General features: G+C 38.8%; 2 protein-coding genes across 2 annotated transcripts; one reads left to right on the forward strand and one right to left on the reverse strand.

The window, feature by feature from the left end:
* The first annotated feature begins 7395 nt into the window (after positions 1-7395).
* On the forward strand, positions 7396-112705 carry CD96 (CD96 molecule). Its single transcript, XM_063806963.1, has 16 exons — positions 7396-7546; positions 8206-8739; positions 11508-11864; positions 27941-28065; positions 37904-37951; positions 39428-39635; positions 45729-45784; positions 58518-58608; positions 61114-61302; positions 67124-67216; positions 84130-84198; positions 84709-84780; positions 97595-97660; positions 98500-98589; positions 108012-108135; positions 110166-112705. The coding sequence occupies exons 2-16, from the start codon at positions 8679-8681 to the stop codon at positions 110272-110274; spliced, it is 1758 nt and encodes a 585-aa protein (XP_063663033.1). The 5' UTR covers positions 7396-7546; positions 8206-8678; the 3' UTR covers positions 110275-112705.
* Positions 53289-55902, reverse strand: ZBED2 (zinc finger BED-type containing 2). The gene is made up of 2 exons (XM_001152879.5): positions 55692-55902; positions 53289-55458 (listed from the first exon to the last, which is right to left on the reverse strand). The coding sequence occupies exon 2, from the start codon at positions 54591-54593 to the stop codon at positions 53937-53939; it is 657 nt and encodes a 218-aa protein (XP_001152879.2). The 5' UTR covers positions 54594-55458; positions 55692-55902; the 3' UTR covers positions 53289-53936.
* Positions 112706-134521: the final 21816 nt, after the last annotated feature.

The raw sequence follows: 134521 nt of genomic DNA on the forward strand, positions 1-134521 counted from the left end.
CTGAGACAAGGGCCTGCCTACAGTTACTTTGGGATGTAATCACATGGAACAGGAGTGGGGGTGAAAAAGAGTGAAACAGGGAAGGAGGGAAAGTCAATGCAAGGGTGCAATATCAAGCAGCTTACACTATGGTCCACTGTTGTCTGGGTCCCTCTGGGCACTTTCTTAGGATCTGTGTAGAACGCATCTTAGAATCTTTCATCTGAGCAACACAAGCTCCTGTTCCCCATTGATCAAAGGTTGCCCGATGAGGTGTTGACTCCCTGCACTTCCAAGGTCACGCATGTGTATGCATGGATGAGTGGAATGAGGCCTCCACCCCCACCTATCCCCCTTCCCTTGCTGAGGAGGCAGAGATGCCCAGGTCAGAAAGTAAGAGATATTTAGGGCAGCTGAGGAGAGGTGCTTTCAGGCTTACATTTGAGCAGCCTGTTGGACCCATGACAGCTGGAATGAAAAAGGTGGGTGTGATATTGTGATGTAATAAGAATTATGTATTTGGTCTCTGTCCCCGGTTCCTGGCACACAACCCCTGAAACTCTTGGAACCTCTTAAGTGATAGATGTCTTTGTGTATGCTAGCAAGATGACTGATGATTGGGGCCTCTGGGATAGCCTCAGGATGGGAGGCTGGTTACCAGGGGAACCAACCATGTGATTAGAAGGTTGAAACTTTCAGCCCCACACCCTGACCTCTGAGGAGGGGAGGGGGCCTGAAGGTTGAGCTGATCACCAATGGCCAATAATTTAATCAATTATGCCTATGTAATAAAGCCTCCATGAACACAAAAGGACTGGGCTTGGGGAGCTTCCATATTGCTGAACAGGTGGAGGTGCTGGGAGAGAAGAGCACCTGGAGACGGCGCAGAAGCCCTGCACCCTTCCACATACCTTGCCTTATGCATCTTTTCCATCTGCTGGTCATCTTCATCTTTTATAACATTATTTACATGGGTAAACATAAGTGAACTGTTTCCCTGAGTTCTGTGAGCCACCCTAGCAAATTAGTTGAACCTGAGAAGGGGGTCATGGGAACCCTGAATTATAGCCAGTCAATCAGGAGCACAGGTCACAAGCTGGGACTTGTAACTGACATCTGAAGTGAGAGACAGTCTTTTGGGACTAAGCCCTCAATCTGTGAGATCTGACACTATATCTGGGTAGATATGTGTCAGAATAAAATTATAGGACATCCAGTTGGTGTCGACTAGAAAATTGAAAAACTGCTTGGTGTGTGAGGGAAAACCGCCAGACAGCTGGTGTCAGAAGTGAAGTGCTGAGTGACTGCAAGGGAGTAGGAAAACCACGTTGATGTTTTCCTAACTTTAATGGTGGGTTGCGAAAATGTTTGGTGAGTCAAGAAATGACTAATACATAAAGCTCCTGTCCTTCCCAGGCAAACGCTCTAGTGGAAAGTGTCAATATACCAAAAAAATAAATAAATAATCAACTTAATGTCTCATGCAAATAAGCCCTGTGAAAAAAAATACAGTTGTTGCTGTGACAGAGACCCATGACAGGGCTCCTTTAGATAGCCATGAAATTCAGGAAAGGCCTCTTTGAGGTGAGGACATTTGAACAACCACAGAATGAGAGAAAATATTCATTTATGTAGCCTGTGGAAGAGTTTTCCAAGCAGGGCAAATGCAAAGGCCCCGGGGTTGGAAGGACACAGAGAGCTTGAGGGACAGAAAGGAAAGAGTAGGAGGGTTGTGATACGTGAAGGAGCATGGGGTGAAGGAGGGAGGAGAGGTAGCCAGGAGCTCGTGGGGCCTTTAGGGCCATTAGCTGTGGTCAAGCATGCGTATGCCCTAGAGACATAAGAAAAGGGGAACTTGGACATTTACAGAGTTGATATTTGAAGTGTTCATCTCTCACAGGTAACTGTCATGGTCCCTGACACATTGTTCTTTGATATTTTATTTTACCAAGTGATACATCTGAATTATGTGTGCTGTGAATCACTCTGCAGGAGAGTGAGCCTAGTTAACAGCCAACACCCAAATTTCAACCTCATTTTGTGGACTTTTATTCATGATCATGTAAGTAGTAACACTCATGATCTGATTAATGTTCATTTCTGTATGAAAAAAAAGGTCAAGATAAAGCCAACCACTTCAATACTTTAAATATACATAACTATGACTTCAGGATGCATTTCCCACTGTTGGGCACCAGGTCTTGATTTATAAAATAAGGGAATTGATTCTCCTGAGTTTCTATGGGTCTACATGGCTAAAGTGTGAAACTGATAAAATACTATTAATTCCAAGTAGATTCTAATTTTCTCTGAAGCAATAAGACACACTATTATTTTAGAAAAAAAGAGCTTTGAGGATCTTCAGCTTGCTTAAAAGAAACCTCCACACGGAGCGTTTTCTATAGTTTGTCTCCATCCTCCTCTAGCACCCCTGGAAATGTGGCCTTCCTCACTATGTGCTGGGTTATTAGAGAAGCTTCCCCATTAAGTTACAGTCATGTATATTGGAGATAGAGGAGAGGCTCAAAAGAGAAAGAGAGTTTGGAGATGTAAATATGAGACCCATAGTATCTTCCCTGAGCAAAACCAAAGGGAATAATAAATGGCTAAAGAACAGTGAAAATAAAGTAAAATTGATGCTGAGTTATATAACACTGGAATGAAGCTAATTCAATACCTTTAATTAAAAAATAGCATGCTTGGTTTCACCCAGAGTCAGTCAGAATTTCTCCAGGAAATTAAATTTAAAAGCAAGCAAGAGAACAAACAAAAACTTCTCAAAAATATATATATATAATTGTTTGAGATAAAAATCTATTTATTGTGTGTGTGTGTGTATAGTTGAATATATATAAATCCTTATTTTTTCCTCTGTGACATACAGGTGTAGTTTTGTCAATAGAAATGTCATGGGAATGAAAAAATGTATGCTTTTTGGATTGCTTCTTATTTGTCAAGATATTAGAGGCAATTTGCATTTTAAATTGAAGAATAATTGGTTTTTATTATTGAATATGTTATGAAGCTCAATGTATTAATGGTGTAAAAGACTCATCGTAACTAGCACAGGATTTTTTATAACAGACCCTTTGATCTTGGGCAGGACATTTTACCTCTTTGGGTGTCATTTATTTCATCTGTAAAATAAAGGGCTCAGTCTATGCTAAATGACCAATACAGTTTCTTCTAACTCCAACATTCTGTAGGTTTTGGTAGGAAATAGAAAACCTATGTGTGCAAGCATGCTCATGCCTCTGCTTTTAACACTTTCACAAAACAGGCAAATCTTCACAAAGTTAGACCTCTTTTCTGAAGGAGAGAGCATATTTTTATGCACAACTGTCTTCTTGTTTGTTATGATTACTTTCTGGGGACTGTGGTTCAGAACAAAGTCCCTAGTCTCTGTAAGATCTCCAATCTTGAAATAAAATTATGTTCATGATAAGGTTTTCATTGAGCCAGAAATGTGAAACAATGCATTTTTAAAAGATGTTCACCAACAAGGACTAATTTCTATCCTACTTAGTTCTCCTCCCCAGTACTACCCCTCCTCTTCCAAGAAAAGAATTTGGTTTGGCTCTCATTTGCCCAGGAAATGCTATTAATCACAATCTCCTATTCCCTGATAACATTACTTAATTGAGGTTGTATTGAGCTATACCATTACTAAAAGCAACAAATACAAAAGTGTGCTTTCTGTCCTCTCTCTGTCTCTCTGTCTCTCTCTCTCTCTCTCTCTCTCTGTCTCCCTCCCTCTCTTGCACTTCTGCGTGCTCTATTTCTTTCACTCTTGTCCTCAAATGCAGGACTCCATTTAAAAGGAAATTATTGGGGGAAATAACAGGGAACAGAGAGGTGATTCAGTCCTTGGTTGACCTTACCTAGTCTATTGTTTTCACCAAGTACAGAAACACGACAGTTTCTATGTGAACTATAGTTGTAAAAATACAATGTGATTAAGAATATTATTGTAGCAGTCTATCAAAGAACCATAGTATGTGATTTTGCTCCACACTATCTATTTTTAAGCTATAAAATCAATTGCAACCCTTCTCGTTTTTCAAGGTGTTCTTTCTTTCTTCATTGACTATGAAGAGACATTTTAATAAATTTTAATGTTTTCAAGCCAGGTAGAATGTAGAACTTAAAATATTTCTTCTAATTCTGGCTATGCTAACTTAACCTTGGAAATATTAATGGTTTCTTCAATGTATTTCTGAAAAAGTCAACATTTTGATTACTGAGTTATTAAATTGCCAGGGCTTTGGCAATTTCAAAATATCTCTGTCTCTGTCTCTTTCTCCATCTCTTTCTCTCTCTCTCCTTGTTTCAGTTTGCTACTCAAAATAAATATTCAAAGATTACTTATTACAATTATCCAATTGAATTATATAATTTTATTTCTGAAAGTAAAATGCTAGGTGGAAATTTTATATATACCTTACCTAAAATTATTTTTTGTACATCTATAAAATGAATTTTTAACATGCATGTGGTAAAAATTCATTTTCTTTATATGTACATGTTTATGAAGAAATCTAGACAAATATATACCATATAGGTCTTGGTAGTCTTTGGGCAGTTAGAATTCTTTCTTATCCATTTAAATTTTCTTTCTTATCCATTTAAAATGGTTTCATGTAATGAGCAGATATTGATGTTGTAACTGAAAAAAAAGTATTAAACTAAAATGAGTCTTTCATGGATGGAATTTGGCATGGTGAAAATAGTGGTGATAAAACAGATTGCTATGCTGAAAGTCTCATGAAATTCTTTTTCATTACATGCTAACTCATAAAACTCATAAAATTTGAGTGAAAACCAAAAGAACTCTACTCTGATGAAGGCAGGACTGCTAGCTGTGCCATAATAGGTTATCTTTCACATCCATCAAAAATCTATTGATCATTTAATAACTGCTCCTTGATTAGGGTGGTTCTTCCAGCAAGAATCCAACTCTGTTTGTTTTCCCTTTTTCCTAATTCTGAGGCATGAAACTTTATAGGAGATTTTGATTCCATGCCCAATCGTACATCTCACCTTACAGCCTCTTTATTGGTAATGACCTTGCTTTCATCATGCTTCGCCATGCCAGTCAGCCCATTCTCATCCTAAAGTGCCCAAAGAAACATAAACTCCTAACAAGTCTTCTGTTTCTCTGTTCTCCTTTCTTCCATTCATTTCACACACGCCCACCCAATTTATCCTTTTAAAATGTTACTTTAAATATATGACTCATATGCTGAAATATCTTTAGGGAGTCTCTCTGACATGAGGAAAAAACCCACACCCTTTAGCCTAGAATTCAAAGCTCTTGGACAGCTTTGTCTGCTCCAAGTCCCCTAATACAGCCTCTGCTAAACCGGAATAGCCCACTTATTAAATGGCCTTGAACTTCAACACTGTCAAGTGTTGGCTCTTCCTGTTTCTTCTGCCTGGAATGACTTAGCTTGCGGTTTCTACCAGTCTGACGCCTATAGGGCCAAGTTTAGATTCCACACTTCATATGCTCTTGGCCCACTCAACCCCTAAGATAATTCCCCCTTTGCTAAAATCCTGCCCTACCTTCTCATTTGGGCTGTGCTTTATGCTGCTTGACTTTTTTGGTGCACATGGATGCTTCCTCCCAGCTAAATGGTAACTGCCTTAAAACTGAGGGTTGTGTTTTATCTTTGGTATTTTAAAATTATCTAGAACTATGCCTCTTCAGTAATCCCTTAAGAATTGACATACAGTAAGTATTTTTTAATTAACTGAAACCTTAACCATCATGTTTTCTAAGCATTTTGGAAAACATGCAAAAGTATAGCACTCTCATTTTTATTTTTAGTAAGTGTTTAAAGATAAGTAAGTAATATTTGAGTTAACCATTATGAAAACCACAAAAGTAAGTTTACCTTTTGCTCAACTTCCTGTTTCTGAAAATGTCCTTTTCTCATTGAGTGTGTTTAGCTAGAGCATTTAAAAAGTTTGTCCAAAATACACAATCATGGCTTGGCTTTAGCAGAAATAATGTGTGTTCCTGCTTCTCTTTGTAAATAATTGAATTTGCCTCTGCAGTTCAAGAAGATCACGATTTCTTTTTGTGTGTGAAACTGACTTGCTTCTGTTTTCTCCTTATGTGCAGCAGACTATAAGGCAGAAGAAACCCTGTGCAATCAGGATATGGTGGGTAGGGAGGATAATAGAAGAGATTGACATGACTTCCATAGAAGAGTTATTTTTAAGTATAGAGAACGCCTGTCTATCCCCATGCTGAAAGAGCCTTTAGAAAATATTACCAGGATTGAAAGGCAGTGGGGGCAATTCCCATCACCTGGGATAGCCGTGCCAGTCTGCGGAGTGTTGCTGCCACCTGCTGCATGCAAACAGCCATGGAGGGGCTGTTGCCTGGGTCTTGCAGCTGCAGGACACCTGAAGTGTAAGCATTCAGTTAATATTCTGTGGCCATGCATCTGAAATTGTTATACTTTCAGAACCTGTGTGGATCCCAAAGAAAAATTAATCAAATCTGATGGCTTCAGGACATAGAAGTTTCTAGACATAAGAATCATTAACTAAGCCCTGAACAATACCCAGAGGACAGATTTGCCGTATAGCCACTAAATGCATGGCTCAGGTAGCCCAACCCCAATGAGAGGCAAGAATTCTACTGAAAGTAAGTCTGTAGCACTGGAAAATAAACGACCAATTCCATGTTTCTGAGTTTACAGACTTTTTTGGAACAATTGTTTCGCTTTAATACAATAAAAGATAGGAGAAGTCTAAATACCCCAAAGAGGGTATTGTTCTTAGATAAGTCAGTAAATGTATATTTGAATTGGTTTCTACTTAGGTAAATTCCTCTTAATATGAAAAATGGAACGAGATCATAGAATCCCTTCTCTAGGCTTGTAATGTGTCCTGATTTAATAGGGACACCAACGTGCAAATCAGGATCTTCATAGTGCATCTCCAGGACTATTTTTGCTGCTATGCTTCATAAAACTTTGATTTACTAGAATTTCCAGGGGCAATGGGAAGAGATGAAGGTACCTAGAGCAGTTATGTCTCTTCCTGCCCTTCTATAAAGGACTTTGAGTTCCCAGGCCTTCCCTGGAAAATCACTGTCAGTACTACCTGACCCAATATCCCCAGTGACCTGAAACTCATGGGAAGTTGGGAAGGGGTGATAATAAAGGTTTGGGGAGCACTGGACTAGGCAAGCAGTAACTACATCTAAATTCTGCAAGAAATCATTAGCTGAGGAATACTGAATAAGTATGGCAATTATCATGGCAAGTATTTGCAGTGGTGGTATAGGGGGTGACCTGGACGTCCAGTAAGACAGTCGCCCTTGTTTATTTACATGAAAACCTCTCTTCTCCCATCTAAATTTAATCTCCTGACTGGCAAAAGCATTTCCTTCTGTCTTAGCATCATCCATATTCCCCACGAGTCCTTGCATAGGAGAGATTGGTGTATACATGATGACAACCTGACGAAAATTATCTCCACCTCACCTGAAAAGAATTCCCATCTCAGGATTACAATTGGCCTTTTCATTTGTCTTTGGTCTTGCTAGGTGGTACGTATATTCTAATAATAAAATTAGGGTCACAGGATATTTTAATCATTCATACGGTTGTATGAAGACACACATGTTTATTTGTAGTTATTCTTTGTCCATCAAACTTACAGTAGTCCTCAGTCTAATGCTTGTTTTCTTAATGTTGGAGGGTGATGACAGCCTATTTTATCTCAGGCTGAAAAACTAATACAATTAAATCAGAGAATCATAGCAGGGAATAGTCATCGTGTTCTACGAATAGCCAGACATTTTTACCAAGGGGTCACTTTCCTGAAACCTGTTTGCGGTTCTCTGTAAATAGAAGTAACTAGGCAGATGTAATAAGCCTAATAGCTCACTGAGGTGGGAATTCTCTGCCTTTGGATTCTGATTGTTACCGCCTTGCTTTGGCTTAGGCATAGATAAGCTCTTCTGTGGTGAACAAAAATGGCCTCCAGCCAACCTGGTGGGAGATTTCCCTATCTGACCTCCAACCTTCCCTTGTCTTCCCAGACGAGGGGTAGAAAAGTAGCCCTCACTCCTCCACTCCCAGGAAATGTGCATTTCCCTGCAAGAGGAGAGACAATAAAATTTGGTTTGATAGCTGACACTATTCCCTGTTACTTTTCAGATTTTATTAAAATTAAATGTGTTAATTCTTTGTTCTTTCACCCCAGGGCAATTCTGGAAAGAAAACATATCTTAAGATTGAACAGAAAAACTATTATGAAAAACACCAAGCTCACATTTGTTAAATGACTTTGTGCTCTTGAAAAAAAATGTATAAAAAGCACATTGCCAACTGCTCTGCGTGATATCCTTTGTTTGGATTTTAGACGCAGCTTGACTGACACAGAAATCCTGAATAAGAGACTCTTTGGATACTGAAAAGTCTCTTAAAGAAGGTGATACACAAATTTCAGAGAACAATTTCAACATTGTTCTGTCGAACGTTATACTCAGTCCTGAACCACATTACTTTCCTGTCTACGTTTCATTTCCTGGGGGCTTGCCAAGTGATAAACAGACCCAGGCGTGTGTGGTAGATTTCGGGTTTTTTAGCACGAAGTGGGTGGCTGGAGTTTGCTTGAAAACATCAATTGACTTTGTGATCATTACGGAAATGCTGGTGTAAGGTGTTCAGAAGACAATGGAGAAAAAATGGAAATACTGTGCTGTCTATTACATCATCCAGATACATTTTGTCAAGGGTAAGACTTCCAGTTGTCCCCTCTTGTCGGATGGGCCGCTTTAGGGGCAGATGGGGCCTCTGTTCATTTAAAATGCCTTGTGACTGCTGCTGAAATTGATCACCAAAGGACAAATCATTACTAAGGGTTTCAGTTATGTATTTAAGCAGCAGGTATAAGAGAGATGCTAGAATCTAGAAATGATTACTAATGAACACTAAAAATAAGAAGGGAATGGGTCATTTGTGCCACTGCTCTGAGGCATTTTCACCCATTTCCTTTCTAACAGGATCTCTGGAGTAATTGGCAAATTATGTTTCTTGGAAATGAAATGCTCTCCAAATGGTAGCCAAAACAACTGCGGAAAAATTAAAAATTACAAAGCCATCAACGCTCAGAGATCCTTGTTTAACTTTTTTCTCTCTCAAGTACTCTTTCTTTTGGATATAACAAGTATTTCTCATCCAAATACTGAGGTTTTTGGGAGTTGAAAACACGTTGAATTTTAATGAGGCATGTGTAGGTATGAACCTGGGAGGCAAAGTGGAATCCTTATGACAGTGGGAACGAGAGCCTAATGGGCCTATTTAAAAAAAGAAGGAAGCAAGATTAGTTCTGTATTCCACAGTATGAGAGTATCATAGTAAGCCTGAGTGTCTTAAGAATTAACTGTGCTTTTCAGATATAGCTATGAAAATATTAAGGAGAATTTCTAAATCAAAAGAGATTTGGAATATAATGCTGTAGATAGGATCAGAGCCATATTTTCAGGCAAAGGATAGCTCACAGGAAGTTACATTAAACTGTACTAACCTCTGCCTACCAAACTTTTGCATCCACAGAAGTATGATAATTCCCATTTGTCAAGTACTTTTACTTCTAAGAGGCTTGTTTCTTCTCAGTTGCTTGTCATCTTTTTATCTTTTCCTTTTGTGAGCTTCAGTGGTACTTGTCACAATAATATATATCATTTCTGTAACAGGATTCCATGTTAATTCTAAAACTGAGGCCAACACTATTGAAGGCATGTCACAGTCTCAATGCTTAACACATTTTAAGTGTCCTGTATCACTCGGTCAGACTGCTGATGGGAAAGAGACTCTGCTTATGTCTAGTATTTCAGACCATCGATTAGAGGTGATACTAAGTGGAACCTCTACCTAAGGTTAGATGAGGTCCTTTCAATCCTTGTATATTGAAAGTGAAATTTCTTACTCTAATCAACTAGACTGAATTTGGGAGACAGTTTGGAAGTTATGTGGAAGGAAAATAAAATAAAATAAGTAATAATAAAGTTTAAAATAATAAACATAACATAGGTAATAGTTAACATTAAGTATAGGTTACTTAGAAGTTATATGTAGGCTAAGAAATTTAAGTAGCCCCTCCCAGCATTGCTAACAAGTTGCAGCTGCGAGCTTATCTCAACCTTCCAAGCTTCTTGCCTGCCCCCAGACCCCTACATATTTCTGTAACTCCTGTTTTACCTTACCCCATCTCTGTCTAGCTTCAAGATTGACTGGTCAAGATAACTAAATTGTAAGTTATCATGGGTTAAATAATTGTCACGGGTTAAATAATTTACTGTCTTTGCCTGAAACCTGTATCCTGCCTTGTTTTCCCACCTCAAATGACATATAAACAAGCCTGCTTTCTTTGTCAGAGTCAGCAGCCATTTTGGGCATGAGTCTGCTGTGGGCCTAGATGCCTGAATTAAATAAAGTTCTCTTTTGTCTCCAAAGGTCTCTGTCTTCCTTGGCTGGAGTTTTACTGTTATACTTATGAGGGTTATAGAAAGACCACAGACTCTGGGCAACTGAATTCATTCTTTTACTGGAGGTGTGACTTTTTTTGTTTTGTTTCGTTTTTTGTTTTTTTGAGATGGAGTCTCACTCTGTTGCCAGGCTGGAGTGCAGTGGAGTGCCAGGCTGGAGCCAGCCTGGATTATAATAATACAGGCTCACTGTAACCTTTGCCTCCCAGGTTCAAGCGGTTCTCCTGCTTCAGCCTCCCAAGTAGCTGGGACTACAGGCGTGCACCACCACGCCCAGCTAATTTTTGTATTTTTAGTAGAGACGGGGTTTTGCCGTGTTGGCAAGGATGGTCTGGTTCTCTTGACCTCATGATCTGCCCACCTCGGCCTCCCAAAGTGCTGGGACTACAGGCGTGAGCCACCGCGCCAGGCCTGGAGGTGTGACTTTGAGCATACTGTTTCATCTCTCTGTGGCCCAGTTTCTTCCTCATAAAAAGGGGTTAACAACATCACCTATGGCGTGTGAGGGGGATTAAACAAGATAAGATATGAAAGGCCCTTGTAAACATGTATTTTTCAAAGAAATTGCTGTACACATATCATTTATTTTTGCAGTTTCAGAAAGCATCACGTGTGTATTATATTCAGCTGTTGTTTTATAACCCAAAAAGCCAATTATATTAAACGTAAGAAGAATCGTCATACTAAGTTTGCTGGTGTGCTTCAATTTTCAAATAGGCTTAATTTTATTCACAGGTAGTCCGAAACCTTCAATTATATTTTGGTCAGACCAACACATAGATAAATACTTAGAAGTCAGTAATTGCCTCTAGCTTCTCTACGTAAATGCCTCCTCATTTATATTGTCTCATGCATCTCTATCTGAGTGAGACACAAGCTCTACTCTATTCCTAAAGCAGCCAGGGAGAAATTTCCTCAGTTGCTCCCCTCACCTTACTGAAGTGACTAGGGTTTTTAATTAAGAGTCATTCTATGTGAATTATTTAAACTCATGGCTCATGTTCTTTCTTTTCAGGAGTTTGGGAAAAAACAGTCAACACAGAAGAAAATGTTTATGCTACACTTGGCTCTGATGTCAACCTGACCTGCCAAACACAGACAGTAGGCTTCTTCGTGCAGATGCAATGGTCCAAGGTCACCAATAAGATAGACCTGATTGCTGTCTATCATCCCCAATACGGCTTCTACTGTGCCTATGGGAGACCCTGTGAGTCACTTGTGACTTTCACAGAAACTCCTGAGAATGGGTCAAAATGGACTCTGCACTTAAGGAATATGTCTTCTTCAGTCAGTGGAAGGTACCAGTGTATGCTTGTTCTGTATCCAGAGGGCATTCAGACTAAAATCTACAACCTTCTCATTCAGACACACGGTAAGCATAACTGGTAGAGGGATGTGCTTTCATTCAGCTCTCTCTCATTCAACAAATGTACATTGTAAGAAAAGCAAGGTTAGGCTTGGTGCTCAGCATACAAAGGTTGAGCAGAAAGAGCTATTGTCTGATAAGAGAGACAGGAAGTGACCACAGCATTTAAGTAAATAAATGTAAACTTGCAACAGTGATAAGTGTCGATAATAAATACTGTAACAGTCTTGTGAAGGAGCACATCACAGAGGCCATTGAAATTGTCCTTGAGAAATTAACACCATAGCTTAAGTCTAAAGAACGAGTAGACACTACCACAATTTAGGAGGTGGGGCTGAGGCAGAGTGGGATTGTGAGTAATCCCAGAGAGAGAAAAGAGCTTGCATGAAGCTCTTTGGAGTGTTTGCAGAAATGGGAAAATGCCAGTGGGACAGCAATACAGCAATTAAAGGATAAGGCAGGTAAGGACCAGATCATGTTGGACCTGGTCAGCTTCACTTTTAAAAGGTTTCAATTTTGATCTCAGAACCATGAGAAGACATGGAAGTATTTCCAACAAAAGGATGGCATGACATTTATAGGCTGACTGTATTTGTGTTGTTTAAAAAAAAAAAAGTCATACTGACTTTCATGTGAAAATGAGGTGAAGATGGACAAGAAGGAGAAGGTAGAGACAACTCAGGAGACCACCTCAGTAGCCCAGAAAAGAGAGAGTGGTAGTTCAGGTAGATATAGAAGGAAAATGGCAAATTTTGTGCATTGGGCATAAAACAGATATGATCATAGAGAGAATATAAGACAAGGGCAGTATGAAGGAAGGAGAGAAAGAAGTTAAAGGTGACATCTGGGTGTCTGGCATGCACACCTGAATGGTGGTGCTATTCACTGTGATGGAAGGTAAAGGAAGGTTTGTAGGTGAATTTATGAAAGTGATTCTGGGTATACAATATTTAGTCTAGGGCAGGTAAAGGGACAAAGGAAGCTGCTAACTATGAAGCATTCACACCAAACATACTTTGGAGGCCTGCATTTAGAAGTGGGAATCCTAGATTTAAGTTCTAGCTCCTTTCTGAATAGAAATAAAATTTGACTTGGGGCCTATGGTGTAAATTCTCTGAGCCCATTTGGAAAATGATTATAATAATGCCTGCCCTAAATTACCTAGTCCTAAAGTAAATGATTTTCATTTCTGCTAATGGAAAACAATGAAAGTGAAAGCCAACAGATGCAAAATGCACTGGCAGTGGACTGGTTCTAACTCAGGGCAAAGTGGCCTGGTAATATAAGAAAAAAAAAAAAAAACTCATGAAGGTCATATTAAAGGGGGCATAGAGCTGTCCAGAACAAGCAACAGGTATGGATTTATAGCCTCCTCTCCATGTCTTATAACTTACTTGCTTTAAAAATATGCTGTTGGAACAGTCCACCTATAGGCCAAGGTCCCATCAACTACCATCTTATAATGCCCAATTCCCTTGCTGTTTTCCAGGAGGAAAACACACCACACACACACACACACAGACACATACACACACACACACACACACACACACACACACTTCAGTTCAATTAAGGATGGAGTGGAGTGGGATTGAAGTAAAGAGAAATGGAAGACCTATATAGAAAACTGTTTAGCTATACATAGTTTGATTCAGGTAGCCTGTATTTGGATATTGGCTCTATCATTTACCATACGTTTCATCATTCCCAAGTTGTTTCAAGTTTCTTACATAACAAATATGGATAATTATAGTGCTTTCTTTACAGGTATCACTAGCTTGGTGATTAAATGAGATAATCTGTGTAATGCACTTAAACATATAGTTCCTGCTAAAGGATAAGAGTTTGGTAAATGGTAGTTTTCAATTAAGAATAGTAATAATTATATTGAGCAAATTCTATTTCTCAGTTCCAATTAAATATGAGCCCTGCTCCTTCTTTTTATATATTGACCTCATTTGGAACCCAGTAAGACATTTGCCATGTAATGTTAGTACAAGTACACATTGACCTTGGTTTCATACATAGATTTTTTTGTACATTCTGCCTGAACCAGTAAACAATACTACTGCCTCACGGAGGACTCAGTGTTTCCTTCATTGAGACTTGGCAACATGGACTGATGTACCTTATAGGAAATAGAATGTGATGCCACAAAATGAAGACAGCAATGGAGAACAGATAGTATATTATCCAGAAAGTAGAATGATGTTGCCTTTAAAGAAAATGTATTTCTTAAAATAAAGAGAACCAAGGGAGTTAAGCTTGTAGCTACTAAAAACTGCAGATCACTGGAGAGGCAGAAACCGTATCTATACTTTTTGCGGTTGGAAAATTTCCGGTCTTCTGAATGTAACTTTGCTGCTGTCATCTGGATCAGATGAAAAGCAATGGCCTCAGTGTTAGAGAAATGGTTCTGGTATTGTGATTTTGGGTACAAAGGGAGTAAAATAGAAAAGAACAAAACAGAAGGGGGAAACATCCTTCACCACAGAGTGACCAAAAATGTAAGCCTGGTATGGAGCTACAGAGTAGGCAGCTGACTAAAGGGAGGCAGTTGCCATCTGAGAGCGCTGTCAAGTTCACAACCAATAGCATATTTTCTTTCTACTCTTTACTGTTTTGATCTTCTCTTGCTTCTTCTCCTCTCACTTGTACAGTTTTCTTCTTATGCCCCTGTGCAATCTTTAAGTTTACAAGCTAGTTGGGTAAGCAAAACACACCTGAAGTGCAAACACTTATATAGTACATAAACAAATGCAAATTGAAGTGGTGCATAAGAACCTAATTTGAAAATGCTGAGGGACTTGAAGTGTTTGAGTTGATCATCTCTTCCTGTTTCTTTTCTGTTGCTGTTTGAGTCATTCTCTCTTGTCTGCTCACAACACAGTGTGTGTCTAAATCCTGTTCCCATGTTCCCCAAGGGCCTAGCTGTGAAAGGATTCTGTTCTCTTTTCACAATATTTTGTCTCTGTGTGTGTCTTAGTGCTCTGAGGTTGTGGACAAGAGTGGAAATATAATAAACAGTGTGAGGTTTGCCTCTTTTTCGCTTTCACTTGACAGAGTTTCCTCCTAGGTTAGGAGCTTTTCAGTCACTCCAAGAAATGCAGTTCTCTGAGTTAAGCCTTGGATTGTCATAATCTAGATTTCATTCATTTGAATGCTACTGGATCCCATAATGCTTCAGATTGTAAGATTTTGGTGCATTTTAAAATTTGTAGTTATTAAGATCAGTTATAAGAGTATAACATGGCTTTAATTTACTAGTTCACAGTAAATGCTTTGGTGGGCTGTTAATGTTATTGGAAGCAGTAGTAGCAGTGAATGTGGTTGGAGAAGTCATGGTCCTGGAAGTAGTAGTAATAGTAGCAATAAAATTTTGATACTACAATGTTGATAAGCTTGGTCTAAAACATGTTGTTATCCTGTCTAGTTTGTATTGAGCCTGAATGCTGGCTCTTCTTAAATTCCTGTATTTAGTCTTTATCCAACAAGTGTTTTTGAGTGCTTACAGTGCTAGACACTGGGCACTAGGCACAGAGTAGGCATATATGCATGACTGTGTCTTCATGAATCACAAAGTTCAATAGGAAGAAGTTGACATTCATCAAATAAGCAAACAAATATCAAATTGCAACAGTGAGAAGTGCTTCAGAAGTGAGGAAGTAGTGTATGAGAGGGTATAATAGGAAAATCAGAAAAGACTTTCTTTACTTTGTCCTTTCCTTTCCTTTCCCCCTTATTTTCATTTCCCTCTCTTCTCCCCTCCCCTCTCTTCCCCTCCCCTCCCCTCTCCTTTCCTTTCCTTTGGAAGCGCTGCTTCAACTGGAGTTAACCAAGTGAACACAGAGCTTTACAAAGAACAGGACATGCAAAGGTTCTATGGGGGAAGGAAGTTATAACAACTGGGTAGGCAGGGGAGATTTTAAAAGGTATTATGGCTGGAGCAGAGGGATTACAGGTGAGGCAGTTGACAATAAGGTTAGAAAGATTGATTAGTCCATTTAAGGAGTTTTGTCTTTATCCTAAGAGCTGTGGGAACTAATTAAAAGGTGGTTGTTTTGTTTGATTTTTTTTGTTTTGCATTTCAAAAATGCATCTTTGTGGTTCAAGTGTAGAGAATGAATTGGAGAAGGCAGAGACGATAGTGTGGATCAGTTAGAAGACAACAGCAGAAAGCTACATGAGAGATGCTGGTACCATTAAGTACAGTGGCAATGAACTAGAAATAGAAGAATGTTTAGATTAGAAACTTGTGCAGGAGATTCTCCCCACAGGATCAGTGGTGGACTGCGTATGTGAAGGAAGGAATAAAAAGCAGTGTCAAGGATGATGCTTTAATTTCTAATATGTGACACAGAAAAAATAGGGGAACATTGTATTAGGGAACACTGGAAGATGATCAGATCATACAGAAATTATTTTGCATTTAATCTTATAGATGTTGAGTTAGGCATGAAGTTGTGACATACAGAAGATGTTAGGTAAACTGGATATACAATTTCAGATCTAGGAGAGAGGTTTAAGCTGAAGATACAGAGTCATCTGAGTGTGAGTGTTAACTAAAGTTCTGGGAGTGAAAGAAATCCTCTAGGAAGAGAAAATCAAGCAAGAAAAGCCATGTGGCACTTCAGCAGAGTCCATGGTGACGGATGGAGAAAGGTGAGTTTTCAGAGGGTAATGAAGAGCAATTAAAGAGGCAAAAGTAGAATCAGGAGTGAATTGGGTCACAAAAACCTGGAAACATATTACATAAAAGGAATAGCCATCAATTATAAAGTTTCTAAGAAGATAAAATAGTTATTCGAATGTATTTTAAAACATGAAGTTTTTTTTTATCACCTAACAGGAACTGTTTGATGGCATTATGGAATGGAAGTCAGGCTGGAGGGAGAAGAGGAATGAGTGGGAGGCAAGGAAATGGGGACAGCACATTGATATGACTTTCAAGAAATCTGCCAGTAGTAACAGGAAGAGTAGATAGAGGTGTTCAAATGCGGGATTCTGTTGATACTGCAGTAGTGATGGTGGTGGTGGTTTCAATTAATAAGAGACACTTGACTGTGCTTCAAAGTTAATGGGCAGGATCTAGTTGAAAAAGGGTAGTTAAATACACAGTATGGAAGATAAAATAATAAACCAAGGTTTCTAAGAAAATGGGGACAATGATACTCACAACACAAGTAGGACTACCCCGATATTGAAAAAAAAAACAGTTTTTTTTTATTGTAACAGGAGGGAGGGAAAATAAGATGAGTGCATATGATGAGGGAGGTGCTGTCTTCTATTTCTCTAAAATAGGAAACAAAACCATCTTCAGCTAGAGAGAGGAAGGAAGCTTCAGAAAAGAAGATTGAGGAAGGTTTGAAACAGCTGCTATGGATAGAAGGGAAATGGATTCACTAAGTTAACACATTTGGATTTTTGGTCTGTGTTGAACATCCATTTGGGTATGGTATGAAATGGTAGTGAAAACAATTCACACAAGGCTTTCTCCAGCAGTGACTGGCTGCTTGAGTCTGGGCATTAAAATGTACATAGTGCCACATTTGGATTCCTTTTTAGATTGTTGCCAAAAGGAAAACAAAAAGGCAAAGGATTTGGGGTATAAGCAAAAATATTATTGACATAATGCACTGTAGAACTTTAGCTTGATAATAAGAGATGCAAAGAAAAAATAAAGCTGGTGATTTGGAAAAAAGTAGAGTGATTAACTCATTAAAAGACCAATGAGGTTGGAGAACAGTTGAAATGAAACTGGTTGCACAAACTGGAAGAAGAGATGTTTGTAGGTCTGAATTTGTGATTTTGTAGATGAGCTATTTTACATGATAACAAGATCCAAGATGTGATTGTGAGAGTAGATGGCTAAAATGAAGTGGAGACAATTAATGAAGATGACAGTGGGAAGAACTGAGAGTCCAGGTATTGGAGAAGTCATCTGCATGGTCACTGAAAGCACCTAGGTTATGTCAGGTTTGGGGCTGCAAAATATTGCAATCTACATAATAACATTTTCAAAGAATAACGGAGTGTGATTGGGAGATTACAGCAGAAGTTGACAAACTTTTTCTCTGAAGGGTCATGCTATGCTTTGAATATTTGTCCCCTTCAAAATCATTTTGAAATTTATTGTCATTGTAACAGTATTAAGACATGGGACCTTCTTTTTCTTCAAATTTTATTTTAAGTTCAGGGGTACATGTGCAGGATGTGCAGGTTTGTTATATAGGTAAATGTGTGCCATGGTAGTTTGCTGCACAGATCATTCCATCACCCAGGTATTAAGCCCAGCATCCATTAGCTATTCTTCCTGATGCTCTCCTTCACCCCACCACACCCTCCGACTGTCCCCAGTGTGTGTTGTTCCCCCTCATAGGTCAGAATGATTTATAACAGAATGATTTATATTCCTTTGGGTATATACCAGTAATGGGATTGCTGGGTCAAATGGTATTTCTGCCTTTAGGTCTTTGAGGAATGGCCACACTGTCTTCCACAATGGCTGAACTAATTTACACTCCCACCAACAGTGTAAAAGCATTCCTTTTTCTCAGCAACTTCACCAGCATCTGTTCTTTCTTGACTTTTTAATAATAGCCATTCTGAGTGGTGCAAGATGATATCTCCTTGTGGTTTTGATTTGCATTTCTCTAATTATCAGTGATGTTGAGCTTTTTTTCATATTTGTTGGCTGCATATGTGTCTTCTTTTGAGAAGTGTCTATTCATGTCCTGTGCCCACTTTTTAATGAGTTTGTTTTTTTTCTTGTAAATTTGTTTAAGTTCCTTTGTAGACACTGGATATTAGACCCCAGGCCCTTTAAGAGGTGATATAAGGGCTCCACTCTCCTGGAAAAGATTTGTGGCAATATAAAAATGTGTGTTTTACCCCCTCTTTTCTCTCTGTGGCTCTTCTGCTCTTCTGCCATGTGGGGAGCAGCATTCCTCCCTCCGAGGATGCAGCATTCAAAGTGCCATCTTGAAAGAGGACACTGGACTCTAACCAGACACCAAACCTGCCGATGTTTTGATCTTGGACTTTCCAGCCTCAAGAACTGATATAAACAAATATGTTTTTTAATAAGTTACCTAATCTCAGATATTCTTTTGCAGCATCACGAAACAGACTGAAATAGTCCAAATACTAAATATTTTAGGCTTTGTGGTCCATGTAGTCTCTGTCACAACTACTCAACTCTACCACTGTTGCATAAAAAGCATCACAGAGAATATGTAAATGAATGGGCCTGACTGTGTTCTAATTCAACTTTATTTACAAAAATAGGCAACAAGCCAGATTTGGCCCACAGGCCAAGGTTTATGACCTCTGAGTTAGAGGATAATAGCAGTGAATCAAGGAAGAAAGGGATTGTTTTGTTTTTCTTAAAATATGTTGCTCATAACTGACAATACTGGTACTGGAGATGGTTTTAGGTGATTCATGAAACAACTATAAAAGCTTTAATTGTGGAAAACTCTAAACAATATACAAAAATTACATAGAATAATTATGAAAATTATATAGAATAATTTCCCACATACTGAACATACAACTTCAACAATTATCAACTCATAGGCAATCTCATTTTATTTAAACCCTTATCAACTGCTGCCTTCCAAGATTACTTTGGAGAAAATGCAAGACTTCTTGTTTATTTTAGTATGAATCTTTAAAAGATAAAGATGTCATTTAAAAAAGCCATAATCTACCACCAAAACTAAAAAAAAATTAGTATTTAATATTATTCAATATCCCATCAGCCTGATAATGTTATATTTTGTTTTTTTTTTAAATTAGGATGCAGATAAACTAGATATATTGTGATTATTTGGAAATTCCCTTTTAATCTGAAAGCTATATTACATTTGTTATTTTTCCTTTGCGATATATTTGTTGAATAAATTTGATGATTTGTCCAGCCTGGATTTTGCTCTTATAGTCCCATAGTATCTTTATGTTTTCACCTTATAGTTAGACTTATAGACTCTAAGTTATCTTATATTCTTGACAGAGACTTGATCACATTTAGGTTTTCTTTTTTCTTTTTTGTTTTTTGCCAAGACTACGTGATAGATGATACATAGTTATATGAGAGGCACATAATTCTGGTTACATGATATTAAGAGCCACTGGTGAGCCTTGCCTACATCCATTAAATCATTATGATTTGCCCAATAGAAATATTCTATCATTCCCTAATTTATTAGCTTAAGTATTTCTATAAAGAGAAACTTCCTCTCATCAACTTATTATTTATTTGATGTATAGTTTGTATAAGAAAAGCAGAATAGATACTTGATTCTTTCCCTTTAATCACCAGTTTTAAAAATGAGTTGGTTAACTAGTATTTTTAGAAAGTGACCCGTAAGTATTTTATGTTAAGTATCATGAATTTATATGAACTTAAACATACTGATGAATTTCAATTCATTACGGTTATTATCCTTATTTTACTGAAAATTTCCCATATATAAAACCTATTAATCCTTTGTTATATAAGTTGCAAATATTTTCCCAGTTTGTCATCTATTCTTACTTTCTTATATTGTTTGCAATGCAGCATGTTTCTTATTTTTATTAAATAAAATCTATTACTCTTTTCCCTTATTGGTCCTGATTCTAAGTTTTGGTCAAGAAAAGTTTTCTTCATTTCCAAATTATATAAGAATTCGCTCATAATTTCTGATACTTGCATGCTTTCTTTTATGAGCATTTAAATTTGTAATGTTAGGTTTCTGGTGCAAAATAAAAACACCTAAATTTACATTTCTATATATCTCTAATGCCTTCTTCTATATTTTCTACTTTTTTTCCCTTCTGTGATTCAGTTAGGTATTGACCCGTCTTCCAATCATAAACTCTATCTCTATGATGTCCAATAAGTTTTTACCCCATCAAATTAGTTCTTAATTTCTGATATTGTATTTTTAAGTTATTTGATCATGTTTGATAGATTTTTAATTTTTGATAAATTTGTCCACCTTTTGATCTACTTCCTCCATTTCTTCTCTGTTTTCTTGAGTATATGAAAAAGAGTTATTTTAAATCTTTGTTGGATAACTCCAAAGTCAGAAGCATTTGTTTGTCTGTTCCTATGTCTATTTTTCTCTTATTTTCTTTTTTGCAACTTGCTCCACCATATCTCCTCTAAACCACTCTGTATTATTAAATATACTGCATCTGTATCAAACTATAAAGTACACATATATAATAATATATATATTAAACTCAACAGTTAAGTGTTAAATTAAGGATTTAAAGCAGCAGTACCCAACTTTTTGACACTAGGGACCGGCATGGAAGACAACTTTTCCATAGACTGTGGTGGAGGGGGATGGTTTGGGGATGATTCAAGCCTATTACATTTATTGTGCACTTTATTTGTATTATTATTACATTGTAATATATAATGAAATAATTATACAACTCACCGTAATGTAGAATCAGTGGGAGCCCTGAGCTTGTCTTCCTGCAACTAGATGGTCCCATATGGGGGTGACGGGAAACAGCAACAGATCATCAGGCATTAGATTCTCGTAAGGAGCACACAACCTAGATCCCTCAAATGCGTAATTCACAATAGAGTTTGCACTCCTATGAAAATCTAATGCAGCCACTGATTTGGCAGGACACAGATCTCAGGTGGTAATGCAAGTGATGGGGAGTAGCCGTAAATACAGATGAAGCTTTTCTTACTCACACACTGCTCACCTCCTACTGTGTGGCCCCGTTCCTTAACAGGCCACGGACAAGTACCAGTCCATGGCCCAGGAGTTAAGAACCCCTGATTTAAAGAATTTCATGTTCTTTAACGAAATTAAGACAAAATAAAAGAAAAATAAATGTATGTATAGTTTTTATTTACTCACATATAAAGACTACATATATAATTTTTCATATTTACTCACGTATTTACCATTTTTTGTGCTCTTTATTTTATCCCATGAATTGGAGTTACTGTTTGTTGTCATTTCTTTTCAGCCTGAAGGACTTTAGTATTTCGTGTAAGACAAATCTACTTGCAATGAATTCTTTCAGATTTTTTCATTTTTAATTTTAAAGGATAATTTCAATGGATGTAGAATTCAGAGTGGATTATTTCTCTTTCTTTTAGCATTTTGAATATATCTTTCGATCTCCATTATTTCTGATTAGAATGAGCCACTAGTTATATTATTAGTCTGCTGAATGGGATGAGCTTTTGTTTTTGTTTGTTTGGTTGGTTGGTTTTTGCTCCTTTCAATTGCTACTTTTATAATTTAGTCTTTCTTTTTGGCTTCCAGAAGTTTGATTATGATGTGTCTTTTGGCTTTCAGAAGTTTGATTATGGGTGTCTCTTTGTGTTTGTCCTATTCAGGTTTTGTTAAAGTTCTTGGATGTGTAGATTCATTTTAAGAAAGTTTTTAAATAATCAAATATGTGAAGTTTTTGGCCATTTTTTCTTCAAATATTTGATCCATCCCCTTACTCTTTCACTTCTTTTTCTACTACTCCTGTTTCATGTGTGTTACCATACTTGATACTGTCCTATATGGCTTTGAAGCTGTTTTCATTTCTTTCAATCCTTTTTCTCCCTTAAGATTAGATAATTTATATTGAACAATGTTCAAATACACTAATTCTTTCTTCAGCCATCTCAAATTTGCTATTGAGAACGTCTAGTAAATTTCTTATTTTTGTTACTGACATTTCAACTCTAAAATATACATTTGCTTCATTTTATAGCTTTCTATTTCTCTACTAACATTTCCTATTTATTGAGTCATTGTCATATTTTGCTTTAATACTTTGAATAGACTAATAACAACTTCTTTGAAGTCTCTTAAATTCAACACCTGGGTCCACCCAGATTCAGCTGCAATTACTTTTTTTCCTGATTATGGGTCACACATTCCTGTTTCCTCCATGTCTCATAATTTTTTGTTGAAAACTGGACATTAAAAAATATATATATATTTATAGACAGACTATAGAATATATATATATATGTTGCAACTCTATATTATGTCTTATTTTGGTTCATTTTGTTTCATTTTAGTAACTTACCTGTGCTTAAATTGAATGTCTCCTTTGCAATGCAAGGCCATTGATCTCTCTTCTCAGATTTTTATACTAATAGTTATTTTTTAATTTGGCTTGCAAGAAGTTGCCCCTGCATTGGCAAAGCCACTTTATTGGTCCAGCCATGATTTTGGCAAAAGTTATGCTCAAATACTTAAATCCATTAGGCTTCCACTCTTTATGCATAGATTTGTGTGTCAATCAGGGAGTGCATTCAAAGTTGCAGCCAGTTATCCAGACTTCCTGGGCTTTTACATTTTGCTAGGCTCTTTCGGGTCTCCCTGACTCAGTGTGTAGTTTCCTAGTCAGGGTATAATCTGTGAAGTCCTTATCTTAGCCATTCCATGACTCTAGTTTCCAGGATCTCCATGTTAAAGGTCTTTCTGGTCTAGCACTGTCTTTGTTTTGTGCTGCTCTAACAGAATACCACAGACTGATACTTTAGAAAGGATAGACATTTATCTTCTCACAGTTCTGGAGGTTGAGAATGTCCAAGATCAAGCCATTGACATCTGGTGAGGGCCTGCTTGCTAAATCCTCTGGAGGGGAGAAATGCCATGTCCTCACATGGTGGAAGGCAGAAGGGCAAGAGACAAAAGGGGAATCAACTCGCCCTTTTATAATGGCATTAATGCCACTCATGAGAGCTCTGTCCTATCACCTCCCAAAGGTTCCACCTTCTAATACTGCCACAATGGCAACCAAATTTCAACATGCATTTCAGAGGGGAGAAGCATTCAAATCATAGCAGCCACTCACTCCAAATGGGAATACAAACCCAAACTAACCAAGCTTCAGGTTTTTGGCACCTACGAAGTTTATGGTTAAAAGGTGAAAGGTTTCTATCCCTAGACCTAATTTAAGTCTGCCCATTGTGGAAAAAAAGCTGCTGCTTTTTGCAACCAGCTCCATGTGGCTGAAACTACATTTCTTAATGACCAGGTTGGAGAAGGGAATGGATGGAGCTGAGGCAAAAAGATTGAAGTCTCCTGCTGTTATTACTAAAGCTCTAGTGATTTTTCAATAAGAAATGCTTTGCAATTTAATGATTACCTTTAGTCAATTTCCACGGCCCTAAAATTGTTGTTTTTTTAAACACATTTCCCCAGTTTTGTACTTGTCTGTTTTTACTGACCTCCTCATGTCCCCATAACCAGAAGTATCTCATTCCTACACCCCATATTTTGATATTTATATTGTATCTTTATTTAAAAACATATATTTATCACTATTCCCTTTGTTATAACAATTATATATTCTTAGTGCTAAAGGTAAATAGATAATCAACATTTACAACTAACCTTTATGTAAATGCATCTCCAGTCTGAAATGTATTATATTGGAGAATCCTCAGGAAAGGCTCATAGCAGCAATATTCTCTGAGTTCTTGTGTAACTCTAACATCTTTCTGTAGTCTTTATTAAAAAAGACTTTATTAAAAAAGAATATAAAATCTTTGGCTCACATTTTCTTTCCCTGAGTATATTAACTATGTTACTCTATTGTTTTCTGGCAGAGGACTGCTATCAAAAAGCTAATAACAATCAGATTTTCTTTCCCCATATTTGACTTTGCTCAATACTTTTATATGAACATGCTTAAAGTTGTCCATTCTGGGTCTATTTTCCTATTTTGCAGTATAATCGTTTAATGTGCAGTTTCTAGTCATTTTTAATTTTATTATATTTTTCTTGAATTATAGTTTTTAATATTTGTTCTGTTCCATTGCTTTCATCTTTTTTCTTTAATGTCTTTTATTGTACATATATTTTTATCTTCTTTGCATATCATTTCCTTTGAATCTCTTTTATCAACTTTTTTCTTTTTTTATAATTACATATTGCTTTATTTATTTCAAAATTTCCCTCATTCTATTTTGAAAATGAACTTTAATGAATTAACTTTTGTGTTTCTGTGTTTCTGGTTTCATTCTAATTTTGTCTTAGTTTCTGGAGTGATTTTTAAAAATTTATTATTTCTAACCCTTTCTCGAATTTCGTTACCTATGTTTTGTAAGCTTTTTTCTTCCACTGGACTCATTGGGAACTTTCCAAAATTGTGCACAATTTCATCATTTTATTTCTTTTAGCTCATTTTGAATAATTTGGCTATAGTTTTTATTTACTTTGTTGTCGTGTCTTGATAATATGCTCTCATTGTTGTAGGAATGTTATTTTGTTCTCTATTCTTTTTTTGCTTCTGGTATCTTTATAGGTTATTCTATCTCATTCCCTTTCTATCACTCATGCTTAAGTTAAATGCATTCTTATCACAGAGGAGTGGGCCAGCCTAGCTTTTCTAGAGTGTTCAGTATCCCTAAAGCCACCTCTTCTGTTATTTTCAAGATAAGTAATTTACCATTGTACTTTCTGAGTGTATTTCCTTTGCTTCTATCCCTCACTTTTACCTAAATTGCCTATTTGATTTCTCTTATTGGACCTGTCCTGTCTTATTGGATTCTATGTCCAGCAGTTTTTTCTCCCCATGGCATGTGTCCTGAGAAGTCCTTTCTGCTCCAGCACTGACAACCTTTTTCTTATTTTTCTTGAAGACACTGGTGATTTGGTGCCCGCAAACTCTCTTCTCCATTTCAGCTACTATTCTTGGATTAATCTACCTGTCTTTCCAGTGATTACCTGTTACTAGGCAGAGGGAGGTGGTATGGGTTCTCTAGTTCTAAGATACATCAGAAGCCCAGTTGATCTTCCTCTGTTTCTGCACAGTTGCTGATAACACAGTGGTTTAGTAGATTTTTCCCCACCAATTAAGAGGGATGTGTTGTTATTTAGTGTTCGTGTAGATATGATCTATGTATTTTTAGTTTTGTTACCCTATTTATCTTCTTTGTTTTTATAGAGGGTTTCAGGTATATTCGAAAAGTAATGCCACTTATACTGCCAGCTTCCCAGATTCTGGACAAAATTTACAAAAATGTAATACTTATGTATTTGACTGATGTTCATTAAAATATAACTAACATATTTGGATTGCATGGACTTCAGAGATATTCAGTATATTTTAAATAAATATATATAAGTAAAACAATTACAATAATTTAAGAATAAAATTAGATAGTAGTAATGGTCTTATGCAAATATGGCAAAAAATTATGATAGTAGAGATGGTATAGAAACAACTCCATTTGGAAGTGCTGTGATAGCTAAGTGATTTTTTTTCTCCTTAAGGGACAGGGGTCTTTTTTTTCAATTATGGGCTTGGAGTACTATTTGGAAACAGCAGTGGAGAGCAAGGAAAGCACTGATCCCACCTCCAGAACTTGAGGAATTAGAGTGCAAGAAAATATATAACCACTATTTGGAAATGCTGTGGGGAAGATGTACCCTAATGGGAAGATCTGGTTTTAATTAGGAAAAGGAGGAGGAAAGAGTTATCGGGAAAGAAGATAGATGATATTGATAGGAGATTAAAATATAACAAAGATCTAAAGGCTAGATATAAAATTTATAAACAGAAATATGCCATTAAAATGTATACTGTTATATAGCATATATTTATATATATATTTATATATATAATTTTTAGCCCTAAATTGGTGCTTTAATCTTCAGTTTCCTTTTCCTTGATCAGAAAGACTATAAAACTTCATAACCTAGCCTTTGCCTTTTTATTTTGATGGACTAATACTGTATAAAAGTTATACTGTTTTATAACATATATATATATACACACACACACAATGTTAGTAGCAATAAGAATGTTCATACTCAATGATCCATTAATTATACCTCAGAGAATTTATCTTAAGTAGCTGAATGGTCAGAAGAAAGCTATTAGCATGAGGATGATCCTTGCTATATAGCATGTAATGGTTTAAAATAAAAAGTCCAAACTGAAAGAGCATAATGATTCAATAATTGGAAATGACTAAATGAATGATGATTAGTATATATGATAAAATGACATGAAGCCCCCATAAATTTAAATCACCTGTAGTTCAAGAATCACACAAAACATTCTAAAGTAACAACATATATAACATTCATTGGTAAACAGGATTGCAGACTATGAGAATACATGCATGTATGCAAACAAGATTTGAATATAGAAAAAAGAATATAAGATTTTTAGGATATTTGGATGGTAGAGTTGCCTTTATTTGTAAACTTCTTTTGATGCTATAGTTTAGTCACAAATTTATATGTATGTATATAAAACTTTCCCAATAGGAGAGACTACAAAATGGATATTTATCTTCTATTACCTTAAAAATGAAAATAATTAACACTGCTTCCTCAAAGTTTCCTTATATATGTTTGTGTCATTCCTTTGTGGGAGGAATGTTTATAAACTCTGGGAAGACTGTTACATATGAAGACTGTAAAAAGAACAGAATTTTAGGGCAGGAAAACTATTATGTATGATACTATAACTGTGGATACATGTCATTATACATTTGTCCAAACCCATAGAATGTGCAAAATTAAGAGTAAACCCTAATGTAAACTATGAACTTTGGGTGATAATGAAGTGCCAGTGTGGGTTCGTTAATTGTAACAAATGTACCGCTATGGAACAGGATGTCCACAGTGGGGGAGGCTGTGGGTGGGTAGAGGTAGTAGATATACTGGGAACTTTGTACTTTCTGCTCAATTTTGCTGTGAACCTAAAACTACTCCAAAAAATAAAGTCCAACAAAATAAAAAGACAGTTAAGGCTAGGTTATGAAGTTTTGTATTCTATCTGATCAAGGAAATGGAACCTGAAGATTAAAGCACCAATTTGGGGCCAAAGCAGAACATGCCAAATGATGAGTTTGATTCTGTTGGGGTCATTTCCTTGTAATTTTTCAGTGTTTAGCAACAATTCTGTGCTCCTCAGTGACTCCATTTAGCCACTTATACAATGAGGGCTATCGTGGGAGTTTGCCTCTCTGCTTCATAGGTGTACCCTGAGGACAGATGAATCCCTATACTAAAACTGTTTTTGTCTCTTTGATGAAAAGCACTTTACAAACCAATCAGAGATTCACATATTTTCTACCTTATGTTTTGTTACAGTTACACCAGATGAATGGAAAAGCAACCATATGATAGAAATAGAGATAAATCAGACTCTGGAAATACCATGCTTTCAAAATAGCTCCTCAGAAATTTCATCTGAGTTCACCTATGCATGGTCGGTGGTAAGTGTTGCCCTTTTCAGTGAATAACCACAATGGTCTTTAAACATTAATGAAGTAAAATGAATAAGCAGTAATATAGGGAAGGAAGCATACAAATAACAGGCAGGCATTATGCCAGTGGTGGGAAGAGGGGTAGGGAAGGAAGGAGAGGTCACTCAGATTCCTTCTCACAGGCAAGCCTCTGAGTCTATGAATGCAGTGAATTAATTTATAAATTTGCTTCTAAAGATTGATTTTTACTTCTATCTATATACCAAACCATGATTACAGAAAGAACAAAGTGTGATAGTGCCCTAGAAAGGAGCCATATTCAGCAGAAGCCCCTACTCACAGATACTTGTTTCACAAACAACATATACAGAGCTACAGACTCCTTTCTCCAAAAACACTTATTACTACATCCTGGGAAATATCCAACATTGGGTTAGATAGGGAAGCACAGACTCTAATGCTTGTGAAATATAAGCAGCAAATGTATATGAGACAAGCAGGCCTTGTATAAGAAACAGTCACTGCCCAGCTCTATTAATGCCACAGGGGGCTGCAGGCCTATAGTTGCCATGCCTTCTCATTAAAAAACAAAAAACAAACAAACAAAAGCCAGAAATCTGTATTTTTATGAAAAATTTTCCAATTTTAAAAATGATGTGTAGAGCAAAAATAAATAGTGGTCTATTATTTTGATGTGTAGAGCAAAAATAAGTACTGGTCTATTATTTTGCTAAGACACTGTAAAATATAACTCTAATTATAAATTTAAAAAATTTCACTGAGGATTCACTTTGGCAGTTATGGTGGGCCAACTATTAAGTTGCTTAACATGCTTAACATGTCCTGTGATGACTAAATTCTCCCACTACTTTTCTCTCCTTGAAATACTGCAGTGTTCATCTATACAGATCTTTATCTAATCAGATTTATGATTTAATTTGGCCTGTCCCTTAACATAACTGCATCAGTTATCTACTTTGTCTGCCTTTGTTATTTTATCATTAGTCTACCTTATTCTGCCTAATGCATCAGTTTATTTTTAAAATCTGAATTTAATCTTAAAAACTAAAATTGAGCTTTTTCTCATAACACGTAAACAAAATCAACATGAGGATAATAATAAATATGAAAGAATTGTGTCATTATAACTTTAATGTTAGTCAACCAAATGGCAGCTAGCTACTAACCAGTGTATGCAGTAAACCCCTAAAACTGTTAAAAACAAATGACAACAAAGAGACAAACACAATTATAGAGGTGATCATAAACATGATTTCAAGAATCACATAATAGGGCATTCATTTAGATGATACAGAATATGATTACTGTATGTTAATTTTTATATTTTTGTCAAAATGAAAACAAAGGATTTAAAAATTCTTATGAAACTCACAGATTCTCATGAATGTAACAGCTGGCACAATTTGGAAAATACTGTGATTCAGATGGCTGATTATTCATATTACAAGCTACCTAGATTTTTGTGGACAGTCTTGGAAACTAGACCCTATATATAAAAACATTTCCTTGGGTTTGTGCCAAACCCAAAATAATTGACTTGTACGAAGAACTTTAAATACAACCTACTGATAATTTTTCACTGTGTAGGTATTTTTCAGATAGTAAATAATAAAAAGAATTATATTTTAAAATAACTTTCCCAAATGGTTGTAAAACCTACAGTGTCTCTTTGTCATCTGTCACAAAACTCGTCTGCCCTTTTATAGGATTTGCTTTCCAAAAAGTAAGCCTTCCTGGACAGTAGGCCTATCATTAGGATGAGAATAAGTCCATTGTTCTTAATAAACATGATGCAACATAGTTCTGAGAAAAAGGTTAAGTGAGATAATTTCAGGAGGACAGAAATGTACTATACTAAACATTTTAGTAATGAAATGCATAGCTTGCTTAATATTTTCCACGAACAGAGCAGAAAGTTCCTATCTCAGTTATCACAAATTCATTAACAATGGCAACTGGTTTAATAAAGCCTTACTGTAGATATTTTTACTGTAGTGTTCTTATCTTGTCTCATGGGTATGTAATCTGTTTTTCTAAGCAAATGTAAAGCCTTCAGTATGTGTCTTTTATGTGAGTCTGAGCTTCTCCTGAACAAAAAGTTGTATCTCTCATTTCTTTTTTTTTCCAAAGTATAAATTCATATTTTGTAGGAAATGTAGTTTACAAAACAGTATCAATCGCTACCCCCAATCCAGATGACCCACTTTCCTCCGAAGGGGGACGTTTAGGTCCTATTCCACTGGGCAAGGGTAAAATGATTCAGTAGTCTTCCAGGTTAACAGTAAATTCTTCTCCCAAGGCTGGGGCCGTCAAGGCACAGTCTGTATGAGGCTCACCCTGTCTGACCCTAGGCTGGGGCTCCTTGCTCGGTAGGCAGGAATTGGGGTTGGGGTGGGGGCTCAGGGAAGGGTCTGGACCCTGAGACTTCTGCTTACAGGAGGGTGCTGGGAAAACCCTGCCTTGGGTTGGGGAATCCCCTCTCTCCCAACTTTGGGGAACAGGGTGGGGAGGGAGTAAGTGGGACCCTGCTGCCTGGAGGGCTCAGGTCTGAGCAGCAGGGAGCCCTTAGTCCCCACTCTGGCAGATCTATTGGGAATTTACTACCTGAAGACAAATTATAGGTCTAGGGTCTTCTTTGTGATTTTGGGGGAGTCGAGGCATTGGGGGGTGAGAGGTATGGTCTAAGGTCACAGTCTGGGAGAGGAGTCCTTGGGATCAAGGGTTGTGCAGAAGCACCTTCCCCACCTCCTGCCTCATGAGATAAGGTTGCCAGGATTCCATTATCACGGTGAATTTCTCTGGGCTCGTGGGTTAGGGGTCATAGTGGAGCCACCAAGGTAGAAATCACAAATGGGACGCATGTGTGTTAACTGACAGTGGCCTGGCCAGAGGTCAGGGGGCACTAGATCCTTGGCAAGAAAGCTAAGGGATCAACAGGTGAGATGTGAGACACCAGGCGCATGGCAGCTCACACGTACATGGCCCGGGACATGACAAAGCATTTGCCCTGGTAGGAATCAGAGGGGCTGCTGTAGGACAGAGCATCATAGATGGGGTTGATCTTGTCCAGATACTCTTCCTCCTCCTCCCCCTCCTCATCCTCTAGATCCAGGGAAACGTCTTCCACAGCAGGTGGCCCTGGAGGCACCGGGATGGGGGAGCCCAGGCTTGTGGCTCCAGGGTGCAAGGGTCCTGACCACTCTTCCAAGGTGGGCAGCTCATGGTATCGAGGCATTTCCTGCCCAGTGCATGAGGCGCCAGCGTCAAAGTAGGGGGTCTTGAGTGGGCTGTGCTCCGAGGCCCCCAGAGTGAAGAGCTGGGAGGGCATCTCCTGCTCCTCCAGCTTCTCTTTTGGGGTCGGCGGCTTGTAGGAGGGAGGTCCCTCCAGGCTGTGGGGTAGGAGGTAGGTCAAGGAGACTAAGAGCAGGGCATCCCTCTGAATCCAGGGTTACGGCACAAGCTGTTCCCTCTACCTGGGTCCCCCTTTTCCCTGCCCCCTTTTCTTGCCTGGAGTAAGAGGTTTTTTGTTTTGTTTTGTTTTTTGTTTTTTGTGTTTTTTTTTGTATTGCTCATTTCAAAAATCTCCAGCATCTAGTATAGAGTCTTAGAGCATAGGTACTCATAAATACTTAATAAATACTTGAATTAATTTATTTCTATTTGTTCCCTTTCCCCACAGTCTTATTCATTGTTCTCATATTAAATTAATGAACACTAAATTAATGCTGTTTGATTGTTTAATGAGTGGCAGCTCATTAAGTATCAACGACTTGACAACTGATGAGTCACCGTTTATCAAGTAGCTTCCTTTAAAGAAACTAAGAAGGCCATATAGACATTACCTTTGGATTCTGCCAGGACATTTAGAGTAAATGAATGCCAGAGAGTGCATCTAAGGTCACACAGTGAGAGGGTGAATCTTAAACATCCACTAGAACCTCAAGCCATGCTGCCACTTTAAAGAATGCACCATGATACCAACAACTTGAAGAATCTTTCTAAAGAAACCTTTCTTCAAAGGGAACATGGTGTTGGCAAATGTGCTGATTAAAATCCTATGGTACATTTCCTTTCAAAATGTCAAAATCTATTTGCTCCTCTCATTTACATCTATGCCCCACAATATTGATGGCTGTAGGATTCAGCCAGTCTATTAAACCATCTAATGTCCTTATAAAGTAGATTACATAGGGTGGTTATAGTCTCCCTTAAATGAGAACAAACTTCCTAAATAAGAGGAGGGAACAAACTGCCTGACAGTGCATAAACCATACCCTGGGCTCATGGTTAGAACATCCCACAGCAAGGAAGTAAAGGAACAGAATGGAAAAATCCCCACATTCATGCAAGTGTAGAAACCCATGATTAGTGTCTTTGGGCTGACCTATGCTCATCATAATAGTAAAAAACACACCCATGAGTAGAGATTTAAGATGTTAATGAGACATGCCATGTATCTACCAGCACGTACAACAATAGCACATGCACATCGGGAGGACCACCCCGAACATGCTTAATAGCAACACACCTTCCCACCCCTTCATGAATAATCATATGAGACTCTCATAAAGGGAGTTTCCCTAGTGTCAGTCAGCATCATCTCACCTTTGAGTAGCCCACTGTGATCAGCGGTGAGTGTACTTTTGCTTTGCAGTGAGCTCTCTTACCTCTTTTCATTTTGAACTTGCTCTCAAATTCTTTTGTGTGGTAAAGTCAAAAACAAACTGGTGCCACTGGCAACACTTATATTAGGGAATAAACTACAACTCTTGGTATCATAATTGTTACATGTCTGCAAAGGACACAAATATTCCAGCCAATCCATATTTTTGGTCTTTAATCTCTTCTTAAACTAAGAATAAGAATCATAAGATAAGCCTATTGTTCTTACAAACATTATATAATCTCTTTAGAAAGAGATTACAACATAGAAATGATGAAGGTGAGCTCAGGAGAGCAGAAACTTCCTATACTGAACTCTGGGAAGTTTCAAAGGCCTTCTGCCCCAAGTGACTCATGAAACCCTGGAAACAATTTACAAACTAAAATTATCTAAGTCACTGAAAAACAAAAGTGATGTCTTCCTGTTTGTGGAATTTTATAAAAGCTAATTAATTCAATTATGACCCTCATAGGAAAGGTTATAATTGGGATTCTGTCTCATAAAATAAACTCTTATGCTACATGTGCCTGATCTCATGCTAAGGCTGTGTTAAGTGTGTTAATGGGACAGACTCTGCATTTTGGGAAGTTACATCGCAGGACTGGGAATACACTGAGGTAGACGGGCATCAGGTGCAAATGGACAGTGTATCTAACATTCATCCAGCATGAGGGGTAACTAAGTAAACACAAAGGGTTAACTCTCTAATGGAAACTAATAATCTATGTGAATGGAGGAGTAATATATAAGAAATCCTAGAATATGTGTATTTAGATGGGATGCAGTTGGAAGCTGAAAGATAAGTGGTATTTTTTCCCATCTTATGCATTGGGACATAAGCATATAGTCATGAGGGAAATTCTGCAGGCTTATTCTGGAAGCTTCTAAATATACTCTAATATTCTGTTTTCATAGCAAACTATCATCCTTGTTTCCCACAGCATGAATTTCAGTTCAGTCCAATAAACATATATGAATCTGTTTTGAGCACTAAGTCCTGCAGGGATACAAAACTATATTGGACATATTTCCTACCATGACATACACCTTTAATAAAAATGTTAAAAATGGCAGCATGGGGAAAATAGTTCAATTCCGACTAGATGAACCTGGGAAAGCTTCTTAGAAAAGGTTATATCTGAGCTGGATAATTAAATAGTTGGCTAGCAAAAGACAGACATATACTACACCAAGACCCTGGGACCTTTAAGTACAAACTGGTAGTGCAGACGGGAAAATGCATAAGAGGGAATATTTGTTCCCAAAGTCAGTGAAAATAAAGAAATTCACGATTTTTCTCTTTAAAATCATGAAGAGGACAAGAATATTTCCAATTCAAACAATTCAATATTAGTGACAAAAGCACATAACTATAGATTCTCATCTATCTTAAAATTTTTATCTATAAATATATCTTCAACATGCTCTTATTTAATATCTGTGCTATTTATGTTAAAAGGTAAGTGGTACTATAGACAATGTTTGTTATGCTTATGGATGCCTCACTATTCAGAAAACAAAACTGTAACCTCTTACCTGATGGCAGCTAATTCTAATTGTCTTTAATAAAAAAATGAAGTGCCAACCAAACTACAAAGTGTTGATAACCAACAGCAATGGTTAGAAATATATTGTTCTGGTGCTCTAGAAAATGGATGTGGGGAGCTTCGCAAGCAGCTTGCTTTGACAGCACTGACTGGATGGAGAATAAATGGAGGAAATGTGAAGATAGGAAACAGTTTGGAGAAAAAAGGAGTAGCAATCAATACAGTTAACAGCAGTTATTGAATGAGCTCTGTACACTCAGCACCTGCCATGTGCTGTGGTCAATGCAGCCAGCTCTGACATGGAGCTGGTTTCAAGGAACTCAGGATAGCTCAGAGATGAAATATCATCACTAAATCATCCCAAGTCTGAAAACCTGAAATTCAAAATGCTCCAAAATCTGAAACTTTTTAGCACACACATGATGCTCAAAAGAAATGTTCAATGGATCATTTCAGATTTCAGATTTTCAGATTTAAGATGTTCAACTGGCATAATGTAAATAGTCCAAAATCCAAAACAATCTGAGCCTGAAACATTTCTGATACCAAGCATTTCAGATAAGGGGTACTCAACCTGTAGTACAAAGATTCCTCTTCTAAATTGAAAATTTTGATTCTAGTTCAAAAACAAAGCCTAAATGACTTATTTTAGGATTTGTCAAGTATTTGAGGCACATATAACAGCAGTTTCATGATTCAATAAGATCCCTTTCAGCAGTTATCATGCTAATTATTTTATCAAGCTCCTATACATAATTTAATTATGCATTTGTTTCTTTTCTGTGGCTCCTGATTTTCATATTTGTTTGTGTGTGCGTGTTTGTTCTTCTCCTTAAGTATATTTTTTAGTGCAAAAAATCTATTTAAAAATTATATTTAAAAATCTGAATTTTTAGATTTTTTTTTTTTTTTTGAGGCAGTGTCTCACTTTGCTGCCGAGGCCGGAGTGCAGTGACAAAATCTTGGCTCACTGCAGCCTTGGCCTCCCCAGGCTCAGGTGATCCTCCCACCTCAGCCTCCCAAGGAACTGGGACCACAGGCATGTGCCACCATACCCAGCTAACTTTTTTTTTTTTTTGTATTTTTAGTAAAGACAGGGTTTCACCATGTTTCCCAGGCTGGTCTTGAACTCCTGGGCTCAAGAAATCCACCAGCCTTGGCCTCCCAAAGTGCTGGAATTACAGGCATGAGCCACCAAATCCAGCCCTTAAGTAGACTATAAGTAGGAAAGGCTAAGACTGTTTCTTTTACTACTTTTGTGAGACTGTATATAGCAAAGTCATTAACAGTGTGATATTTGGAGGGAAATTGCTGTTTTCAAGACCTGGATCTCCACTACTTACTGGCTATGAGACCTAAGGGCTGGGATTAGAGTGAAGCAAGGAAGGCCATTAACCTTGGAAGCAAAATTTAAGGCAGCACAAAAAAATTAGTGATAAAGATAAATATTTTAATACAAAATTTTTAAAAATCAGAAGTTAGGGAAAATCCATGGTGAGCAAAACATCAAATTTGTAAATAAAGGCAGACTGTTGCTTGTGTGTTTTTGAGACCTTGCTACATTTATATTGTTTAAGGAACAGTATTTTCCAATCAACTTGTTGTTCATGGCCATTGTGTCCCCCAAGGGCCAACCCTTATGGGTTGACATTGGCAAGAGAGCAGATTAAGCTATTCATGGCTTTATAACTGTCTTAATCTATTTTGTGCTGCTACATGTAACAGAATATCTGAAACTGAGAAATTTATAAACAGAAAATTTATTCTCTCAAGTTCTGGAGGCTGGGAAGTCCAAAATCAAGGTGCCAGCAAGTTAGAGCCTGGTCTCTGTGCTTCCAAGATGGCACCTTGAACGCTATGTTCTCCCGAGAGGACAAAAAAACTGTGTCCTCACATGGCAGAAGAGCAGAAGAGAGAGAACTCACTACTACAAGCACTTTGTAGAGTGGCATTAATCTATTTATGAGGGCAGAGCCCTTTGGATCTCCCATTAGGCTTCACCTCCCAACACTATGCCATTGGGGATTAAGTTTCAACATGAGTTTTGGAAGGGACAAAAACATTCAAACCATAGCAATGAATTTCCATAATTCCTCAGTTTAGCCAGGCACATAGTGAATACTCATGAGATAGCAGGTTGATCATAGGCTGGACTAGATAATAATAAGCTTGTATTATTGAACATCTATTAAGTGTCAGGACTAGAGTAAGTATATCATATATGTTACCTCATTAAATCTATATTTCCCATTAAAATGTGGGAGTCTACCAAGGTGTGAATTCATAAAGTTTTAGAAATACTTATTAATATTTTTTAAAGTGGACAATTTTTTTCTTTGAAGAACAGGAAAAGAAAAAACTGGTAGAAATAAGGCTGTCACATACAGGTTCTTGCCTCTATCAGTCTGTTTCCTGAAGACTAGGTTAGTTAAGAGCATTATTATCAAGTAGGAGTTGAGGTGTGCTCTAAACACCTATCACCAAAAGTGGGTCAATATGTCATACAAAGGCCCCTTACAATCAACAAATTGCCCTCACCCCTGTAATCTACAACTCACATGAAAGGTTCTAGCTTTCTAAAATTTCTATTACATTTCTCACTGTAGATACTTCAGAAGGGTTTTTTATTTATTATTATTTTATAGTTTGGTTCTTATTAGTACAAATTGTATCTGAGACTTATTTGTTCCCGGTTCTGGGCCTCCTTGCTTTTTGATGCTGTGACTTAAATACCTCTTACTTTGTGTGATCTTTGATCAAATTTTTAACCTCAATTTATTCTACATAGTTGTAAGGAGTAAATAAGACTTGAAAGGACTTTGCAGAATTCTTAGAATATAGTAGGTGCTGAATAAATTTAAACTATGACTAATAAGATTATGAAAGTTTAATAATGGTCATAACATAATACTATCATTATTTCTCCCTCTCCCAGTCCTAGGCATTTCGTTGTTTGCCTGTGCTAATTTTTTCACCTCTCCTCCCATTTGCTCTGTGAAGGCAGCCACTCATATGTAAGTTCTTGCTACTGCCCTCTTTATAACTGAAGACTCTAGAATGTCTCAGGATCTCCTTATCTTGTAGGTTACGGGGCATTCTTTGCAACTGAATCCCATCTTTCGCAATGAAGGAACAAACCCTTCTTTCTGCAAAAGTCAACTGCCCAGGGGAAAAAAGCAACCTTTGGATAAGTTGGAAGGTTTTGTATTTTTTCTCTATCAACTAAACCACCTAGTCACAATCTGCTATATAATAAAGAAAAAAGCAGTTTTTCTCACCAGTCTCCAACTTCAGCATGTAACTGCTCTTTTTCCCACAACAAAGTGACAGTTGATGGAACTGTTCCAAATGGCATTCATATACTAAATGACCAAGGAGCATTTTCAACTCTAAAATCCTGACACACAAAAAAGCAAGAGGCTGCCAAACGTACCTGTGCCAAAAGATCTGCAGGGGGTACCTGCCTTCTTAATTATTGACCTCCAGACTTGCCAGTGCTGAGTGACATGCTCTCCACTTTCTTCTCCTGTCCCCACCCAATACTTAGAGCTCCTCTGGGGGATCCTATCTCTGTAATACAGTCTTTCTCCCTTCTTCTTTTGCTCTTCTTCTTTAGGAAAGCAGCGGCACAGATTCTTGGGTCCTTCTTTCTAAGGGTATAAAGGTATGTAAATTGCTTCAGGAAAAAGAATTCAGCAGAGTGTGATTATTTGCAGGCAATAACACAATACTATCTGTATGTAAGACTGACACAAATCCTAGCCGGATTCAGCTAAAGAACTGTGTCTTACATAAGAGTTTCTACTAAGTATATTCTGGAATTTTCTATTTAAACTATTTAAGAAGTCTACCTTAGTCCATCCTCTGTTTCTGCCCATACTTGAATGTGGTTTCCATTTCTTGTAGCCTGATCTGTCTCATTTTTAAAACTAGATATTCCAATTCATAGATCTTATCATTATTTTGTAACACTTCCCCCATTGAATGCACTCCTGTTTACCCTTCTCCATTTTACTTCCCTCCATTTCCCCTGATGACTGTACACAAGGATTCATCTGTTGTTTAGAGTTAGGCCAGTAGATGTCAGCCCTGGATCTCCTGAGTACCTTAAAAACAATTGTCCTAGCCATGGCCTTATCCCAGACAGACTGAATTAGAATCTCTAGAAGACAAGCTTGTGCATCAGAGTGTTTTAAAAGCAGCTCAACTGAGAATGTTGAGTCATACTAACAGGATATGAAGACCTAACCCATCCTCTACCCTTGTGCCCATCAAGAATCCCCTCCTTACTGGGCCCCTAGTGAGCACTTTTATTGACATCAACCAACACTGTGACACCCCAGGGAGTTTGTCCAAAAAAATTCCAGGCACAGAGAGAATAATAGGGCTTTTCATCACAGACCGAAGAAAGGATATGGGATAGAAGAACCAAGTACCTCAAATATACTCTGATCTCCAAAATTCAGAGTAACATTTTCAGGCTACTCTTCATGCATCCTCTTTGAAGCTAACACAAACACAGAAGAAAGGGAATAAGGTTAGGACCAGAACAAGGCTGTGAAAGGAGGCAAGGAGCTGCCCAGGGCACAAAATTTAAGGAGGTACTCACTGTTGGGTGTCAACATTTCACTTGCAAGACTTTGAGAATGCCACTTTACCTGATCCTAGTCCAAGCTTGGGGAGGAGCTGAAAAGAGTCATTTTCTAAAGGAATTTAGGGATAGCTGTAATCATCCAGTTTAAATGAAGATTTTATGAAATCTTCACACTGATACAGTCTTCTCATCTTAGCAGTAAGATGTCAGAACTTCTTAAATGAAAATTAAAATCTGCCATTAGTCCTGCCCATTCCAAACCCCAAATCCTGCTCCAGGTATACAGTTCATAGAAGATTATGAAGGAGAAGTTCTAGTCAGAAGAACAGAATGTTTCCATTTGTTAGGAGAGGGTAACAATAGTTTTTTAACTGAAAGTCAAGTGTATCATACTTTCTCTAGTAATATACTGAATGTCTTCTAATTTCAATCCTTCATTCTTCCTCTCTACTTTACAAAAAATAAATGAATCAGTGCTTGTCGAATGCCTAGTTCAGAGCTGGCACAGTTGAGGACTCAATAACTGGTAACAATTTTTCTCACCAGGAGGATAATGGAACTCAGGAAACACTTATCTCCCAAAATCACCTCATCAGCAATTCCACATTACTTAAAGATAGAATCAAGCTTGGTACAGACTACAGACTCCACCTCTCTCCAGTCCAAATCTTCGATGATGGGCGGAAGTTCTCTTGCCACATTAGAGTCGGTCCTAACAAAATCTTGAGGAGCTCCACCACAGTCAAGGTTTTTGGTAAGGGCTTTTGTTCTACAGACTCACTGGCATCCTCCTGTCTCCTGCCCTGCTCTTTCTTGAAGAGGAAGCACCCTATTATGCTGCAGAGCAGCCACATGTGGGTAACAGTGCTGGAGTCTGTTTCCCTGGATACTTGTCATTCTTGTTGGGCAGGGGGATGAGGGTAGGATGCTAAAGAATGATGATTCCGTTAACAGAATAAAATCATACAGAAATCAATAATTTTCTGTATTGGTCAGTTTTCTGTTGCTTACAATGAAATACCTGAAACTGAGTAATTTGTAAAGAAAAGGAATTTATTACTTACAGTTATGGAGGCTAAGTCCAAGGTCGAGGGGATGCATCTGGTAAGAGCCTTCTTGCTGATGGGGACTCTCTGAAGAATCCCAAGGTGGCACACGGTATCACATGGCGAGGGGACAGAGTTTGCTAATGTGCTAACTCAGGTCTCTCTTCCTCTTCTTATAAGGCCACCAGTTTCCCTCCCATTATAACTCATGACTCCAGTAAGCCATTAATCCATGAGTGGATTAATCTTATTCATAAGGGCAGAGACCTCATGATTCAATCACCTCTGAAAGGCCCCAGTTCTCAATACTGCCACACTGGAGATTAAGTTTCAATATGAATTTTGGAGTGGACATTCAAACCATAACAGACAGATCAATTTCCTAGTGACCACTATCTTATTTACAATGCTAATATTTCTCAGAATACTGGAAATCTCTTTAATTGTAACTGCCAAAGTCTAATTGCTTGGTTGTCTAATTATCTTAGTTGCTTGCTTGAGCAAGGTGGAGTAAAGTCAGTGAGAAAAGGAAGGTGATAAATATAGCCCCAGAGAAACTGCAGAAGTTCCTCCTCCCCTGCTATCCTGCCAAGGCCCAGCTGGGGTGAGACCATCCAGGTCCAGCCCTTCCAGCAAAGGAGCCTTTAGGAAAGGCCCTCTGAACCTGCACTCTCAGGAGTGTGGAGCTGAGCTGTGAAATCCACTGTGGCCTCACTCAAAATGCAGACTATCTGCAGGGTGCCAATTTAAGGAGGAAAGGTTGAAATTCTATTTTCCCCAGTGGTACAAGGAAGTACCACTAATTAATAAACACCATTAATGAAGGGAAGCCTCTGCCTTTGGATGTTTTTTTCATTTTTTGTGACAAAGATCTGTGTTTTTTAGAAAATCAATTTTAAAGAAGGCAAAGAGAATAGCAGTGAGGTGGATAGACAATTAATTATTTTTGAAAATGAGATAAACAAAGAGAAAATAACTTCACAAACCTATGGACACAGGCTGCTAGATTGTTCCTCAATTCTCTAAAGGGCAGAGCAAGCAAAAAAAATTATTTGGAATTGTATTGCCTTATTATTGGCAGTCATACAATTTAGTATTTTGAAGAAAACACAAAATTGCCTCCCCCTTCCCTCCTCTGTCCTCCCCTTCCCTCTGCATCCTCCCTCTTCTCTTTCTCTTCATCTCTCCTCAGGGATGGACTAGGCAATAATCATCCCTGATGATCAGGTTCCTTACGGAGCCTAAATAGTGTCCTGTGAAGAGTTGGAAACAAGCTGTTCATCTCTTTTGCTATCACCATTTGTTTATTTACCAGGCTGTGACTGTCTTAGTGCAAACATGAAACTGCTTCATCTGGTCTATTGTCAAACCAATGAAGGCAGCCATCCTCAATGTGGAAAGAAATATCAATTTTAATCTAGGCAAGCTGTGTCCCCTATTGATCAAGACTTTTCGCATCATAACTTGATCTAATTGCCTTGTCAACATTTATGCTGTGTCCTGTATCTCTTTGCTGCATTAAAATACCTCTATCTTGATCTTAAATGTTTTTCACCCTTTTATTTCTCATTTTTATCACCCTATTGGATTCTACAGCTCTTTGTCTCTACATTTCTCTTGTTTCTTCTTTGAAGTCCTTTTGGTGGATGCTTAAAAATATGAAAACCTGCCTGCTTGTTCAGAAAATTAGATTTTTCATGCTTCTGGGTTTTTGCATTTAGTAAATTGGCTGGGGGGGTTGTGTTTGGGTGGAGTCTCATCCAGTCCTTAACCTATTTTGAGGTGTTACCCAAGTATATATTGTGGCCCTGACCACATATAAGAACCTACTTTACATCCCTTGGTGATTCCTGATATAGAATAAGTCTCCCCAAAACACCCATGAAAATCTTGAAATCAATACCCAAATATATATTAGATCTATTCCACATGCCTTAAATCCAGCATATTTCTTCTTCCCAAACAATGCCCATTGCTCAACTCTTCATTGTTTAACAGACCAGGGACAAGAGGGGCTACTCCAGCAATTTTGCCACTTCCTGCATCTCCTTCACTGGTCTCCTTTGGTTTTCCTTTCCTTGGCAGGGAGTCACCTGCCCATCACAGGGTTCTGTTCCACTCCTAAATTCCAAATCTGATTGTCCTCAGCCTCAAATAAAATCTGTCTCACCCTGTCACCTCTGCAATTTTTAGTAGTCGTTCTTTCTTTCAGGGCTTTTATTCTGCTGGTATTTGTTAACAGGAGGTAAGAGATACCTCTCCATCCATTAGTGTTTCAGGTTGTATCTTGGTTTTGGGTTCCCCTGAAATAAAACATCGAGATAAGGATTGGGGTTAATTTATTTGAAAGGCTATCCTGGGAAACATCAGAAAAGGAGTGAGAAAGTGAGTCAGGGAAGGGAAGGAAGATAAGAAAATGTACAAGATTATATCAGTTAGCACCATAGGTTTAGAGCTCATCTTACTGGGAGACAGCATAGAACACACATCAGAGTTATCCCACATGAAGGGCAAGAAAGCTGGGGTATTCATCTACCATCTCTCCATCTGTTATCACTATTAACTCTCTGGGACTCCCAGTTTTTACTACTTGTGGACTAAGTGTACTCCCATAATCTCAATAAATCATTATGCAAAGAGTCATCTAGTCATCAAAGAGTTATCCCAGTAAGAGATCTTCAGTATGCCAAGGTAAATGGCTAGTGGCTGTAGCAGGCACTGACAGCATCTGTGACTGGAAGTTTAGCATTCTTTCCACTGAGTCATAGAAGGCTGTGTTTGCTGTGCTCAAGAATTTACTTGAAGCCACTTCTGTTCAACACAATGTACTTAATGTCTAGTTTGTGCTGGGCACAGTTAAGTGCTGGAGATGAAGAAATTGATAAAATACTGGCTCAGAGGCACTTAAAATCTAGTAAAACAACAAAATCACTGAAATATTCCCTGATATTTCCTAGTGCCAAGCAACCAAACAAGAATCAAGTGTTTCTCTGCTCCACTTCAGGGACCTTTATAATGAGACTTTATTTCTAAGCTGCATTAGTCCATTTTCATGCTGCTGATAAAGACATACCCAAAACTGGGAAGAAAAAGAGGTTTAGTTGGACTTACAGTTCCACATGGCTGGGGAGGCTCAGAATCATGGCAGGAGGTGAAAGGCACTTCTTACATGGCAGCAGCAACAGAAAAATGAGGAAAATCAAAAGCATAAATGCCTGATAAACCCATTAGATCTCATGAGACTTATTCACTATCATGAGAATAGCATGGTAAAGACCAGCCCTCATGATTCAATTGCCTCCCACCAGGTCCCTTCTGGGAGACACAATTCAAGTTGAGATTTGGGTGGGGACACAGCCAAACCATATAATTTCACCCATGACCTGTCCCAAATCTCATGTCCTGACATTTCAAAATCAATCATGCCTTCCCAACAGTCCCCCAAATTCTCAACCCATTTCAGCATTAACCCAAAAGTCCAAGTCCAAAGTCCCATCTGAGACAAGGCAAGTCCCTTCTGCCTATGAGCCTGTAAAATCAGACGCAAGTTAGTTACTTTCTAGATATAATGGGGGTATAAGCATTCAGTAAATACAACCATTCTAAATGGGAGAAATTGGCCAAAACAAAGGGGCTACAGGCCCCATGCAAGTCCAAAATCCAAAAGGGCAGTCAAATCTTAAAGTTCCAAAATGATCTCCTTTGACTCTATGTCTTGCATCTGGGTCACACAGATGCAAGAGGTAGGTTCCCATGGTCTTAGGCAGTTCCACCCCTGTGGCTTTACAGGGTACAGCATCCCTCCTGGCTACTTTCACAGGCTAGTGTTGAGTGTCTGCCACTTTTTCAGGAGCACAGCGCAATCTGTTGGTGGATCTACCATTCTGGGGTCTGGAGGATGGTGGCCCTCTTCTCACAGCTCCACTAGTCAGTGCCCCATTAGGGACTCTGTGTGGGAGCTCCAACCCCACATTTCCCTTCTGCACTGCCCTAGCAGAGGTTCTTCATGAGGGCCCTGCCCTTGCAGCAAACTTTTGCTGGGTATTCAGACATTTCCATAAATCTTCTGAAATCTAGGCAGATGTTCCCAAACCTCAATTCTTGACTTCTCTGCACGCACAGGCTCAACACCATGTGGAAGCTGCCAAGGCTTGGGGCTTCCACACTTTTAGAAGCAATGGCCCAAGCTGCACGTTGGCCCCTTTCAGCCATAGCTGGAATGGCTGGGACACAGGGCACCAAGTCCCGAGGCTGCACACAGCAAGGGGACCCTGGGCCCAGCCCAGGAAACCACTTTTTCCTCCTGGGCCTCTGGGACTGTGATGGGAGGGACTGCTGTGAAGGTCTCTGAGATGGCCTGGAGACATTTTCCCCATGGTCTTGGAGATTAACATTAGGCTTCTTCCTACTTATGCAAATTTCTGCAGCCAGCTTGAATTTCTCCCTAGAAAATGGGTTTCTCTTTTCTATTGCATAGTCAGGCTGCAAATTTTCCAAACTTTCATGCTCTGCTTCCCTTATAAAACTGAGTGCCTTTAACAGCACCCAATACACCTCTCGAATGCTTTGCTGCTTAGAAATTTCTCCTGCCAGACACCCTAAATCATCTCTCGTAAGTTCAAAGTTCCACAAATCTCTAGGGCATAGGCAAAATGCTGCCAGTCTCTTTGCTAAAAGATAACAAGAGTCACCTTTGCTCCAGTTCCCAACAAGTTCCTCATCTCTATCTGAGACCACTTCAGACTCAACCTTATTGTTCATATCACCATCAGCATTTTTGTCAAAGTGATTCAACAAATCTCCAGGAGGTTCCAAACTTTACAACATTTTCTTGTCTTCTTCTGAGCCCTCCAAACTGTTTCATCCTCTGCCTGTTACCCAGTTCCAAAGTTGCATCCACATTTTTGGGTATCTTTTCAGCAACACTCGACTGTACTGGTACTAATTTACTGTATTAGTCTGTTTTCACACTGCTGATAAAGACATACCCAAGACTGGGAAGAAAAAGAAGTTTAATTGGGCTTACAGTTCCACATGGCTGGGGAGGCCTCAGAATCATGGTGCATGGTGAAAGGCACTTCTTACACAGCAATGGGAAGAGAAAAATGGGGAGAAGCAAAGGCGGAAATCCCTGATAGACCCACCAGATCTCATGAAACGTATTCACTATCATGAGAATAGCATGGGAAAGACCAGCCCCCGTGATTCAATTACCTCTCGCTGGGTCTCTTCCACAACACATGGGAATTCTGGGAGATATAATTCAAGTTGAGATTTGAGTGAGGACACAGCCGAACCATATCATAAGCCTTTGGACACGTAGAACATTGCTCTTTTCTCTCCCTCCCCACCACCCATCCTCTGCTTGCACTACCAGTCTTCCACATTCCCAATTTTACTTGACTCATCACTGATAACTACATCACATCTTCCAAAAGCCTCCTCCTATCCTCCAAGGTTAGGTTAGAAAATTTATTTAAAAGCTGTCTTCAAATCCTACATGTCCTTAATCATTGCACTTATCTCAGTGTATTATAACTTCCAGTTTGTTTATCTGTATTCCCATGAAACTGTAGATTTCTTAAGAACAGTGAATATTATTTGTCCACATTTGTTTCCTAAGCCTCTAGCATACTGCCAGGTACACAGTGGGCCTGGCAGTATTATATTAATAAATATTAATTTATAAATATTAATATTTAATGAATGAAGATGCTTATAGACACACACACACATACACACACTAGTGGCCAGGTAGGATGACATTTGGTGTCACTAATTATGTTTTATTTGCCTTTAAGCTAAACCAGAAATCCCTGTGATTGTGGAAAATAACTCCACAGATGTCTTGGTAGAGGTGAGTCACATAAAAGCCTTTGAAAATCTACAGTATTACATGTAAGGTGTGTCAGGTTGCATAGTTGCCAGGAATGTTCTCTCAAAGAACTTTACTCCTTGGCCCTTGACCAATTAACTGCTAATAGGGATGAAGGGAAGCTGGGTTGTTTCTAGAAAGTGAATGGGAATTTTTACTTTTAGACTAAGGGCTCTCAGAATATTTGATGTGCACTTTTAGTCCTTAAATTTCTCAGAAAAAAAATAGTCACAATTGTTTAAACTTCCCTTTTATAAAAATTCAGGTGGATAGTGAGGACAAAGTAGGGCAGAAAGCTGTGTGAGCCCTGGTGTAAGAAGGAGGCTTTTGCTCAGCTAATGTTTAATTTGTTTTAATCCATTTCCTTTACCCACTTTCCCATTGTTTTTATTTCAAAGTGACAGGAGGAGATATGCCCTCCTGTACTCGTGCAGAACCCTGGGTATGTCTTTGGTAGTAATGAAGAAGGGCAGGAGAAAAAAGAAAATTGAATAGGGACCTCTGACTTAACTTCTTCTGGGTGGTAGTTACCAGCCTCTAGTCACTAGGATCTGGACTCAATTTCTCACTCTTTCTCTTGCGAGCTGTGACCTTGGGCAAATTACTTCATGTCTTTGCAGTCAGTTTCCCCATCTATATGAATTGAATAATAATAGTATCTTCACATTGTTGCTGTTTTTAAAAATTAAATAATGTATGAAAAAATCTAAGTACAGTGTGTGGCATATATTAAGTGTTTAATAAACATTATTGTTCTTGTTTTTATTATTATTATCTGCGTTAATCAACTGTCTTGTGGCCTTATGACTTTAGCCAAGCTTTTAAAAACCCTAAGTAAAAAATATACTCATTAATTCTCTAACATTTTCTATTACATGGGGTGAGAGAAAATTATATTCATTCTAGTTTCTTCTCGCACCAATAACATTAAATAACTTACAATCTCTGGTCTTACTGAATATTAGTCATTTAATTTGATAATTGCATATAAATCATAGCTTAGATTCTTTGAGATGGTTTTGCATGACTTGGAAAAATATCTTCCGAGTAGTTGTGTCTTTTGCCAGTTTCATATATTAGTCTCTTAGGTAACTGCTTGTATTAGTCCATTTTCATGCTGCCAATAAAGACATACCCAAGACTGGGTAATTTATACAGGGAAAAGAGTTTAATTGGACTTACAGTTGCACATAGCTGGGGAAGCCTGACAATCATGGCGGAAGGCAAGAAGGAGCACATCATGTCTTACATGGATGGCAGAGAGCAAAAAGACAATGTGCAGGAAAACTCCCCCTTATAATAACCATCAGATCTCATGAGACTTACTCACTATCATGAGAACAGCACAGGAAAGTCCCCATGCTTCACTTACCTCCCACCAGGTCCCTCCCACAACACATGGGAATTCAAGATTAGATTTGGGTGGTGACAGAGCCAAACCATATCATTACACCTCTGACCTCTCCCAAATCTCATGTCCTCACATTTCAAAACCAATCATTCCTTTCCAACAGTCCCCCAAAGTCTTAACTCACTGCAGCATTAACTCAAAAGTCCAGAGTCCAAAGTCTCATCTGAGATAAGGCAAGTCCCTTCTGCCTATGAACCTGTAAAATCAAAAGCATGTTAGTTACATCCTAGATACAATGGAGTACAGGTATTGGATAAATACAGCCATTCCAAATGGAAGACATTGGCCAAAACAAGTCTGAAATCCAGCAGGGCAGTCAAATCTTAAGGCTCCAAAATGATCTCCTTTGACTCCAAGACTCATATCCACGTCATGCAGATGCAAGAGGTGGGTTCCCATAGTCTTAGGCAGCTCCACCCCTGTGGCTTTGCAGGGTATAGCTCCCCTCCTGGCTGTTTTCACAGGCTGGCATTGAGTGTCTGCAGCTTTTCCAGGCACACAGTGCAAGCTGTTGGTGGATCTACCATTCTGTGGTCTGAAGGATGGTGGTCCTCTTCTCACATCTCTGCTAGGTGGTGTCCCATTAGGGACACAAGCTCTGCCAGTGTGGCTTTGCAGGATACAGCCTCCCTCCTGGCTGCTTCCATGGTCTGATGATGAGTTTCTGCAGCTTCTCCAGGCACACAGTGCAAGCTGTCATGGATCTACCATTCTGGGATCTGAAGAATGGTGGTCCTCTTCTCACAGCTCCACTAGGCAGTAACATAGTGGGGACTACATGTGGGGCCTCCAACCCCACATCTTCCTTTTGCACTGCCCTAGCTGGGCTTCTCCATGAGGGCCCCGCCTGCAGCAAACTTTTGCCTGGGCATCCAGGCATTTCCATACATCTTCTGAAATCTAGGCAGAGGTTCCCAAACCTCAATTCTTGACTTCTGTGCACCTACAGGCTGAACACCACATGGAAGCTTCCAAGGCTTGGGACTTCCACCCTCTGAAGCAGCAGCCCAAGCTGTACCCCTGGCCCCTTTCAGTTATGGCTGGAGTGGCTAGGACACAGGGCACCAAGTCCCAAGACTGTGCACAGCATGGGGACCTGGGGCATCACCCACAAATCCATTTTTTCCTCCTAAACCTCTGGGCCTCTGAAGGAGGGGCTGCTGCAAAAGTCTCCAACATACCCTGGAAACATTTTCCCCATTGCCTTGATGATTAACATTCAGCTCCTTGTTACTTATGCAAATTTCTGCAGCCAGTTTGATTTTCTCTCCAGAAAATGGGATTTTCTTTTCTATCACATTGTCAGGCTACAAATTTTCCAAACTTTTATTCTCTGTTTATCTTTTGAAACTGAATGCCTTTAACAGCACCCAAGTTACCTCTTGCGTGCTTTGCTGCTTAGAAATTTTTTCTGCCAGATATCCTAAATCGTCTATCTTAAGTTCGAAGTTCCACAGATCTCTAGGGTAGGGGCAAAATGCCACCAGTCTCTTAACTAAAACATAACAAGAGTCATCTTTCCTCCAGTTCCCAACAAGTTCCTCATCTCCATCTGAGACAACCTCAGCCTGGACCTTATTGTTCATATTACCATTGGCATTTTTGTTAAAGCCATTCAGCAAGTCTCTAGGAAGTTCCAAACTTTCCCATATTTTCCTGTCTTCTTCTGAACCCACCAAACTGTTCCAACCTCTGCCTGTTACCCAGTTCCAAAGTTGCATCCATATTTTTGGGTATTTTTTCAGCAGTGCCCCACTCTTCTGATACCAATTTACTGTATTAGTCCATTTTCATACTACTGATAAAGACATACCCAAGACTGGGTAATTTATACAGGAAAAAGGTTATAATAACCATCAGATCTCATGAGACTTACTCACTGTCACAAAAACAGCATGGGAAAGACCTGCCCCCATGATTCAGTTACCTCTCACTGGGAGTTCAAGATGAGATTTGGGTGAGGACACAGCCAAACCATATCACTGCTATTATAATCTTGATTATACAGCAAAAGATTTAATCATTTTTGCTGTGTCGTAACTTAATTTCTAAGTGTATTAGTGAACTTCATTTCAATAGTTTACATTTCAAAAATAAGCTAATCATACAGCTTTTGGTAGGTGTTTTTGTTTCTTTTTTTTTCTTTTTTTTTTTTTTGAGATGAGTCTCACTCTGTCACCCAGGCTGGAGTCCAGTGCCGCGATCTCTGCTCACTGCAAGCTCCGCCTCCTGGGTTCACGCTATTCTCCTGCCTCAGCCTCCTGAGTAGCTGGGATTACAGGCGCCTGCCACCATGCCTGGCTAATTTTTTGTATTTTTAGTAGAGATGGGGTTTCACCGTGTCAACCAGGGTGGTCTCGATGTCCTGACCTCACGATCCGCGCGCCTCGGCCTCCCAGAGTGCTGGGATTACAGGCATGAGCCACCATGCCGGGCCTGTTTTTGTTTTTTATAAGGATCTCTAATAGATTCTTGGTGCCAGTGTTTACAGGTAATATGGGCTCAATCCAGATATAGGACCATAAATTGGATCCAAGAATCCCAGTTTAAAAAAAAAAAAAAAAACTTTACCTAATATGCCATAAAAGTTCCTCTTCTCTACCCTTGCTTTAGTGCTAACTAAGAAAACCAGAGAATTTTCCTTCCTAGAGAATTAGTGAGTAATCTTTCTCCAATCACACATAACCAGCTACAGGACATGGCTTGTCTATGGATCTTTTCAGATCTTGCCAAACATTAGTAACTCCTCACTCTAATATTCTTACAATCCCTGCTGTATTTTTAATAATTTATTAACTCTTCAAAGTCCTTTCACATACTTTTATCTTGTGCTGCTCCCAGTGAGCCTCTGAAATAGATAGGGCATCTGTCATTTTACAGATGAGAAATTGGGGCCTGGAAAGTCTTAACAACTGGCTGAGTCGCTAATAAGGGGCAGAGCTGGGATGCATATTTAGTGTGCCTGTATCCAGGCAGAATAGTATTATTATGATGGAAGGATATCATGCTTCAGGGTCAGATAGCACAAGTGTCAAATTCTAATTCAACTACTTAGCTGGTTACATACCTCATCAATTAATTAACCTCCACGAGCCTCAGCTAACTCATATCTAAAACTGGAATAATAACAAATACTTCGGAGGGTTCTTAGGAAGATTAAATTTATGCTCTAATGGAGTTCATGGCACATAGTATACATTTCAGGAATATTTCTTCCCTACCCACTATTTATCATTTACTCACTCTCTTACGTTCATAAATCAGCTATGTGACTGATTCTAGCAGATACTGTGGAATAATTTTTTTTAACCCAGAATACAGACTGTGGGATCTGATAGAACTAGGTTTGAATTCTCTTCCAGCACTTATTAACTCTGGCCCCTAAGAGCTCAGTTCCTTAACTTCCTCAACAGTAAGTGAGGGCAATGGCTCCAACTTCACAAGGGTGATGTTAAGGATCAAGTAAGAGAATGTGTGCAAAATACCTACCATCCAGCAACCACAAGTTTTTGGTCTTGGCAATTTCCTGCCTCTCCTTCATTCCTTAGAAATTCTTGAAGGCAACATGCACACGCTGGTTCTGCTACCTGTTCACTACACTAGCAGCCCGCAGTGTGGAAATACTCTGGGGACTTGGTCAGTTGTGAGCTGTGTCTTCCTGTGTTATTAGTTAAACTTACAAAGTTTATGGCTAATTTTAGTATTTCTGTAAAATACAAAAGACCCAAAAGCATGATGCCCCTCAGACATGGACATGCCGTAGATGTCTAAGGAGAGTGTCACACCTGTGAATGTTGTATCTTATGCATTCCCAAAGTCAAGATTTTGCCAGGGCTCCAACTTGACACACAGCTTCACTCCTGCACTACAATGAGAAAGAGTCTTTAACCTAAATTTCAGGGCCCCTCCATGTGGCAGGTTTTTGTATTAGAGCAAAAGATATCAAGCCAAAGAGCCCCTCAACTCACAGCTAATGATGTAGCATAAGAAGGCACAAGAGGGATGCATAAAAGCTCTAGCGTGTACTCAGCAGTTCAGACTTTCCACAAGCCTCATACGTCTCTCACTCTTATGCTTGTGCTTTATACTTTAGCCCCGTCATCTCCATGGGTCTTGTTCATATCACTCGCTACCTTTGTTATGTTTGAAATAAATTAGGAAAAAAAAATCTAAAGAAAATTATCTGTCATGAAACATAGGAAACAAAAGCAGTTTGGGGTTAAGTTGCCTACAAAGGAAGAGAGGCTACAATATTAATAACCATGTAAAACAGATACCAGAGGCCAGGAGCAGTGGCTCACGCCTGTAATCCCAACACTTTGGGAGGCCGAGGTGGGCAGATCATGAGGTCAAGAGATCCAGACCATCCTGGCCAACGTGGTGAAACCTTGTCTCTGCTAAAAATACAAAAATTAGCTGGGCATGGTGGCACGCACCTGTAGTCCCAGCTACTCAGGAGGTTTAGGCAGAAGAATTGCTTGAACCCAGGAGGCGGAGGTTGCAGTGAGCCAAGATCGCGCCACTGCACTCCAGCCTGGCAAGAGAGTGAGACTCCGTCTTAAAAAAAAAAAAAAAAAAGATACCAGAACCTAAATACCACACTGGTTGGCATCAGCAGAGCTCCAGCATCTTTGTGCAGAATTTGATTATTTGTGCTTATTTGGTTTGGGTTTTGCAAAGCTTGAACCCTGTGGTTTCCTCAAGCTTCCTAAGCCCCACTCCAAAAATATGTGTTTTGGTTTTCATTTTTTAAATAATTAGGTATTACAGCCTCCTTTTTTTTCCTAGCATCTTTTGCAACACAATAAGGTTCTGAGTCCAAATGTCCAGCCGTCGTCACTTGCACTGGTGAGCACCTGAGCTTGCACCACAGGTAGAGAAGGTTCTAAAAGGGCATCATACCTCTGTGGGGAGACCACATGACAAATGAAATCTTTAATATCAGGCAGATCTCTAGATAAAAAAAGAACATTGACGGGACTTCAGTGTGGCCTGGTTATTTCACAAGCCTGGTGCTCGGACTTTTGTTTGTTCTACAAACAGCTGTTAGGGAAGACAGATCTAGAAGTGAGGGCTGCCTAGCAAGTCTAGGAAGAATATGAGTGAACTACATAGGTCAGGGCCAAAGGAGGCAAGACACGACTGTTACACAAGGACATCCTCTGCTTCCAGAGAGGTTGGTGCCCACAAAGTACTTGGGCTATCTCTGAGATAATGGGATGCTGTCTTTATCTATTCCTGTCTTCCCAAGCTCTTTCCCCACTCCATCCCCATTCCCAACCCACATTATGTTTTGTTTTTTAATGTGTGTGTTTGGTTGGAGGAGGGTGGTGTGGTTATAGAGGAATCTATCTTCTATAACAAATATCAGGTCCAGTGCAGAGGCCAGAGTACTTTCCAGTTTGATTTTATTCTATTTCTAAATTAATATTTTAGGCATACTTTCAGCAGCCCAGGAAATTATTCTCTCCCTATAGACTGTTAGGATCTCTTTTTTCAAAGCATCTCTGAACATTTAAAGATAAACAGTTTAAAAAAATCGGTGAACAGTGGATTGGCATGCAATTAGCATTTCAGAGGTACGAGTAAAATCTAAAACCTACTGTTCAAATAAATAACTGGTCTGTAGGCACAAAACAAAACCAAGTTAACTCATTAAAATTAACTTCAGGATCTAAGAAAATGTACTCCATCCTTCCCTCATTCAGACAGTCATGTTCTCTTCCATTTTCATGATAAATTTTCCCTAGAGCACTGTCTCTCTTCCCCATCTTTGCATTTCTTCTCTATCCCATTTATTTCTAACTTTCCTTCCTCTGTTCTTTATTTCTCCTTACTTCCTTTATATCTCTGTCTTCTTTTCATTCTGAATTTCTTTCAGCTCTTCCTCACTAACTCCTTTTCCTTTGACAAACCTTAATATGAAATTAGATTATATTTTAACTATTTATGAATAAGTTTTATATAATCTATACTGAATGTTTAAGTAAGTTGAGAGGTTTTTCATTTCTCTGTGCTAATTACACATTAATTAGTTTAAGCATTAGGTTGTTAAAAAGACACACCGGACTCAGATTATACTGATGAAACAACTTTAATATAAGCAAGAAAATACATCGCAGCAATAACAGGAGAAAGAGATGCATTGGAAGGGTCCAAAGATCTGAGGCTCACAGTTCTTTGTCCTTCCACTTGCTGGGTCACACAGAACAAGCTTTTATTCATACTGGTGGTCTGGAAACTCCACCAGTACATGTGCTAAGACCTCAGTCCTAGGAAGATTAAGCTCTGCTTCCGGCAGGGTGTCTGCAAGTGAGCTGGTCACATAGGCACATTCCAGCTACCTAACCAGCCTCAGCCCTCAAAATCGTCAGCTCCACCAAAACCGAGTGCTAGGCAAAAATCTGATTATTTTGTTAAACAACGCTGACTGGCTGGTACATTCTGCCCTGAAACAAATCACAGAGTTTTACTTTGGTAAAAGCATTTATCTTTAATAGGTACATTTTAGAGTTTCGGCCAAGGGTCAGCAGAGCTCTAGGAACCTCGTAGATAAGCATTTGGTCAATTCAGACCTGCTCAGATTAACTCATACTGTGCACTATTTCACATAAACGCAAAATGTCACTAAACTACTTTGCTTTACATTTGAGTTGAAACTAAAATGGCTCTTTTCTACAAGTCTAGAGTCAATGTTTTCAGAATAGATTCTCCAAGCCCAATTTAAACAAAATGGAAGGGATGCACTGCTGCAGGCAGCTCTTTCTCCCGCTGGCATGCCTCCTTCTCAGCCCTCACCTTCCACTTCATCTCCAGGATGGCCCTTTCCACCTCCTCCAGGGCTCGCTCCCTTTTTTCCACAGCCCTCTCCCGCCATTCCACTGCCCTTTCCCTCCTAAGCACCTCCTTTTCCCTTTGGCTGGCCCACAAAGCCATGGTGCCCACCTGCTCCAGGAGCCTACCCCAGTCACCCTCAATGCCCGTGGGGAGCTGGGGCCCGTGGGGCCTTGGATCCTGGCGCTGCCCAGCCTGACCATGGCCACTCTTCTCCAGCTCCTCTCTGTGCATGCTTTTCAGATGCTTCCACAGTGCAGTGGTGCCCACGTTGACCCCAGGGCCACGGCTCACCTGCCTGCCACACAGGCGGCAGGTGGCATACTGGTTGGGATGGTGCCCAGCACGAGCAGGAGCTAGGTGGAAATACTCCCATGCCTCAGAGAACCGGGTGCCCTTGTTGTGGGGCATTGGAGTGGGCATAGCACTCACAAAAGGGCCAACCAGTTCTCCTGTCTCACTAATCTCTTCCTCCTCCTTCATGTCTAAGTCCCCTTTTGCCTTCATCATGGTTCCCTCCTCTTCCTCGTCTTCCCGCCTCATCATGTCACCTCTTCTACAGCGTTCTTTATGATGTGCTTAGATGTGAGCCAAAAGCTTATTTGAACCACAAGATTAAATATATATTTGGGAAGGGCCTGTGGTAACTCTTGGGGATTCACAATAATGGCCAAAGTCTGGCCACACCTGGGTGGTGTGAGGTTTCTTCCTTTCTGCTTCACTGGAGAGTCAGGGGTGAGTCAGATACAAGCAAAACAGCCCAAGAGTGCATTCCTTCCATGCCCCAGATACTTACTTATCCTCCCTTGACTAGGCTAGAAAGACAAAACATATCAGTTCCTGTAGCAAAGGGGTTCTCTGATCCAATAATTACAAAGCTCTTTGATGAACTCAGTGTTTTCTGCATCAACCACCACGACAGGTATTTTTGAATATTGAAAATTTTAGGTTTTCTTGTTTCTCCTCCTGGTTGTTCCCACTGTTTCTGTGCTTCTTATTTCCTATAATTGCACTTTGGAGGCAGGAGAAACAGCCTCAGGGTTCAGGCTTTTCAGGACCAACAGAGCTAGGGCCTCACTGGGTCTTGCTCAAAGTAGATAAAAGCAAACACAGGCAGATGCTGGTGCAGGAGACAATCTTGCTTCCTAAGAACTGTTGCAACAAGCAATCCAGAGTAGACAAAGCCTATGAGGATCTGGATAATAAAGTTCCCAATGCAAGGTCAGTTTGTCCTTAGAGGAGTCTCTCAGAGGCCAGGAGTCTAAGAAATCCAAAAAGCAAGCTCAGCTGTTTCAGCAGGAGGAGCTGGGATGCACAGAGGAGAAGCTGGAGCACATCTTCACAAACATGGTGTTGCCTAGCTGTCCTTAGCAAGCAGCTCACCATACTCCACCTTCTCCACCAGGATCACCTGCAAAGCCAACAGCCAATAAGACCTTCCTGAGGCAACTTACTCCAGATGTTTTGCTCTTTACCTCATTTTAAAGATAAATAAGTAAATGGAAAATCATATTACATTTAAAAACAGCCCGACTTCTCTCTCCTTTCTTGGGTCATTTCTTAAACTAATGAGAGATTTATTTAATCAAGCTTTGCAACCGTGAACAGTTAGGAAATTCCCCCCAGCGACAAGTGGATACTTACAAGCAGGCAAGGCTCTGGACTTCTCTCTGATCTTTCCTGCGCAGAGTGAAAGCACTCCTGCACACCTTGGATGTCTATTAGCTGACTCCTACCCCCAGAAGGAGGGCACCTCCAGTTCTGGTTTCCTCCCACTTCTAGGGAAGCATTGTTTCCAGGTAGGTGTGTCTGTGCCTGTTGGGTTTTTCTGCAACACTTAGACACAGATGCAAACCTTTTCTCCACCCCCTCCACCACCAAGAAAAGGATGTTCCTGGCATATGTCATGCAGCAAAACAGTAAGTCAAGCACCTACAAGTCTTAGTTCTCTTTTTTGATGACTAGATTACCTAACCTCTCAAGTAAAGCAAGCGATTTGAAGGAGGAAGAGTGGGAAAGGCTGAAATATTAAATGTATACACACATATATATTATATATATACATACATTATATATAATATGCATAATATATATATGTGTGTGTATACATATTTAGATTGAGAAGGAAAACCTACCCAGAGGAGATAGGAAGACTCTAAAGAAGGTATCAATAGAAGAAGAAAAAACTTTGTGTTATAAAAGGAAAGATAGAAATGGCATTGCAGGCCAGGAGCCATGGATCTTGCCTGTAGTCCCAGCACTTTGGGAGGCCGAGGCAGGTGGATCACTTGAGGTCAGGAGTTTGTGGCCAGCTTGGCCAACATTGTGAAACCCTGTCTCTACTAAAAATGCAAAAATTAGCCAGGTGTGGTGGTGCACACCTGTAATCCCAGCTACTTGGGAGGCTGAAGCAAGAGAATTGCTTGAACCCGGGAGGTGGAGGTTGCAGTAAGCCGAGATCATGCCACTGCACTCCAGCCTGGGCGACAGAGGGAGACTCTGTCTCAAAAAAATAAATAAATAAAATGAATAAATAAAAATAAAAAAAAGAAAGAAAAGAAAAAGAAATGGCATAGCAGAAAATATGTAGAGGTTGACAGTTAAATTAAAATAGAAAAAAAAGATGGGGGGAAAAGATTCAAAATAGGAATGAGACTAGGAAGAGTTTTAGAACATGAACCACTTTTCTAAACCAAATCTTGGAACACAAAGTCTAGAGAGAGTCTAGAATGTTTGAAATTTGGATCATTTCAGAAAATCTGAACCTAGAGAATTCATGAAAGTCAAATCTTTTCAAAATTTTTAGACGTTAACCAGAGTTCTTCAGTGAGCCAGTTGCCTTCGTAAAATAATAACACCCCCACTTACTCCTGATATTACCATATCATCATCTTTGGTGGGTTAACTAAAGAGAAAGGAAATGAATCATAAGAATGGTTAATGTCACTGGATTAATGCAAAACTTTGTATCTTTTTCTTTTTTTAAAAAAACATTTTACCTCCTTTACCTTTTTGTCTCTTCCTGGACCAACTGGAGATAAAAAGCAATCTTTGGCATCTATTGAATTAAACTGAACACTCTCCTTTACTTAATAAGAATGTATTTTAGAGGATCTGGTTTTGCTTTTAATTTTTTAGTGGAGAGACTAGCATCCCTGGCCCATATATGTATCCCCATTATCTGGAAAGGCAAGTGTTGAACAGATGGGAATACTGGGAGCTACGGTGTTTGCCACCCAGCATCTTGGATATGCTAGACAACCCCCTCTGAAATTCTCTTGTTTCATTGGGATTTCTGTAGCAATGTACTGAGAAATGGTAAACTTCTGTAGGATTTCACCAGGAAAATGTTAGTTAGCATTCTCGAATTTGGTTTCTCAGCTCTATAGGCCCAGACTTCTTGGGAGTAACTAGTCTGAGGATTGGCACACAAATCATCACATACATTTAATTGTTCTTTACATGTTAACTAGTATATTCATTAATTGTGGAAAATATCTGAGAACTAAGAACTAGGGCTGGTCATATGTAAAATATATACATCTCTTGATGAGAAAACAAGTAATTATAAAAGGAATTATAATTTTGAAGAGTCTCAGATAAAACAATGGGAATCCAATAATTCTCAATGGATATTTTCACCAGACTGTAAAAGAAAGTAACATCCCCCAAAGAACAAACATAGCATTGAAAATAAAACATAACTAGCCCTGCATCTAAGTTCTCTGCTTTCATAATATAGTTACTTCTTTCATTTTTTTATTTCAATACAATTTTTATTAAAAACTATGTTGGACTGAGATTAAGGAGACATTGTTTCTAATTGTGCCATTAACTATTTTCCACTTCCTTGAACCACTGGGTGCCTTGATTTTTCCATTGGTCAAATGGCAAAAATAAGGCATGCCCTACCTATCCTTAAGATTAAGCCAATAAATTGTTTTTAAAAATTAGGAAAATGCTTCACAAGTAAAAAGCAGGATATTTATATAAATCGTTTTCTGTGGTTGTTACAAATAGTGTCGTACATTATTTGGGGCACAGAAACAGCTTGTAGATCCCCTTGAGCTTTTAATCTAACAGACTATTCTTCTCTGGCCTCTGTTTGCTATAGCTTCTTCCTTCTATTCTTTGGTTTCCATTTAGTATTATTTTATTCTGCCTACACAGAGTTAAGATTTCTCTTTTACAGAACCCAGAATCCAGACTTGGAACATTAGTATAGTCCTAGATCCTTAAGTTGACCTAGGAGTATAGCCAGAAGTTTATAACATCTCTATAGGAGATAGCCCATTTATAGTGCACGTTCTAACACAACCTATATTAAAAGTAGACACTGCCTTCTATTTATTCAGTTAAAAATGGAGAAACTCTTTTTTGCCAACTTATGTTATATGAATGTTAGTAAGTTGTAAGGAGTACCAGTTTCTTAGGAATTTGCAAATAATCCTTTTTCTGTCTTTACCCCAGAGAAGATTTACCTGCTTACTAAAGAATGTATTTCCCAAAGCAAATATCACATGGTTTATAGATGGAAGTTTTCTTCATGATGAAAAAGAAGGTAAGGAAATTAATCAATGGAAATAAGTTCGGTACAAAAAGAAAGAAAACAAAGAACATTAGAAATTGTCATTGCCCAAGTTGATCTTGGCATTTAAGAATGATTCTCATTCCAAGAAAAACATCATTCTGCCTACCAAATGTCATTTTCTGATGCTTCATCTGTTTCTTCCAAGGGGGTGGAGTGTAACATTTTCCAGAATAAAAGAAATACAATTGATTTAGACAAACAACATCCAAATATTTTATTTAACTAGCAGTAAAAGGAATATCTTAGATGAGGACAAAAAGTTTAAGTCTACATATGTTTATTAAAACTTTTTCTGCCTTTATAACATAGCTACCTGTTTTTCCATGTCTTTCTTATTTCAATACAATATGTTCAATTAACTTAGCACCGCTGCTTTAAATCAGCCAATAAATAATTTCTACCTTTTTATGTGAGAATCTGAGGCAGGTGTTGGTGGAACACTAGAGAAAGCCTATGTAAAAGAGTTGGCTCCTTGACAAGGTACATGTTCCCCAGGAGGATTAAAAGTTCCTGGAGGAGGAACACACGTCAAGTCAAGCTCAGGTGAAAATTCACAAAGCCGTGATTTTATAGATAGTAACCATGACAGCCTCTACCAGAATAATCTCAGCTGTCCCTGCCTGAACAACAGCTATTCTCCTTTCTCCTGAGTCGTTTTTCCTCAAAGTTCAATCTGTCTTCAATAATAACTGAGTCACACAACTCTTTCTGAATTATTTTTATTTTATTTTATTTTATTTTGAGACGGCTCTGTTGCCCAAGCTGGAGTGCAGTGGGGCGATCTCGGCTCACTGCAAGCTCCGCCTCCCGGGTTCACGTCATTCTCCTGCCTCAGCCTCCCGAGTAGCTGGGACTACAGGCGCCCGCCACTACGCCCGGCTAATTTTTTGTATTTTTAGATGAGACGGGGTTTCACCGTGTTAGCCAGGATGGTCTCGATCTCCTGACCTCGTGATCCGCCCGCCTCAGCCTCCCAAAGTACTGGGATTACAGGCTTGAGCCACCGCGCCCGGCCCTTTCTGAATTATTTTTAAATGATAAAATTGAAAGCTTATGTTAATGAGTGTATTGATCACTTGATGCATTTTGAGATTATTATTGGTTTTATTAGTTTATTTTAAAAAAATAATTCACCCACAACAATGACAGAATGCAATTCTAAAAATATACGTTAAAAGTTATTATAGGCCAGGCACAGTGGCACACACTTGTAATCTCAGCACTTTGGGAGGCCGAAGGGGGTGGATTACCTGAGGTTAGGAGTTCGAGACCAGCCTAACTAACATGGTAAAACCCCGTCTCTACTAAAAATACAAAAAAATAGCTGGGTGTGATGGTGGGCATGTGTAATACCAGCTACTTGGGAGGCTGAGGCAGGAGAATCGCTTGAACCTGGGAAGCAAAGGTTGCAGTGAACCAAGATTGCGCCATTGCACTCCAGCCTGGGCAACAAGAGTGAAACCCTATCTCAAAAAAAAAAAACAGTTATTATAAAGTTATTCTCCTGTTAAATAAGCCCTGCATAGGCAAAGCACCCAGATTTCACCAAACTAGAGGCTAGATTTTGTGGTCAGAATTGCACTGGCACACAACTGCATTTAGCTATTACTTTGGTAAGTAATTACATCAGAATTGGTGTTAAGAATCTGTAATGTGAAAAAGCTGTAAGAATCCAGAAAATTCTGACATATAGTGATAGTTGGTTTTACATTAATTTTCTGCTGCCAAGTATGCTATTTGGAGATTGTACTAACATAACAGTTTAAAACAGAGTTTGATTTCTAAAGAAGACTCACAGGACCCAAAATGCAATGCTTACAAATCTACAGCTTATTTCAAGAAGAGGAGACAACATAGCAAAAAGATTACAATATGCAGCATATCCTATCCTACACTTACAGCCAGGAGTCCAGAGAAGTCAGATATGAGCTCCTTCGTCCTTCCTCTCTAAGGACCACAGCCAGACACACTTCCTCGCCCAGATCAGAGACTACTGATATATACACAGAAGAGCTCAGAAGTGGGTAGTCCAAAACGGAGTCCCAACTGAAATTGCTTTATATTTTTCTGGTCACTTAGGTATATTTCTGCAACATAACCAGATTCCACAGCAGAGCTCTCCCAAGATCCGACCTAGACTAGGTATAAATTATCAGTCTCACAGTTGTCAACACACAATGCTGATGAGCTGGGATAATCTGCCCCAAAACATTTTGGACACATGGTCACAAACAAAGCAACACTATTATTCAATATATTTTATACCCTGACCATGGATCAATGACATGCAGGAGCTTGAGCAAACAGCTCAAGTTAATTCCAGATCTGCTGAAATTGACTCTCACTGCAGAGAAGCTGCCATTTGACCACTTTAGACTCTACATTACCATAAATTGATCATGCCATGCCTTGGCATTATTGTATGGCTCATACATAAAATGTTAGTGTTGAACCATGTTCTTATCTGTCTGGCAGGAATATGTATTACTAATGAAGAGAGAAAAGGCAAAGATGGATTTTTGGAACTGAAGTCTGTTTTAACAAGGGTACATAGTAATAAACCAGCCCAATCAGACAACTTGACCATTTGGTGTATGGCTCTGTCTCCAGTCCCAGGAAATAAAGTGTGGAACATTTCATCAGAAAAGATCACTTTTCTCTTAGGTGAGTTGTCTATTTAATAAGATCAACAAGATTTTGCCAAGACTGCCATAAATTCAAAATATCTTTAATGGGAAGATTATCACTTCCATAATGTTTTAATCTCAGAAAACTTTTTATGTAACTCAAGACTATTTCAAGTTATCAAACATTTTTGACAAGTAGGACTCCAGTGAAAAGAATTCTTCAACTAAAAAGAAAATAGTTGACTCATGTTTTCACAAAGAATTTCTGCTGCATACAGCAAATTTTTTGTTCAAATTTAATTCATCATAACTCTTAATTAGTTAGCATTTTTGTTAATCCATCACATAATGAAAATTAATACAAATACTGATGATCAAGAAAGATTTAAAAGACCCTAAAATTCCTTCTGCATCATTAGAAACATTCCATTATGTACAACATATATACTTTTAATATTTAGGAATGGATAAGATGTGTACAATAAAAATACCATAAAAATAGGGATTGTATCTTAATAATTGTAGTATACCTAGGTTCAAGCACTGTAGTTAGCTAACAGAAGATTTTTATGATTGAAAATTGATATATAGGATTACTCTAGTTATTATATCATTTGACTAACCAGAGTATTTACTACCCTGAACCAGATGAAATAATGGAGATTTTACTACATAAAAGATGAACTAATACCTCAATAAATACAGTGACAACAGATATGCCTGAAGAAAAATAGAAGTCATGGCAACTGTCAGATATTCATATTTAACAGTAATCTTATAAAACGTAAATAGATTTGCAAATCATTATTACAACTCTATAGGAGCATTGACCTCTTAAACCACATCCTATTTTCAGAGATATCATAATCTATAACATACTCATAAAAACACAGAATAATTTAAGAAGGAAACAGTTTTTCTTTGTTACAAGGGCACAACCCGCATCTTGGGTTCTGTCCAGCTCCTTCACAGGTGCAGTGGTTGGTTATGAAGAAAAGTGTACCCAGCACAAATCTATCCCTACTACTCAGAAGCAGGTGTGATTCTGATGCCGGGGCATTGGCATCGCTCCCGTAGCCTTGCCTGTGTGTCTGTGTATATGTATATGTATGAACACATCATCCTGTGTACTTTGAGTTAATCATTCAGAAATTGTGATGTATTTACACTAAAATAGCCTTACTCAACTTCATCTAATTCCCTCAGGAATAAGTCAGCTCCTTCCTGGAAAGCTGGACATAATAGGGCTGCAGTCTTGGAACAATGTGGAGGTAGCTGATTATCACATAGATTTGTCAGTAGCTTTGGCAGAATCTAAGGATGTGAGCTAAAGGACCCTAAAAGCTCAAATTCCTAAAAAGAACCCTATTCCCATTATAGGTAGAACCATGTCTGTGAAACTAATATTTTCTGATGTTAAAACAGTGCTTGATTTCAGTATCAGAAAATAATGAATACCTTTTTAGGTAATAGGAAGAACACTGATTCTGACACTGAAAACATACCATAATTCCAATTGTATAGGGCAGACCTTGATCTAGTATAATTTGGGGCTCTGAACAGGTGGTTAATTTTAAATTGCCAAATGAGTCTTTATCCTTTATGATCAAATATTAAAGACAATTAATCTTTAGGAGTTCAGTTTCTCAAAATTATAGCTTACATTCTCATCCCATTCTGGCATATATCTATGTGACTGACTTAGAAGATGTAGTCAAGGCTCTATAAAGCAATGTCATCACTGTATTATGTCTCCCTATTGTTGCAAGCTCTTAAACACTTACTTCCACACAGGCTGTCTGTCTGTGATGGTACTGCCGGATGCTTTATGAACTCCAGAGTAAACTTCTGATGTGTGGTGCAAGAGTCATTGCCTTACCAAGCTATTTATTGTTGACAAGATACTGAGATGAAGACACAGAAGAAAAATCTGCCATCCCTGAGTGCTAGATTAGAGAAACGCTAAGAATATTACACATCAGGAAAGAGTTTTAGTGAGACAAGGGGAGGAGTTTTAGTGAGACAAGGGGAGAAGTTTTGCTCTCTTTGATCTCTTTTGCTTCCAGAAAAGGGTATTAATGTTGGAGACTGTGAGGTAACAACCCTTTGAGGTGATTCCTTCTCCACCTACGCCCAGTCTCCCAAGTGTTCAGTGATCCCTATTCTAGAAAACTCAGACAGGGCATGGGATTAGGGTTAGGGTGATCAGTGACTCTTCAGGCAGCTATTTGTGCACTAGGACCTGCAGAATTCCCATGATCCACAGTAACTACCACTAAGAAAAAAAAGCCTTTCAAAAATATCATGGACCAGGCACAGTGGCTCATGCCTGCAATCCCAGAACTTTGGGAGGCTGAAGCAGGAGGATTGCTTAAGTGCAGAAGTTCAAGATCAGCCTGGACAATATAGTGACACTTTGTCTCTACCAAAAAATTCAAAAAATCAGCCAGGCATGGTGGCGCACATCATTAGTCCCTGTTACTCGGGAGGCTGAGGTGGGAGGATTGCATGAGCCCAGGAGGCTGAAGCTCCAGTGAGCCGTGATCATGCCACTACACTCCAGCCTGGGCAACAGAGCAAGGCTTTGTCTCAAAAAAAAAAAAAAAAAAAAAAAATCCCGCCCTGCTAGCATGTCAAAATGTCTAAAATCATGGCACTGCTGAGTCTATTTTTGGCAGATTTAAAGAGCTGGGTTTTGTGGGTTTTGTTTTGGGGAGTGGATAGGAGATATTTTGTCTTGTTTTAATGCAAAAGTTGAGTGCAATACCCCCTGGGGTGGATAATATTTTGGTTGTCATCTCCCTTGACAGAGATTTGTTTATTAAATGGATTTCTGACTGTAGCTGTTGAGATCAAGACCTTTGGGATAGAAAGAGAGTTAAGCATTGACAGTTGTGTAGGTGTATGTGTGTGTAAGTATGCATGTGTATCTTCACATGTGGAAAGAGGAGTAATAAAAAGATATCTTAATAGTGGAACAGGAGGACCACTGCATATTGATGTGGAAGATGCCAGACAAATACTTCCTGTTTCATGACTTCCCTCAGTGCAGCTGGCCTCATACCCTTGACTGATCCTTTCTGAGAGTATCAGTTGAGAACTTTAATATGCATATAAATCACCCAGGGATCTTGCTAAAATACAAAAATTCTGATTAAGTAAGTCTAGGTGGGACCTGAGATTCTGAATTTGTAACAAGACCCTCAAAGAAACATATTCTGCTTGTCTATGGACAACATTTTGAGAAGAAAGGACCTAGCAAGCCCTGGGATTTGGCTTACTTCTAGGTGGATGAGATAAGGGCTTATACAAGCTCTGAGGAAACCCCGGAATTAAGCCAGTTGCCCTATGGGACAGACCCATGGCTGCTGCTGCCCATGAAGGTGGTTCTGAGAGCCCTGCCAAGCCTATTCGAATGGACACACCCAGGAACAGATGAAGTGGCTTTAGGCGGCAGCTTACCCTCTTATGACATTATGGTAAATGCAATGATCTGGAAACTGGCAGAGGTGTTTCTGCTAAATTCTGCATTTGGGTTTTGGGAAACTGTCTCTCCTTTTTAGGTTTTAACCACTCTTTTCATACCCCTGAGTTTTGTTTTGACCAAGGCAGAGTTTCCACTTTACAGTCTAATCTAAAACTAGATAGACATGTTTAGGTCCCATATTTTATGTGGAAAGCTATGTTTCCCCTCTGTCACAAGGCAAAGTGTTCATCTCAAAATGCACATCTTACAATAATATCTTCTTAATACACTATGAGGCTGAACACCTCAGCTTACAAAATCACTTGGTGATGAAATATGGCAGAAAAGTATCCTCAAACTGAAATGTTCAATCAATGAAAAATAAATGTTTCCCATTGTGGAAACTGAGCATAACGCACCAATATCTTCTGTTCCAGGAACTGGCAACCTTCTTCTGTAAAGAGCTAGATAGTAAATATATTTTAGGCTTTGTAGACTTTTTAATCTCTATCACAATTACTCAACTCTGTCACCTTAGCACAAAAGCAACCATGGACAATCGGTTAAAAAAAAAAAAAAAAGGGAAAAACTGTGTTCCAATAAAATTTCTATAAACATGATTTCACTGTAGGCCATAGTTTGCCAACCTCTATTTTAATCAATATACAGAGAAAACACCTAGGCATTTATTTTCCAAGCCAATGTCCTATCTTATTAAGGTACCACTTTGGAAGATAATGCTTATGATCCACCAGCTGTCAGACACACACTTAATGCTGGTCTTCTTTCTTTCAGTGTTAAGAATAAATTTGCATGCATTGATTCATCTACTTCCATTTGCCAGAATCCATAAATATGGTGCGGAGCAAAACAGTGACTTCCCTTGAGGGGCATATATGATGACACAGTGATGAGGCATTTGCTAGGGTAAACGCTGAGGGGTGAGCACATCACAAAGATCCCCAGGCTTCCTCAGCTTGAGAAGGTACATTCAGGGAAGTTTGGGGTCAGGAAACCACATAAATTAAGATCAAGAAGTCCCAGAAGTCACAGAGAGAATATTGTGTTTCAGAAATTGGGTTGAAATATTGCTTATTGGATAGAGGGGATTATTTGAGAGAGATGGAAAAAATGATAAGCAACATCAGGAAATTGGGAGTGTAATGACAGCCCAAATCATAATTAGACTTGTGTGTCATGCTGAAGAGTTCAAACTTACTTTGGATGTATGGAGAAAAAGGATGGTCATTTTGTTAACCTATTCATATACTTCCCATATAACCGTCCCCCACCTCCTCAGAGATTATTTGCACAAAAGCATTCATATAGTAGTGGATCAGAGCTAGCTATGAGTGCCACCCACAGCCACTGGCAATAGCAGTGCTACTAGCAATAAGAATAGAACATACATGCATCTAGCTTAGAAAAACCAATTCCTCCCACTGGGCTATGTGCTATCAAGTGACATAATATAAGTAAAATATACTTGTCCCTTAAAGTACATTACAGAATAGAACCAATAGTTTAATTAGTAATTAAACATCCAAATAATTGATATATATCAGCAGATGTGTAACACTGTAACCAGTAACATTATATCTACAAAAATCATAAAATCTTCTAACTTCAAAATCATCTAAGCACATTTAACCCACATGTTCCTAAAGTCAATAGAGCCTTCTGGCATTTGTAAATTGTCCTTCCAATAGGGCTATTTTTAAATACAGTAATGGAGATTTAAGGAATTGACATAAATGTAAAATATAAATAAAACCACATTCTAGCCTCTATTTCAACTCCCCCCAACACAGACACACACACGCACACACACAAAAGAAAAAGTTGTAGCCAAACAAAAATATTATGACAAAAGTTGACATGTTAGAAAGCAGAAAAACATCACACATTTACTAATGTTACATCCAATTGGGTAGTTGTATCATTGTTTCTACTCTTGCTGATATAAAAATTTTTGTGAGTTTATGGATTTTGTAAACTGCATGATTACTTTTCAAACACTTGAAAATATTAAATGCTATAGTAGTTTTACCAGGTCTTGGCAAAGTGTAACTTTTTCCAGGGAGCCTTCTCAGACCTCCCAATCTTTATCGGTGCCCCTTCGTTGTGTTCCTGTGGCCACCTATGCTTTCCACTGTCATGGTACTCAACACAATGCTTGGCTGCCTAGTTTCCAGGCCATAGGCCCTTTAAGGACAATCCCATGTCTTTCTCATTCATCATTATATCCCACTGCCTTGACCTTAATAGGCCCCCAATATTGATTTGTTACATGATGAATACATAAAGGAAAGTGTATTTAAGAACTAAGTCAATACTTTATCTTTTGATTACAATATTTTGTTCATTATAAATATCTTTCTAATCCTTTCAGGTTCTGAAATTTCCTCAACAGACCCTCCACTGAGTGTTACAGAATCTACCCTTGACACCCAACCTTCTCCAGCCAGCAGTGTATCTCCTGCAAGTAAGAATGTTTTCACACTGAGCTATTGATTTAACCAAGCAGATTGATAATGATAAAATTTCAGCAAACTTGCATGATTCATGCCTGTTTCTTAGCTATGACTTTTTTGGGGCTGAAATTGGGTTTTATTTTTTAACAGCTTTATTGAGATATAATTCATGTCACATTAACTTGCCCATTTAAAATGTATGATCTAATGGTTTTTAGTATGTTCCCAGACTTGTACAACCATCACTACAGCCAATTTCAGAACATTTTCATCATCTAATAAAGAAACTCCTAAACATATTAAAGTATCATTCTCATGGCTTCAAAGAGTTAACATAGCTTCCAAAATCCTTTACTTAAAGCCCTGGGAAAATCAAGGTAAATAAATATTCAGTGAGGAATTTAAATTCTGTATTTATTATTAAATAGGTTAATAAATGACAGTCATTCTCCAAAACAATGTTCTCAGTGGGGAGTTTAAGAGATTGGTTGTAAATGGGGATAGGCCAAAAGAGGTTGAATCCTTTTAAATTTAAATTTGTTCTGGTTCAAATTAATGTTGACAAAGTTGACTGGTAAGGACTATGAATTCAGCCCTCCCATCTGAGGCATCATTAATAATGGAGGTCAGTCTGGGTCAGCAATGCTATGGCAAAGGAGTGGCAGTGACTCTCAAAACTTGTCATTGATGCAACAAATCATAAATTCCCACGTCTGTGGCTTTTGTGTCTAACAAAGAACCATGGTGACTCTCTAATACAAAAAAGCTTATATTCTATGTAAAGTAGAAGTATGGCTCTCATTTCTCATTTAATTAAAACTATCAATTTTAGCTCAAAATGAGAACTGAAAATGGAATAAAACAAAAGCAGTCAGCAGGAATGAACAATTCCTTTGGCTGGTAACCTTTGGCATGTAGCCTGCAGTCGCTGTCACAGGTTGATACTTCTCAGAAAATGAAGCAAGTGGCAGAAAAGCTTGCAAACCACCCATCAAAAGTTTCATATCCATCTGATTTTCTCATGTTCTTAATGTTTTGTAATTTTCTTTTCTTCTTTTTTTGAAGCCTCTTTTTCTTCTACTTTTAACTCACCACCGGTTAATCATGGCATTTTTCATTTAACAAGTATTAGCATATTCAAAAATAATAAAACCTTAAATCTCTCTAGTATCCTGTGTATTAGTTATCCATTGCTGCATTAAAAATGCCCCAAATTTTAGCAAAACATATATTGTCGCATATGGTTTCTGGGGGTCAGAAATTCAGGAGCAGCCTAGCTGGAAGGTGCTAACCTGGGTTCTTTCATGAGGTGCAGTCACACCATTGGCTGAGGCTTCAGTCATCTGAAGGCCTGACTGGAACTAAAGAATCTGCTTCTAAGCTCTAGCATATAGATGATCTCAGTTCCTCAGCACATGGTCTTCTCTATAGCTCTGCATACAATATGGCAGTTGGCTTCCTCTGGACCAAGTAATTCAAGAAACAGTGTGACTAAGTCAAAAGCCATATTGCCTTTTTATGGCTTAGTCTCCAAAATTGCATGTCATTACTTCTGCTTTATTTTATCTACTAGAAGTAAGTCACTAGGTCCATCTTATACTCAAGGGGATGAGAATTAGGCTCCAAGTCTCAAAGAATCTGTGAACAAATTAAAGCCACTATACCCTGTCATTTAGAAGTGTCTGTAAATAAAAGGCAATGTGGTTTGATCTTTATTATGAGTGGTAGACAGAGCAAGCATTATTGTTCCCACTTGCCAGATGGGGACTTTAAGACACTGAGAGCTTAAGTGATCACATACCTAGTAAGTGACAGTGTTTTGCATTCACACCACAGTGTTATGACTAAATTTAGTTCTCACCACATTAGACACCATTTTTTCTCCAGTTGATCTAAACATATCATGAGAACAGGAACCGTATTTGTTTTTCCTCCTAGCACAGAGTAGAGAGTCAAAAACTATTAGTTGAATAACTAACTGAATGAATGAAATAATTAATAAGAATAATGTTCCTTCACTATGTAGATGTTATTTAATAGATTATTTAATGCTAAAGAAAAAAGATAAAAATATATTTCTGCCTTCAGAAAGGTTGCAGTCTACTTGGAAGAGAAGGTATACACACATAAAAATAATAATTCAAAATACTAAGATGAAAGGTGGTGTACCTTACAGAATTAAAATGCCCAGGGAGAGGTACAAACCAGTAAGTATTAGGCTTCGAAAGTTCTTTGTGAGTTCATGGGCTCAGAAAATGTTACCCGGGAGAGATGAAATAACTTGACCTTTGAAGTATGTATTGTATATATTTGACTCAGTGGAGAGCTTGAAACAATGTTCTAAACAGAGAAAACAAAGTGAGCATTTGTGCAGTGACAAAGATGTTTATGGGCATTTGAGAAAGCATCAGTAGATAAGTTTGGATCAAAGAGGTGGTATTGTGTACCAAAAAAGCAGGGATGAAAATTGGAAAATGCAAAGTAAACAAAGCCTTGAGCCCCAGTTTAAGGACTCCAAATGCTATCCTTTATGAAATGGGGGAAGGACCTCATTCCACTTTATTTTAGAAAGAAAGTGATATTATTTATTCATCAAATATTTATTGAGCACTTACTATATATCAGGTACCTTTGTAGGTGCTGTGAATACAGCAATGAACAAAACTGAAAAAAAAAAAATGTCCTCATGGCATTTATATTCTGCTAGTTAAAAGCAGACATGAATTTCTTCTAGTTGCATTTTTATGGGGTTAGTCTACATACAGTAAGTGCTTATATCAGTGCTTACAAACACAATTCTTACTTCTGTGACAAAATTCAAAGCAAAAGAAAGCAGTTGTTACACTTCAGAAGCCTACAATTTAATATAGTTTTAGTATTAATGAAGGAAAGAAAGCACAGTCAAGTACCATATTTGTTTAAAAAGCAGGGGGGAAAAATGCCACCTGATCTACTATCACACTAAGATGATGTAGTTGGGAAGTCTGTGCAGACTCAAAAGACCTCCGTAAAATAAGGTTCCACCACATTGGACCTGAGGATTGTGTTAGATAAGTGGTTGTTAACCAGGGTAATTTTGCCACTCCAGAGGACCTTTGGCAGTGCCTGGAGACATTTTGGGTTGTCACAATGAGGGTGGGAGGGTGCTACTGGCATCTAGTGTATAGAGGCCTGGGATGCTGCTAAACATTGTACAACACAGCCCAGAACAGCCCTCACAACAAAGAATTATTTGGTTCAAAATGTCAGTAGTGCCAAGGCCAAGAAGACTTGTTTTAGATCAAGGCTTAGGTGTAATTACAATAGGTATCTCTTACTTTACAAAATCAAATCTGGATTTCTGTCAAGATGGCAACAATAGTTTATGTTTGGAATAATTTTCTGTTTGATTTTGTATGTCAATAAAACTCATGTTAAACCAGTGGCAGATTATGTCTAAATAAACTTATCTTTTTGGAATAATCACTGAATTATTATTGAAAAATCCAGATTTTGTCTTGGCAAACTGGAGGGTAATTGTGAAATCACACAATGACTTCCTGCCTCAGAAGCTGGTAGGATTCACCTTTGCATGTTCTTTGAAGAAAGGAAGTGAGATGAAGTATGTCACGGAAACCAACTTCAAAGGCTGTGGTTTCATTCCGAATTCTAAGATGTAATGAGCTTTAAAATCCAGTCATCATTACGAAGCTGCATGTCTGGCTGCAAGCATCCAATTCTTATTTTTTCCTCGATGAAAGGATATTTTTTAAACAAATGTTGAAGGTCATGAAAGCAATGTTCTTTAACGAGGGGAGGAGAACTTAATAACTCATAACAAACTGCAAGAGTTATCCAGGGAAGCCCAGCTCAATTCAACCTGAACCAATTAGTGTTTGCTGAGTCCCAGCTGCATTCTCAGCGCAGTTCAAGGAAGACAGGCTGACAAGCTAAGTGGCGAGATGAGACAAGTCCATGTGGAACAATCAGAGACAACTGATGAATCCAGGGTGGGGCTGTACAGACACAATTCAGGAGTTTCCGTCGCCTTGAGGAGAGAGCCCTGTGCCTTTCAATTCACTGGCTATGATTTGGCTAAGAGTTACGTAGCCTAAGAGATGCCAACCCGGTGTGGCAATCATCCAAGACACTTATTCATGAAACTCATAAGTATGGAGCACCTACAATGTGTCAGGGACTTTTGAGGTGCAGGATACAGTGATGAACAAGACAGACAGGGCTCCTGTTGCTTACAGAGCTTACGGTCCTGTGTGACCCACTTGCCTTGCCTCCTGTTTTACTGCCCATCAGTCCCTTTGGCTCTGCCTCCTATTGTTATGTCTGCACATGACCCTTAGACCTGATGATGTTGATTTTAATATTAAGCCCTTTCTAATGACTTAGCTGGTCCTCACTATCTGGGTCTTTCTATTCCTGGATACTTAGAGTAAAACACTAGGTCCAGTCTGCCTCTAACCCTCAGCCAGCACCCCAGGTAGACATAACTGATCTTCGGCAAGTGGATGATCAGACATTGAGTGGCACAGGGTAAAGGAAGCAACTGACCAGGGGATGCAACAAAACTACTGATTTATGAGTAAGCATGTCAGAAATGGTGGGGGATCAACCCAGAAGACATGTCATTAGATGAGATTAGAAGAAAGTAAATCAGAAATTCGGCAGTTGATAGGGGCATTGGATTCTAGTGTTAACAGGGGAACGCCAGAGAGAGTCTGCAAGACAGTGAGAAGGCTCCAGTGATTTGTTTGTGATAGCAACTTCTGACCCCTTTGCTAGTCATGCCATGCCTGTATTCAGGTGCCTCAATTGCTGTCCAATAGTTTCTGCCTTTATCAACATGTATCTGCTGCTGAAAAGTAAGAAAAGTCAGTGAGTGCTGGGGGAAAGGAAGGGGGATCAGGGAAGTCTTCATGCAGGATCTGGAAGAAAATACTGACTCAGGTGGAAGAAAGATGAGAGATGGATCTTCACATTCGCATCATAAGCAAAGGCGTAAAACAAAATGAGTGCAGGACATGAGAAGACAAGCAGGAGTTCTGACATTGCTTGTTGGGAGAGGGCTAAGGGTTGATTAGGTGGGGTAGAACAAGGTAAAGATGAGCTTCAACTCATTTAGCCCCAATTCATAGCCCACAGCCCAGCATGTCTCCTTTATGCTGGACTGAAGGTCAGTGCCCATGTTATCCTGACCACGCAGATTGATGAGGCCGATTCAAATGTGTTTAGATGTAGTTGAAGGCCTGTATTGTCCAGTTAATGTCACTACTGTGTTTAAACGTCAACTAATGGGCTATGAATTGGGGCTGTGATCTGAACAACAAATAGCCACTATGGCTTTTTTCGTATGTGGGAAAATGTCAGGAAAACAGCAGTTATGTATATGGTAGGTGATAGTTGCAACAGCAGGGAGAAAGAAGACTAAATGATATAGATTTAAAGTGGTTTAAGTTTATTTTCCATGATCACGAAGGTGGTTAAAAAAATGATATGATCTGAACTAGAATGGGCATTTGTAGAAATGGAGAGTGCTGCAACAGAGGCTCACCAGGATTGTCTGCCTAAATACAGGGACTAAAAAGGTTTTCAGAGAACAATCATACAAGGACCTTTCCATTTTTTCCTAGCAATTACATAAAAATGTTTACCAACTGCCATGATTGTATAACAATACTAAGCAATAATATTAATATTTGTTGGTTGCCTCCAATGTGTATGGACTGTTCTAAACTAGTAAATGTATTTTCTCATTGAATCCTCCCAACAACACAATTACTTAGGTACTATTATTATCCCACTTTACAGATGAAGATACTGAGGCACAAAGAGGTTAAATAACTCACCCAAAGTCATGCAGAAAGTAGATGAGCCAGTATTGAGCCCAGACAGACTTCAGACCTTGAGTCCTACTGCCTCAAAGAGTACATGGTTGGTGCTGAATAAATGTCTTTAGACACTGAATAAATCCCTTCTAGTGTGAAGCTGTTATAGGTCTTAGGAAAAGGTCAAACATGACACCTATGCTTATATTAATCTCTCCCTTTTTCAGACCAGTGTTTTCCTGAGACATGCAGCATCTGAGAGTGAAGATAACATTTCCTCAGTTGGAAATAAATTAGAGAAACCCCTCCTGCATTTGTAGCCCACCCCTGCCATCAACAATATTATCATATAATTCTCACTGTAGATATGAATCTACAGAATCCATACAAAACTCCAATGCTTTTCCTTGAATCCTGGGAAATTCTGTTTATTGTATCTTTTTCACCACCTTCCACCTGGGGCACACAACATTCTGCAGACTGTTAAAAGGATTTTTCTTTTTTCTACATCTGTCACCTGTAAGTCAAGGTTAGCCTTCTTGATGACTAGTTTACTTTGGGTATTCATCTATTCAGTTACTCCCCTTGGGGTGAGATTCCTCAGGGTAAAAGCTATCAGTTGACCTATTTTTCAGTTTATTTCATAATTATTGAGTATCTACAAGCTCACCACATGATGCATGATGAGCTCTGTCCTGCTTACTGTCATCTTCCCCAAGGGAGTCCTGAAACCCTTTCTGGACCAGTAAGCCAGCAATACACATTATTATTCCCCATTTAGTCAGCACATGCCCCAAACAATCTGCCTCCCACATGAGAAAAATTTTATGCAGGGTTTAGATTTAGGTTTAGGTTTCACACCACATGTCTCCTTTATGCTAGGCTGAAGGTCAGTGCCCACGTTATCCTGACCACACAGATTGATGAAGCTGATTCAAATGATGAAGCTGATTCAAATGTGTTTAAATGTAGTTGAAGGCCTATATTTTCCAGTTAATGTCACTACTGTGTTTAAAGGCTCTTTGTGCTGCAGGTGAATTGATGGAGAGCAATTACACATTTGTCCAGAAACTAGATGGCTAAGTCTAAGTCTGTGCTATGCCGATAGGTGCTATAGTGATAGAATGAAAGGCCCAATGGAAATATTTCTATTTGAGACAATAAGTTAAATTTTTAGGTTCAGTTTTACATTGGAATAAGGCAAAATCTTAAATAACAGAGTCTGACTAACCAGATAAGTTAACCAGCAGCTTGAAACTTACAAATAACTTTTACCTTTGTACTTGGTTGATTAAATAAGCTAAACCGGTAGGTTAGCAAAGAATAATTTTTACTGTTTCCATTCTTCTCTGTTCAAATGAGATATATTGAATAATTTTTTCTTGGCCTCTAAAAGAAATTTCAGACAGATTATTTGGCTTTTTTGGTGATTTCCATATAATAAATGTCATCTGGTCCCTTTCAGCCACAAGAACAGACCGGTGTCAATAATTAAAAACTCTTGTCAAATGTAATGTCAAAACTCAAAAAAGTTAATTTAGTCCAGAACTTCTTTCCTCTTCCTTCCCCCAAGTGTGGCTCTAACTCAACTTGGAAACACTGGGATATGTGAGGTGGGGGTAGGGAAGAGACGGGAAATGTCTCTGATTCCCTGGCTTGGCTTCATCCTCTCCTCCGCTCCTAGCTGCTGGCTTCGGTCCCTCTTTATGGGGAATGGCGTAAGAAGAAGAGGGAGAGGTAGGTAAGGAAGGAACTTCCTTAATAGGCTGGATGTAATCTGACTTAGGTGTCCTCTGGATGAGGAGAATAAAAATTGCCATATTGACTTCATGGGGCACTCTGGCAGATTTTTCGGAAATCCCTGACTGTCCTATGGCTGCTGTCCCTTGGTGCAGGCCATGCCTCTCTTCTGGTCTTCTGCTTCCTTCTCCCTGCAGCCTCTAAACTTCTGAAGGTCAGCTCCTCTTGGGGGCTTCTTTGTTCCTCTAGGTGTTCTTCCTGAGTGAGATTCTTTTCATGGCACCCTATTATGTCTGGAAAAATATGCACCTTTGCCTACTCTATGGGGGAAGTGCTCCTCTTCACCAGTGTGGCCCTGTCTCTCTTCTCCATACTCATTCAGAGCTGCTAACCAACCATGGACTCCTAATGCAGCCTCTCCAGCCTGAGTAAGGCACCATGCCCCTTTGTCCTAAATTCCAGGACACACAGGTCAAGAGATCTGAGTATTTCTCTCAGATCCACACTTCGCTTTGTCTAAAGTGAAGGAGCGGATTCTTCTTCATCTTCTCCATGAGGGAGGGCCTGATGCACAGGACCCTTCAAAGGAACTCTTAGCCAGTCTGCTCCCACCCCGTCACACAGCTTTGAGGTTGATGATGGACCACCACTGACAGGTCCCACTCCACACTGCCTCGCATGTCCTGCATAGGTGGGCTAGAACCCTGCTTTCAACGTGAGGTGGCTTGTGCCCTGTACTATGGTTCTTAACCTTTGGAACCTCATCTGAAATGAAGGTGCAAGGATTCCATTTAAAAATTTTGTTCTGCATTAACCATTGAAGAGTTAAAGGAAATAAAGTGAAAATGAAGCAAACATGATGAGGTGATGGTTAACCCACTGAGAGGATCCACAGAAAGCTGTAGTTCTTAGCAATAGTGTGATGGATGGAAAATAAACACTGAGTTCTAGAAGCATTGGCCAAAGGTGAGGATGCTTGAGGAACATGAAGGGAGACAGGAGAATGCAGAAAAGGGAAAGCTTTCACGTGGGTGGTTCCTTCTTCTAAGGGTGATTAAAAGCAACAGAAGAGACTAAGCAAACAAAATACCTACTATAGCACTTGGTTCACAGTAAGTGTCAACATGTTGTATTCTATTATTAGAACCTCTAAATCCATTTGGAAATACAGTAAGAACCCAAGATAGGAAATAGAGTGGCTGATTGACCAGTCTGTCTTTGTCTAAGGGGTGTGTGTGTATGTGTGTGTCTGTGTGCGTGTGTGTTTTAATAAAAATAATCTAGGTTTAGAATGAAAGCAAATAATCTAGGTTTAGAATTATGTATCTACTTGAGATGAGATAGATACTGATGTAAACAAAACCAGGCTCACAAGGACCAACATCTAGTGAGGGGAGGAGGGAAGTGGGCAGTAAAGAGGAGCAGAAATCTACAGTTAGCATGAAAAGCCACATTATACCCTACTTGATATGTCCCCCACGACTGCCCTCTCCCTTTCTCTTGCTTTGCTCAGCGAAGCTAGCCTCCTAGCTGTTTCTTCAACATACCAGGATTTCTCTCATCTCAGGGCCTTTTAACCTCACTTCCTATGCCTGAAAAATTCTTCCCCCAAATATCTACATGGATCACACCCTCATCTTCTCGAAATTTTTGTTCAAATGTCACCTTCTCGATGAGGTACTCCATGACCATCATATTTTAAATTGCAGCTGCCTCCCACCCCGTTTCCTGTTCCCCTTTTTGGCTGTATTTTCTCCATAACACATTTTAACACCGTCTATAAGTTACCTGTTTGGCTCCTCTCCACACACACAAAAAGTAAATCTGATGAGGGCAGTGTTTTTTATCTTATTTGTCTACTGATACAGCTGTATCACCTAGAACAATGATAACACATGGTTACCAATAAGTATTGATAATTCAGTAAATATTTTTTAAATGGAGAATTTTTTTAAGTACAAAAAAGAAGAGATTAACAAAGGAAGGCTTTAGGGGATGTAGAGGATGTCTCCCTAAAGAAAAGCCATCTGGCTAGGGCTGATGTCTGGGTAGTCTTATGACAGGAAGCTGAAAGGTGGTGGTGGAACAGGAAGAGAAGCTATCAAAGGCCTGCTATTCTGGGCGGTTGTGTGCTAGACATCATGAGTGAGCTCTTCCGTGGCTAGGCCCTGATGATTATGATGCATGCTGCAACAAGGCTAACTACACTTATAAGGCTACCAGAATGGAATAAATATAGTCTTTAGTGTGAGACAGCCTTGGGTTCAGTTGTTGTCTCTGCCACCTACTGGCTCTGTAGCCTAGAGCAAGTCATTCTGATGGCAGCAGCTGCCCGACTGGACTAGCTGCTGTGGGGATGCCAGCTGTAGCGAGGGAGGCCTGGCTGGGACTGTTGAGCCCGTAGAGGCTGAGAACAGGAGGGAGCCTGCCCCCTACTGACTTGGCAGGGCAGGAGCCCTGGGCTTTCAGGGCAGCTGCAGCCACCCAGCTGTGGCTCCAGACCCTGACACCCCTGTGCTCTCGAGGGCCTGGGAACACCCTCGCTTCTGCAGGCTCAGAAGGGCCTGCTTCCACCCCCTGGACTCTTCCCACTCCCAGCACCTGCTCCAATTTCGGAGCAAAGTTGAGGCTCAGCCCAGGCACTGTCTCAACCTGGCCAGGTGTGTGCACACTTGGGGCAGCACTGACACACCAATCCCCACCTTGGCCCCCTCCAGACTTTGGGCGCCAAGGAGCACAGGAAGGAGGCAGCAGGTGGAGATGGGCTGAGGGCAGCTGGGTGCAGGCCTGCAGGTGCCATTTGGTGCAAACAGCCTGGGCTATGGAAGGCATGATGACAGTGGGAGGCTGACTAGGTTCCTGGATGGAAAGGTGTAGGTCCCCAGTGAAACCCCACCTTCAGGCCAGGCATGGCCTGAAGCCTGGGAGCCAGGCTGCCAGTTCCAGGTGAAGTCCATGGATATGAGTAATAACTTCATCGATGACCATTGGGCCAATTGGATAGTGCTTTTTCCTGGCCTGCCTATGGCCATCTATGGACCAATCACCATGCACTTTCTCCCTTCCGAGCCCATGAAAAACCGGGGATTCAGCCAGACTCAGAAAGAAGTCAAGACTACCAGCTGTGGGAGGGAGCTACCCACTATGGGTCTCCTCATCCAGACAACTTGCCTGCAGAAAGGAGCTACCCACTACAGGTCTCCTCTCTGCTGAGAGCTGGACACTCATTGGGACAGCCTGCATATGGAAAGGAACTACCCACTTCAGGTCTCCTGAGAGCTGTTCAGTGGCTCAGTGAAGCTCCTCTCCACCTTGCTCACCCTCCAGTTGTTTGCATACCTCATTCTTCTTGGGGGCGAGACAAGAACTTGGGACCTACTGAATGGTGGAACTGAAAGAGTTGTAACACAAACCCAGCTGAAACACACCTCCCACCTGCTCACCACATTGCAAGCAATGAGAAGGAGAGAAGAGCTGTGGCCCTTCAGGGAGCCCAGACCTAAGGCCTCCCGGGCCAGGGCTGTAAAACCCTCTTTGGAGCTCTACAGTTCCTGGCATCTCCAAGCTTTCTGGTGCCACAGTGTTCCCCTTGTCCAGACACCAGTGCCTGCAGCAGAAACTGCTTGCAATACATCTGGTCCAGCAGCAGCCTCACACAGAGTCAGCACCCATGCTGGAGCCTGGAGATTCCCACCCTGCCTCAGCAGCCAGTGTGCCTGGCTGTGTGCGGTGGCCAGACCCCACGCTCACTCGTTCACACACCCCTTGCTGCTCTGCACCTGGCTCACCCTTGGCACGTGTGGGATCCAGGCTGGTAGCACAGACCAAGCACAGCCTGCCGAACCAAGTGGGTGGAATGAGCCCAGAAGTGTGATCAATACTCAGGCAGAAGGTGCCACTGGCCACAGAATTTCTGGCTGGCAAAGCAACACCCCAAGGATCCCGTGACAATTTCACCTCTGTAGTAGTTTCCTTATCTTAAAAAAATGAGAGTAACATTATCTAGTTCATACAATTATTAGGAGAATCAAATGTGAAAGTGCATAAAAAACAACAATGAAGCTATGACTCATACTGTCCAGTCTGAGAAGAAATGTCATGATTAAGAGTCTAGTAAGCAAAAACCACCTCAAAATAAATCAAGACCTTTATATGTAATTTTTAATTCCTTGAAGGAGGAAACAATGAACAAATTTATTTCTCTTTTTTTTTTTTTTTTGAGACAGAGTCTCACTCTGTTGCCCAGGCTGGAGTACAGTGGCACGATCTCAGCTCACTGCAAGCTCCGCCTCCCAGGTTCACGCCATTCTCCTGCCTCAGCCTCCCGAGTAGCTGGGACTACATGTCCGGCTAATTTTTTGTATTTTTAGTAGAGACGGGGTTTCACCATGTTAGCCAGGATGGTCTCGATCTCCTGACCTCGTGATCCACCTGCCTCAACCTCCCAAAGTGCTAGGATTACAGGCGTGAGCCACTGCGCCCGGCCTCACTTTTTTTTTAAGTTACCAGCTTATTCTTTAGTTACCAGCTTATTATTTATGCTCCCCTTATGCTACTTTGCAACTGCTCACTTGCTTCTTTTATTTGGCATATTAGGTCCATATTAAATTATTTTTAAAATCTATGTTGTTTGGAAAATATTTCAGTATTTCCCAAAAGTTAATCAACCATAGATCTTCTAGCCTTCCTCTACCTTTCCTTTCTCTAGCAGTTAGGTCACTAGGAAGACTGGCAAGAGTATAGGTTAAGAGATTCAGTTCTGCTTAATGATGTCACATGGAGATGACCAGAATTAGCTCTTTTAGAACATGTTTCTGTCTGCCCACTCAATTCAGCACTGACTGGAGCTGTCTTCTAACTTAATTGAATTTCCAGTGATAGCATAAAAGGATGGGTTTTTTTTATTTTAGTGAAAAAATTTTTAAAGAGTTAAAATAGAAATGAGCCAGGAAGGCTTCAAACCTCCTCATGTAACCTCATGGCCATTTCTGAGCTAGTATAAACAAAACATTTTGTGTGAAGTAGTGTTTACCTCCAAATTTCATCTTATTTCCTGGAGACATGGGTCATTATAGTGTAACTCTGGATACTTGCAAGATTTGATAATAATAAACATCCACACTGAAGAAGGAATAAACAGTCAGCAAACAAAGCCATCAACTCCCTATCACAAAGTTTGTCATCTTACTTGCCTACATAGTATCTCATGATTTAGAACACACTATTGAATATTGAAGAGATTTTGCTATGTTGTGAAATATAAACTTAGCCTTAAAACAAAAGGTACAAAGCAAGCTTTCTCACATCTGGAAATATATGATCAATATGAATCTTTCAAAAACATGGCTATGAGGAATGCAAATAAAATTTTTTAATTCTCTGCATGATATCAAGAGACAGTCAGACATGTTCTTATATAGTTACAGAATCTCCAGGTCAGGTTCTAAGAAGGGACTTTTTAAAACAGAACAAAACTCCTAAGAAATAAGCAGTGTTGCTGCACACTGTGCCAGTTTGGTCACTGTTCTCCTGCTGCTTTTGTCTTGGATATGCACTTTGGCAGGTAACGCCCCACCTAGCTCTCACATCCAGCTCAACTCAGCACATGGAAAAAACACCCCGAGCCCAGCCCTGGAATGGACAGGTGCCAGAGATGGCTATTACTAATCCATGATATGTGGGACCACACACTGGGCTTTTGCACGGCTATGGCCTCTGCCTGAAAGCTCCCACCCTCCCTCCACTGGCCACAATCTCCCACTAAATTCCTTGGGAAAGCTTTCCTGGGACTCTGACTGGGCTATCCCTGCTTTAATATGTTCTAGCATTTGAATTGGCTTATGTGATCATCTGGTTGATGTCCATCTCCTTCATAAACTTAAACTCCAGGAGAGCAGTATTCCCAGTGCCAAGCACAGTGCCTGAAATTTAGAGACTCTCAAATGTTGGTTGAACAAATAAAAAAATGTATGCAGGGAGTAGCAAGAGAGGACTACGTGAAGATTTTTAGAGATCAGGTCATGGAATGTGAAGGGGCCTTAACCTTGAACCATAGTGTAAAGTGGGAGAGAGAGGGGTAGATTTAATTTATCTAGGAACTACATAGTTCTCTAAAAGACTTTAACTCTGACTTCTACATAATGAGTGAGGTCCCATAGTAAAGGGGTCATTATCCCAATAACCTGTCAAGTTGGTTCAGACCCTCAAGTGAAAGTCTAAAGAAAATTCAGCTGGAGACCAATAGGAGTGAAATAACTTTGTGCTCCCTGGGGAAAGAGACTAGGAGACTAGGTATCATTGATTCTTTTGTTCCCCACACTTGGCATGTATTCAGCCCTCAGTGTACTCCACAGCACTGTGTGTGAGAAGGGTAAAGCAACGTAGATGTCTAAGTTGGGGCAGAGACATAGTCACACAAGGATTAAGGCAGCATGCATCCCTGAGGCATGTTTCTCCCCCAACAAGGTCCCTAAATAACATAATAGGTAGAATCAAATGAGTGAGTTCTCCTTCTCCTGCAGTAAACCTTGAGAAATGATTTATGTCACATTATTTTCTGACCTCCAGAAGAGAATATTTAATCAGTCATTTTAATATAAATGAAATTCCCAATCAAGTTATACTTCATCAGGATTCCTGTGATTCCTGCCAGAATTAAATCACATGTCCTGGTCAGTGCCAGCACCCAGTGTGGGCAACCAGGCTGGCATAGGAAAGTGTCTGTTGCTTGCAGGTAAGATATATTTTTAAAGGCTGCTGGCAGTTGCTTATTAGACTGAGATTTCTAGGTAGTGGTCATGTAGTTTACAAATAAATATTAAGTTCTTTGATGTTTATTTCCTAGATCTTTTTCATCATCCTCATTATGACAATTGTTATCATAGCACGACTGTTAAGAACAATTCCTTTGAATTTACTTACCAAGTCTCTCAGCAAATACTTTTGGAGATTAATTCTCAGCATGAGAGAGAGAAGGGAGGGGAGGAAGGAGGAAAGAACCATCTTTATTCATTAGGAAGAGCCTATCATATCTCTCAGTATCTCACAGTGTTCAAATTACTTATACCTAATTTATTTATTTTCTTCTATATAATTTTTACCTTGTCTTGTCCCAAAAGGAATATGAAGTAACTTTAAAAATACCTAACAATACAGAATTTTGAAAAGAGGTAACTGAAGGAATTGCTGCAGAGAGAACAAAAGCAAAGTCTTCTTAATGAGAGAAATAAAATTATAAATCACTTGGTGATCCACAGGTTTGTAAAATTGTATAACAAGGCAGTTGTCCAGAAGCACAGCCGCTCTTAATGCAGAGACTGCCTGGGCCCTCCTCTAGAGGGCGTGGTGGAGCACAGTCCCAGGAACTTTCTCACTGCAAGTCAACAATGGCGACCCCTCCCCGCATCGTATTAGACTGTCATCTAGTGTCAGCCAATGGGAAAATCCTCAGTACTATATAAGAGCAATTCCACAGTGACTAGGAATGTAGTTCCAATACTCAGTTCAAAGCAATCTACAAAAGCATCATATATGCTTTAGGTAGTCAATCTTGTGCAATTTTTCTATTAATACAGCCTTTGATGAATGGTGGGAGGCAGTGAGCTAGAAGTTACAATTACCGCACAAGAATCTGGTACTGATGGCTCAGTGGGATGGCAGAGGAGAAGAATTGTAGGTGATTCTGCCAGTGAAAAGTTATTACCCTACCACAAAGCTAATGCCCCAGCCTACTATCACACTCTTTATTTCTGACTATTAGCCCTTTTCTAGTACAACACTTTGGAATGTAGTTCTTGACTTGGGCCAGGCCTGGGGAAGAAGGAATTAGTTACCTTAGATCAACTTTCTTCCAGAAAGACCAAGGTAAATGGGGCAATTGTGGAACTCCTCAGGAGATTCAAGTGGCCTATAGTTAGAATATGCTTGTATTATCAACATCTGATAAACTGCAAGTGACCTATTTTACAGATTCTAAGACATACTTTTTAGCATTTACTACATGTCAGGCACTCTTCTAAGTATTTTATATGTATGACTCTTTTAATCATGAAGCCACGGTGTGTAAGTATCTTTTTGTAGTTCATTGATAGGCTGCATTGCAAAAAAAGGTTATCATTGATGACCTCTGGATGTGAACTACTTATAAATGCATAAACCACAATGCCAACTTATTCATTTGATTTGATTGCCCATGTTCTCTATTTAAGGCATGTCCTTTCACATAACTGAGGTACCAGGAAAGCTGGCTGCCATTCACTACTAACTAAAGCTTGAGGATGAATGAACATACTGGCTATCTTACTGTAATGATATTTTATAGGATAATTTACACAATTATACAGCGTTCTTTTTATGAGGATCTGGGGAAGTTTCTTTTTAATCACCACAAAAAGAATAACTATTTCTCTAGCTATTCATAATAATACTGTTTTTATCTTATTATATTCATCAAGCACATAACCTATACTCTTTATTTCTTAGCACTTCCTACCAGAAAGGTCCCACCAAATGTGGGGCCCACATCTACTAAGAGCATAGGACATCAGTAAATGCACTTTGTCCACTATCCCTGTTTAGGTTTCAACAGGACTCAACATAATTTTTCTACTGTATTTTCCTTGTTCCTATTTTGCCTTTCTGCTTTTATCTTCTTGTATTGCACATTGATATAAACCACCTTAAATACATTTTGGACCAAAAGAGAAATGCACACAAAATGTGTTTAAAATTTTTCTTTCCAAGAGATATAAACCTGATTTCAATGGACTGTTGTTGGATATTCTTCTTTAATCTACCTTGCTTTATATATTAGTTCTAAAATATAGAGCTATTGTCAAATGAATATGAATCAGTCTTTCATTTTGGGGGAGTGAGGGGGAAGGAAGAGAATGTAACAATTATGGAGTATAAAGATGGAGAAATGACTTTGCAAACTAACAATTGAAGTAAATATGAAACCATATTTAGCATGTGAAGATACTATTTTCACAGTAGTATTTGTGAAAATTCACTATAAGGTAAGTTTCATGAGAGCAGGGACCCTGTCTTCATTGTTTATTGCTATATCCCCAGCGTGCAGAATAGAGTCTGGCATACAGTAGACACTGAAATGTATTTTGAAAGTATGAATATAATACATTTAGAATTAGGAGAACCGGGTTAAAAGCAAAGAAATGATATTGGATATTGATTATTTAACCACAAGCATATTCTTTTTGGATTCGGTTTTATCATTTATAAAATGAGGCTGTTCACTAAGATTCTTTCCAACTCTAATATTCCAGGCTCTTGTTAAATGTAGTGGCACAGTTAAACATACGAATGTAAATACATATAATAATTTGGGAATTTTATTTTCAAAATAGGATATCCAGCTACATCTTCAGTGACCCGTGTAGATGTGAGTGCCTTGAGGCCAAACACCACTCCTCAATGTGAGTTCAGCAAAGTTTTCCTACGTGATTGGAAAGAGACAACACACTCACAAGTTTTACTACTGCTTCTATAATGTTGACGTTTCAGCAAACAGCTGTATTTTTAACTTGATGTTTGTTAATATCTTGGTTTTGGGTTACTCTGAGGTGACTATATATTGATATGACAATTTCTATAATCTTAAAAAATAAGGGCTGGTGATTTATTATATTGTATCTTTTATTTGTCAAGGGATTTTAAGGTAATATTAAAGTAGTCTTCACAATACTCTCAGTGATCTGAGTTTGTGACAAGAAGAGAAAAAGAACACAAATCAGTGACAAGCTGGCATTAAACATAAACTACAGAGCTTTTGCTTAATATGCCAGCTAGTGTTCCTGCATAGGGAAGCACATTTTCAATTTCAGATTTCCCCAAAGTCACATAGATTAAAAATTCTGTGCATCAAAGCAAAGTTAAATTACAGCTTTCGGAAAAAGCTGGATTCTGAAAATAATTTTGTCTTTCAGCCAGCAATTCCAGTATGACTACCCGAGGCTTCAACTATCCCTGGACCTCCAGTGGGACAGATGCCAAAAAATGTTAAGTATAATCGTGGGTCCCTTGAGTCCTCTGGACTTCAGTCATTCATCTGACAGATATATTGAACGACATCTATGTGCTTTGTTTGTAATAATATTTGCAAATGTTCACAAAGCATCTATCATGTTTAAAGTATTGTTGTAGATGCTGAGACTACACCCATGGACAAAAGAGATCTAAGCTCCAAATTCTGATTAAGGGGAGACAGACAAGTGGTGATAAGTTATATGATAAAAAGGCACAGGAGGGAGACAGTGGGAATCGAGAGTGAAGGGTTGCCATTTTAAATGGGCAGTCTTGAAAGGTCTTACTGAGGAAGGTGACATCTGAGCAATGCTATAACCAGTCAACCCGAAAGAGCAAGCTGTGAGTATATTTGGGGAAAGAGCAAACTAGCTAGAAAATGCATATCAGTAATAAAAATGAAAAGAGAGAGAAACCAACGTGAGGCCAGAAATTGTTTCATTCTTCCTTTTAATCTGGCCAACTAGCAGTAGAGTCTGTAGGTGCTGCTTTAGCAGATACAGACAGGATCTGAAGAAGAAATATATTGCCTCTTAGTGGTATTAGACAACGATCAGTGTGGTGGGGAAGTGGTAAGGAAGGAGGCTGGAGCAAAAGGAGAGAGGATAATGGATGCCACAGGGCCAGAACTCTGAATTTAAATGCTAGACTCTTTGCCACAAAGCGTAATGTGTATGTCCCTTTGGAAAGCATTTAAGTTTTACAGTTAAAACCTTTAAAAATATTTTGTATACGCTTGCTCCCTCATTCCTGGGAACTTGTCCTTAGTCAAGAAAGAGAGAAATAGGACTGCTCTTTGTAGCATTATTTATTTATTTTATCTTTTTGATGGCCCTCAGGCTCACAGATTTGAATTAATCATAATATTTAATTCATGAGACACTTTCATCATTGGTCGATGCATGACCCTCTGTAATTTAACATATTTCTTTTAATAAATATGTTAATAATGTAATAGACACCTGTGAACCCAGTACCCAAATATAAGAATTGAAAAGACAGTATTCAGAAGGGGGAGCATAGAAAGAAATCTAAAAATAAATGGAACTTAAGTGTCTATCAAAGATGGTATGGCAGATTACTGTGAAAAGAGGAGACTGTTCAGCAAAAGGATCTAGAAATAGTGATTATTGATAAGAAAAAAAATTAAAATGTACCCCTTCCATGCACATTACACAAAAATAACTCTATATAATTTAAGATCTTTATGTCAAAAGCAAAACATTAAAACATGGAATAAAATAAATGTGGATTTCCTCCTGCATTGGAGTAGGGAAGGGCTTAACAAAGAGACATAACCATAAAAAATATGTAAAAATTAGAATAAAATTAAGAAACTTGGGTTCATCAAAAGACGTCTTTAAAAAGTAAAACAAAAAGCAAGCTACAATCTGGGGAACATATTTGCCATACATATAATTGAAAATGAATCAGGAATATGTAATTGACTAAGGATCAAAATTTTACATCAAGAGATTACAAAGAATGCCTACAAATTAATAACAAATATGACAAAATGAACAAAAGTCACACCACAAAACATGAAACACACATGGCTAGAAACATCTAAAGAAACGCTCAATCTCGGCTGGGCGCAGTGGCTCACGCCTGTAATCCCAGCATTTTGGGAGGCTGAGGCGGGTGGATCACGAGGTCAGGAGATCGAGACCATCCTGGCTAACAGTGAAACCCCATCTCTATTGAAAATACAAAAAATTAGCCAGGCTTGGTGGTGGGCACCTGTAGTCCCAGCTACTCGGGAGGCTGAGGCAGGAGAATGGTGTGAACCCGGGAGGCATAGCTTGCAGTGAGCCAAGATCGAGATTGTGCCACTGCACTCCAGCCTGGGTGACAGAGTAAGACTCCACCTCAAAAAAAAAAAAAAAAGAAAAAGAAATGCTCAGTCTCTCTGGTAATCAGGAAATATAAATGAAGACTAGAATTAGAAAATCATTTTATATGTAATCAGTTTACAAAAATTAAGAAATCTGATATTGCCAACTATTGAATAGGATTTATCCAGCATCCTTTCAACATAATTTCTTATATGTTACTGGTGGTACCATCACTTTCCACCATCCTTTGGCATTGTATTTCAAAGCTGAATATGTGCATACCTACAATCCAACAATTCTATTCCTAGATATAAAAATCCCTCCAAAATTAGTACATCTATGCATGAGATATGCACACAAATGTTTGGAGGAAACACTGTTCATATAGCAAAAACTTTAAGTAATCTAAATGGCCATAGTCAGGAGGACAGATAAATAAATTGTAGTATACTAATAAAATATAATATTAAAGAGCAATGAAAAACAAGTGAATGGCAACCATATACAAAAGCATGAATGAATCTTAATAACATTATGTTGAATTAAAAAGTAAATACCAAATAACAACATATGGCATATTTTCTAATGAAATTTTAAAGCAAGTATAATCAAACACCAAATGCCTTAGACTAATATGTGATATAAAATTTTAAGCTTTATAAGTGAATAATAATTATAAACATTCAGGACAGCATTTGCTTTTGATGGAGATATAAGGGATGAGACAGGGAGAAAACATTTATGATGTTATTGATAGTAACCCAAAATCTGTGTACATGAGTAGGAGTGAGAGGGTATTAAGAGGGTGAAAAATATGTTCAGCAATAAGAAACGGCAAATAGGATGAGATAACTCAATGAAATACTATGAAGCCAGCCAAAACAATAGCCATAACCCTGATCCATTCTTCTTCACTGGGCAGGACCTCACAGCTGGGGTCTCCAGCCACCCCCACCAACTGTATTCTATGGACAGAACTCTGATGTCTCCTTGGGACACAGTGCCTTGTGGGAGGGGTGGGCCATCACCTTGGTTGTTTGGATGACTCAGCCCTTCCAGCCTGTAGGCACTGGAAAGTACAAACGGAGCAGAGCAGAGGCAGTTCCACAGCACAGTTCCCCAGCACAGCTGTTTTGTTGAGGAATGACCAGACTGCTTCTTTAAACAGACCCAGATCCATTCCTCCTCACTGGGTGGGCCCTCCCAGCCAGGGCCTCTGGCCAGCCCCACCCATGTTCTATGGCCAACAGAGTTCTAATTTCTTCCTGGGACAGAATGCCCAGTGGGTGTGGCAGACATTTGCTTTTGGGCATCTCAGCCAGTTCAGGCTGTGGGCCTTGAAGAGCCCAAATCAGTTGGGGGCTGAAGAGCTCTCCAACATAGCAGAGCTGCTCTACCAAAATGCAGCCAGACTGCATCTTTAAGCAGGTCCCTGATTCCATTCTTCTTGACTGGGTGAGATCTTCCAACTGGAATCTCCAACCACCTCCTACAGGCACAGTCAGGCCAGCAACAGGTCAGTACCCCCCTGGGACAGAGCTATCAGAGGAATAGGCAGGTGGCCATATTTGCTGTTTCACAACCTTCACTGATGATACCTCCAGGTACTGGAAAAACCAACATGACTAGGGTCTGGGGCAGACCCATAGCAAACCATAGCAGCCCTGCAGAAGAGTGCCCAGACTAGTCGTTCAAAGAAAACACATAAAACACAACAGCAACAACAAAACACAAAAAAACCATCCAAAGGTCAGCAAAGTCAAAGATCAAAGGCAGATAAGCCCACAAAGATGAGAAAGAATTAGCACAAAAACACTGAAAACTTTAAAAAAAAAAAAAAGAAAAAAAACCAACAACCAGAATGCTCCCTTTCCTCCAAATAATCTCAACACCTGCCCAGCAATGGTTCAGATCTTGGCTAAGGCTGAGATCACTGAAATGACAGAAGTAGCCTTCAGAATATGGATAAAAATGAAGTTCACTGAGCTAAAGGAGCACATTGTAACCCAATGCAAAGAAGCTAAGAATCATGTTAAAACAATGCAGGAGCTGACAGCCTAAATAGCCAATATAGAGAGGAACATAACCAACCTGATAGAGCTGAAAAACACACTACAAGAACTTCACAATGCGATCACAAGCTTTAATAGCAGAATAGACCAAGTGGAGGCAAGAATCTCAGAGCTTGAAGATTGTCTTTCTGAAATAAGACAGGCCAACAAAAACAGAAAACAGAGTGAAAAGAAATGAACAAAACATTTGAGAAACAGGGGATTATGTAATGAGACTGAATCTATGACTGATTGGGTTACCTGAAAGAGACAAGAATGGAACCAACTTGGAAAACATATCATCCAGGAAAACTTCACCAACCTAGCAATATAAGCCAACATTAATTTCAGGAAATACAGAGAACCCCAGTAAGATACTCCATGAGAAGATCATTCCCAAGACACATAATCATCAGATTCTCCAAGGTCAAAATGAAAGAAAAAAATGGTAACGGCAGCCAGAGAACAAGGCCAGGTCACCTACAAAGGGGAAGCCCATCAGACTAACAGTGGACCTCTCAACAGAAATCCTACAATCCAGAAGCGATTCGGAGCCTATATTCAACATACATAAAAAAGAATTTTCAACCCAGAATTTCATATCTGGCCAAACTAAGCTTCATACATAAAGAAGAAATAATATCCTTTTCAAACAAGCAAATGCTGAGAGAATGCATTACCACCAGATCTGCTTTACAGGAGGTTCTGAAGGAAGCACTAAAAATGGAAAGGAAAGACCATTACCAGCCACTACAAAAAAAAACACTGAAGTATACAGGCCATTGACATTATGAAGCAACCATATAAACAAGTCTGAAAAATAACCAGCTAGCATCATGATTACAGGATCAAATCCACACATAGCAATATTAATCTTAAATGTAAATGGGCTAAATGCCCCAATTAAAAGACACAGAATGGCAAGCTGGATAAAGAACCAAGACCCGTCAGTATGCTGTCTTCAAGAGACCCATCTCACATGCAAAGACACACATAGGTTCAAAATAAAGGGATGGAGGGAAATTTGCCAAACAGATGGAAAACAGGAAAAAGCAGAGGTTGCAGTCTTAGTCTCTGACAAAGCATACTTTAAACCAACAAAGAAAAAAAAAAAAGACAAAGAAGAGCATTACATAATGGTAAATGGTTCAATTCAACAAGAAGACCTAATTGTCCTAAATATATATGCACACATACAGGAGCACTCAGATTCATAAAGAAAGTTCTTAGAGACCCTCAAAGAGACTTAGACTCTCATGCAATAATAGTGGGAGACTTTAACACCCCAGTGAAAATATTAGACAGATCATCAAGGCAAAAATCAACAGAGACATTCAGGACTTGAACTCAGCTCTGGATCAAGTTGACCTGATAGATATCTACAGAACTCTTTACCCAAAAACAACAGAATATATACATTCTTCTCATCACCTTATGGCACTTTCTCTAAAATTGATCACATAATCAGAAACAAAACACTCTTCCGTAAATGCAAAAGAATGGAAATCATAACAAAGTCTCTCAGACCACAGCACAATCAAATGAGAACTCAAGATTAAGAAATTCACTCAAAACCATACAACTACATAAAAATTGAACATCCTGCTCCTGAATGACTTTCAGGTTAATAATGAAATTAAGGCAGAAATCAAGAAGTTCTTTGAAACCGAGAACAACAATACAATGTACCAGAATCTCTGGGACACAGCTAAAGCAGTGCTAAGAAGGAAATTGATAGCACTAAATGCTCACATCAAAAAGTTAGAAAAATCTCAAGTTAACAACTAACATCACAACTAAAAGAACTAGAGAACCAGGAGCAAACAAACCCCAAAGCTAGCAGAAGACAAGAAATAACCAAGATTGGAACTGAAATGAAGGAGATAGAGACACAAAAAACCTTTCAATAAATCAGTCAATCTAGGAGCTGGTTTTTTAAAAAAGATCAATATGATAGATATACCACTACCTAGACTAATAAAAAAGAAAAGCGAGAAGAATCAAACACAATCAGAAATTATAAGAGGGATATTACCACTGACCCCACAGAAATACAAACAACTGTTAGAGAAAAGTATAAACACCTCTCTGCAAATAAACTAAAAAATCTAGAAGAAATGGATAAATTCCTGGGCACATACACCCTCCAAAGACTGAACCAGGAAGAAACTGAATCCCTGAATAGACCAATAATGAGTTCTGAAATTGAGACAGTAATTAATAGCCTACCAACCAAAAAAATCCCAGGATTATATGGATTTACAACTGGATTCCACCAGAGGAACAAAGAAGAACTGGTACCATTCCTACCGAAACCATTCTAAAAAATTTAAAGGAAGGAAATGCTTCCTAACTCATTCCATGAGGCCAGCATCATCCTGATACCAAAACCTGGCAGAGATACAACAAAAAAAGAAAACTTCAGACCAATATCCTTGATGAACATCAATGCAAAAATCCTCAACAAAATACTAGCAAACCAAACTCAGCAGCACATCAAAAAGCTTATCCACCATGATCAAGTTGGCTTCATTCCCAGGATTCAAGGCTGGTTCTACATACACTAATTAATAAATGTGATTCATCACATAAACAGAACTAAAGACAGAAACCACATGATTATCTCAAAAGATGTAGAAAAGACCTTCAGTAAAATTTAACATCTTAAAAACTCTCAATAAACTAAGGATTGAAAGAACATACCTCAAAATAATAAGAACCATATATGACAAACCCACAGCCAATATCATGCTGAATGGGCAAAATCTGGTAGCATTCCCCTTGAAAACCAGTACAGGGTTGCCCTCTCTCAGCATTTCTATTCAACATAATATTAGAAGTTCTGGCCAGGGCAGCCAGGCAAGAGAAAGAAATAAAGCACATTTAAATAGGAATAAAGGAAGTTGAACTATCTTTGTTTGCAGATGACATGATTCTATATCTAGAAAATCACATTTTCTCAGCCCAAAAGCTTCTTAAGCTGATAAGCAACTTCAGCAAAATCTCAGGATACAAAATGAATGTGCAAAAATTACTAGCAATCCTATACACCAACAACAGGCAAGCTGACAGCCAAATCATGAATGAATTCCCATTCACAATTACCACAAAAAAGAATAAAATACCTAGGAATACAGCTAACAAAGGAAGTGAAGAGCCTCTTCAAGGAGAACTACAAGCCACTGCTCAAAGAAATCAGAGATGACACAAACGCAGAAACATTCCATGCACATGGGTAGGAAGAATCAGTATCATGAAAATGCCCGTACTGTCCAAAGCAATTTATAGATTCAATGCTATTTCCATTAAACTACCATTGACATTCTTCACAGAACTGAAAAAAAAAACTATTTTAAAAGAGCCCAAATAGCCAAGGCAACCCAAAGCAAAAAGAACAAAGCTGGAGGCATCATGCTACCCAACTTCAAACTACACTGCAGGGCTATAGTAACCAAAACAGCATTGTACTGGTACAAGAACAGACACATAGACGAATAGAACAGGATAGAGAACCCAGAAATAAGACTACACACCTACAACTATCTGATCTTTGACAAACCTGACAAAAACAAGCAATGAGAAAAGGATTCCCTATTTAATAAATTGTTCTGGGAGAAATGGCTAGCCATATGCAGAAAATTTAAACTGGAACCCTTCCTTACACCATATACAAAAATCAGTTCAAGATGGATTAAAGACTTAAACCCAAAACTATGAAAACCCTAGAAGAAAAGCTAGGCTATACCATTCAGGATATAGGATGGGCAAAGATTTCATGATGAAGATGCCAAAAGCAATTGCAACAAAAACAAAAATTGACAAATGGGATTTAATTAAACTAAGAAGCTTATGCACAGCAAAAAAACTATCAACAGAGTAAACAGATAAACTACAGAATGGGATAAAATTTTTGCCATCTATCCATCTGAAAAAGGTATAATAGCCAGCATCTATAAATACCTTAAACTAATTTACAAGCAAAAACAACCCCATTAAAAAGTGGGCAAAGGACAAGAACACACAGTTCTCAAAAGAAGACATACATGTTGCCAGAAACATGAAAAAAAAAGCTCAACATCACTGATCATTAGAGAAATGCAAATCAAAACCACAATAAGATAGCATCTCACACCAGTCAGAATGTCTATTACTAAATAGTCAAAAAACAACAGATGCTGATGAGGGTGTGGAGAAAAAGGAGTGCTTTTACACTGTTGGTGGAAGTGTAAATTAGTTCAACATTGTGGAAGACATTGTGGCGATTCCTCAAAGACCTAGACGCAGAAATATCATTCAACCCAGCAATCCCATTACTGAGTGTATACCCAAAGGAATATAAATCATTCTATTATTCAAGACACATGCAAGGGTATGTTCATTGCAGCACTATTCACAATAGCAAAGACATGGAATCAACCTAAATGCCCATCAATAATAGACTGGATAAAGAAAATGTAATACATATACACCATGGAATACTATACAGTCATAAAAAGGAATGAGATCATGTCCTTTGCAGGGACATGGATGGAGTTGGAATCTGTTATTTTCAGCAAACTAATGCAGGAATAGAAAACCAAACACCACATGTTCTCGAATTTTCTCCATGTCAGCAGTGTTATCATTTATGTGTTCACTGAGGTGGCACTTTTAGTTGCCTTCAATAACTTTTTCTTTGCATTCACAACTTGGCTAACAATTTGGCCCAAAAGGCCTAGCTTTGAGCCCATCTCAGCTTTTGACGTACCTTCCTCACTAAGCTTAATTATTTCTAGCATTTGATTTGAAGTGAGAAAAGTGCTTCTCTTCCTTTCCTTTGAATACTTAGAGGCTGTTTTAGGATTATTAATTGGCCTAATTTCAATATTGTTTTGTCTCAGATTAAAAAAAAAAGGCCCAAGGAGCGGAAGAGGGATGGGGGAACCACCAGCAAGTGAAGCAGTTGGAACACACAAAACATGTATCAATTAAGTTCTCCATCTTCTACGGGTGCAGTTTGTGATGCCTCAAAATAATTTCAATGGTAACATTTAAGATCCCTGATCACAGATTACCATAGTAGATATAACAATAATATGAAAGTTTGAAATATTGCAAGAATTACCAAAATGTGGCACAAAGACATGAATTGAGCACGTGCTGTTGGAAAAAATGGCACCTATAGACTTGCTTGACACAGGGTTGCCACAAAGCTACAATTTGTAAAAAAAAAAAAACAAAACAAAAAAAACAAATGCAGTATCTGTATCTGTGATACAGATACATGGTCAGGCTTGCCTGCACCAATTTCTGGGGGCTTCATGGGTTTCCCCATGGTTAAGGCACAAGCCCCATACTTCCAAAGCTTGTGAATGTCATCTTTGTCAGCAAGAGTATGAGGCCACATTTGTGGACCAGGTGGACATGACAAAACTGGGCACAGAAGCTAGCATCAGTGTGTGCATCCTGGCGGCAGAGGTGGTGCTGGCCCAGTACATATTCACCTTGAAAAGGAAGATGAGATGAAAAATCAAGATCATCAAAATTCCTGTGTCCAGGCCTTGTATCTCTGGATATTGTTTGCCACCTATACTGTTGTTCAAGGACAAAATCGAAAACAGAAGAACTCAGAATGCCTTAAGGAATATTGAATAGCTAAGAAGTGACTCATCAAAAGTCTGCTGTGCATGTAAAAATGATGCAAGAATTCCAGAAAAGTTCAGTTTGCATCAAGAACCCCGCAAAAATAACAAATTATCTGTGGTTTTATTAAAGGAAGATGCCAAACTTTAGTAATAATGGACTTTGATATGACACTAAGTAGATTTTCCTACCAAGGGAAAAGATGCCTAATGTGTCATAATATGATTGACAACTATAAACTTGTCACAGGTGAATGTCAAAGAGGTTATTGCAACTAAAGGAAAAATATTTTATTATTGAAGTTGAACCTGTTAACTTCAAGAGAAGTACCCATTTACGGTAGAATAGTATGCTGCCCATCAATAGTGTCTTTGTTGAACAAACTTTACCAAAAAATAAAATTTAAAGAAATTGTGGAAGAATCTGATGTTATGCTCAAGGAAGGATATAATAATTTACTTGAGAAGCTCCAATAACATAGTATCCATGTCATATTTTCAGCAGATATTGGTGCTGTAGAGAAGTTTATCAGTCAAGCTGGTGTTTATCATCCAAATGTCAAAGTAGTGTTTTTTTGTAGATTTGTGAAAATGTGTACTCAAAGGATTTAAAGGAGAATTACCTCATGCAGTTAATGAACATAATGTTGCCTTGAAGTACACAGAACATTTCAGTCAATTAAAAGACAATAGCGACAGGGCACGGTGGCTCACGCCTGTAATTCCAGCACTTTGGGAGGCTGAGGCAGGTGGATCACCTGAGGTCAGAAGTTTGAGACCAGCCTGACCAGAGTGGAGAAACCCCATCTCTACTAAAAATACAAAATTAGCCAGGCATGGTGGCACATACCTGTAATCCCAGCTTCTCGGGAGGCTGAGATGGGAGAATCACTTGAACCCGGGAGGCAGAGGTTGCAGTGAGTGCAATTGTGCCATTGCACTCCAACCTGGGTAACAAGAGCAAAACTCTGTCTCAAAAAAAAAAAAAAATAGACAATAGTAACATAATTCTGCTGAGACTCCTAAGAAGACTTTAAAAGGGCATACAAATTAGCCAAATTTTCACATTCTGAAAATTAGATCTCTAAATGATAGAGTGGATAAGCATTCAGGAAAGTATTGTTTCATCAAAAGATGAATCACTAGAAGTAGCCAACTCCGTCTTACAGAGGATTCTATAAACAAGCATTCTTCAGGATGTTCTCTCCTGCAGGAGCAAGAGATACCAGAATTGTTCATCTCTTCATCTTGCTGAAAGGCTATTTTTAATAATATCTTTCTGGTCTTGAAAGTTTACCTTTATGTATTTAAGTATTTTCAGACATGTGGAATCCATCAACGGGAAACTCCATTTTCTTCACCTCTCTCACCATACTTCCCACTACATGTTATTAACAGATTAAAAACAAAACAAAAAACCTCAAAGTCAAAATTAGAAAAATAACTGCCTACTTTTCCAAAGTGGCTTATGTTTTTTAATTTTTAAATTATTTTGAGGGGTCTTTTAAAATTGGGAAAGGTAGTAGAAGTCCAAAAAGAAGTTTCATGAAATTACAAAAAGAAAATGGCATAATTTTAAGTGTTGTAATGTTTGTAATTTGTAATTGTGCTGATGGTATCACCATCTCCTGAAATCATGTTATGTTAGGTTATTTTGCTTGGGGAAAATCAATATTGACCAGAAAAGCCTGGCACTGTATACTTGCTGAAAACTATTAGTGTCCACACATCACTAACCATTACAAAATGTTCTATATTGACTCACTGATAATAAACATGAAATGGAAAATATTTTTAAATACTCATTTTCCTTAAATGGATTGTGCTTATTCAGCCATTTAGACTTTAGCGTAAATTAATTTATCCCATTCTTTCTTGCAAACATACTTTGATGAGATACAAAATAAAGACATTAAGGTCAGAAAGTAAGAAATTAAAGGAGTCACCATACCATATTGAGCAAAAAACTACAAGGTTATTCAGAACAAACTTCCTTCTTCATAATTTTACCTAAATCTAGGCCTAGTCCCAATTGTTTTTCAGTTAGTTATTGCTCTTTGGAAATCAAATTCCGGCAAATGGCATAATCATTAAAAAATGCTTAGTCCATCATCATCAATAGACCTTGATATTCTGTCTAGAACAAAAATTAATATGCAGTATCAGAGAGTTATATTGAAAATAAGAACAGCTCCCTGAACTCAGACTGAAAAAAAGCTGTGTATGAAACCACTCTTACTTCTCAGCTGACCCCAAATGGAAATAGCTATGACAAATTGTCCTGCAATCAAGCCCTAAAGAATGGACTCTTACCTCTTCTGGAGGGCTTGATCACACACCTTTGTCAGCAACTGCAGCTGCTGTTGACATCTAAGAAGAAACAAAGAAAGGGGAGGGCTGAGGGTATTGTTTGTTTTATTTTGATTTTGCTCATTTGATTTGGTCTTGACACACAAGAAAGCTTTTAACTATGAACATCATGTATGCCAATATTTTAAATGAATGGATGTAATATATTTGTACTGATTACAACCATGTATTACTATAGCTATTTTACTTTACATTGCACTGCAGGCCTTTTATCAAATACAGATATGTGGTGTCTGCCAAGGAGTGGATCTTTCTTGCCAGAGATAGGGCAATAAACAAAACAAGTTGTTAGGTCGATTTCAAAAGCCATATGTGCTGTCTGAGTTTGCTGCCATCCACTCAAGGGGAAGGTTTGCCTCTAAATGCTTCAAAAGGACTCACTCAGCAGCTGACAAGGCCTGTGACCCCAGGGGTCTGATAATTCACTGCTGACATGTTTTGTTTCCACAGTTCAGCAAGACTGTCAGCTGACCCACAAGTACAAAGTGTTTTCTTCCCCTATGCATGTTCTAGCAAGGTCTTCAAAGTCCTATTGGCAGCTTTTCTTGACTAAACGCCACCATAACACACCTGGACCTTCATTCTCTTCCATTTTTTTTTTGGCTCATCTATGGAATGAGCATGACACACTCTGGCTAGAGGAACCCCTTCTAGTGTTTTCTTTCCATATCTTTTCCTGCTTCTAAGTGGCCATAATTAAAACCTTCCCTATTATAGACATCTGAACCACAAGAATCCCTCCAACTCCCACTTTGTTTGAGGACATTCTTGTGTATGCTATGGAACAGTTTAATGATTTTGCTTTACGTATTCATTAATATCCTTTTTTATAATTATTAGATTAAATTAGCAGTCAAGAAGTGGTAATATAGTCTCATATAGGTTAACTCTTCTGATATCTTCTTCCTTTAGCAGTTTTACGGATACCTAGTGAAACATACAGTTCATCCCCCTCAGGTGCAGGCTCAACACTTCATGGTGAGTACTTGGGGAAGATTTAGGGACACTGAAGCTAGTGGTCAGCTTTATTTGGACACAGGTGTAAAAACAAGAACTGATAAGAAGCCAGCCTCAGATAGATATATAAAAGTACATCTTGATGATGAAAATTACAATGAATGGAAACAAAATTCTTCTCAGCCATTCAAAGAAGATAGAGACCAAGCCTTAGATTTTTATACATTTTATTTCCAAAACAATCTACACAATAGCATTTTTTACTAGTTATATCTAAGAAAAATAAATTTCAATTTTTTATTGGAAAATAGAATAATTAGTCAACATGGATTTGTCTAGTCTAATGTTGCAAATGAATTTTTATTAACCTTATCAAACACATCGGTGTGGAGAGAATTAGTATTTTGATCAGCTGAACCTCTCATACCAAGAGAACAGGAACAGAGCCTCACTTATCCACGACCCCCAACTCTGGCCTTTTTCTGTACCACTTACATTTCTCATGGAGATTCTTTAGCAGACATCATTTTGTTGTTTGGAAGTATGGAGCTTCTTTTTTTTTTTTTTTTCAACCAATAGGAAATTTTCCTATTTTCAACCAACAGGAAATTTTTTTTCAACCAATAGGAAATTTTTTTTCAACCAATAGGAAATTTTATTCCTTTGGCAATTGTTAGACAAATCTCAAGATCCCAGCCTTGCTATAAATTGGTTCTTAATAAACTTTACACATAATATTTAAGGGATACTTAGACAATTTAAATTGAGTTCTTTCAAATAGCATATGAAACCCCATCATGGATTTATACCACTTGATCAAGTTGAGATGTCTTGTCCAGATATCCCCTTTATATCCCTAGACAATGTCTTTACCAGCACAGCCAGAGCATTTTCAGAAGTCCCCACAACTGCCAATGGATCTACGAAAACTAATCACGTCCATATCACTGGTAAGTCATTTGTCCTATTTTGGGGGATTTTATGCTTTATTCACTCAATAAATATTTATCAAGTACCTGCCATTTGCCAGGCATTATGCCAGTTGTTGGATATACAGTGAACACACTGGCTTTTTGAAGATTATAATCTATTAGCGATCATGTGTATAGTAAATAAATAATCACAACTAAATTTATTTTTGACAAGTACTATGATAAGGTGTTGTCAGAGTCAAACAGGAAGTTCTGATTTTAATTGGAGAATAGGAGAGGACTCTGTGAGGATATGATACTTAAATTAAAATCTGAGAAAAATAAATAAGAATTTATTCTTGTTGAATAAATTGAAAAGTAGCAAAAAACATTTCAGGCCTATGAAAACATAGTCTGAGAAAGAAATCATCGGAACAAAGAGTACTCCTATAATTCAACTAATATAATATTGTCATGCAAAATGTAATCCCTCTTTTATATCATGAGAGAGCAAAAGATTCAATAAAGTTAGGACCCTCCTAATGAAGGTCATGATTGTAAGTTCACAGGCATAATCAACTTCAGGCGTGTTCACTTGACTAGTGAACGCCACACCTAGGTACTCAGCTCATTTTGTGTCAAAGGTCATACAGTCTTCTGATCATTGGAGCATCATCTTGCACACGTCGTGGCAATAAAGCTGCAAACTGAGGTACTACAAAGATTTTAATATATTGGTGCCTTAAAGAGCTGTCTAGTTTAGAGATGGGTCAAAAATGGAGTTCTGCTTTTCCACTTCCATTGTGAAGGCAGTGGTCTCATTTTCTACACTTGGTTGGAAAAAATATATATAGGCATTGATGTAAGACCTCTTTAAAATATTTTGTTTGGCAAGAATGAGGGATCATGGCAGACAGGAAGCAGGACTAGATTGCAACTCTGCAGCATGCAGTCTTCATTGTGAATTTTAGCTCCAGATTAACTGCAAGAACAAACCAGCAATCCTGAGAAAATCCACAGACCCTCTGAAGGAAGCAGACTGCATCTGTAGCACCCAGGAGACACCCCAAATACTCTGGGAGGTGGATACCCTCACACAAATTTTCAAGCCCATCTCGCCCTCCACCTAGAGACAGACTCGGGGCTGTTAGCGGGATGGGGGGCATGGTGGGAGTGAGAATGGCCTGTCAGTTTGCGTAGGAGTTCGGTGAGGCCTGTGACTGCTGGCTTTCCCCTCTCTTTCCTGACAACCTGCATGATTCAGCAAAGGCAGCCATAATTCTCCTAGGTGCACAACTCCAGTGACCTGGGAATCTCACCCCCATCCCCAACAGCAGTGGCAGCAAGACCTGCCCAAGAAGAGTCTGAGCTCAGACATGCCTAGCCCTGCCCCGACCTGATGGTCCTTCCCTATCCAACCTGGTAGTGAAAGACAAAGGGCATAAAATCTTGGGCATTCTAAGGCCCCGCCCACCACCAGTCCCTCTCCAGACTACTATAGCTGATGCTTTCTGGAGAGCTCTACCTCCTGGCAGGAGGCCAACCAGCACAAAAACAAAGCATTAAACCACCAAAGGTAAGGACCCTCACGGAGTCCATTGCACCCTCTACCACCTCCACCAAAACAGGCACTGGTATCCATGGCTGAGAGACCCATAGATGGTTCATATCACAGGACTCTATGCAGACAACCACCAGTACCAGCCTGGAGCCAGGCAGACTCACTGGGTGGCTAGACCCAGAGGAGAGACAACAATCACTGCAGTTCGGCTCACAGGAAGCCACATCCATAGGAAAAGGGGGAGCGTCTACATCAAGGGAACACCCAGTGGGACAAAATAATCTCAACAACAGCCTTCAGCCCTAGACCTTCCCTCTGACAGAGGCTGCCCAAATGAAAAGGAACCAGAAAACCAACCCTGATAATATGACAAAACAAGGCTCTTCAACACCCCCCAAAACAATCATACTAGTTCACCAGCAATGGATCCAAACCAAGAAGAAATCCCTGATTTACCTGAGAAAGAATTCAGGAGATTAGTTATTTAAGCTAATCAGAGAGGGACCAGAGAAAGGTGAAGCCCAATCCAAAGAAATCCAAAAAAAAATGACACAAGAAGTGAAGGGAGAAATATTCATGGAAATAGATAGCTTAAAGAAAAAAAGCAATCAAAAGTTCAGGAAACTTTAGACACACTTTTAGAAATGTGAAATGCTCTCAAAAGTCTCAGTGATAGAATTGAACAAGTAGAAGAAAGAAATTCAGAGCTCAAAAGCAAGATCTTCAAATTAACTCTGTCCAACAAGACAAAGAAAAAAGAATAAGAAAATATGAACAAAGCACCCAAAAGTCTGGGATTATGTTAAACAACCAAACCTATGAATAATCGGTGTACCAGAGGAAGAAAAGAATTCTAAAATCCTGGAAAACATATCTGGGGGATAATCAAGGAAAACTTCCCCAGCCTCGTGACAGCCCTAGACGTGCAAATACAAGAAGCACAAAGAACACCTGGGAAATTCATTGCAAAAAGATCTTTGCCGAGGCACATTGTCATTAGGTTATCCAAAGTTAAGACAAAGGACAGAATCTTAAGAGCTGTGAGACAGAAGCAACAGGTAACCTATAGAGGAAAATCTATCAGATTAACAACAGATTTCTCAGCAGAAATCCTACAAGCTAGAAGAGATTGGGGACCTATCTTCAACCTCCTCAAACAAAAGAATTTTTAGCCAAGAATTTTGTGTCGAATGAAGCTAAGCATCATATATGAAGGAAAGACACAGTTGTTTTCACACAAACAAATCCTGGGAGAATTTTACCAAACCACCACTGCAGGAACTGCTAAAAGGAGCTCTAAATCTTGAAACAAATCCTGGAAACACATCAAAATGAACCTGTTTACGCATAAATCACACAGGACCTATGAAACAAAAATACAAGTTAAAAAGCAAAAACAAAAATCCAAAGTACACAGATAACAAAGAGCAAGATGAAAGCAATGGTACCACATATTTCAATACTAATACTGAATGTAAATGGCCTAAATGTTCCACTTAATAGATACAGAACAGCAGAATGGATAAGAACTTACCCATCAACTATTTGCTGCCTTCGGGAGACTCACCTAACACATAAGGACTCATATAAACTTAAAGTAAAGGGGTGGAAAAAGGCATTTCATGCCAATGGACGCCAAAAGCGAGCAGGGGTAGCTATTCTCATATCAGACAAAACAAACTTTAAAGCAACAGTGGTTAAAAAAGACAAAGAGGACAGTATATAATGGTAAAAGGCCTTGTCTAACAGGAAAATATCACAATTCTAAACATACATCCACGTAATATTGGAGCTCCCAAATTTATAAAACAATTACTAATAGACCTAAGAAATGAGATAGACAGCAACAAAATAATAGTGGGGGACTTCAATACTCCACTGACAACACTAGACAGGTCATCAAGACCAAAACTCAACAAAGAAACAATGGATTTAAACTATACCTTGAAACAAATGGACTTAACAGATATATACAGAACATTTCATCCAACAACTGCCGAATACACATTCTACTCAACAGTGCATAGAACTTTCTCCAAGATAGACCATATGATAGGCCATAAAATGAGCTTCAATAAATTTAAGAAAACTGAAATTATATCAAGCACTCTCTCAGACCACAGTGAAATAAAACTGGAAATCAACTCCAGAAGGAACCTTCAAAACCATGCAAATACACGAAAATTAAATAACCTGCTCCTGAATGAGCATTGGGTCAAAAACGAAATCAAGATGGAAATTTAAAAATTCTTCGAACTGAATGACAGTAATGACACAACATATCAAACCTCTGGGATACAACAAAGGTGGTGCTAAGAGGAAAGTTCACAGCCCTAAACACCTACAACAAAAATCTGAAAGAGTGCAAACAGATAATCTAAGGTCACACCTCAAGGAGCTAGAGAAACAAGAACAAACTGAACCCAAATCCATCAGTAGAAAGGAAATAGCCAAGATCAGAGCACAGTACAATTGAAACAACAACAACAAAAATGCAAAAGATAAATGAAACAAAAACTGGTTCTTTGAAAAGGTAAATAAAATTGAAAGACCATTAGCAAGATTAACCAAGAAAGGAAGAGAGAAAATCCAAATAACCTAATTAAGAAATGAAATGGGAGATATTACAACTGACACCACAGAAATACAGAAGATCATTCAAGGCTATTATGAACCCCTTTATGCACATAAACTAGAAAACCTAGAAGAGATGGATAAATTTCTGGAAAAATATAACCCACCCAGCTTAAATCAGGAAAAATTAGATACCCTGAACAGACCAATAAGAAGCAGCGAGATTGAAATGGCAATTTAAAAATTACCAACAAGGGCTGAGCGCAGTGGCTCAGTGGCTTATGCCTGTAATCCCAGCACTTTGGGAGGCTGAGGCCAGTGGATCATGAGGTCAAGAGTTCAAGACCAGCCTGGCCAAGACAGTGAAAACCCGTCTCTACTAAAAATACAAAAATCAGCCAGGTGTGGTGGCAGGCGCCTGTAATCCCAGCTACTTGGGAGGCTGAGGCGGGAGATTTGCTTGAGTCTGGGTGGCAGAAGTTGCAGTGAGCAGAGATTGTGCCATTGCACTCCAGCCTGGTTGACAAACTGAGACTCCGCCTAAAAAAAGAAAAAAGAAAAATTACCGACAAAACAAAGTCCAGGCCCAGATGGATTAATGGCAGAATTCTACCAGACATTCAAAAAAGAATTGGTACCAATCCTATTGACACTATTCCACAAGATAGAGAAAGAAGGAATCCTCCCTAATTCATTCTGTGAAGCCAGCATCACCCTAACACCAAAACCAGGAAAGGACATAACCAAAAAAGAAAACTACAGACCTATATCCTTGCTGAACATAGATGCCAAAATCCTTAAAAAAAAAAAAAAAACTACCTAACCAAATTCAACAACATATCAAAAGGATAATCCACCATGATCAAGTGAGTTTCATACCAGGGATGCAGGGATGGTTTAACATACACAAGCCAATAAATGTGATACACCACATAAACAGAATTAAAAACAAAAATCACATGATCATCTCAATTGATACAAAAAAAAATTCAACAAAATCCAACATCCCTTTATGATTAAAACTCAGTAAAATTGGCATACAAGGGACATACCTTAATGTAATAAAAGCCATCTATGACAAACCCACAGCCAACACAATACTGAATGGGGAAAAGATGAAAGCATTCCCTCTTAGAACTAGAGCAAAACAAGAATGCCCACTCTCACCACTCCTCTTCAATGTAGTACTGGAAGTCCTAGCCAAAGCAATCAGACAAGAGAAAGAAATAAAGGGCATCTAAATCAGTAAAGAGGAAGTCAAACTGTCACTGTTTGCTGATGATGACTGTTTACCTTGAAAACCCTAAGGACTCCTCTAGAAAGCTCCTAGAACTGATAAAAGAATTCAGCAAAGTTTCCGAATACAAGATTAATGTACACAAATCAGTAGCTCGTCTATACACCAACAGCAACCAAGCAGAGAATCAAATCAAGAACTCAACCCCTTTTACAATAGCTGCAAAAAAAAAAAAAAAAATGAAATACTCAGGAATATCCTAACAAAGGAGCCAAAAGACCTCTAAAAGAAAAACTACAAAACACTGCTGAGATAAATCATAGATGACACAAACAAATGGAAACACATCCCATGCTCATGGATGGGTATAATCAATATTGTGAAAATGACCATACTGCCAAAAGCAATTTACAAATTCAATGCAATACCCATCAGAATACCACCATCATTCTTCGCAGAATTAGAAAAAACAATTCTAAAATTCATATGGAACCAAAAAAGAGCCCACATAACCAAAGCAAGACTAAGCAAAAAGAACAAATCTGGAGGCATCACATACCTGATTTCCAACTATACTGTAAAGCCATAGTCATCAAAACAGCATGGTACTGGTATAAAATAGGCACATAGACCCATGGAACAGAATAAGCCCAAATACTTACAGCCAACTGATCTTCAACAAAGCAAACAAAAACATAAAGTGGGGAAAGGACACCCTTTTCAATAAATGGTGCTGGGATAATTGGCTAGCCACATGTAGGAGAATTAAACTGGATCCTCATCTCTCACCTTATACAAAAATCGACTCTAGATGGATTAAGGATTTAAACCTAAGACCTGAAACTATAAAAATTCTAAAAGATAACATTGGAAAAATTCTTCTAGACATGAGCTCAGGCAAGGATTTCATGACCAAGAACCCAAAAAGAAATGCAATAAAAACAAAGATAAATAGCAAGAAACCAAAAGCAAATGCAATAAAAACAAAGATAAAAAGCAAATGCAATAAAAACAAAGATAATTAAACTAAAGAGCTTTTCCACAGCAAAAGGAACAGTCAGCAGAGTAAACAGATGACCCAGAGAGTGAGAGAAAACCTTCACAATCTATACTTCTGACAAAGAACTACTATCTAGAATCTACAACTAACTCAAACAAATTAGTAAGAAAAAAACAAACAACCCTATCAAAAAGTGGGCTAAGGACATGAATAGACAATTCTCAAAAGAAGATATACAAATGGCTAACAAACATATGAAAAAATGCTCAACATCACTAATGATCAGGGAAATGCAAATCAAAATGACAATGCGATACCACCTTAGTCCTGTAAGAATGGCCATAATCAAAAAAAACAGTAGATGTTGGCATGGATGTGGTGAACAGGGAACGCTTCTACCCTGCTAGTGGGAATGTAAACTAGTACAGCCACTATAGAAAACAGTGTGGAGATTCCTTAAAGAACTAAAAGTAGAGCCATCATTTGATCCAGCAATCCCACTACTGGATATCTGCCCAGAGGAAAAGAAGTCATTATTCGAAAAATATACTTGCACATGTATGTTTATAGCAGCACAATTCACAATTGCAAAATCGTGGAACCAACCCAAATGCCCATCAATCAATGAGTGGATAAAGAAACCATGGTATATATATATATATATATATATATATATATATATATATATATATATATACACACACTATGGAATACTACATAGCCATAAAAAGGAATGAATTAACACATTTGCAGTGACCTGGATGAGATTGGAGACTATTATTCTAAGTGACATAACTCAGGAATGAAAAACCAAACATCATATGTTCTCACTGATATGTGGGAAGCTAAGCTATGAGGATGCAAAGACATAAGAATGACACAGTGGACTTTGGGGACTTGGAGGGAAGAATGGGAGGGGGCGAGGGATAAAAGACTACAAATATGATGCACTGTATACTGCTTGGGTGATGGCTGCACCATAATCTCACAAATCACCACTAAAGAACTTACTCATATAATCAAATACTACCTGTACCCCAATAACTTATGGAAAAATAAAATAAAATAAAACCTTTTGTTCTTTCCTTTATCTAAAACTTTGGAGGTAAAATATTATATCCCACCATATTACCATGGTAGAGCTTAGTAAATTTTGACTTGTGTGAAACAGGACTTTGTCTAGTCCTGAGTTGACCAATTGTCTCTTTCATGATCATGCAACTCTAGTGGTTTGAACTATGTAAACTTTCTAGTCATCTGTATATACAATGGGTCACATAATTATGTATTATTGGACTACATGGGTCTCCAGGGAACCCTCAGTTTCTACTTTGACAGGGGTGAGAATCAGGAAGACCTTGAATCCCTGGATGTATGTTGTATGAAAGGGAACTGTCTTCAACACTTCTAACCAATGCTAACATGATAACATCACATGGTTTCAGTCCAGGCTATGTAAAAACACAGAAAAGATGTGATAACTAATATTAAATCTAGTTCTTTGACCTGTATTTTTTGAGATTTTGCTATATGAAAAGAAGTGTAATAAAAACGGGGCAATGAAAGAAATTTAAATCCTTGTCTTCACTCACAAGCAGTCACTACCTAGTTGAGACAAGGAAAGAAAACCAATCCAGATAGCTTTTTGCCCAAATGATCCATGTAATCGAAATACCTAAAGATCTATCTATCACGTATAAGAAATTTCACTGGAGTATCATTAGCAATAACAAAGTCTGGAAACAATTTAACCATCTAACATTGTGAGATAAATTAAATAAACTGGTATATCCATTGAACTATCCAGTCATCTAATAGAATGAGGTAAATCTCTGTGTGGTGCTATGGAAAGTATTCCAAGAATGTTTTCTAAGAAAAAGAGGACAGGTGTATGTCTTTTGGCCTCTTATTCTTAAAAAAACATGTAAAATGTAAAATGTTAAAAATGTAAAATGATTTTTACGTTCTTAGGATACTTTAAAAGCTCAAAATCACTAATCACTAGAGAAATGCAAATTAAAACCACGATGAGATACCATCTCACATAAGTTAGAATGGCTATTACTGAAAAGTAAAAGAAAAAAAAAAAGAAGAAGAAACTGATGCAGGTGAGGATGTGGAGAAAAGGGAATGCTTATACACTGCCGGTGGGAATGTAAATTAGTTCAGCCATTGTGGAAAGCAGTTTGGCTATTGCTCAAAGAACTTAAAAAAAAATTACTATTTGATCCAGCAATCTCATTATATTGGATATATACCCAAAGGAATATAAATTGTTCTACCATAAAGGCACATGGACACGTATGTTTATCACAGCACTATTCACAAAAGCAAAGACATGGAGCTAACCTAAACGCCCATCCACAGTGACTGGATAAAGAAAACATGGTACATATACACCATGGAATACTATGAAGCCATAAAAAGGAATGAGATAATATTCTTTGCAGCAGCATGGATGGAACTGGAGACCATTATCCTAAGCAAACTCACACAGGAAAAGAAAACCATCTACAGCATGTTCTCACTATTAAGTGGGAACTAAACATCGAGTACATATGGACACAAAGAAGAGAACAACAAACACTGATGCCTACTGAAGGTTGAGAGGAGGGTAAAGATTAAAAAAACAAACAAACAAACAAAAAAAAAAAACCTACCTGTCAGGCACTATGTTGATTACCTGGGTGACAAAATAATCTGTACACCAAAATCCCCACAGCACATAATTTACCTATATAACAAACTTGCACATGTACCCTGAACCTAAAATAGTGGAAAAAAAAGAAAAAGAAATCATGGACAGAATAGTGTGTATAATATGCCCACAACTGTAATAAAAGGGGTATATATTCATGGTACATATGTATGCTTATATATATCCACAGAAAATTTCTGGTAGGGTATGTAATTAACTCTTAAAAGTTATCACCTCATGTAGGTAACAAGGCTTAGACTTGCCCACCTCCAGAGTATGATCACAGCCAATGTTGAAGAAAATATGTTTCACGTAGGAAAAATGGTTTAATCCTGTTTTCCAAATGCCAAAGTTTGGGATTAAAGTTCATCTTTCTTTATGCCCTTTTCAGGTATTGTGGTCAATAAGCCCAAAGATGGAGTGTCCTGGCCAGTGATTGTAGCAGCTTTACTCTTTTGCTGCATGATATTATTTGGTCTTGGAGTGAGAAAATGGTGTCAGTACCAAAAAGAAATGTGAGTATAATACTAACATATGTAGGAACAGATTAATTTTTCATTGTAAAATATTCATCAGTACAATATATTATCACTCTATGAAGTTCCTCCCATATTTTAATGAGGAAATAATGCTCACAGAAGCTCAGAGAGATTATATAGCTTTCCCAGCATTACATAGTTGGGATTAAATACACAACTCCTGACTCAGTATCCCTCTCTGCATTGGCCTAGTCAGGCTGTAATATTCGTCAGATAGAGCAAGTCCGTGGACACGAAATGAGAACTGAGCCTCACCTCTCCTCAAAACTAAAACTGATTTTTCTTTTAATCTTCATTATTTTTTCATTTTCATGCATCTTTGAACTGCCTAGGCTCCACTGGTCATAGATGCTCAAGTGTGAAATTGAGTGAGAAAGGTAATTTTAAGAGATTTCCATCTGCTTTTTTACCAGAGTGGGCTTTTACTGCCCTTTTCTTTTTTTCCCAAGCAGAAAAGAAAGTAAGCATTGGGTTACCCCATTTTTGTCTTATTGAAATATTTTCCAAAAGCCTTCTCCAATCGGCAGTCTGAAATGGTACATAAGGTTAAGTCTCATTTTTCTGACTTGCTATTTTGAGTCAGTCTGGGTTGGGCCATAACTGGAAGGGACCCCAGTACCCAGAGCTGATCTTCCACTTGTCTTACTACTGCTCTAAGATAACATTAACCATTGTGCCATATGCTTTCCTACCTTTTGCAGAGTATCCTTGAAGACTCTGTAACCACATACAGGGAGTGGTGAATAAAACACTAAACCAGTAGTTAGAAATTCTGGATTTTTTTCCAAGGACTATAATTTGGCCACCACATGACCTTGAGAAACTCATAATTCCCCAAAAAACAAAAGTAAAACAAAAGTGCATGTTTCGTAGAATTACCTATTAATACATATGAAGTCTCCATTAAAGCATCTAAAAATTGGGTAATTGGGATTAGAGAGCTTTATATTAAATGAACAAATGAAATCTGAAAATCTGAATTGATTTTTTAAATTGTTCTGTATTCAAATGTTTGTTTTATATGGAGATGAGAATCAATCTCTCTATCCTCCTTCCCCCACTACCTACTCTTTATCTCTCCTAAGATGCTATGGATTGCCAGGGCATAGAGGTGTTTGAGTGATGAACATAAAGATGTTCACAGATATATTTCTGTTGCCTGATATCAAGATAGCTAGAGCATTTGTATAGCTAAATTCCACACTAACTTGGCTCTTTAATGCATTTTGGAAAAAGAGATTACTTGTACTAACATAAAATAGTTCTTTGTACAAAGACGACTTTAAGAATGTTCACTGATTCAAACAAAAGGGATTTAGGCATTATCTAGCCAGTACTCGGGGATTGAGAAGAGCTTTACTTCCCATCTCTACCCTATCCGCGCAGTACATAGTGAGTGTTTGGGCAAAGGCTGGGGCTAGGGTTAGCAAAGAGGCTATATGAAAAGCTTCAGTCTTAAATCCTAGGATTTTAAGATTTAGTCTCTGGAGGAATATTTTAATCCACATAAAAGAAACATTTCTTCTATTAGGAGGCAGTTGTCATGGAGAGTATCAGTTCTGGTGAAAAGACTTGAACTGTTGGTCTGGTTCCCTTAAGCAAGTTGTTTAAAACCTCTGAGCCTCAGTTTTATCTGTAGAGTGGTGATGCATTTCCTGCACACAAAGTAATTAATGTTATGATACATTTCCTGCACACAAAGTAAATAATATTATGATAAAAATGCTCAGTTTTATTTGTAGATGGTGATGCAATTTCTACATACAAAGTAAATAATGTTATGATAAAAATTCTTTGCAAACTACAAAATACCATATAGATCATGAGGTTCAAATGTGACTAACAGGCACAGGGTTATGCCAGCAAAAATGCTGAAAGAACTGGGAGAGTATGTCTTTTTTTCATCAATCTGTGTTCTCCTTTAAAGAAACAACACATGTCTGTGTGTGTGTGTGCATAAGACTCCCTCAATTCTTAGCATTGAAAGACCAATATTTTGTTCCTAGAATGGAAAGACCTCCACCTTTCAAGCCACCACCACCTCCCATCAAGTACACTTGCATTCAAGAGCCCAGTGAAAGTGATCTGCCTTATCATGAGATGGAGACCCTCTAGTCTCGTGAGACTTTGCCCCATGGCAGAACTCTGCTGGAATCCTATTGAGAAGGTAGACATTGTGCTTTATTAATATAGTCGCTCTTCAGCCATGCCTTTGCTGCAGCTGAAATGGAAGTCAGAAGTGAGTGACCTGTTTTCCCAGCAACTCACCCTCTTTCATCTCCAAACGCCTGAAGCTAAACCAAGAGTGAGAGGATATGTCATGTTCACACTCAATGCAATTCGTAGTGGTTTTCTTGCTTATGTAAGAAGTACATATTAGTCTGCCATCATTAAAAAAAAATACAGTATTTTCATTTAAATTCTCTGATGGAGGGACAACAATGGTTTCAACTGTATGCCCATGCCTGATCCTCTTATTTGAACATCTATCAACATTGTAAACTCTTTGCCAAAATCCTGGGGCTTTGCTGCATTCCCTAAGATAATTATAGGAAAAAGAAAATGTAAAAGTGCTAACAAGGCTGCCAAGTAATGGAGAAGTATGGTTAGTCTTCATATTGAAATTCTGTTGTTTATTTTCATGGAAGGAAACAGAATACTTTGCACAGGAACCACATTTTCAATCCTCCTTCACTGTCTTCCTACCATGTTCAGCCCAGACTCCTGCCACGTGGACCAGGATGAAGAGGGATCAAAGAGATAACTAGCCAACAACACAGTAGCCTAGAAGATACAAAACTCCACTGGCCTCTAAAATTATATTAGCCAAGAGTGGTTTCATTTGAGTGCCTTCGTGTGTATGTCCATCAAACTGGAACCTAAGCCCAACCCTACTCATCTAATTCTGGTTATTCTCTTTTTCATCTGGGGACTTTCCTGTTCATTTAACCTGCCTGTTTTGATCTGTTTTGAAAAAGATAAAGAGCCTCAAATCAGACCAGCACTGATTGATTAACCCTGCTCCTACCAATCTTTTTTAAAGCAGTTGAAGCAGAATGTATAGGTGTCAGAGAAGAAACCTAGTCAGCCAGACGTGCTCTGTATTCAGCAATAGTTTGTGAGTGAATAAATTACTAATCCTCCTTGTCGCTTGAAACCTTCCCACACTCCCTGCTCCAGGAGGGAAAAACAGATGTTGTTGAAAGATAGAGTGATAGGCAAATTCTGTGTGGACTTTAGTCCCAAAAGGAAACTTTAGTTCACTTGCAGTATGCTTATCCCTGACTGCACATGAGAATGCCTTGTGCAGAGTTATTTGGAGATTATGTCTTTTTCTTAAACACCATGGCTGTCACACTTCAGTTCAATTAAATCAGAATGTCTGAGGAGTGAGACACAGGCATCAACACTCTCAAATGATTCACATGTTCAGCCAAAGTTGAGAACCATCGAGCCTGTGGAAGTTCTTTCTCATGGCTCAGAATCTTAGGTAGGTGCTTAACTCTTGTGGTGGCTAGCCTCCCAAGATGAGCCCCAGTGTTCTTGCCTCCTACTATTCACATCTTTATATGGTCCCCTCCAATGCTGAATACAGATGATTTGTGTAACCTGAGGCGAGGATTAAGGTGAGGCAATCAATGTACCTAGGGAAAAAAATTTAAGGAGGTATTCACACTCAGGGTCATGCACTTACACAATGTTGAGAATGAGTACCACTCTCACCATTGGTATAGCCAAAAAAGCTTGGAAGTGGCCAAGGCTAGGTCACAAAATACACTGTGGCTTCTTGTTTGATCTCTCTTTGACCATACTGACACTGGGAAAAGCCCATTCCCATGCCATGAAGACACCAAGGCAGCCCTATTGAGAAATCTACCTGTTGTGGCCGGGCGCAGTGGCTCACGCCTGTAATCCCAGCACTTTGGGAGGCCGAGGTGGGTGGATCACGAGGTCAGGAGATCAAGACCATCCTGGCTAACACAGTGAAACCCTGTCTCTACTAAAAATACAAAAAATTAGCCGGGCGTGGTGTCGGGCACCTGTAGTCCCAGCTACTCAGGAGGCTGAGGCAGGAGAAGGGCGGGAACCCGGGAGGCAGAGCTTGCAGGGAGCCGAGATTGTGCCACTGCACACTCCGACCTGGGTGAAAGACCGAGACTCTGCCTCAAAAAAAGAAAGAAAGAAAGAAAGAAAGAAAGAAAGAAAGAAAGAAAGAAAGAAAGAAAGAAATCTACCTGTCAAGGAACTGAGGTATTTTGCTAACAAGCACCAACTTGCCAGCCATGTAAGGGAGCCATCTTGGAAGCAGATCCTCCAGCCTCCAGTCAAGTCTTCAGATAATTGCAATTTCAGTTGATCTTTTGACCAAGACCTCAAGAGAGCCAGAACTACCCAGCTAAGCCTTTTACTAAATTTCTGAACTTCTAACCCTATTAGATAATAAGTGCTTATTGTTTAACGCCATTAATTTTGAGTATAATTTGTTACATAGCGACAGATAACTATACAGCTCAACAACTATAAAAATAAACTGTTTACCTGCCTTAATTATTTATCTTTAGTTCCTTATTAGTTCTCAAGAAACAAATGCTAGCTTCATATGTATGGCTGTTGCTTTGCTTCATGTGTATGGCTATTTGTATTTAACAAGACTTAATCATCAGTAATTTGTATACAAAGCATTGTGGTTTTATTTTACTGTTTTACTATAATATATGAATACAAGCAGAAAGTGAGGGTAGGGAGTGGCAGAGTTAGGAGTAGAGAGTGGCAGAGTTGGAGGTATTTGGATTGTTTCACTAAAGGGAGAAACAGTTTTACAATATAACATAAATTCATGTAATTTATCAATCTATCAGATGACAGGTGTCTCTCTGTGTTTTTATATTAGCTCTTCTTTGAAGTACACTCTTTTAGTATCGTAATTAAGTTCTGGTCAGCATTTGCACATTCATTACCACTTGAATAGAGTGAGCGGTTGCTTATCAATGGAGGGATCTTCAGTGAGTAGTTCAGAGGAACTTTTCACAAACCTGCAAATTAGAGGGGCTCCAGTTGCCTTTTAGGTAGTACTGTGAGCTTGACCACCCTTATTTGACTAAAATGACAGTTTCATTTGAGCCTTAAATTGTGTGCGAGTAAATTCATAGAGTCTGACTCAACCAGCAACTCCTGTCTCTGTTAGTGAATTTAGCTCTGTCTCATAGGAGAAATAGCAATACTAGATTCTAATCCCTAAAGTTTCATTTTCACTGAGAAAAAGCCATATGTAAGCATGTTTGTCGCTCATTTCCAAAGCACTATGTGTTAGTTAACATTGTTATTCATATGTTCGTTTCCTTACCCACCTGCACCAGGAGAACTCCTCAGCTTGACAACATGATTTGTTTTGCAATGGAATATCATGGGCACGACTAACCCAAGGCTTGAAAAGTACTTCTATGATTGGATTCACTCTCTTCTTTTCTACTATCACCATGAGAAGATTGTTTTCAGACTAGCCTACTGTGCCAAGAAGAAAAAGAAAGGCTCATGGAGCAGTACCACCCAAGGCTGGTCCAGTCTAGATCAGCAAAACTCACAGCCTACCTCAACAGGCACATAAGTTAGATATTATTGCATGCCACTGAAATTGTGTGGTTATTACACAACATTGTAGCAATAGTTAACCTACACATATAGATCCAGAGGTAGGCATATTTTAGCTCATATGTAAGTGCCTAATGCGTGCTTTATTTTTTTTAAAAAATAGTATTTTTTATTTTCTTTGGTTCAGCATGAGTTTTGTTTTAACAAGAAGATATGGTTGACTTCCCCAAAACAACTTTGCATTTATAGATCTTTAAAAATCATAGAACATTTGACCATGATGGGTTTTAGAGGTCATTTTACAAAATGAGTTAAGGGTTCTGTGAAATTGACTTGTCCAAGGTCACACAATTAGAAATGGTAAAACCAACGTGATGACCCAGCTCTCTGATTTCTAGCCTAGAGTGTAATCAATATTTAATTGCTTGGTGTCTCCTTTTACTATAGACAAGAGCTGCTGCTTTGTGTGCTTTTGGGTAAATTTTTTTTTTATGCCTTGGTAGTATATGCTAAAAATTGTAACAGAAAACAAAGAAAAGTAGAAATAATTAACCCTGGGGGATGGGAAGCTCTAGAAAATGTCAAAGAAAATGAGGAAATGAAAGATAAAAGAGATTAATCAAGATCAGAAGTTGAAAAGAAAGTTTAGAGAAACTTACTAAGGCCAGAGATAATGAAAAATGTCTCAGAATCTCTGAACGGGGGAAGAGGTCCTTAAAGGTAGCCCTCTTGACACCTAGACTTAGGAGGGTGGCTTTGAACCTGAAGGTTGAATCTTCAGAAATATAGAAACTTTGTTCTCTCTGAGACGAGGGCTGAAATGCATAGCCTAACCGACTGTTTGACAACAGCAATCATGGCTGTGTCAACCAGCTAAAGGATGGGTGTCCACATTAACTGGCAGAAACACATAGTGAGAATTGGGGAATCAAGGCAGTTATTTCCCAGCTCCTGCAAAAGTACCTTTTTCCTGGATTTCCTGGATTACTAACAAAGGCATCATGCTCCAGCCAGGAAGGCATGACCAGAAAGCAGGATATTATGACCTTAAGCTAGGTCAGGGCCAGGAAACACTTTTGGAATTATTGTTAAAGCTTGAATGGTGCATCTGTGATGAGTCTTGATGTTTTGTGGGTGCAAATAACACAGAAATGGGAACAATAGAATCTAAATTTTTCTCCTCAGACAGCATCTTTGTATCCTCCAATCTCTGTTATCCAAATCTCCAAACTCTTTCCTGTTCTGCACACTCAGATTCCTCATATTTGTTCAAAGACTGTGGCATTGTGATTGTGGGGAGGGACACTGGGGGGAATAATAGGGAAGAGCAACAAACCCAATATCACAACATAAAGAAGAGAGCATGGCTGGGGCCATATCCAGCTACCCTGGGTAAATGCCAGAAACTTATGCACATTTGCCCTGAGTTTTGTCAGACTATGCCCCATTTACTGTCCAAAGAAGATATATCACCAAATAAAATTGGCTACAGCATTATGCCATTCAACTATCACCAGAAAATACTTAAAAGTGCCAAGAAGGTAGGCTGGAGGGGATAGAACAACAGTTACATGAATCCTGCAGAGAAGTTTGATGGTGGACCTGATATCCTGAGAGCCATGTATAAGAGTTAACCTCTCTATTCTGCATTTTCTCTCTTCAAAGCTTAAATATCTGTTAAGGCTGAATGGGAAGATGGTCAGGGATCTGAGAATTCCATCTATGGTAGAATCATTTTTGCATCACTGGTTTGAGATAAGCCTAATTCCACTCTTTCAGATAATTGGGTTGCACTGGATTTTTCTTATACATAAAGCCATTGCACTGATTCAAAGGGACATGCTTTGGTGACTAACAAATCTGAAATCTAACACAGTAATAAATAAGAATTGATTTTAATTTTGTGGCTAGTTACTAGAAAAGTCTGACAAGCACTTTTCCTGAATACCTCTTTTGGATGGCCAGTTTAGGGTGTGTAGATTCCACACTCATGAAATTGATACTAAAAAAACTAAGAACTACTTGTTGCCTTCAGTGAATGTAAAATTTAATGGAAGAGATAGACATTTAAACAAATACATACAGTACAGTGTTACACATATAAAAATTAAGTTATGCACAAAGAAGAGAAAATAATAAAGAAAAAGGTATGATTTCAGGGACAACATATGAGAAATACTTTTAAAGGCTTCAGAAAGGAGGCTGTCAATAGAGGCAAGGCCACTGCAGTAGAGACCCTGATATCTGAGACATAGTGATGGGACTTGAAACCATTACCTAAGGGTTATACCAAGAATGCAAGAAGCATTTGATGATAGAAAATTGCTTAATATAATTTACCATATAAATAGAACTAAGGAGAAAAAGGATAGGAATAATCTCTATAGCTGTTTAAAAAATCTTTGGCAAAATTCAACACCCATTCCTACTAAAAACTCTTGAGAAAAAGGGATATTTTCTTAACTACATATATACATAATACATGCATGCAAATCTACCTATAGCTGTACTTGTAGATACATATATATGTACAGTTATAGTATATAAATACTATACATAGTTTTATATATATGTATGCATATATACATATACTATACTCTATGGTATACATATATATAACTACAATTGTATGAATATATATGCAATGAAAGAAAAGATGGATAAATTTAGCTACTTAAGAATGAAAACAACATGCATGAGAGAGAAAGCAAAGTCAAAAGACAAATAATAAAGTAAGTGAAAATATTTACAACATATATCACAGATGATATATCAATATACATACCTTTATCAATATACTTAGTTGATAAAGAACTCACAAATATTAAGGATAAAAACTGAAAAATCCTATGAAAAATGGGCTAAAGCCATAAACAAATAATTCACACACAAAAATTAAAATGACTCAATCATTTGAAAAACATGAAATTTATTCATAATAAAAGAAATCAAAATTTAAAAATGTACTGAGACATCAGTTCTTCTCCATTTAGTTGTCATGAATTTCAAGTTTGACAATATTGTCCAGTATCAAGGCTTTGGAGAAAACATGCACACTCATATACTGCTGAAGGGAGTGCAAAATGGTGCCACCAATATTGAGAAGAATATGATGATATCTAACAAAACTACCTATTAATTTATTCATTGACATTGTAATTCATCTTCAAGAATTCACCATGAAACTCAGCCTCCAACAATATCAAAATATATATGCACAAGATTATTTTGGTATCATTATGTGTATTCACAAAGTATTTGAAATTATCTAAATGTCCAATATAGGAGATTGGTTGAATAAAATGTAGTAAATACACAAAATAGAGTTAATGTGCAGTTGTAAAAACAAGAAAGAAGAAAATCTCTATCAACTGATATTCAGTGATTTCCAGAGATATTATTAAGGGAAAAAGGTGAAGTACAAAGAGCATGTAATATGCTACCTTTGTGTAAGAAAGAAGGAAAAATAAAAAAAATGAAATATGTATATGCCTATTTTTACAAAAAGGAACAGGAGAGATAAATCAAGAAATGCTGGAGTTGAGGGGTAAAGAAGGAACAGAGTGTGATGGATATATGGAGAAGTGACCTTTCCTGCATATACCTTTCTGTATAATTTTGTCTGAAAAAAAGAATATTAGTATTCTACGTATTAAAATAATAAAATTAAATAAATAAGAACAGGAAAAAAAACTAAAACTGAAAGCAAACTATTTGTATTTTAAATAAATACCATAAGCACACTGAAAGAGAAAAAAGAAAGAAAAAACTAATCCAGGCCAGGTGGATTAGTTTTTCCTAAAAAACTAATCCAATCCAGGCTCACACCCAGCATTTTGGGAGGCCAAGGTGGGCAGATCACGAAGTCAGGAGTTTGAGACCAGCCTGGCCAACATGGTGAAACCCCATCTCTACTAAAAATACAAAAATTAGCCAGGCATGGTGGCATGTGCCTGTAGTCCCAGCTACTCAGGAGGCTGAGGCAGGAGAATAACTTGAACCCAAGAGTGGAGGTTGTGGTGAGCTATCACACCACTGCACTCCAGACTGGGCAACAGAGTAAGACTCCATTTCAAAAAAAAACCTAATTCAAGTAGCTAGGAACACAAAATTTGACTATATATTTGACTATATACCCCAGTCTCGTGTAGGGTGGGGTGGGGGTGGTGGGAACAAGGTGAGAATTGTAAGCAAATCTGGAAGGCTTGGTAGTAAGATTTTTTTATTGAAATGATATAAGCAAAGCAATTTTGAAACATTGTTCTGTATTATAAGATTATGTAAATGTGTTGTCATTGGGTGCCCAGGTTCTCATTGAGGGAAAAGGAACATATAAATATGGAATAAGGAAAGACTGGGAAGAACCCTGTGTAGATGCAGGGATGGAGTCAAATTGGCAGTATCAATGCAAACTCATGATTTCCACAATATGTGTGTGTATATGTGTGTGTGTGTGCATGTGTATGTGCATGAAGGTTAGTGTCCTTCCCAAGCATCACATCTGGAGACCCATGATGTCCACCTGTCCTTCATTGGTAATCTTAATCTTAATCACGTCTGTGTGTAAATGTGCTTGAGCATGCATATGTGTTTTGCATTGCAAATATGTATCTGTGCCTATATTTCCCAGATGTGCCTTTTGAAAGGACTAAGAAGGAAAGATATCCCGGTAGCAAAGAGCATACCTAGCATCCGCATCTTGGTCTTCAATATAATTTCCTGCTGAAAGGAACTGAACTCAGAGAAACGTCTAAGGACAAAGTAGACATAAGTGAACTTGAAATACTTTGTTAGGTCAGAAAATAAGAACATAGTCCAAAAACTGCTAGGGTATGTCAAAAGGATATAGGAGTCAGTTTGAAAGGACTCCCACTGTATACATCTAGGAGAATTTGACTATCTATATAGTTAAGTATATTAATGAGTTAGAAACCATTGAGAAAAGCAGGAATTCATGAGTCCTTACCAGTAGTAAATGATAGCTATATAGATAGGTAGATAGGTAGTCAGAGAGAGACAGAGAGAGAAAGGAGGGCTCTCACCTGTAGCAAAACTTCAAGAGCAGATTAAGAAATATGAAGGGAGTGCTGAAATTCAGAAGTTATCGTTTTGTAATCAGCATAATAAAGATTGCATCAGGCTAGAATCATCAATGGATACTAAGTTGAGGAAATTTTGATGAAGATCAGGATATATGCATGGTCTCTAAGTGCCTCCCTGTAAAATCTTATTGGTTACACAGGAGAAACAGAAACAGTAACTATGCAGTGGAGAAATTAGACAAGAACTTGACCAAGTGATCAAAATTAATATCATCAGTGAGAGAGACAGGGATGTTGTGCTCCTCCAAATGTAATACTCTGGGAAGGATACAATATCACCTATGGAGTATTAGGGCAGAGAATAACCAAACTAAATCCAATCACAAAGTAGCATCAAATAAATACAAAATAAGATATATTCTATTGTGTCTGTGTTCATCAGGGATATTGGCCTGAAGTTCTCTTTTTTCATTGTGTCTCTGCCAGATTTTGGTATCAGTCTGATGCTGGCTTCAGAGAATGAGTTAGGGAAAAGCCCCTCCTCCTCAATTTTCTGGAATAGTTTCAGTAGGATCGTGTCAGTTCTTTGTACATCTGGTAGAATTTGGCTGTGAATCCATTGGGTCCAGGGCTTCTTTTGCTTCGTAGGTTCTTTGTTACTAATTCAATTTCAGAAGTTGATATTAGTCTATTCAAGATTTCAATTGCTTCCTGATTTAATCTTGGGAGATTGTGTGTTTCCAGAAATTTATCCATTTCCTCTAGATTTTCTAACTTCTGTGCATATAGTTGATCATAGTCCCTGAGGATCTTTTGTATTTATGTGGGATCAGTTGTAATATTGTTTCTGATTGTTCTTATTTGAATCTTCTCTTTCCTTTTCTTTGTTAATCTTGCTACCAGTCTATCAATCTCTTATTTTATTTTTTTGAAGAACCTACTTTTTGTTTCATGGATCTTTTGCATCTTAACTTCATTAAGCTCTTCTCTAATTTTAATTATTTCTTTACTTCTGTTAGCTTTGGGGTTGGTTTTCTATTCTTTTAGGTGCAGAATTAGACTGCTAATTTTTAGATGTTTCTAACTTCTTGATGAAAGCATTTAGGACTTTAAACTTTCCTCTTAACACTGCTTTGGCTGCATCCCAGAGATTTTGGTAACTTGTATACCTATTTTCATTAGTTGCAAGGAATTTTTTTATTTTACCCAGTAGTTATTCAGGAGGAAGTTCTTTAATTTCCAAAAATATTAGCAAACCAAATCTAGCAGCACGTCAAAAAGTTAACATACCGTAATCAAGTAGGCTTTATTTCTGGGATGCAAGGCTGGTTTAACGTATTCATACCAATAAATAGGATTCACCACATAAACAGAATTAAAAGCAAGAGCCATATGATCATCTCAATAGATACAGAAAAAGCTTAAGATAAAATCCAACATTCTTTCATGAAAAAAATCCTCAACAGATTAGGCATCAAAGGAACATACATCAAAATAATAGGAGTTATACATGCCAGACCCACAGCCAACATCATACTGAATAGGCAAAAGCTCAAGCCATTCCCCTTGAGAAGTGAAACAAGACAAGTATGTCCACTCTCACCACTCCTGTTATACATAGTGCTGGAAGTCCTAGCCAGAGCAATCAGGCAAGAGAAAGAAACAAAAGCCATCCCAATAGTAAAAGAAGTCAAACTATCTCTCTTCACTTATGGCATGACTCTGTATAGAAAATCCTAAAGACTCTGCCAGAAGGCTCCTACAACTCACAAAATAGTATAATTTCAGGTCACAGAATCAATGTATAAATCAGTAGCATTTCTATGCACCAAAAACATCCAGGCTGTGAGTGAAATCAAGAACACAAACCCACTTACAATAGCTATGAAGAAAACGAAATACCTAGGAATACTGCTAACCAAGGAAGTGAACAATCTCTACAAGAAAAACTACAAAACACTGTTGAAAGAAATCAGAGATGACACAAATAAATGGAAAAACATGCCATGCTCATAGATTGGAATAATCGATATTTTTTAAATGGCCATACTAGCCAGAGAAATTTGCATATTCAGTGCTATTTCTATCAAACTACCAAAGTTATTCTTCACAGAATTAGAAAAAAAAAACTATTCTAACATCTATATGGAAGCGAAAACAAGGCTGAATAGCCAAGGCAATCCAAAACAAAAAGAACAAAGCTGGAGGCATCACACTACCCAACTTCAAATTATACTATAAAGCTACAGTAACCAAAGCAGCTTGGTTCTGGTACAAAACAGACATATAAACCAGTGCAACAGAATAGAAAATTCATAAATAAGGTCATACATGTACAACTATCTGATCTTCAACAAGGCTGATACAAACAAGCAATGGGGAAGGAACTCCTAATTCAATAAATGGTGCTGGGATAACTGGCTAGCCATATGCAGAAGACCAAAGATGGACTCCTATCTTTCACCATATAAAAAAATTAACTCAAAATTGATCAAATATTTAAATGTACCTTAAACTATAAAATCCTAGAAGAAAATCTAGGAAATACTATTGACGACATTGGCCTTTCTACTAGTCCGTTCTCACACTGCTATAGAGACATACCTGAAACTGGGTAATTTATGGAGAAAAGAGATTTAATTGACTCAGAGTTCCACAGGCTGTATGGAGGAATGGCTGGGGAAGCCTCAGGAAACTTAACAATCAGGCAGAAGGGTGAAGGGGAACCAAGCATGTCTTCACATGGCGGCAGGAGTGACAGAGTGAAGGGGAAAGTGCTACACACTTTTAAAAAACAACAAGATCTCATGAGAACTCACTCACTGTCCTGGGAACAGGAAGGGGGACACCCACTTCCATGATCCAGTCACCTCCCACCAAGCCCCTCTCCCAACACTGGAAATTACAATTCAACACGAGATTTAGATGGGGACACAGATCCAAACCATATCATTCCACTCGGGTCCTTCCCAAATATCATGTCCTTCTCACATTTCAAAATACAATCATGCCTTCCTAACAGTCCCCAAAAGTCTTAACTCATTCCAACATTAAGTCAAAAGTCCAAAGTCTCATCTGAGACAAGGCAAGTCCCTTCTGCCTATGAGCCTGTAAAATAAAAAACAAGTTAGTTACTTCCAAGATACAATGAGGGTACAGATGTTGGGTAAATGCTCCCATTCTGAAAGGGAGAAATTGGCCAAAACAAAGGGGCTACAGGCCCCATGCAAGTCTGAACACCAGCAGGGCCATCATTAAATCTTAAAGCTCCAAAATAATCTCCTTTATGTCTCACATCCAGGTCACACTGATGCAAAGGGTGGGCTCCCAAGGCCTTGGAAAGCTCTGCCCCTGTGATTCTGCTGAGTACAGTCCTCTTGGCTGCTTTCACAGGCCGTCATTGCGTGCCTGCAGTTTTTCTAGGTGCATGGTGAGGTTGTCAGTGGATCTACCATTCTGGGGTCTGGAGAACAGTAGCCCTCTTCTCACAGCTCCACTAGGCAGTGCCCCAGTGGGGACTATGTATGGGGGTTCCAAGCTCACATTTCCCCTTCGCCTTACCCTAGTAGAGGTTCTTCATGAGGGCTCTGCCCCTGCAGCAGACTTCTACCTGGACATTCAGGCATTTTCGTACATTCTTTGAAATCTAGGGAGAGGTTCTCAAACCTTAACTCTTGCCTTCTATGCACCTGCAGGTCCAAAACCACATGGAAGCTTCCAAGGCTTGGGCTTGCACCCTCTGAAGCAACAGCCTGAGCTGTAACTGAGCCCCTTTCAGGCACAGTTGGAGCTGGAGTGGCTGGGATGCAGGGCACCATGTACCAAGGCTGCACAGAGCAGTGGAGCCCTGGGCCTAGCCCAGGAAACCATTTTTTCCTCTTAGTCCTCCAGGCCTGTGATGAAAGGGGCTGCTGTGAAGGTCTCTGAAATGCCTTGGAGGCATTTTCCCCATTGTCTTGGCTATTAACATTCAGCTCTTCTTTACTTATGCAAACTTCTGCAGCAGCCTCGAAAGTCCCCCCAGAAAATGGATTTTTCTTTTTTAGCACATGGTTGGGCTGCAAATTTTCCAACCTTTTATGCTGTGCTTCCTTTTTAAATATAAGTTCTAGTTTCAGGTTATTTCTTTGTTTATGCAAATGAGCATAGGCTTTAAGAAGTCGCCAATTTACTTGCTTTGCACTTAGAAATTTCTTCTCCCAGATATTCTAAATCATCTCTCTTAAGTTCAAAGTTCCATAGGTTTCTACAGCAGAGGCAAAATGCCACCAGTCTCTTTGCTAAAGCATAACAAAAGTTACCTTTACTCCAGTTCCCAATAAGTTCCACATCTCCATCTGAGACAACCACAGCCCGGGCTTCACTGTCTATATCACTATCCACATTTTGGTCACAACCATTCAACAAGTTTCTAGGAAGTTCCAAACTTTCCCTCATCTTCCTGCCTTCTTCTGATCCCTGCAAACTGTTCCAACCTCTGCTCATTACCCAGTTCCAATGTTGTGTCCACATTTTCAGGTATCTTTATAGCAATGCCCCACTTCTCTGGCACCAATTTTCTGTATTAGGCCATTCTCACACTGCTATAGAGACATACCTGAGACTGGGTAATTTATGGAGAAAAGAGGTTTAACTGACTCGCAATTCCACAGGCTATACAGGAAGCATGGCTTGGGAGACCTCAGATAACTTACAAACATGGTGGAAGGGCAAAGGGGAAGTAAGCAGGAGAGAGAGAGAACAAAGGAGGAAGTCCTACACACTTTCAAACAAAAAAGTGAGTAGTACTTTTTTGCTACACACTTTTAAACAAATCTGTGAGATCTCGTGAGAACTCACTCACTATCACAAGAGCAGCAAGGGGGAAATCTGCCCCCACGATTCAATCACCTCCCACCAGGTCTCTCTCCCAACACTGGGAATTACAATTCAACATGAGACTTGGGTGAGGACACAAAGCCAAACTGTAACAGCCTTGGCAAAGAATTTTTGGTTAAGTCCCCAAAAGCAATTGTAACAAAAACAAAAGTAGACAGGTGGGACCTAATTAAACTAAAAAGTTTCTGCACAGCAAAAGAAACAATCAACAGGCCTAATATCCAGAATTTAAAGGGAAGTTAAACAAATCAACAAGCAAAAAACAACTCCTTATAAAAAAATGGACAAAGGACATGAACAGACATTTCTCAGAAGAAGAGATACAAGTGGCCAACAAACATGAAAAAATGTTCAACATCACTAATCATTAGAGAAACACAAATCAAAATCACAATGAGATACCATCTCCCACCAGCCAGAATGGCCATTATTAAAAAGTCAAAAAACAGATGTTGGCAAGGTTGTGAAGAAAAGAAATGCTTATACACTTTTTTTTTTTTTTTTTTGAGACGGAGTCTCGCTCTGTTGCCCAGGCTGGAGTGCAGTAGTGCTATCTCTGCTCACTGCAAGCTCCGCCTTCCGGGTTCACGCCATTCTCCTGCCTCAGCCTCCCGAGTAGCTGAGACTACAGGTGCCCGCCACCACATGCCCAGAAATTTTTTTGTATTTCTAGTAAAGATGGGGTTTCACCATGTTAGCCAGGATGCTCTCGATCTCCTGACCTTGTGATCTTCCCGCCTCAGCCTCCCAAAGTGCTGGGGTTACAGGCTTGAGCCACTGTGCCCAGCTGCTTATACACTTCTGGTGGGAATGTAAGTTAGTCACCATGGAAAGCAGTCTGCAGATTTCTCAAAGAACTTAAAATAGTGCTACCATTCAACCTAGCAATCACATTACTGGGTGTATACCCAAAGGAAAATAAATTATACTACCAAAAAGACATGTGCAAATGTATGCTCATCACTGTGCCCTTCACAGTATCAAAAATATAGAATCAACCCAGTTGTCCATCATTTGTGGACTGGAAAAAAAATGTGGTATATATACACTGTGGAATACTATGCAGCCATTAAAAAGAATGAAATCATGTCCTTTGCAGCAATGTGGATGTGGTTTGAGGCCAAAATCCTAAGTGAAGTAATGCAGGAACAGGAAAAAAAAATACCACGTGTTCTCACTTGTAAGTGGGAGCTAAACATTTAGCACATCTGGACATAAATATGGAAACAATGGACAATGTGGACTACTAGAGCATAAAGGGAAGGAGGAAGGCATGGGTTGAAAAATAACCTATCAAGTACCATGCTCACTACCTAAATGAAAAGATCTGTACCCCAAACCTCAGCATCACAATATCCTCATGCAACTTGTACATGTACCCCTGTATCTAAAATAAAAGTTGAAATTTTAAACAACAAAAAAAAAGTTCTATTAAAAAGGGAGAGAGGACTATATTTTTCAAAAATGTCGATATAAAGAAAGGCTCTAAAAATATTCTAGATTAAAGGAGGCTAAAGAGACATGACAATTGATTGCAATACCTAACTCTAGATTGAATCCTGTACTAGAAGGGGGGAAATGGTATGAAAGACATTTATTAGATCAACTGACAAAATTAGAATATGGACAGATGACTAGATAAAAGTATTTATAACTCTGATGTTGTTATGTAAGAGATATTTTTATTCTTAGGAAATACACAGTTATTATTTAGCAGTCAAAGGACCATGATATAAATAACTTAGCCTCAAAGGGTGTGTGTTCATGTGTGCATGCATATGTATATGCATACACTTATACATACATACATGCATGTATAGATATACATGTATATGCATACAGAGAGAGATGGAAGCAAATGACAAAGTAAAGGGGGTAAATTGTTAAAGACAGATGAATCTAGGTAGATGGAATAAGTGTGTGTGTGTGTGTGTGTGTGTCTTTTAATATTTTTACTTTTGCAACTTTTTTTGAAGTTTGAAATTATTTCCAAGTAGGAAGTTTAAACAAAAAGTACTTGAGCAAGACCCTAATGAAAGATTCTTCATTTGACTCAAAACTACCCTATTTTTCCAAGACTGCAACCTTTATACAGTATGACAAAATCCAAAATGCTGTTTCATTGGCTTGGGGGGCAGGCTTCTTTCTCTTTTCTCTGAGCGTTGTTTAATCTGAAAGTTCAGAAAGAAAATAAGCAAGGATTCATCCCACAAGTTTGCTGTTTTTATATCATTTCTGGGTCTTATTCTGCCCTAAGTATTGGCTGGGATCCACCAAAACTTCAATCAATTTTCCTTTCTTAAGGAGATAATTGGAGCCCTTTGATTTTCCCAAAACTCCAGGGCAAACTTACCCTCTCACCGTTAAACCATTTCGTATCAAAGAAAACTAAGCTGTGTTTCTCCAGACTTCACGCAAGAGACAGACTTTCATTCCTCCCTCAAACCCCTGGGCAGTGTTTTTTGTTGCTGCTTTAGTAGAAACTACAGAAACAATTCACAGTTTACAGCAGTCCCTGCAGCAAGATCCCACACATGTGGCAGAACTGGGCAGACTCCTGCTCAACATTCCTACTTGGGGCTCCCCACACAGGAGCGGGGGCAGGAAGAAGGCTCAGCAATCACTTCTACATAACCTCCTCCTACAGAACTTTTACCCATCACCCCAAATTTTGGGTACACAGCTTGACCAATATTTATTTGTTCAATAAATACTATTTGAAGATACTCTCTGTCCTATCTACTGAGATGAAATTTTTCAGTTTGCTATTGTTGCTTTAATGTTTATGTCAAAATGTGCAATGTCACTCCAAGATGAGGGAATGCGGGCTGTGAACTCTGTTGGACCCAAATGTCCTCAAAGGTGGAAAGCTGCCTTCACTCCTCAACACCCCCACTGTGAGGATGAGGCCAGACACAAAGTAGTATTCAATTCAGTATCGTGTGAATGAATGACAGGAAATGGCAAATGAGTGAGTAGGAGAAAGAAAAATGCCTTGTGGAACAGAGAATTTGCTAAAGGTGGTGATTGTCACTCAAGTATGGTGAGTTGAGCTTTTCTTTTGACTCACTTCACATCACAGACTAATATATCCACTTTAAATCAATGCTCTTCTTCTATTGATTTTTATTGTGGCATGTCAGTCAGGCCAGGAGAGGTCAGGACCTAAATCTGGGCGGCTTGGCAGATGCCTTAGGCTGAATAGGCCACTGAGTCAGTTTCAAAGTTTAGCCCAGATTGGTAGAATCAGGCAGGCATCATAGGTGCAGAGGGGAAAAAAAAAAAAACAGATCCAAGGAATCAGTGAAGACTCAAGTAAGCAGACACAGAACACCAGTCTAGACAGGTGAGGAAACTTAGTCTAAAACTCTTGGAGCAAGAACATACCTCAGCAGGCTAAAGAGTCATAGGAGTTTGAGACCTGAGTCAGAGGCCTCTTGTCTTCTACTTCCTCTGTGTAAATTTATCAGGCTTTAATATTGTACATTCGGTACCAGAAGGGCAGGATGAGCCCTACAAGTGAAACTTTCTCCTGGTCAACTCAAGAGGAGAGAGTTAAGCTTAGGTGGGAAGCTTTCAGTTCTCTACTCTCTTTAAGGAGACAGTCATGTCTCTAATGGCTCATAATCTTGATTCTTCACCAGCTTTTGCTCCAGGTTGCCTAAGGTTTGGGCAAATAGACACGATTTCAAGCTTTGGTTTCAAATCCACTCGTGTCTTCTACTTTACTAAAGTTGGCTGGGCCATGAGTGAACAGAGCTTTCTTGTGCCTAATTGACTTCTTGGTGCCTTTCTTCCAGACCTAGGACTTTCACATTAGGGGTCACAAGTACCCAAGAATAAAGGCGTGTGCCAGAAGGGACTCGAAGCCACAGGGCAAACATAGCACATCCAGAACATCAATTTTGTGTGTGTGTGTGCATGTGTGTGTGTGTGTGTGTGTAACAAAATGTGAATGAATTCACAAAAACAAACTATGCAGCTTGAAAGAAATGCCAGGATCAGTGCTTGTCATGCCTGCCATACAGGGCTCTGGGGAGTGTGCATTTACTCAGCTCCATGATTAGGGCACATCTGGTGCAAGAGTTGAGAAGCTTTGCCCTCGGGCCGCACACACATCAATCCTACCACTGTGGAGGTGATGGAGGCACTAAAGGTGACTTCCATCCAGGTCATTCATACTTCCCACTCTGAGAGCTTCATTATGTGTTTTCTGAGCCTGACTGCCTGAGCTAAGTGCATCTCATCCTGGGTGCTGAATGCGGGGAGAGGGTAGAGAAAATGTTGAGGTGTCCCCAGAGGCTAGAACGTGTTACCAGTAAAAAGGTACTCCCCAAAACACAATCTCAAGCTTTTGCTGGTAGCAGCATGATTTTAGAATATTAGGTCCATATTTATATAGAAGTTCTGTTAGTCCTGACTACAGCAAATGAAGTCAAAGATTTGAGTGAGGAAAGGTAACAAAAAGGAAAGAAAGGCTTAACTGTGCAAAGATAAAAGGTATCTACAGCAGGCAGAGGGAAAAAAACAGAGTACGGTTGGAAAGACCGTGAAGTTCATGTAGTTCAATCAAGCATCAAGTGCTTCAATTCTATCATGTTACTGTCTTATTGGTGCCAAGCTTGGCTTGGATGCTTCCAGTTATAGGAACTCACTTCCTCCTCTACTTCATTATGTTGCTTAACTCTGACTTCTAGAATATTCTCCTTTACACTTGGCTGAAACAGAAAGATGTGTGGCATAAATTTTACTTTCTCTTTTACTTCTGCTACTTAAAGGAAGAGGAAGCTGTGGGTGCAGATGTTGCTAAGATAAACTACAACTTCCTCCATGACCAGTTTCTGCAGTTTAGGAAGGGCAGAGCCGAACACGTGGCTGAGTTGGGGAGTTAACTACAGACACTTAAGCAAATCAGAATCCTTTGAAACAAAATCATCAAAAGGCCAAGAAGCATTGTAAGGGCTTTTGACTACAACCTAACATTCAGAGAGAGTTGATCAGAGACAGTTGCTGACACACTAAAAATTCATTACTTTTATTTACATTGAAATTTATTTACTTTATTAAAAAACATTTTGATTGGTCAAGGTTGTTTGTACAAACTTGTAATTTTAATATTTAAAAAGTTGGAAGAGAATGATAGTATTAGGTAATGATAATATTACTAATTTTTACTCCATGGATGAGGTGGCATCATGCTATTTCCAATTGATAGTGGCATCCCAAATTGCAGAGTCATGTTGTTAAAAGAATGCATTCCCAAGATTAGATTGGTTAAATGATAACAAATGCACAGAGGTCATTCTGTTGTGACTGAAGCTCAAGTGATTACTAATATACACATTAATACAACAATGTCTCCTAATAATAGACATAATTCTTATAATTCTAGGAACCTTGGGGTGGGGTGGTAGCCTGGAGAAAAAAAAGGTAAGGGTGGCAGATCAATTGATTTTCCTCCTAGTTGAGATCAACTATCTCTGCCAAAATAGTCTTCCTAATTGCATAAAGTTACATGCAGCATGGATAAGAATTGTTTACTCTGCCATTCTACCTATTTTAACTTTTTTAAAAAAGAGAAATTTGTTGATATTTCAAAGCCTTCATCTCAAACATTTGAGACATAAAAATCCCCTGAGGAGAACATTTTAAAGACAGGAGGAAAAGATGCCATCCCCAGAGGATCTGATGCAGGAGGGTTGGCATTTGATCCAGAAATCTGTATATTGCATAAACTCCTAGTTGTTCCTGTTGCTGGTGATCTACAGACATTTTTAGGATAATTGACACTGACAGAACATATTATATGTGCCTGAAGTGAGCCTTGAATACCAGCAGGTGGCTCTATAACATCTTAAATCAGGGACTTTGCAGCTAACTAGCTAACTAGCTAGAAAATAAAGGCTCTGAGGCCTTTATTTCCTCTCAATTACCTTTTCAGGGATTGGAGGTGGCATGGGAAGGAGAAATGGAAGAGGATGCTGGAATGTGGTGTGGTAGACGGAAATGAATGGATATTAAAACGAATTTTACAATCATCACTTGTTAGTAGCCCTCTCAAAAGTATTATAGTAACGACTACTGTTAAAATAAATTTTCTGAAAGCATACCAGAAAAACTTAATGTCCAATAAACTTAAAAGGCACAGAGGCTCTTAGGGTCTTCCTGAACACCGAGCTTTCAAATCTGGGAGAAACAATCTTATGGCCAGCCATTGCTGCCGTTCACTCTTGTCTCATTACAGAATCCCAGTTGTGGGCCATAAATACCAAGTGGGCATGAGATAATATAGACAATGCTACTTCCTGCTTAAGCTTCTGCTTCTCTTCTACCCAGTTTCTCAAGGACACACCACCTGGGTATAATCCGGGAATGGTCACAGTAAAAATGACAAAACAATGGTCTCTGGCTCTACCCCAATCAACAAAATAAGTGGATCCCAATCCTCTGTCTTCTGATGTCAGGAATGTGTAAGTTGTATCATGTGTCCACAAGTGTGTGCCTCAGTGTCTCCATTTCCTTGGAGGCTCCTGAAGATCCCCAGTTGCTGCAATGATGTCACTCTTCCTGGAGGTAATTGCTGCTGCTGTCGTCATGTCCCAGCACCACCTATGTTGGTTGCATCTCCTCATTCTCCTCTGATCCTTATCATACAGTCTTTTGGCTTGAGCTGGGTGAAGAAGGTTGGGAATGACTAGGAATAAACTCTACTGGTACGAGGCCATAAAGCAAAGCAGCTTCTACTCCATCCCATCTTTCGTTAACTTGGCTCCTCATTTCAGTCCCTTATTCCTTTTCCACCCACCCTACTACCCAGCCAGAAAAAAAAATTGTGTGTGACGCATCACTGTGGAACTCAAAGCATCATGTAACCTCACTCCCCTCTAGGCAATATCCCTCGAATAAATACATGTCTGTGTTCTGATTCTGCTTGGGATCTGTTCCTTCCCCATCTCGTACACAGCCTGGGAAGTAAGACAGTCCTAGGGCTTAGCTCTGGGGACCAGGGACAGCCCTGGTCCCAATATCATTAAATCAATATGCTTCCTCCAAGGCTTTTTGGGTGCCTTTAATCAAGTAAAATCAGGCTGGCTTATCCTGCCAACTACACATGCCTGAATGGCAAGCTGTTTTGGTGCTTTATCTGGGATCCTCACTACTCATTTATCACGTGAATCCAAACAAAACAAACCACTTGTAAAGTACAGACATTTCAAACAATAAGGGAGTCTCCAAATAGAGGGCAAAGGCTATAGTCAGCTCTTCAGGAATCCAGCAGGGTCTTTACCATTACATGTCACCTATTATTATTGTAACCCTGGTAAAGGCTGTTTATGAACAAAGCATATTTAAAAGCTTGGAAAATTTTTTATGTTGATGAGAGGCCATTGCAGGTTTTTGAGAAGGGAAGCAAAATTATTCACATTGTATTATGGAAGATAATTATGGCAGAATGGAGAATGGTTGGGGAAATAAGAGTGTAATGGAGAAAAAATTTCCAGAAAACAAATTTGCACATGTATTTACATAAATGAGATTGGTTGTATTCAATAAAAATGGATGAACAGTTTGATGAGGTGTTCAAGTAATAAAAAATAATTTAAGAGGTAGGGAAGCTACCCACTCAGGCCTTAGAATTACAGGTCCTTGGGGTGAGAAGTGGGGTTGGGGAGCCAAGCATCAGAGTTCAGAAAGGCCATGCATTTAGTCTCTATGTGCCAGGTCTTTGCATTTTTTCTCACTTTTCATTGCTTAGATAATTGGTTTCAGTGATTTATCTGAAAGACTCTTTATTTCCCCCAAGCATTCTCCATTCTGCCATAGTACCTTCCTAAAGTACAATGTGAGTCATTTTACTCCCTTTCTCAACCTGCAATGGCCATTTTTGTCGATAGAAAAAAAAAGTGCAACTCTTTAATATGCTTTGGTCATAAACAGCCTTTACCAGGTTTACAATAACAGGTAACATGTAACGGGAAGCCCTTGACACAATGATCAAGAGACCTGGAGTCACAGCTATGCAACTCACTAGCTATGAGATCTTGGACAGCGTTATGTAGCCACTAAGCCTCAGTATCCTTTGTCAAATGGGAACAGTAATAGTATCTAATTCATTGGGCTCATGTGAAAATTAAATGAGAGTAAATGAACAATATTTCCCACTTCTCTCATATGTCACTCTAGTATATTTTCTGTTTCTCACATCTATCATTCATTGTCATAGCTTTGCCTCTGTTTTCCCAGCTACATATGCCTCTCCCATGCCAAAACCCTCTACCCATTTTCCATGAGCAAAACTTTTCTCAGAATTCAAGACCTGGTTTGAATACCACGTCCTCTAACAGTGCATCCCTTGGCTCTTCCTCCATCAAAATATATACCCCTTTATTATCCTCCACTTGTGTGTCTCTGTTATCCCTTCATTCTCCCTGATATTACAATTTGTAATTCACATATTTGACTCTCTTTTATACTGGATTATATATTATCTAAGGATCATTTCACTTTTCTTTCACTCCCAGGACCTACCAGAATGGTTTACACACAAAGAAAGCACTCCATTTGGCTGTAATTATTCATTAAAATTTACTTACTTCAAAATTTCAGTCCTCCTGTAATTGAGTTCTCTTCTTTTGATGTCATAATATAGAATATATAAAAATATTCACTATCCAAAGTCTAAATATTAATTTTTACTTAAAAAATATTTTCCCTATACTCCTATAGCATAGTAGAAAAATCCCACTGGTAATTTGGTTTCCATGGCATAATATGATAAAAAAATTATCATAGAGATTGTTAGCTGAGTTTTTTAAAGCAAATTTATTTTATGATTATAAAAGTTATGTAAAAACATTATAAAATCTTGGAAAAGAGAGAAAAAGCACTGCATATCCTACCTGTCAAACATGAGCCTGTTCCCTAAGGCCTTGCTACTCAAAGTGTAGTCTGGGCCAGGAGTATCTGCATCGGTTAGAAGCTTGTTGAATATCTGGACTATCAGGTCCATCTCAAATCGATTTAATCAGAATATGATTGATTTACATAGTAATATCTGAAAAGCACTGCTCTAATACACTCCTTAGAGCTCAGCAGAGCATGACATTTACCAAGAGCTTTTACCAAGCATCTCCCTCCTTCCAATAAATACTGAGCACCTGCTATATGCCAAGTACTGTACTAGACACTGTGTTTTCATTTGCTAGATTGTTCCCAAGACTGACTCAGGAATATATGGAAAAAGTGTTGCCCTCCTTTTGAATTGTTTTCTCGGGCAAATCAAGTAACTGTAAATTTAAAAGCTGCCAATTTCAGAGAGGTGCAAATCATCTCATTCTGAAGTTGTTCTACTTCCTTTCAAGTTCTCACTTAGTAATGTTGCTAAGTCTCTAAAATTTGAGGCTTTTTTGCTTTTTTTTGAGATGGAGTCTCACTCTGTCACCAAGCTGGAGTGCAGTGGTGGATCTCAGCTCACTGCAACCTCCACCCCCCCGGGTTCAAGCGATTCTCCTGCCTCAGCCTCCTGAGTAGCTGGGGCTACAGGCATGCACCACCACACCCAGCTAATTTTTGTATTTTTAGTAGTGACGGGGTTTCACCATGTTTGCCAGGATGGTCTTGATCTCTTGACCTCATGAGCCATCCTTCTCGGCCTCCCAAAGTGCTGGGATTACAGACATGAGCCACTGCGCCCGGCCAAATTTGATGCTTTCTAAATATCACTCATTCCTTTCATTAACAGCTGAAAAATAACGGGAAAAAAAAGGCACTAAAATTAACATTTCACAGTAGAGACTAAAGAATACATTGTGTTTGCCTTATACCGCTTCCATAAAGTTTTATGTTTGGAAATTTTAGGCTGAAGGGAAGCCCTGAAAGCTGTCACTTCAAAAATAAATCTTAAGATATTACTTCACAGAGTGATTTTTCTAGGAGAGTGGGTGGGAGGAAAAAGCCCAAAAACATTGTTGATGCAAACAGGTAGGTGACATATTACCAATATCCTGTGGTGTACTTAAAAACAAAGAATACCACGTTTATACTGAAGTACCCTTTAAGCATTGGGAGATATATTAAAAATATTACACACTTTCTTAACATACAAGTGATAATCCTCCAGACCAGACCAAACAAACAAAACAGAAAAACTGGGACTATTATGCAGCAAAGCAGGTTTAAATGAATGTTAATAGCCCGGAAAAGGAAAGATTGATAAGATGTCAAAAGGGGCCACTATGCAGCAGGAGTTATGTGTATGGAAAGGTGGTTTGGGGCTCAGGAGATAAGGTGGGACCACTTGGTGATTAATTGTTAGCTGACCTACAGATCTGTATATGAGCCTTCAGTCTTGTCTTAGCTCAGGCAACCGCCTTCTTTTCCCATAAGGTCCTCCTGAGTTACTGAGGACCTGCCTGACCTGGAGCCCTCCAGGACCCTACCATCAAGCCCTCTGGAACCCTACCATCAAGCCCTCCGGGTCCCTACCATCAGGTCCAGGGTGCTTTTCTTGATTTGTCTGTTTGCCACGATGTCCCTGTGATTTTCATGTGCAAAGTCCTCAGATCAGCAGAGACCTCGTAGTTTTCCGTCACGGAGAAGTACCATTTGAAGGAGTAGGGAACACTGCAGAAAGCAGGAAAATGGGTTTGTATGCCTACGAGCCTCCATACCAGCGAGACTCTTTCCAAAATGGGATTTCCAATAGTGCCACCACATTCAGCTCCCTGAATGCTTCCAGACTTTCATTTCATCTTCTAAAGGGAATTATGTCAGCAACCCTCCCTGCCTGGTGGGGGTACTGTGAAGAGCAAATGGGACAAGGAATTTGAAAGAAAGTTCCAAACAACGGGACA

This window comes from Pan troglodytes, chromosome 2, assembly GCF_028858775.2.
Source record: "Pan troglodytes isolate AG18354 chromosome 2, NHGRI_mPanTro3-v2.0_pri, whole genome shotgun sequence".
In the NCBI taxonomy this organism is placed as follows: domain Eukaryota; kingdom Metazoa; phylum Chordata; class Mammalia; order Primates; family Hominidae; genus Pan; species Pan troglodytes.

Excerpts from the sequence above, each read along its gene's own strand:
- CD96 (XM_063806963.1), top strand. The coding sequence starts at position 8,679 with ATGGAGAAAAAATGGAAATACTGTGCTGTCTATTACATCATCCAGATA. Across the intron at positions 45,785-58,517 it reads CCACAGATGTCTTGGTAGAG|AGAAGATTTACCTGCTTACT; the intron begins GTGAGTCACATA and ends TCTTTACCCCAG. Across the intron at positions 61,303-67,123 it reads AAAGATCACTTTTCTCTTAG|GTTCTGAAATTTCCTCAACA; the intron begins GTGAGTTGTCTA and ends TAATCCTTTCAG.
- ZBED2 (XM_001152879.5), bottom strand. The coding sequence starts at position 54,593 with ATGATGAGGCGGGAAGACGAGGAAGAGGAGGGAACCATGATGAAGGCA.